The 121896-nt window shown below is 41.6% G+C and overlaps 5 protein-coding genes, 1 long non-coding RNA gene and 2 other non-coding genes across 13 annotated transcripts; 6 read left to right on the top strand and 2 right to left on the bottom strand.

Moving 5' to 3' along the window:
- The first annotated feature begins 642 nt into the window (after positions 1 to 642).
- col1a1b (collagen, type I, alpha 1b) lies at positions 643 to 19515 on the top strand. Its single transcript, XM_071463494.1, has 51 exons — positions 643 to 862; positions 2497 to 2691; positions 3219 to 3244; positions 3441 to 3476; positions 4289 to 4381; positions 4870 to 4938; positions 5171 to 5215; positions 5426 to 5479; positions 5831 to 5884; positions 6171 to 6224; positions 6465 to 6518; positions 6615 to 6668; positions 6804 to 6848; positions 7000 to 7053; positions 7240 to 7284; positions 7501 to 7554; positions 8573 to 8671; positions 8785 to 8829; positions 8915 to 9013; positions 9137 to 9190; positions 9308 to 9415; positions 9769 to 9822; positions 10090 to 10188; positions 10280 to 10333; positions 10500 to 10598; positions 10891 to 10944; positions 11053 to 11106; positions 11239 to 11292; positions 11406 to 11459; positions 11724 to 11768; positions 11867 to 11965; positions 13283 to 13390; positions 13616 to 13723; positions 13881 to 13934; positions 14082 to 14135; positions 14257 to 14364; positions 14583 to 14636; positions 14741 to 14794; positions 14928 to 15089; positions 15197 to 15304; positions 15436 to 15543; positions 15724 to 15777; positions 15953 to 16060; positions 16179 to 16232; positions 16335 to 16442; positions 16540 to 16593; positions 16908 to 17015; positions 17107 to 17389; positions 17484 to 17674; positions 17803 to 18045; positions 18181 to 19515. Exons 1-51 carry the CDS (start codon positions 781 to 783, stop codon positions 18325 to 18327), a joined length of 4353 nt encoding a protein of 1450 aa, XP_071319595.1. The 5' UTR covers positions 643 to 780; the 3' UTR covers positions 18328 to 19515.
- A 1212-nt stretch (positions 19516 to 20727) lies between these two features.
- On the bottom strand, positions 20728 to 25067 carry sgca (sarcoglycan, alpha). The gene is made up of 11 exons (XM_071462053.1): positions 24918 to 25067; positions 24530 to 24658; positions 24260 to 24411; positions 23267 to 23333; positions 22941 to 23139; positions 22672 to 22846; positions 22261 to 22469; positions 22111 to 22137; positions 21262 to 21438; positions 21083 to 21109; positions 20728 to 20927 (listed from the first exon to the last, which is right to left on the bottom strand). The coding sequence occupies exons 1-11, from the start codon at positions 24952 to 24954 to the stop codon at positions 20921 to 20923; spliced, it is 1206 nt and encodes a 401-aa protein (XP_071318154.1). The 5' UTR covers positions 24955 to 25067; the 3' UTR covers positions 20728 to 20920.
- A 1196-nt stretch (positions 25068 to 26263) lies between these two features.
- Positions 26264 to 46514, top strand: LOC139608377 (neurabin-2-like). Of its 2 annotated transcripts, none has more exons than XM_071462052.1 (11): positions 26264 to 26421; positions 27830 to 29316; positions 38035 to 38167; positions 39743 to 39863; positions 40138 to 40242; positions 41793 to 41925; positions 43296 to 43448; positions 43563 to 43616; positions 43740 to 43969; positions 44061 to 44157; positions 45034 to 46514. In XM_071462052.1, the coding sequence occupies exons 2-11, from the start codon at positions 27943 to 27945 to the stop codon at positions 45082 to 45084; spliced, it is 2451 nt and encodes an 816-aa protein (XP_071318153.1). In that variant the 5' UTR covers positions 26264 to 26421; positions 27830 to 27942; the 3' UTR covers positions 45085 to 46514. The 2 variants fall into 2 exon arrangements, with proteins under 2 accessions (XP_071318153.1, XP_071318152.1); XM_071462051.1 differs by lacking the exon at positions 26264 to 26421 and adding an exon at positions 27458 to 27584.
- prdm9 (PR domain containing 9) lies at positions 46512 to 52010 on the bottom strand. Of its 3 annotated transcripts, none has more exons than XM_071462049.1 (7): positions 51874 to 52010; positions 50659 to 50766; positions 50463 to 50555; positions 49635 to 49912; positions 49435 to 49502; positions 49076 to 49266; positions 46512 to 48926 (listed from the first exon to the last, which is right to left on the bottom strand). In XM_071462049.1, the coding sequence occupies exons 2-7, from the start codon at positions 50753 to 50755 to the stop codon at positions 46819 to 46821; spliced, it is 2835 nt and encodes a 944-aa protein (XP_071318150.1). In that variant the 5' UTR covers positions 50756 to 50766; positions 51874 to 52010; the 3' UTR covers positions 46512 to 46818. The 3 variants fall into 3 exon arrangements, with proteins under 3 accessions (XP_071318150.1, XP_071318151.1, XP_071318149.1); XM_071462050.1 differs by lacking the exon at positions 51874 to 52010 and adding an exon at positions 51110 to 51406 and having other exon boundaries at positions 50659 to 50813; XM_071462048.1 differs by lacking the exon at positions 51874 to 52010 and adding an exon at positions 51110 to 51402.
- On the top strand, positions 51440 to 51510 carry trnag-ccc (transfer RNA glycine (anticodon CCC)). Its single transcript has one exon. It is a non-coding gene; the product is annotated as a tRNA-Gly (tRNA).
- Positions 51633 to 51703, top strand: trnag-ccc (transfer RNA glycine (anticodon CCC)). The gene has a single exon. It is a non-coding gene; the product is annotated as a tRNA-Gly (tRNA).
- On the top strand, positions 51886 to 73992 carry fbxw10 (F-box and WD repeat domain containing 10). Of its 3 annotated transcripts, XR_011685014.1 has the most exons (15): positions 51886 to 52668; positions 52897 to 53058; positions 53556 to 53686; positions 53789 to 53896; positions 53997 to 54103; positions 54206 to 54409; positions 54533 to 54654; positions 55301 to 55455; positions 55578 to 55720; positions 55864 to 56022; positions 56152 to 56441; positions 56517 to 57033; positions 61943 to 62008; positions 63269 to 68658; positions 70427 to 71433. XR_011685014.1 is itself a non-coding variant. In XM_071462045.1 (14 exons), the coding sequence occupies exons 1-14, from the start codon at positions 52002 to 52004 to the stop codon at positions 63345 to 63347; spliced, it is 2910 nt and encodes a 969-aa protein (XP_071318146.1). In that variant the 5' UTR covers positions 51886 to 52001; the 3' UTR covers positions 63348 to 73992. The 3 variants fall into 3 exon arrangements, 2 of the variants coding, with proteins under 2 accessions (XP_071318146.1, XP_071318147.1); XM_071462045.1 differs by having other exon boundaries at positions 63269 to 73992; XM_071462046.1 differs by lacking the exons at positions 61943 to 62008; positions 63269 to 68658; positions 70427 to 71433 and adding an exon at positions 57106 to 61936 and having other exon boundaries at positions 51887 to 52668.
- A 10119-nt stretch (positions 73993 to 84111) lies between these two features.
- LOC139608507 (uncharacterized) lies at positions 84112 to 110812 on the top strand. Its single transcript, XR_011685043.1, has 3 exons — positions 84112 to 84369; positions 84505 to 84579; positions 102413 to 110812. It is a non-coding gene; the product is annotated as an uncharacterized lncRNA (long non-coding RNA).
- The last annotated feature ends 11084 nt before the right edge of the window (positions 110813 to 121896 follow it).

Genomic DNA, 121896 nt, shown 5'->3' with positions numbered 1-121896 from the left:
TACATGTAAAAGAGATGCTCTTTATTATTTGTGTATAGAAGTTTATTTACTCTTCAAACATTGGATCTTCAAATGATCTTGGCAATGTCCATCTGGTTTGCTCTGTGTGCGTAAAATGCGCACACTTCGTTTTAACTCTTCATCAAACATTATTCTGAGCTCTTTCCTCCCTTTTTTTTTTAAAGAAACCATCAAGTCCAAGTGACCATATAATATACAGTCCCCCCCTGCAGAACCGAAATCAACCCATATGTTTTAATAACAGCGACCTAAGGAAGGTGAAACTGCAATGAAATCATCCAATGTCCGAACGATTGAAAACCCAGCTCAGCGACACAGAGTCTGAGGCCAGAAGCCGAAAAGACAAAATCACCCCAGCAAAAGAGCCAATGAGGAAAATCCATGGAGAACAAGAGGATGTTAAAAACGCGTCTGAACGCTGGAGAGCCGGTGCGTAAACTGATGAAGTGTCCTCATCGTCCACGTTTGAGCTGCAACGTGAACTTGTTTGACATGTTTTAAGACGGCCCCCTCTCTCTGATGAAGGAGGGACTCTGCGACTTGAACATGTACAAGATATCTGGTGGGCACGGGACCTCCCCAAAACTTTTTGGCATATAAAAGCCAAGCTAACTCATTTGTTTAGGCAGTAGGGAGTTTCTGCTAGGGTCTGGATCGGAGTTACACACAGACCGGACCCTACCCTGTATGAGAGGTGTCTGAGGAGAAAAAGAGGATTCCCCCCTTGCCACAAAGAATCTACATGTCTAATATTTAGACATGTTCAGCTTTGTGGATATCCGGTTAGCTCTTTTGCTGAGCGCAACGGTGCTTTTGGCGAGAGGTCAAGGCGAGGATGATAGTAAGTATCACTTTCAAACATTGATTTGAGTTGGTTTTTGGGACTGTGGCACCCTCAGGATGTGGAGAGCCCGCAAGGATGCTGAGCAGTTTTGCTGGAACTGATCGTCCTCTGCGAGATACCTGACTCCAGTGGGCAGAGATGGGGAAAGTTGTTACACATGCAGTGAGGCGTTTTGGTGTCTTTTTCTTTATGGAGATCTGGAAGCGAATAGGAATTTATAGACTGGACTTTTCTTTACTGGTTGATGCTCTCACTGACGTGCAGATACACGCTCAGTGCGCGTCCTCCTGCTGGAGCGCAAAGCTGAGGGGAGCAGCTGCGCTTTCTCTGATGCACAGTGACAGGACACTGGGTTCAAAGAGAGTTGAAGCAGAGCACAAGCATTGAGAAATTTTTTTTTTTGGGGGGGGGAAGCTAATGCATTTGATGAAATCTTTGTTTGGAGAGCAGTTTTCTTTAGTTCTAGAAAATCCGGGTCCCAAATCTGAGCCAAAACCTGCAGATTCTAGCTCTTTTGTCAGCAGCATCACCATATACGCATGAAAAGTGTGAAAACAGATGTTTGTTTGAGGAGTAAAACATGACAGTGGAGATGTTTCCAGGCGTTATGAGGTTAAACTTTTGTAATAAAACTTTGGGAGAAAGTCAAACTGAATCAAGCTTTTTTTCCTGTTTGTATATAACTGGACTTTGTTGCCTGTAAAAAGGGGGCAATGGAAAAATCGCTTCAGCCTGACGTCGACAGTGAAAGAGTCTAGACACTAATTAATCACCATGCAGAGAAGGGTGCGGAAAAGCTGGTTTTATGGCTTAACAGCGCCGCTCTGTGGCAAGTACCGGAGCTGTGCATCCATCCGTCCTTGAAACCTGGGTCCTCCCACCTAATGGCACAACCACACATCCCACAGCTTGAAATGTGATTAGGCCCAGTGCGATTTTCCACTCACAGTACTTTGAGGGGAAAATCTGAAACTACATTGGAGCAGGAATGTTGGACAGCAGCTTTTGGAGCCTTTGTTCTGTTACGCACCAATGTCCTGTATTCTAACCTGTGTGACACGGGCTCAGATCACTTCCAGCCTCTGTAGACAATCACAGATGTTTTACTTCATCAGGGGCTCTGTTCCTGCTCACAAAATCAGTCGCCAAACACCCAATTTTCTAAGAATTTACCACATCAACAGCCTGTTTCCATGACAGTGGCACATCCAGATGAAGCCCGAGTGTGACGTGGAAGACAGTGATTAAAGGACAGAGAGGTCAAAGGCTGCTGTAAGAAAAGATAAAACCACCCCAGAGGGTCTGAGCTATGTGCAGGATGTCAGAACTAACTGATGCACAGTCTTGAAACTGCAAGAACAATATAGCGATGGGGAAATTAGCGAAGCAGCTTATTCTCCATCTGTTTTAGGATATTTAGCTGTTTTGCAAGCAGAGTTAGGGCTCCAGTCTAGATCTTCACGGCACACCTGGCTCCCAGTAGCTGAGAATAAACCTGTACATAGACCACACAGTTCTTACATATAATAATGCATTTATTAGACAATATTCTAACCTAGATGTCCACTCCTTTATTTTTGGATATTTACTTATTTACTGTTACCAAACTCACCTTGGTTTTCTGCTCTCAGGCACATTCGGCAGCTGCACATTAGACGGACAGTTGTACAACGACAAGGATGTATGGAAACCAGAGCCCTGCCAGATCTGCGTCTGTGACAGTGGAACCGTCATGTGCGACGAGGTGATCTGTGAGGACACATCTGACTGCGCCGATCCCATCATTCCAGACGGAGAGTGCTGCCCTATCTGCCCCGACGCTGATGGTATTCCACCTTGATCCTCCTCAGCATTTTCTGTGGTTAATTAGCTTTCTGGCGCCACCTAGTGCCTCCCACCTCATCTCTGACGTGGCCCTCTGGCCACAAGTGGACTTGAGGCCCTAAGCCTGCCTGCTTGCCTGAGGATTTCCAGTCGCTTTGGATTTACCTTCTGTTCATTTCAATTTCAATATGCATTCTTTAAACGGTGGATTATACCGGCTCTTTGGTGAAGTCTGGGCCGTGATTTTTTAAATTTCTCAACATGCCTCCCTGTGCAGTGACACTGCTGGGTGCAGCAAGGCCCACACATGTCAACAACTGTTATATCTTTTATTTTACACCTTTTCTGTTGCAGAAATGGTTTAGAGTCAAATGAATAGGCATCTGATTCACAATCATAAAGAAATGCTGTATTTCATGCTTTGGTCAGCACTAACTTCCAGTCTAAACCTGATGTACTTTCACCTGATGTGTCTCTCATAAATGTTCAAGAGGTGTTGATGTTTTCTTTTTCTCCGTTGGTTCTGTAGGACCCCAGGTTCCAGAAGTGTTTGAGGTACTTTTGCCCTTTTAACTTTGATTGATGCTGACAATGATGTGTGTCGAGGATCTGAGGCCTGAACTTCATTATGATCTGTCTTTGTAGATGCTGGCAAGGCCCATTTTAGTTTGTCATTACACCTGTTTGTTTTATTTACAGTCTGAATGAAACACCACAGCGTAGCCTAACTCGCTTTTTCTGTCTCTCATAGCCATCAAAGGGAGACGTTGGCCAAAAGGGAGACAGGGTAGGTTCTGGTTTTTTGCATCATTAACACTATTCAAGAGACCTTTTCTGTCTTTAGATGCAAATGACACCTCTATCTTTTTTAATAGTAATTTTATTTATTTACAATGAGGAGAAACTGCTATGGACAAGAATAATGTTTAAGCAGATTTGTCTTTATAGATATCTTTGAATATTGACCCAACAATGACACGTGATCATGTGGAGTTTCCATAAGAAATTATGTTGGCTTACTCAGTTTCAGTAACATCTACATAGTAGAACATGCTCTTGGTTAATAATGTTGATTCTCATTAGATTTTAGTGCATAGTTTTAACTTTTTTGAACATTTCACCAATGTAAAAATGGACACAGCACCACTGTGTATTTGCCGAGTAAGCCTGTACAAACTGATTTAAATGCCGATGAAGCTGCTGTGACGTAACTGTCACTGATGACCTTTGATAATTAGGTCACAAGGTCAACAGGTCATTAAAAGTTCAAAGCTCATATAACACATATTAGCTTAAAAATGATGACACACAACGTCAACTTGAAAATTGATAACTGATTTTCAGCTCTTTTGCAAACTTTTGTGATTCAAACAAACAGCTCACTTTTATATTCAAGTGGAAAATAAACATGTAATGTCAGTGTACACAGAATGTACTTTAAAACAGTTTCCAACTTTATGAATTAAGATCTTGATTTCAGTGAAAAACTGGTTCTGCTATGAGCTATAATTCTTCCTGGAAGGCAAATTAGAAATTAGACTGAAATAACTAGAAAAGAACATTACCAATAAACCATTTCTGTTGGATTTTTTTCTACAGGGTCCCATGGGTCCTCCTGGAAATGATGGAATCCCCGGACAGCCTGGCCTTCCTGGCCCACCTGGCCCCCCTGGCCCCCCTGGCCTTGGCGGAGTAAGTATCACCAAGTCAGAACAAAGTCCCATAAAGTCTGGGATCAAGTTTTGTACATGACTCGAGTCAGATGAGATACATCCTGAAAACTCATGGTAGTCCACGTTAGGTTTAATCTAACCCCTGAAAGCTGTCCCTTATTTCTGCAACTCAGCATCGACTCGGTCTGTAATCACTCATTTTACACCGACTTGAGAAGGAAGATGACTTGATGACAGAAAATCATCTCCATGTTTATTTCAGCACTGGGTGTGCAGACCGCTTCCTGGACCTCAGGTTTAGGTCTGGGGAAAAGCAGGATAATATCTGAGCAATGGCAGCTCTTATTCTTCTCCTGAAATAGAAGTCTTAGTGTAGGAAATGATTCAGAGTTACTATGAGTTCACGCTGTTAATGAAGTCAATGCAACTGTCCCATACAATGTTTTTGTGCCACTGTAACTCAAAAACGAAGCTCAGTGACTAATTCTTTATCTTCTCTCCTTACAGAACTTCTCTCCTCAAATGAGCTATGTTGACCCCTCCAAATCATCTGGCCCACCTGTCCCTGGCCCAATGGTATGAAGGCTTTGCTTTCTCTCAACATATCTTTGTTTGTGAACATGCAGCAATAAAGCCCAGGTTTAGCAGTTTACATTATTGTCAGGAATAAACATCTGAAATCCAGGCTAATGCTGACTCATATTGATACTAATATGTAGCTAAGTGTAAATGTAGCTCTGTGTTAATTCAATTGGATATTTCCACACATAAATACCATCTAAAGGTTTTTTCATATCTTCATCAACAGGGTCCTATGGGTCCTCGTGGTCCTCCTGGACCCCCTGGCTCCTCTGTAAGTATTCCTTATCAATTACTGTACAGTTCAATGATCCATTTCAATAATACGCTGATATTATTCTCCAATATTTCAAAAATGTGTTAATTGTCAGCCAATTTTTCTTGCATCAGATATACAGGGCGCTTTATCTGAGATAAATGCTTAAACATAAAAAAAATTATAAAGATGTTGTATTGATCTGTTTTCCACCTTATTGTCCTTCAGGGTCCTCAGGGATTCACTGGACCCGCTGGAGAGCCTGGTGAGCCCGGAGCTTCTGTGAGTATACAAATTCTTGGTTTGTCTGTAATGAAGATGATCAGTTTGGCAGAAAATGTCAGTTAACGAGGCACAATACCTGTTTGCCAGGTCTCATTAGTTTACAGCCCAGTGAGGAACCCAATTCTTGCTTGCAAATTTGTTATTGTTATTGCTGGTACTCTTACATACATTACTTCCTGTACTCGCTGCTTCACTTCTTATTGTAATTATGAACCCCCTGTCAGTGATAAATGCCCCACTCACCCCCATGTTCTTCACCCACGGCAACACAGTGAATATTCACAGATATTGGCTGCAAATAGTCATCATTACAATGATACTAATCCAGACGTGTATTGGTGTTTTTAGGGTCCCATGGGTCCTCGTGGTCCTTCAGGCCCCCCTGGAAAGAACGGAGATGACGTAAGTGACTTAATTGATTATATCCTCGTCTAAGGACACGTTTTGGGAGGTCTCACGGTTACATTCATAATTATTCATAACCTACAGAAAGACATAGCTAAAATTCGTCCATCTAACAAATATTAGAGGCTAGCTAATGATTATATTTCCTTCTGTTGTCCTGTCATAAATCTCACTGAGTGCCTTCTTTATTATTTATTTATTACCTAAAGGATTAATTCTGCAGTCAGTCACTGTTGATGCATCTTTATCACATACTAACCTCCTTTCTGTGTGTCTTCAATAGGGTGAGCCCGGCAAATCTGGACGTCCTGGTGAGCGTGGACCTGCTGGCCCTCAGGTGAGCAATTCCCATTGAGGGCGAAGGTCAGGAGATGGTCAGGCAAAAATGAATCCAACATTGTTCCAATGACCTGTTCGTTCATTAGGTCTTACAACTCAGCCCTGGTTGTACTTCCTTTATATTTGCAGAAATAAAAATCTCAATACTGAAGGATGTTACAGGAAGTTATGATGCATGAGGCTTTTGCATGTGGTTTTTGAAGATCAGTTGCTGACATATGTCATTTTCCTCCTGCAGGGTGCTCGTGGATTCCCCGGAACCCCTGGACTCCCCGGCATCAAGGGACACAGAGTGAGTTCAGAAGAGAATGAAATACCACAGCCATCGTTTTCAACTGCCGTTATGAGTTGCAACTGAGTTTATGACGCTTAATGATTTCGTCCACAGGGTTTCAGCGGTCTGGATGGAGCTAAGGGAGATTCTGGACCTGCTGGCCCTAAGGTGAGATAGCAGGATGTGCTCTTGCTCTTCAAAGCAGGAATCACATCATATATTGCACCAATATTTCAGTTAGAACTACTAAGTTACAGCCATTGTAATGCTAATGTTTTTTTTACCCTCTGTATCTGTCTGCAGGGAGAGCCCGGCTCACCTGGTGAGAATGGTGTCCCTGGTTCCATGGTACGTTTAGTTTCACCACCTTCATCAATTTGTTGAAATGTACTTTACTCCAAGGGATAGAAGCTGTTTTTGTACAGATAACTTAGATGCAACTCATCTCATATTTGTAGCACTGTCAAGTTAATATCATTCTGCTTTTTGTCTTTTCTAGGGTGCTCGTGGTCTCCCTGGTGAGAGAGGCCGCCCTGGAGCTCCTGGCCCTGCTGTAAGTGATCCTAACCATTTACTAAAACACCTGTAATTGCTGGTGAAAAACAAAAAAAGAAAGGGCGGTTCTTCTGCCTAGGTTTTTTAGTTCGTACTGTTAAGATCTGCTAATGTTTGATATGATTTCATTTTTTGAGTTTTTTCCCAAATGTCACTTTGATCGAATCTACTCCTTCTTGTGCAGGGTGCTCGTGGTAATGATGGCAACACTGGTCCCGCTGGTCCTCCTGTAAGTATTTTATTTTGCAGTTGTTAATTGTTAATTATAGCACCTACCTAAAAGTGTTTGGTGACATTGCTACATAATGCCGTTGATTTGGTATCAAGTAGATCCTATAAATGGGATTATGTGGAATTATTTATTGTTAGTTTTCCATCAAATTATTGGACGTCTTGTCTTGGGGATCAGGATTGTCTGTTAACATCGTGCATCTTTATTTTTCAGGGACCTACTGGACCTGCTGGTCCCCCTGGATTCCCCGGTGGTGCTGGAGCTAAGGTAAGTCACCTATTACTCGAGACATTTTTCATATTGCATCAAAATAGACTGTTTAATTGGCTCGCTAGGTTTAGCACTACCACTCAGCTTCACTGCTCCATGTCTAAATTGATCAGTTACTGCTGTGCACTATTTTATGGTGTGCATCAGGTCACCTATAGAATTGCTGCTATTGATCTGTCAAATAAGGGTTGCCCTTACAGCCAGGGACAACTTGGGAGAAACATGGCAATATTTTATTTTATCTGATTAGCCCCTCACTCACTTTATTATCCACCTAACTATATGTCTCAATATCTGGGGACAACTTGGGGACATTAACTGTCATACAGATTAAGTCCTGTCATTCTACTTGAACTGAAACTTCCCAATGCAAAGGAATGACTTTACTCTTCAAGCTCCAACATCAGCCAATAGCCAGCATGTTGTAAAACAGTTTTGACACAGTCCTACACAATACACTCCCAGGTGAGCACTGCGGCCACCAGATGGCATCAGTAAGCCTCTAATGGCACTTTGCTTCTGTTTCTCCCCACCCTGTTCCAATCTGTGAGGGGTCTATTTTAATACTCTCACCTATAATGAAGTCACACTCACCTGAGCTATTTTAGGAGCTGACAGAAGGAGAGTAGAAAAAAACAGTCAGTGATGTGACAACTGTAAAAACTGGGCTATGACGACAAGACAATCAGATGATTTGAAATTACTCTCTGGATACGTGGTGTGAACCAATTTAAGATGAGGGTGGCGACTACTTTGTCTCTTTATTCATATTGAAACTCAAAATCTGAGTGCACTATTTTGAAAAATGTATAAACTTCTAAATAATTTCCCACTAATGTCAATAAAGTGGGATAATGTTGCACTCATATTTGCAATGTAATTCACTAGTATGTCTAATGTAAACATTCTTGGCCAAGATGGACGGTTGCTTTATGCTTTATAATATATTTTGTTTTCATTAAGGTACTCACAATAACAAAACAGATTTCTGAGACATTGTTGCTTCCCTCCACAGGGAGAGGGTGGTCCTCAGGGAGCCCGTGGACCTGAGGGACCCCAGGGATCCCGTGGTGAGCCTGGTAACCCAGGACCTGCTGGAGCTGCTGGACCTGCTGTGAGTAGATACTGGACTGTCTGTATGCTCTCTTTTACACACTGTCAAGTCAATAATATTAATAAAAGCATTAATTATTCTTATTCAACACTTTATGTTCCTCCTCTCTTCAGGGTGCCCCCGGATCTGATGGTTCCCCTGGTTCTAAGGGTGCTCCTGTAAGTGTCATACACATTGAATACATTTTTTACACTGTCATCCTACATGTGAAGTTTCCTGACGTGCTGATTCTCCATCCCACAGGGTGCTGCTGGTATTGCTGGTGCTCCTGGCTTCCCCGGTGCTCGTGGTCCTGCTGGAGCTCAGGGAGCCGTTGGTGCTCCTGGTCCCAAGGGAAACAATGTGAGTAGACAATTGATGGCGTGAAGTTGTTTGAGTGTTGGTTTCAGCACACATTGTTCAACTGTGTTATTGATACTCTGGATCACCTGACAGCTTAAATAAAATGTGTGTTTCTGCCAACAGGGTGATGTCGGTGCTTCCGGACCTAAGGGAGAGCCTGGTGCCAAGGGAGAGCCTGTAAGTTTTGGAAATACACGATCTTGCTATTAATTCAAGATTGTGGATGAAATTAGCAAATAAGTTGAAATTGAAGATCTTAGTTTTGAATGACTTCCCCTCCCTTTTCTTTTCCAGGGCCCCTCTGGAGTTCAGGGACTTCCTGGCCCCTCTGGAGAGGAAGGAAAGAGAGGAGCTCGTGGAGAGCCCGGTGGTGCTGGACCCCGTGGACCCCCTGGAGAGCGTGTATGTTACTCCCTCTTTCTCTTCAACCACATCAAATCTTTACCAGATCCTGCAGTTGCCATTGATTTGAAGAGGAGAACAAACTTGTAAATTATAAATTTGTAAATCATGGGCCACCTGTTTTTAAATGACATTGAGGATGGACATGAATTTACATATCCATTTCCCATTGTATTAGAATTATAATTACTTTCTCAGCATCACTCCTGTTCTCCATCTCCATTACAAAATCAGTGTTTCCAAAAAGCATTTTGCACAATTACACTACGATAATTTCCCAGGGGGATTCACCCCTGAAGTCGAGCATTTACACCACAGTTGGTTGATGGTTGATGTGTCTGTTTTTCCATTAGGGTGCCCCTGGTGCTCGTGGTTTCCCTGGTTCTGATGGAGCTGCTGGTGGCAAGGTGAGTTAGTCAGTCTACCCAACAGGTCCTCATCCAGGGCGGTAATAAATCTGGCAAACTTGGTTCTAGCTTACTAAACCCCATATATATTCAAACCTACCATATAATCTATCTGATTGTACTTGTAATATGAGGTCAAACACTGAAAAATGTCAGAAATGAATGATAGCTTTTAGCAAAGATAATCAAGATAATTTAGTCCATAAACTTCACCTACTATCACAACTTGTGGAGGTTTCTCCTGACTCTTCCTCTCTTGTATGACAGGGAGCCCCTGGTGAGCGTGGTGCCCCCGGCCCAATGGGAGCTCAGGGAGCCACTGGTGAGTCTGGAAGCCCTGGTGCTCCTGGCGCACCTGGATCCAAGGTGAGTTCTACAGCATATTTCCTGTTTCTCTTTAGTGTTAAACTAAACGTCATTTTTCTGAATATCAAATATTGTGGCCTTTTCTCCATAGGGTATGACTGGTAGCCCTGGAAGCCCTGGCCCTGATGGCAAAACTGGACCTGCTGTAAGTACTGAGTCACTACTAGTATCAGATAACTACTAGTATCAACTTTAATAACGGAACATATTTAATTATACAACAAAGAGGAATTGTGGCTGTAACCAGTCATTTTAATCATGATAGGAGAGCATATCTTTAATATTTTCTCCTGTTTCCCAATGATCTTTAGGGTATTGCTGGACAAGATGGCCGCCCTGGACCTCCTGGCCCTACTGGAGGCAGAGGCCAGCCTGGAGTAATGGGATTCCCCGGACCCAAGGGAGCCTCTGTAAGTTGACAGACCACTCATTTTCAAATGCAAAAACAGATCTCTAGAGAGTGTATAGATAAGGTCATCACTGAAATTCCAAGTTCGCTTTTAGCTAATCTGACACATACCATTTATCCCGGTAAGACAAGCCTTTATAGCACTAAACAAAAAATAGGTTTGTTTTTTAATCAACAAAAATAAATTGTAAAGAGATTACAAAGGGATTAATCTAATCCGTGGCCCTAAATTCAAACAGGAACACTGATCCTTACTCAGCAGATTTAAGTGTTGACTTTGTTCTTTTTAACAGGGTGAGGGTGGTAAGCCTGGTGAGAGAGGCCCCGGTGGTGCTGCTGGCCCCGTTGTGAGTATTTGTACACTGATACTATACAAATCAAACTCTAATGTTCTCTATAAAAATGCATGCCCATAAAAAACTGATGATAACTGGTTTGGGTAATGTTCTTCACAGGGTGCCCCTGGCAAGGATGGTGATGTTGGTGCTCCTGGACCTTCTGGCGCTGCTGTATGTATCTCATCTGCTTTATGTAGTCACATAATGCAAAAAATATTTCCATCAGTGTTTTGTTGCATATTTTAACTTTTACATTACCTGCTCCAAGGTTTCTCATTATTGAGTTTGCTTCTTCCTGTGCAGGGACCTGCTGGAGAGAAGGGAGAGCAGGGACCTGCTGGTCCTCCCGGATTCCAGGTGGGTTTCTCAGCAGCCTGAGCCCTGTCTTTGGTCTGGATAATATATTTCCAAGCTGTGTCACAATTCTTCTAATTAAACTTATTACATTTTCTTCTTGATTATTTGTGCAGGGTCTTCCTGGACCCCAAGGTGCTACTGGTGAGACTGGCAAGCCCGGTGATCAGGTAAGAGTCGCAGGGAAATGGTTTTGTAGCCTAACTTAAACCTACTTTTTAACTAGGCCTTCATGTATAATGTAAAAGTTAGTTTCTATTCATATATCTCATATGTAGTCAGATATCAAGCACATAAAAGCGGATACATTTAGGAGTATTTTGAGGCTTCACATGAAAGATTTTGTCATTATAATCCTGTTGTTTTTCATTGCACATCATACTGATGCAGTAAATAAGAATTCATGATAACCTTCTCCCTCTTTTCTTCTTCAGGGAGCTCCTGGTGAGGCTGGACCCTCTGGCCCTGCTGGACCAAGAGTGAGTATCTTCTGTATTTCAGAAACAAAACACTGAACCCCATTCCTCTGGTCTTTGGCAAAAGTGGTCCTGACTGACACGTCTCTTGTATCCTCCAGGGCGACAGAGGTTTCCCTGGTGAGCGTGGTGCTCCTGGCATTGCTGGTCCTAATGGAGCCCGTGGTGCCCCCGGCCCTGCTGGTAACGATGGACCTAAGGTAGGTTAAAAAAAAAAATGTTTTAATTAAATCTTACTTGTTAGTCCAGTCCAGTTTTAAAATGAAAAGACATAAATACAATTCAAGCCGTTCACTGGCATCAACACACAACCATTCAATGTTCAAATTTAATATATTTATCAGTCACAAAACTACCATAAAACAGGCAAATACATATTCCAGCTCCATGAACTGAGAACAATCCAACATATTAAAAAATCCTTTCATTCAAACAGACCAGTTTCTTGAAAAACATTCAATATACAAATACAACAATATACAAAAATAGATTAGACAATGTTGTATCAGGATAATATTCTGTCTTTACGTCATCATTTTCCATGTGATCCAGGGGAGCAAAGGTCAGGACAGTAAAATATTCAATAACTCTTCATTTTCTACCTCTAGATATATCTTGTATTAGGATTCTTCATTTCTCTAAAATAAACCAGGACATTTGAACATGTTTATCACAATTACAGTATATTCTAATAATATTATTGATTAGGTAGGATTTTCCAGTACCAGTCATCCAGCTTTGTTCTACATCCTGAATGGGGTGTGTTGACCAATGACATGTGGTCCATGTGATGAAAAACATTATTATCTGTAGGATTAATAACACTCCTCATATCTAAATCCATTTAGAGCAGAGATTATCAGGATACTTTCATAATTCGGTGTCTAGATAACAGATTTATCAAATGACCTGACAATAGCTGGTGATGTCACACACACCTGTACTCTCCTCCTTCTTAAATACGTATTCACTTACACTTAAAGAATAAGTTAACTGTTTTTCAACCCATTTACAATCATGGATAGCACCATCTCATCGACTGCTTTATTTCTGAATAATCAACCAAGCTGGTGCCATTTCACAAGACAAAAAAACCCAAAGCACAGTTTGCAGCCCTCTTTTTGGCAGTACAACTCACAGACGTTGAGACAAACAAGAAACTGCTGCAGAGCAGTAACTTTTGAGCTTTTATTTGAGCTGGTTATGCTCTGCAGCTTTATAGATATTGAAAACATGATTTTAACAAGGTCTGGGTTCAAAAACCTACCAAAATATACGTTAGTATTATTCTTACCTTCATTCTCCTGTATGATAAAACATAGATTAACAGTGTACATTCACTTGTTGACCTCTAGTGATCTGTGTCAACTTGGATTTAGTATATACTGTACACCATATGCACATTTACCTGACATTCTTGTCCACTGATTATTTCCAGTGGATTGTTCACTTGCAGGCTATTTGATTCCACCAATAGATAATAATGGCATTATTTATGTTTTTGTGTTTGTGTGCAGGGAGAGCCCGGTGCTGCTGGTGCCCCCGGTGGTCAGGGAGCCCCCGGTATGCAGGGAATGCCTGGTGAGCGCGGAGCTTCTGGTCTCCCTGGTGTCAAGGGAGAGAGAGTGAGTATTACACCAATACAACCTTGGGAAACAGTTTGATCTAATGGGAATTAAATTTGCTCTGAGCCCAAGGGAGAGAAACAGTCTCACTGTTATAGTCACAGTTACTTCCAGTGTCTATAACTGATCAGCAAAATATAAGCAACTTAATTGGGTTCTTGTAAGGGTGGGCAAACTTTTTTTACATAATCACAAGTGACTTTAATAACCTTTTTCTCTTCTCAGGGTGATGGTGGTCCCAAGGGACTTGATGGTGCCCCTGGTAAAGATGGTGTCCGTGGTTTGACTGGTGCTATTGGAGTCCCTGGACCTCCTGGTGCTCAGGGTGAGAAGGTGAGACTGGACACTGCAATGCACTTGTACAAATGTCACAGATCCAGGCTCATGATACTTGGCTTCTGTTAGTCTAGGTTAAGTCATAAAATTAGTAGTTAGGACGACCAGCCTACTTCTCTGCTGACCTGTCCTCCTCCTTCTTCTCTGGTTTTAGGGTGAGGGTGGCCCCGTTGGAGTTGCTGGACCCACTGGTCCTCGTGGTGCCCCTGTAAGTCCTTCTCCCAACCCACCCACTAATTGAAGACGAGGAAACAAATGCAAAGTCTACACTATACTGCTCAACGAAACAGACTGAACATAAACTTTACATCATGTCTGAATTACCCTAAAACTTCTTTCATTATTTCTCCAACAGGGTGAGCGTGGAGAGACTGGACCTTCTGGACCTGCCGGATTTGCTGGACCTCCTGTGAGTCCCTCAATAATTAGACTTTACCCTTAGACTGAAAATGCAGCAGACTCACTTAAAATTAGAGCTCACTTAAGAAAGCATGTGTTGACTTGTGTCTTCTCTTGCCCTCTGACCTCAGGGTGCTGATGGTCAGCCTGGTGCCAAGGGAGAGACTGGTGACACCGGACCCAAGGGAGATGCTGGTGCTCCTGGACCTTCAGGACCTGTTGGAGCTGCTGGTCCTCAGGTAGGCCCACATATCAGATGATACATACCGTATAATAGTAATGGATAACACAATTCACAGTATAGCAACCTATATTTTTTATTTCATTATTGATGCCAGATGGTGGTGGTGATGAGTTTTATAAATGGGAATATTTTTGAACTGGTCACATGTTCAATTATTTCTGATTTTGATCAGATATTGGTTCGTCTTTCACTTACAAATTTCTCTGTCAACAGGGACCTGCTGGTCCTCCTGGACCCAAAGGTGCTCGTGGTGGTGCTGGATCTCCTGTAAGTACCCCATCAATATGTACAATTTTGTGGAATTAGGTGACACTCTGACTATTGTTTTAAGTGTCATTTGTAATTTCATGTGATTGTGTCTGCACTTGTAGGGTGCTACTGGTTTCCCTGGACCTGCTGGTAGAGTTGGACCCCCTGGCCCCCATGTAAGTATAATCACGTCCACATGACCAGCGGTAGTAAACCAATACACAATCTTGTCTTCAGGCTGTTTGTGTCTCAACGTCATGGTTTTCAGCAGAGTTTGACTCAATGCCTTGACTCCTCTTTTGATCCCAGGGAGCTGCCGGACCCCCTGGACCCATCGGACCCGTTGGCAAAGATGGAGCAAGAGGAGCTCGTGGTGAGACTGGCCCTGCTGGTCGCCCTGGTGAGGCTGGTGGTGTTGGAGCCCCAGGACTTTCTGGAGAGAAGGGATCTCCTGGTGCTGATGGAGCCCCTGTGAGTGCCCGTTATAACTGTTAAGGTTTTTGATGACCTAAAACATACTATAGTGATCTATTTTCATTGATGTGCCTACTAACGGACTGTTATGTCTCTCTGCACAGGGTTCCTCTGGTATTCCCGGACCCCAAGGTATTGCTGGACAGCGTGGTATTGTAGGTCTCCCTGGACAGCGTGGAGAGCGTGGTTTCCCTGGTCTGCCTGGACCATCTGTGAGTATTCTCTGAGTACACTATGGTATTCTGGACTGGAAACAGGACAATTTGAATGTGCATTATTTCTAAAACTCCCCTCTGCACATCCACATGCATGCAGATTACTGACCTCTCTTGTATTTCTTCAGGGTGAGCCTGGAAAGCAGGGACCTTCTGGACTTGTTGGTGAGCGTGGACCCCCTGGACCTGCTGGACCTCCTGGACTGTCTGGTGCCCCTGGCGAGGCTGGTCGTGAGGTAAGGCGCCTCAATCTGCTGTAACATGTAGAGTAATGGACAAGAGGGTCTCACACATTGCAAAAGCTCCTACAATTAACACATGTTCATTCATTGGCTGATGATGCCCTGCAGATACACAGTTGACCACAGCATAGCATAGCACATGGATGCTAACCATAGCACATTGCTCCTCCACAGGGATCTCCCGGTCACGATGGTGCCCCTGGTCGCGACGGAGCTCCTGGCCCCAAGGTAAACCTCCTCTTCTGGTCTAATTTTTTAATCTTTGTTAAGCCTCAAATAATATCTCAATACAAAATATTCTGCCTGGTCATTTCATCTTTAGTCCAACACAGCTTACCAAATGCAATGGTAAAGTTAGCCTTAAGCTGCCTAGCATTGTCTCACTGGAGATTTTCTCCTATAGGGAGACCGTGGTGAGTCTGGTATGGCTGGAGCCCCAGGAGCCCCTGGTGCTCCTGGAGCCCCCGGAGCTGTCGGCCCCTCTGGCAAGACTGGTGACCGTGGAGAGACTGTAAGCTTCCCCCTTCTGTTTATCTTGATACTGCTGAAGAATGTAACTATGTAAATTTGGTAACAGACATAGGAGATAACCGTCAATTTCTGTTTTTTCCCCGCTCTCTTTCCTTTAGGGTCCTGCTGGTCCTGCTGGTCCCTCTGGCCCTGCTGGTGTCCGTGGTCCTGCTGTATGTTCATAACTACATAACATGCATCATTAAAACATATTAGCATAATTTTAAAATAATGGAGAAATGATGGCATCTTGATCTCATGTTGCCTTTGTTCAGGGCCCTGCTGGTGCCAAGGGAGATAGAGGAGAGGCTGGTGAGGCTGGAGAGAGAGGCCACAAGGGACACAGAGGATTCAGTGGCATGCAGGGTCTGCCCGGAACTGCTGTAAGTAACTAGTTCAAACTGAGAGATAAGCAAGCAAAAGTTGGTAGATTAGTGCTTTGAACAACATCAGACATGTTAATCTACGTCTGCCTTCTAGGGAGCTGCTGGAGAGAGAGGACCTGCTGGTGCCAATGGACCTGCTGGACCTAGAGTAAGTACAGCTGTTACTTATTTCTCCCGTTATTGACTGTTATCTACACAAAAAACTATAATAATTATTTACCAGGTACTTGAAGATCCTGTTTATGGTTTTCCTCAGGATTTTTACATAGACTCAAAACAGTCATGCAGAGCGCATGGGCAATAATCCAGAAAATAACAAAACAGTGTGCACGTTAAGCAGGACCGTATATGTTGTAGTTATCAGTTTTACACATGCACACAATGTCAGAAAATTCACACTGAACCGTTACGAATTGATGTTTTCTCTCATTGAGTTGATTTTTTTTTTCTTTTGTTCCATAGGGACCTGCTGGACATAGTGGGCCCCCTGGTAAGGATGGCATGAACGGTCTGCCTGGACCCATCGGACCCCCTGGACCTCGTGGTCGCAATGGAGAGATGGGACCTGCTGTAAGTTGCACTACTGTCTTTATTATATCCATACACATTCAGATGCTTTGAATGTGGCTGCAAAATGGAAACCCCTGGTGTTTCCAAACAGGGTCCTCCCGGACCTCCTGGACCTCCCGGACCCCCTGGACCTCCCGGCGGTGGATTCGACTTCATCAGCCAGCCAATTCAGGAGAAGGCCCCCGATCCCTTCCGTGGTGGCCACTACCGCGCCGATGATCCCAACATGATGCGCGATCGCGACATGGAGGTTGACACCACCCTCAAGACCCTGACTCAGAAGGTTGAGAAGATCCGTAGCCCCGACGGTACCCAGAAGAACCCTGCCCGCATGTGCCGTGACCTGAGGATGTGCCACCCTGAGTGGAAGAGCGGTGAGTGCAGATTAGAGCCCTGTTGCAGCCTCTAGATAAGATATAACACGAGGATAAGCTCTGATTCAAACTGTTTTATGTTCCTCTGTTACAGGCACTTACTGGGTTGATCCCAACCAGGGCTCTGCTTTGGATGCCATCAAGGTCCACTGCAACATGGAGACTGGCGAGACTTGCATCTACCCCAGTGAGTCCAGCGTCCCCATGAAGAACTGGTACCTCAGCAAGAACATCAGAGAGAAGAAGCACGTCTGGTTCAGCGAGTCCATGACCGGTGGATTCCAGGTGAGAAGACAGGCACAAAAACTTTCCAAAAATCATCTAAATCCACTCATAGACATTAGGATATGTACAGTACTATTAAGCCAATGACAGTAAGACCTATGCATCCTTCTCTTCCCTCCACCGTACAGTTCCAGTATGGCAGCGATGGAGCTGATCCTGAGGATGTCAGCATCCAGATGACCTTCATGCGCCTGATGGCCAACCAGGCCTCTCAGAACATCACATACCACTGCAAGAACAGCATTGCCTACATGGACTCCGCCACCGGCAACCTGAAGAAGGCCCTGCTTCTCCAGGGCTCCAACGACATCGAGATCAGAGCCGAGGGCAACAGCCGCTTCACATACAGCGTCAGCGAGGATGGCTGCACGGTGAGTTTGCATAAAATTCATAAATTCTTCAAGGGAAATTTGTAAAATCATCCGGTCTTGTCTTCAGAGGAGCAAGAGTAAACAATTCCCTTTTGAGCACTTTCTGACCTTTTCTTCTTTTCTTCCTTTCCACAGTCACACACTGGCACATGGGGCAAGACAGTCATCGACTACAAGACATCAAAAACATCTCGCCTGCCCATCATTGACATTGCTCCTATGGATGTTGGTGCACCTGATCAGGAATTTGGCGTCGAAGTTGGCCCCGTTTGCTTCTTGTAAAAATGAAAGAAATATGGACATGACATTGTTGTTTTTTTTCTAGCAGTCATCTCTAAATCCTTTTTTTCTATGCATTCAAAACTCATTCGGCTGCCATTGGTCCACATGCTTAAAACCACTCTACTGAAGACCGTGTTTGTGTTTTTTCAAATCATGAGAAGTTTTTGGGACTGCTACTTCAACCGAAAACCAACCACAAGGACACTTTAAAAAGAATCTTTTGTTTCCACTGGCAACAAGAAAATAATATATACTTGTGTAAAATTTCCCCCTGGAGATTGAGAAAAAAAAAAAAAAAGATCCACACACGCAATGAAACACAGGTGACTTTTGCCATTTTCTATCACTGCGGAAGGACATTGAAAACAACAAATGATATGTACCATTTTTCTGGTGTTAAATAAATTGTAAAAAGTGTGAAGTGTCTTCTTGTTCTAAATTCATGAGAAAAAAAAAAACACCTGAACATTTCTCAGACAAATGTGACCAGCAAATGAGGAAGACAAAGAAGCTCACCTTCATTGCAATACGTAGATGGCTACCTCATAACAAGAAGTCACCCCCAATTTTTCTTAAATGAAAAGGGTATATTTTACACAACAAGTCTATCGGGGGAGGGGGGGTTAAAAACATTCAAAGGTGCTATTACCAACTCAATGAGGTCCAGTTATTGGTGTTTGATGGTGAAACTATCACTGTCATACTGTAATTACTGCCACTAATGCCTGCAGAACCTTTGGTGCTACTAAATTGACTCATTGTCTTGTTGTCTTGTTGCAGTGCAATTGTTTTCTTCTGAAGTGTTGGTTTGATAACAGAGGTCCTCTGCAAAGGTGATCACTGCAGATGTAATGCATGCAATCATGTCTTTGTAGATAAAAGCAAGTGACTCTGGTTCAATATCATTTCCCTGCCCATGTGTTCAGTGTTGACCTTTCTGTCTTGTTTTGCCCCTGTGGAAAACTCCTCTTCACTAAAAAAGAAAAAACAGCACACATCTCCCACCCTGTTGTTTATGTTGTTTGTTGATGTCTTTTTCGCGAAGGGTTTCTTAAAAAAGAATTTGAAGCAGACCCACTTTCATGGTTTAAAAGAGAGATTCTGTACTTATTTTGTACATGTATAATAAATCAAGATGTTTTTAATTATTTTGGGTGCTGAAATAAAGCATGTGAAGTGGTCTACTCAGTGGCGGAGTTTTCACTGTCCTGTTTTGCAACTGTTGTGAAACTGAAATCAGGTGGTAGGAGCTGGAAAAATTACTCAATACATTTAAGTTGCATATCACATTTTTAGAAACCCCCCCCACCACCAGGAGACCAAGCATGTTTCAACTGAAATAGAGTTAAAATAGGTTCAGAAATCAACTGTTCCACAACAGTTGCACTGAATGTTTCTATTAAGCAGCAGTGAAAACAAGGCCAATAACCAAGACTCCAACCTGGCTTTTCTTACTGCCTGTACAATCATAGTTGGTGCAAATTACTGGCTCAACAGGTCAATTCCTTTAGAAATCAGACCTAAATCAGTGTAAATGTAGCTGACAAACATGTTAATGGGACATGTAACCATTGCAGTTTCCATGTCTTGTTTTCATTTCCGAACATAATAACAGGGAACTGAATTTGCATAAGAATAAGCGTTGACTTCAAGACAGATGAAGATAAACCAACGACCCCTTCTGGACGTCTAGTGCAACAACAGCTGCTTTAAAGGGAAGTTCAACACTGGGTCGAACAGCATCAGGAAAACAGTGCTGTGCTGCTCTCTGAAGGTTTGACATTTGCAGATTTCACTGCTCACCTGTGGCCTCCGCCCAACAGCAAAGACTGAAGTGATGCTCCCGCCATGGATCTTTTTCATTTTCAGAATCTCTGGAGGTCTGATGAGGTAAAGTTATCCAGTATGTCACAATAAAAAGAGAAAAGGTAAGTGAAACTTCAGAAAAAACTCATCAACTAGTGACCTCTGTCTGCGACCCCAACTGTAATAGAGCAATACAGATAGATGGAACAAATGGGTTTGTATGAAAATGTGACAGACTGCTTATATACAAACAAAAACTACTAATATCTTAATATTATCCAATGCCATTGAAATAACCTATTGTTGTATATGCAGATCTACTTTGAAATGGTTTGGCTCCAGATTCACACATGGTTTACTTTTACTTTCCATCCTTGATATTGAGCCTAGTTAAGTAAACCTCTGTCTTTACATACTGCCTGCCTTATGTGCAGTATATCCTCTTCCTGTAGCAATGAGCTGTACAAAGTCTACTCAAGCTGCAAGTGTCCCCGAAACAGTGGCTGTGAATGCATTCTCCTAGAGATAGGCGACACTTGATAGCTGCAATGAGAAACCTTAGACATCTTAGACACAACAGTGAGTGAATAAATGTGGCTTTTGATATTTTTTATTAGAAGTGAAAGATAGTGGGATACAGAAAATCATCAACAGCAAATAACAATTTGGGTAATAGCACACTATTGATTAATTTCAATGGAACCTAAAGAAGAAAAAACACAGTTCCCCACTGCAAATATAGGACAATATACTGACTGCATGAATGACACTTAATCCATCGCTGATCTTATTTTCTGCAAAAAGAAACAATGCAATTAGTCTGTGCTTTTTGAATGCTATCAATGACATCAATGTCAATAACAGCACAAGAAAAACAACAACATAGAAGCCTAAATATAGACCAGAATGACTGCAGTGTTGTTGGAGGAAGTCTCACGAGTGTGTTTACCTGGGCAGTGTTTCACTGTAGGGATCACTATGAAAACAAGAGAGTAAATTCAGAATTGAATGACTTTGCAGGACTCCCAGTAACAATAACAGAAATAGAAACAGGATGATGAATGCTGGTCATGACAATAGCAGTAGATCTGTGAATAAGTGGTGAGAATCAGTGGGTGAGGGTCTTACTGCTGGGCCATGATGAGGGGGATGCTGGGGCTGTCAGACTGCGGTGGAGCCCTCTCCAAAGTCCGGCTGTTGAACATGGGCAGCGTGGACAGAGGTTGAGGAACGCCTCGGTGTCCAGCCATGTTCCTCAGCTCGTCGGTGTTCTCGTGAATGGTGTGGTGGTGGTACAGCTGAATTCTGCAGCAAACAGAACATCACATACTGTATGAGGTGCTTTTTTTCTGCAGCCTTCCCATGAGCTTATATAGTTTACTGTCCGGTACGCTAGAGATCAACGACAGACTCAAAGGCATTCAAACTATCTGAAAGTAGGTGTTTGCTTTAACCATTTTGGTGAATTTCATAACTAATACACACTGTTAGAGAGCTTGTGTTCATTTACTCAAGTACTGTTCTTAAATACAGTTCTGAGGTACTTTAACAGAGCATTTCAATTTTCTGCCACTTTATATGTCTGCTTCATTTTACTCTTCTAGTTACTAATTGGTACTTTTCGGATACTTCATTTAAAACAAAACAAAACAAAACAAAACAAAACAAAACAAAACAAAACAAAACAAAACAAAACAAAACAAAACAAAACAAAAATGCATCATAAGCGTATAATATAAAATAAGTGTGCATTTGTTACCTCTCAGATACAGTATACTGTATATGAGTTGTTGGCACCAACTTCTTGCATGGTTTCATTTAAATAACCAGAGAATAGCATTAATAAAAACTAGCCTTTTATCATCATCATCATGACCCTTCAGAATTATCTAATCTTATCTAATTAACTTTACTTTGATAATTGAAGTATAATGAGCTAATATGACATATAAACAGTGAAAAACTCATTGTACTTACTGGTTTGTCCTTGCATTCCTTTTTTCACTATAAAAAAAAAAAAAGAACAATGTGTCATGTGGGAAAAATGTGATTTGGCAAACTGACCCTTTATGACAGTGACATTGTCGACCAGTTTTTTTATTCAGAAGATTCAAAGCAGATACATACACTCCCTCTCGTCGGCCATACATGATGTAGGCCAGCAGCAGACAGAGGATGATGGCGAGGATCAGGGGCACAACCACTGTCACAATGTAGTCCGGGAAGTAGTCTCTGCTTGGGGGAGACTCAGGAGGGTCAAAGTTGCCTCCAGCCTCCAGTATCCCCGAGCCCATTGTGGGAGGGGGTGGAGCCGGCTCCTGCTTTGTCAGATCAAACTGCAGGGAGACAGAGGGGAGACGTCACAGTCTGTCCTCTGTTTATGTGAGAGACATAGCCACAGATGATGGGACTGTTCTTGTGCTAACACTAAATCCCAAATCTCTGACATTTAAATGCTACACACATACTGCATGCTCATTCAGATGTATCGTGTTTTGTATATTTTTATGAATGTCCATATGTCATGTCAGGCCTCACCAGCTCAGTCTTGCACCAGGTGATACAGTTGCTGGGAATGCTGCAGAAGTTACAGCCTCCGGGGACCTTGACTTTGGCCCCTGCCCCTGCTGTGCACTGCCTCTGGTGCTCTGGTTTCAGCACTCTCAGGAGACAGTCTGAGAAATACTCCTCAGACCCCACCTTCACATACACACTAACACCAAACAGATTTTTAATAAACATTATTATAATTACCGGTATTCCAAAGCTAAAACTCAAACCAGGGTTGCACAAATCTCTCTGTTTACCCCTCAAAGTGTCCTGCAATAGGGAGGGGAACTCTGCCGCCGCGGTCAAGGGCGTTGGTAATATTAACAATTTCCAAGGCCTCTGTGTCCCACAGCTTCTGTAAATCCTGCTTTATCTCATCCTGAACAGGAGAGGGCAGCACCTTCTCAATCTCCCTCAGCTTGATGAAGAACTCGGCTTGATAGGGCAGCATCTTCTCTGTGAGCGACAGCAGCGATGTGCCACATGTTAACTGAGCTTCCTAATTTTTTAACTGTTATAAATACTCATTCATTATCACCCTCACTGTGCTATGCATTTGTGATATCATTTCAATCGCACATACCTGCAGTGATTTTGATCACAAGTATGTGTCTGGTTGTTTCATAGCTCCGCTTGTTGACGGCATAGATCTGTCAGAAAAAGCATCAGGGTTTATTACCATCATAGATATCAGTTTCCAATCCATCCTCAGGTATTATTTCACTATTGGTTTGTGATGCTTGAAGCGTACTTTTGCCTGCCTTGTCTACCTCTGCAGTGGTTACGGATTGTCTACATTTCCCAGAATGCCAACCCTCTGAAGTCCTCGGTGAATATGTAGTATGTGTATGTAATATAGAGTATGTTTAATTTACAGTAAAATAACTTTATCTATATATCATGTAGAGATGCTGATGGACTTTCACACACTATCTACTGCGTTCATGTTAAAGATTTGTAATTTTTTAATGAGCTTGTGTCATTTTTCTTGTGTATTTTGGAATCCCAGCAGCTTTGCACTTTATAAATTGACAAAATGAGGAGTCAGATTAATAGTTGAGTTTGTGCTAAATGCGATACTTTCACTATGGGAGTAAGGACAATTTAAAAGATGCTAAACAAAGACAAAAGTCAGCAAAAACTAGCCAAAACTATCCTGAAGCCCAGAGAAAGGCTGTAGTTTGTCAATCCAGGGAGTGTTTTTGAATCCACGGCTGGTTGCGTCCAAATGTAGCATGTTTTCTAGCTATAATACATTCTCTTTGATTGAGACACTTCAGAAATGTCTATCTCTTCAAAGATATGTTTCTTCCTGAATTCTTAATGTTGGGTTCAAAATAGCAGCTCTAGAGAGACACCCAAGCTTTTGTCTCTGAGGGTTAGACCACAAAACTGACATTTGCCACTGATATTTCAGATGGCTGCAGATTTTTCATATTTGCCTCCACTGTAGCTGCACTGGAATCTTATTTATGTTGGGTCCATCATTTACAGGGACAGGAAAATGTAAGATATATTACAACTAAACACCAAATAGGGCCAGAAATGCAATGTGCAGCAACTGATGACTCCATACCTCAATTATGCTTTTTCCTTGAGATGTTGGCGTGCCGTAAAGGAAGCCATTGTCATTGGGGTGCCTTTGGGTGAAGCGGAGCCATTCTGGGAGGTCTGGGTAATTCTGCCTGTTGCACTTAAAAATCATGGGGTCATCATACAAGCGCCCAGCTTTATTACACACAAAAACAGGAGTAGAGAAATGGACACAAACAATAAGAAAAAGTGCAGTGTAATTTTGTTAAATAATGAAAAAAAAAAAGGATGGAGTCACGATTTAAGATCTTACCGTAGAGCTTTGACAAAGGTTCAAATTCATTCTGGAAAGTCTCTCTCATCAGCTCATATGTAAATAACCTCCCAACAGGAATGGTAAGTTTGATCTCTGCACTGGCCCCAAACACACAGACAGCACAAACTGTGTGGAAGAGTAAAAAAAAAAAAAAAAAGCAACAAAAGATGCATCTGAATGGTCAAAAATATATTTTAAAATCCTTTAAACTTGACTTCAAAGTGTGACAACACACAACCCTGGTGTTGTAGTTTAGCAGTTCAGCCTACAGTCCTTGGCAGCTGATAGCAGGACCAAACATTTACGATAAAAGCCACAGACAGGAAGAAGGCCTATCAGTGTAGTCATATTAAGTGAAGTTGAATAATTTCAGGAATAAACTTGCCCGTTAAGAAGAAGACCCAGCTCCTGCAGCCTGCCATCTTGTTTTGGCTTTTGATTGACAGAGGCAAACGGAGAGGGGCTTGGTCACAGCAAAAGACGTGTCAGGGCTATTTTTGCTTCACTCACCTAATAACATCCGGGAGGGGTGAGTCTGTGAGTCTGTGAATGTGAGACTGTGGAGTAAATGAACAGCTGTATTATTCCTCCTGAGGACACATTTACTTGGCAGCTGGAATTAGCAGTTACTTTACAAATTCACATTATAACATGTAAAAACATATGAAGAGCTATTAAAAGAAAGTTAGTGTTAGCTACCTTGATAACGGTTCCAGTCATTTTTCATGTAGAAATGCCAGAAATGTCGTGGTTTCTGCTTCTCAGACGTGACAATTTGTAGCTTTTCCCTTGGAATTTATTTGAATTCATTTTGATATTCAGTCTGTTGGTATTGTGAAGGTGTCACTTTGGGCTTTGTGTATCTATGATAAGCATTTCTCACTATTTTCTGAACTCTTACAAACCATATATTCAATCTATGATTTTTGAATATAATCAATAAGTAATGTATCATTACTTATTGATTATATATTACATTACTATACTCACAGGGAATGTTTTTTTCTGCATTGAGTACTTTTACTTTCAATACATTAGGTACATTTTCCTGCTTAAACAAACTTTATTTAACCAACATTCTCAATGTGGGACTTTTACTTGTAATGGAGTATTTTCACAGTGTAGGTTAGTACTTTTACATACATAAACTATCTGAATACTTTCTTGGGTACTATGCCCTCTGTCTGCAGATATCAGATAGCAGCAACCAATAATAACTTTATATATTCAGGAAAGGGCTCTCTCTCCATTTACTGTAAAATAACTTATAATATACAGAAATAACAATTCTTTTGTTGAACTGACTTCCTTAACTCTGAGTCACTGACAGACTTTGCTGCAGTTACAGTGATAAAAGCACTTGCATGTTAAAGCTAGATGGCACTGCTGCCTTACTGAAAAGTGGAGTACATCCTGTTTGACAGCGCCTCTGTCAGCTCAGGTTTATTCCTCTTTTTACCGTCCTTCACACTAGATCCTCGCCTGCTGGGAGGTAAAGTGGACAGTGTGATAAAAGGGGATGTGGGTGACAGTTTCATAAATATGAAACGAGGTATCTCGTGTTTTTCTTCCCTGTGTGTGAAACAGCTGCAGGAGTGTGACGGCCTTGTGGGTGAAATTTTAAAAAACTGAGACCAAGGTCGTGGGTAGACTGAAAAGCAGCCCTGACAGAGAGAGGGGCATGCTTTGTCTGCCTTCAGTGGTCACATTTAACGCGTCTATCGGCTCGGATGCAGAATGCGGGAAGCAACAATGTGGCTGCAAATAACGGATGTGTTATTGGCCGCGGAGGCTTGACGTGTGAACTTTACTGGGTCCTAATGCGAGCCGCGTTCACTCCACCAGCTCAGTGTGGTTGTCCAGGGGGCTCCAACGCTTTTAAAAGACTGGTAAGTGTATGGTCAAATATTTAAAGTGAATTTTAACCATTACAGGGTTTTTGTAAAGAATTAAAAAAAAAAAAAAAAAAGGTTTTGTTTGTGTAGGTGAGGAGGGGGCAGCCCGGTCAAGTTTGCATTTAAGGCTAGCAACAACTAACACTTGAAATGACAGTTTATCCATTAAAAACATTATCTATTGCTTTTAGTTTTTTCAACCACCACATTTGCAGAGCTAACAGTTATTACGGTTGTTTAAACCACTTACCATTTACTACTGTAGCTTCTTCTCCTCATAACTTTTAGCTAACTACCTTTATCTTTTAGCCTTTTAAATGTTTTGCTATTAGCTTACCATTTCCGCTATTTCTCCACATCACAATTTCATCTCTTTATTCATTATTTTTAGTTTTTCAACTATTTATCCACCACATTTATTTGACAGTTAGCAATTATTAATTACTACTTTAGCTTTTTTCTTCATAACTTTTGGCTAACTATTGTTTATTTATCCTCTAGCTAACAGTTGTTAGCTTACTGTTGTTTAAGCCACTCATTTACCACATTAGCCGTTTTTCCTCCTTATTTTTAGCTAACAATTTCAACTGTTTTGTCTATTTCAGCCGTCTATCTACCACTTTTAACCTGCATTTTCAACTGTTCAATTTTAGCTTTTTCAACCATTTATCTGTTATTTTTTTTTAGCCTTTTTTCCTACTTTAACCATATCGTTTCCACCATTTCCCACTTACTTTTAGCTACAGCAGCTATTTCAACTTTTTATCCATAGCTTTCAACCTTTCAACCATTAAGATGATCAATGCTTTTCAACAGTGTAGACTAATGTGCTAGTTTCCAAAAGCCACTTTCTCACTTGAGAAGGAAAGTGGTCTCAGACATCTGGACCCCACTGTAGTTACAAGTTCCCCTGGTTGGGAGTCACTGATTTACTGTATATTAGAAGTGAAACACTCATCGCCAAGTACAACACATAAGTTATGGTTAATGCACTTCTGCTAAGGATGATAAATTAGGACTCTGCTGGGTCGGGCGCTATGACCCAGCTGCTCCCTCCTCCATGCAGCACACTCTGCCGCTACGAGAGGAGGACCAGAAATCTGCAGCTCACAGAATGAAGAGATCAAAATGATGCTGTCTGTAAAAAGGGATTAAACGTAAGCAATCTGTCGTCAGCTGCGGCAAATCCGCGGTCACTACTGCTCTACTTTTCTGTGCAAATATTTTTAATGACTAATGCAATTATCTGTGAAGGTTAGGTCTTCATTGTGTAACTGTAAGCGAGCTAATGACAGATGCATCGTGCACACTTTCTCCGTAGCATTGGACGAGAATTGCAGCGGATGCAAGCAGGCCTTTAATGCGATCTGTTGTTTTTGTTTCTCCCCATCTGCCGGTCTAGTCTGGGCGCCACCTCGCTACTATCGGCTGCTGGTGGATAAAACAGATTTGCCACCGGGGGTTGAGAAAGGAGACATGCCGTCGCTGAGCATCCATTGCGACGCTTGACTGACCATGATGAAGACCGAATCCACATCCAAGAGCACCGGCTCTGGCTCTACACTCAGGAGCCCATCCCCGCACAGGAACGCGTACGAGGCGGGGATGCAGGCCCTGAAACCCGTCAAAGACAATGCTGCGAATGGGGACATGCAGGAGGGCCCCCGAGGGCGCAGGTACGGCTCCAACGTGCACCGTATCAAAAACATGTTCCAGCAGATGCAGACCACATCCCCAGCCGACGCAGAGGGAGAGGAAGCCGCCAAGACCGCCGACAAAACGGTGCGCCTCTCCCTCCCCAGAGCAGGGAGCCTGAACGAAAACGTGGACCACAGCGCGCTGTTGAAGCTCGGATCCACCGTGTCTGAGCGCGTCAGCAAGTTCGACACCAAACCAGAAAACGGGCACCAGCGGGCCTCGTCGCCGAGCTACTCCAAGCTGCAGGAGACACGCCGCATCTTCGAACAGCAGCAGGAAAGGCAGCAGCAGGAGAAGCTGGTCACCACCAGAGTCCTACTGAAGACAGACAAGGCCTCAGGCTTCCAGGATGGCAGGTTGGACGTGGTGGCTCGTTTCAATGGGAGCACAGAGTCCCTGGACAGCTTGGACACCAGTGAGGCCGTGTCGCCTACAGTCAGCCAGCTCAGTGCTGTGTTTGAAAGGGCAGCCGAGCTCCGGAACAACCTCCACCGCCTCTCCTCTACCCCACCGCTGCCCTCTCGAGGGGTCAGCACCAAGGTGGGTGTGTTGAACTCCAAAATAATCACAAAGAGGGTTAGTGCCTTTGCAGCAGGCAGCCAGGAGGAAGAGATAGGCAATCAGAAGGGCCAAGAGAGCCCCATTGGGAGGGTGACCCCCCCCTCTGAAAGCATTAATGGGGGGCAAAGTGTTGGTCAAAGAGCCCCAACTACTGAACTTTGCAGTAATGTAGGAGAGCCAAACAAGCAGAGAGAAAAGACTGTTTCAGATGCAGGTGTTAAGGCCAGAGCTGAGATCAAACCTGAGGAACATCCTGGGGCCAATGAGCCCAGCAGCACAACACTGCAAGGTGACATCCGCATCTCTGTGGAGAATGGAGAAGCTGCTGCTGAGAAGCAAAGCTCTCTAAAGGGAGGTGAGATGCTCAGGCAGGAGGGGGAGATGGCTAAGGATGCTGAGGAGGAGGAAGACAGGACACTGAGAGACGACCAGTCGGGCCGTGATTCTGTGGATATCAGTACCTACAGCGCAGTGGGGGAGGACTTCGGAGGAAGCCAGGTGGATGAGGAAGAAGATGATGGCGATGACCGCTACGAGCCTGAGTCCAGCTGTGTGGAGATTGCTGGGCTGCCTGGGGAGGAGAGCCCGCCTGCTTCCAGGAAGATCCGCTTCAGCACAGATCCCATCAAGGTGAGGATATGCTGTATTCCCTGGAAAAACACAGCATTATTATTATTATTATTATTATTAAGAGTAGGTAGAATATGAAGATGCTACCATTGAGACTGTACCCCCAGAGCCTCTCTTAATTGGGCTGAGGATATCTGCTTAGTACTAATGTCTGTGTTCTGGTGTGTGTTTGGTTATTTTTTTCATCCTGTGTGTTGTGAGGCTTGTTGAACTTGACCTTAAAGCTTATCTACAGTGGTACAGTCAGGCAGTGTCGCTGTCAGCTGTTTTAATGAACTCACTCAGCTTCTGCCGGTGTCAGAATGATGCTGACATTTTGATTTTGCCCTGTTTCAACACAGGGCTTTGCACACTGCTAACACCCTCTCTCTACAGTAGCTAATGGATGATCCTGCATTCCTACTGTGCAGCTGACATGGGCCCCTAAAGAGCTGCGATGTAGATACTTATCTGAAATGTGGTGGGAGCCGCTTCTGTAAATAATTGCTGGGGGGTGGAGGACCAAAGAGGCCTGGATAATTAGCCCTGTTTTTAGGGAAGTGTATACTCTGCCATGGCCGATGAAAGACCGGTGGACAGTGTGTGAAGCGCTAAATGAGGAATGGAGTGTTTTTATGAGTGTGAGCGAGAGAGAGGAAGCGAGAAAAGAAACTGTGATCTCTTCTTGCACCAGTGAGATGAGAGAGGAGAAGAGACAAGGAGGAGGAGGAGGAGGTAGAGTTGATTTAAAGTGTCTCTCTGTGTCTGGGGGTGGTGTAATGATCCAGAGAAGAGCATCGGATCCTCTGCAGATCAGTCTTGCTGCTCTGCTCTGCCTTGAGGTCTGAGCCATACAGAGACTGTGCCAGCTAAAGTGGGCCCTGACACTGTACATCACACACACATTCCCTCACACAGAAAGCAATTTTCAGTGACTAAGGGCTCCTGTCCCATATCATGACCAGTCAAGTTGAAAGTTGCTCTTCCTCTCTTCTCATGGATGCACATTGGTCAGCAGTGCCTTAGTCACTAGAGCCTGATATTTCAAAATGTGAGAGTTTTAAAAAATCAGATAATGACAAATAGGTGGACATTCATAACCACAAACACTTTCAGCAACAGTACCTCATGTTTGGCAATTTAAGACAGACCGGAGCAGTACACTTTTAAGAAATTGTCTTACAATTTGGGAAATACCCCTATTTGTTTTCTTGCTGAGAATTAGATGAATAGATTGATATCACTCTTCTTTGTAGTCTTTATCGTAAATAGGCCACAACCAGCAGTTGGTTAGGTTAGCATGTTAGCATGTTAGCATAGCACAAAGACTGGAGTCAGGGGAAACAGGTAGCCTGGCTCTGTCCAAAGGTAACTAAATCAACCTTCCAGCACCTCTAAATCTCTAAGCATATTTCCCAAAATGTTGTAGTGTTCCTTTAATATCTAACCATCATAACTAAGATGACAGTAACGGTAAATATGGCATATTTGAAGTGCCTGAAAGCTTGGTTTCCAAATGTTTCAAATGAAGTATTTTTGATTAAACAACCAAAGTGAATTTTACTAGTTATTTGCTTAGTTAGGTCTCTCTTCAGTAACATGTTACTCTTAACATTTGATTCTTATATTGTTAATTTCTGATTGGTATATGGCAATATGTGATATCACATCTTTCATACAGAGCCAAACCACCACAAATCAGTGGATAATAGTGTGTTTAAAATCCCACATTGTAAGAATCTAATAGAGAAAACAGTCTTTTAGAGCCTTTAACATAAAATTTAACGGTATGAAATTTCAAGTAGTAAACATCCCTGAAAATGAAAGGCTCCTTGTGGACAGTTGTTGGTCGTAACGCATCAAGAAATATTGCAACTTGCCAGCTAAAGGCAGAGAAGAAGAAGGGGATTTCTAGACAATGTAAACAATGCTGGTTACAAAATATGTAAAGATGGTGCAAATTTTTTATGAGGAAGGAAATGCATTCATCATGTTAGTGAGGTGTCAAGGGAACAAACAATGTCTGTGAGGAGAAGTACTCTACACATCTTCATAAGGAGTCTTTAATATCTCTACTTTTGGACAGTGTCTACAAATAAAAACACAAATACAACATTTTAAACTTGAAATAGCCTATAAAACATACAGCAATTTCTATGAGAAATGAAATTCTGACATATCTGTGATTAGCTGTTGTTGAGCTCTAATATCCACACAATCTGGAGGAAACAAACCGCCCCCCCCCCCATGCTGAATATCCCATGAATCCCATTTAAATCATGCCTGAGCTTAGCATGCCCATCATGCAAGTGTAATGCAGAAGGAAAGGGGAAAAACAGATTTCTGTTACATTATTGTAACCTCATGAGATCAAAGATGGATAGCAGGAGGAAGCATTATGTATGGTGTGATAAAGAAGTCATAAAAAGCAGAATTTGGTTTTGACCCTACAGCCATCATTGGAGAATAACCTCCCACTGTGTCCTTTCACACTGTATCATTGTGGCCTTTGTTATGGAGATTGATGCAGGGGTGGATGAGAGTAAGAGTTGGGGGGTGGGGGTTGTTGAGGTCAAATGGGAGGGGCGTTATTATACAGCTCAAATGTCATGCAACTGTATAACTGCCAGCTCTTAAGTCACAGTGTCATTGGTTTCTCTTCCAAACAGGAAGTGCCCATTTTTAGTGCATATTTCCCCTCTGTGCAGCTTTTGGCCACTGTAAAGTCTTGTTGTGGCGATGGCGGTTGGATGTCTGGGCGCATGTCTTTCTTTGTCCCCGTTTTACACTGAACACTCCTCTCTGTCTGTCTGTCTCTCTGTCTCTCTGTCTGTCTGTCTGTCCTCTCAAACTGGCAAAAATAGCAGTTCTGCTTCGGGTAGAGTTCACACTAGACCCTTTGTTTGCTCCTCCTGACACTCTTTCTCTCACTCCTTCTTTTCTCCTTTTCGCTCTTTGTCACTAGTCTCCTACTGTTAGTAAAAATAGCAGCATTGTTATCCTCACAGACTTGCCTCGCTTTTCAGGGGCCGCCTCCTTGTTGAACACAGGAAGCTGCCTCTCATGTCTTATTTATTTGTTCAGCGTGTTTGTTTTGGCTTCGTTCTATATCACTGAGTATCAGTATACTGTAGTTCATGATGTAGTCTGCTGGCATGTAGTTATTTTTAATTATTTATCTTATTGTTAGTGGAGAGCTTTTTTCAAATAAAAGTAAGATAACATAATCTCCACTGGATTTGCACTGTGTTCCCTCCAAACCAAAAATAATCAGATTTGTTTTTCATGCACCAGAATCACCTTGCTCACTCATCACCTAGCCCCTCTTACACTTTTTTACCCCACAAAATCAGCACCACAACATACACACACACTTTCTCGTGGGTTCCTGCTGCCTACGCAACTCTGAACAGGAGTCCTGCCAGCCTGCTCAAAGAACACCTATGATTTTCTTTTATACCATATCATTAGCACAAACAATGACTGTTCTCATATTGTAATATTCTCAGGGTATTGAAATTTGACATAGAAGGAGGAATTGCATCATTTTAAGGCTGCTGTCACAGTACCCAAAGTGCAACCTTTGGTGGTTTGTGTTTTCTGCTCAGGTCAGCCAATGAGGGATCGTCCAGGGAGAGGTAATACATCATCATATGTCAAGGTATCCTCAAACTGTCTATTACTTAGACTCAGCGGGCCTGCAGTATTTCATACAGTGCATTACTCACAGCCAGGAGGGGTGAGAGAGCAGACAGATTATCAGCAAGGTCAGTCTGTCCCATTTCTCAGTCCTGCAGTGGTGGTGGGTTGCAAGCATTTTACATGATGTGCCCACTCACTCAGGTTACCGCGACAAGCCACGTTATGCAATGTGTTGCTCATGATGTCTGAGTGCTGTTATGTCTTGTCCAACCTGCCATCATGTTGTCAAGCCTAAAAAAAACAACAGACACTGGTTACAGTGATCTGTGAGGCTGCGGCTGTACTGTACAGAGTGGTGAAGATTTACATTAAATACATCTTTCTTGTTGGTTAGGATAATACTTTTTTGACCCCCATGGAGAAATTAAAGGATAAGGCTGACATTTTTCTATATTTTTCTCACTGTCAACAAATCTTATAAAAAAGACCAAAACAAACAATATGTTTGTCAGACTATCAATACTTAGAAATACCACACTTTCCCTGTTTATTGAGGACTATTTTCATATGCAGATTAATACAAATTTAGTGCTCACAATAAACTACAGTTCCCATGTGCATGGTATGAAGGAATATATTATCTACTGCAACATCTCTCATTTATGCATTTTTTATAGCTTTGGACAACAATGGAGGTCAGTGGCAACTGTACTCCACAGTATAAAAAAATAGTGGTATGCAAAATAAAACGAAATAAAATTCAAATCTGTAAACGTGACTGTGAATGTAATACAAATTACAATAGTAAAGAATATAAATGTGAATATATTCACACAATTATATGCAATATACCAAACATAGTTTTAAAGTATCCCTCCACACATTATAATGCTATTCAGTCCTCTGTTGTTGACCTTATTCTCCTGCTGCTGTGTCTCTCCCCAGAGTCAGCGCTAAGCCTAAACATGACTGCTGACCAAAGACTGGCCTGCCAAAATAGATGGGCTCTGGTGCCATGCAACCGTTACTATGACAAAGCCACCATATCCATTTTGTTGGCTGGGGGCGACGGCAGCTAGGGCCACATCCTTATTTTCTCTCTTCATGTTGCACATCTGGGATCTGAATTAACCCCCCAATTTAAGGAGGATTTAGAAGCAATTACCTAACACTTCTGGGCATGTTTAACCTGTGGTGGTAGGGAAGGCAATTAATGGTAGTGTCATTAAACTGTTAAGAGGAATAGTGCTTCTTTTGGTCTGCATAGGCCTTCATTGACAGCTCAATGAAGCATCACACAGGCATTCTGACCATAAGAGAAGTGGAATAATTTCAAGACAGCAGGAGCAGCCATTTCACAGATCTCACATTATGCGTGGTAATCATCTTAATTCACTTTGGCATTTAAGGTAGAAGTGAAGAGTAGCAGTGAGGCTCCCATGTTCGAAAACTGTTGAAATTATTGCAAGAATAATATGGGTAATATAAATGATGGCGAGCTGGGTGCTACAGTATGTGGAGAGACAGAGTGGAAACACGCTATTTCTGATGTGAAAAACCATTGGCACCACCTCCACACATTCTATTGGCTGAATCCAAAATTAGATCTGTTTTTGGAGAGTTAAGAGGGAAAGAAACACAGCTGACATGCTGCTGTGGGAAGCGGGGGGAGGAGGGGTATGGACTTGCTAGTTACACTACCACAGCGTTACCCAATTACATCGTAGCCAGAGGGCCATCAAGATGGAACCGCACTGTAGGCGAGCAGAGGCCTCCAGAGCAGGCTATCATTTAGCCATCTCTCTGTCACGGCAACTGCATTGTAAAATGTTAGTTGTCACTTACTGGCTGTTTTTAATACCCTTTATAGTCCCAAGTGGGTGCTCTTTATAGATGCAAACACAATCTGTTAGCTGGTGAGTGGCTCGAGCTAGCTGCCCACAGAGCTTTTGTAGGACATCCCAGGCGGCTGGTAGCAGAGGGAGGGAGGAAGGGAGTTTCCTGGCCATCTGTTAGCTCCTCTGACCTACTATCTGCCACAACTGGAACAGTGTCCTTCTCCAGCCCTGCCTGACCCCCCCCCTCCCCTGTCACCATGCCTTTAATCCCAATGTTTGTCTTCCAAAGATAGCCACCTCACCGTTCGAGGAGCTCATCTACTACTCTATATGCTTAAGTGAGGTTGGGGTAAGAGGTTGCATCATGCAGGATCCCATTAGTCTGTCTGCCCTGTGTGGGATCATTGTCCAAACAGAGGAAGAAAATCTTCTCCCAGGAAGTGAAAGTGTTAATTCTGTGTCAGTGAGGCAAGAGTGTAGCCTGGCCTGCATCACCGTGCCACTCCTGAACTCGCCCAAGGCCGCAGGTCACAACACACATCCAGTCTTTGGCTGTTTTTTTCCCAGTGCCACGTTAAATGCTGCTGAACTTCCTCGTTTGATCCTTCGCAGCATCGTGGGCGTAAAATGAGGGCACCACAAGCCACCAGCTGTGGCCTCTTGATCTTTAAACTCAAGGACCAGGGCCATGGGAGAGCGTCACAGTAGACATGCAGGCTTGTAGTGCACTGTTGTTGTTATATGCTTTGGTACTTACAGTAGGATGCAAACAGTGCATTTTGTGTGTCTGTAATCCACATTCTGCTAATCCCTCTAAATACAAAGGTAACCTAAATCAAAAGCCATTAGACTTCAGTGCTGCTCCCATGCTATCTGTCAGCTAGCCTAGAGCTGTCCAAGGGCAACAAAACTGGCCTTTCAGCACCTCTGAAGCTCACTAATTATCACATTTTATCTAAATGTGCTAGCTAATATGTGCCAGACTTGGATTTTGTTACTTTTGTACAGAGTCTGTCTAGGTGTCTCCAGTCTTTATACGATGCCGAGCTACACAGCTGCTGGCAGTAGCTTGATTGACATGCAGAAGTGAGAAGTATCAATCTTCTCATCTTAAGCAATTGTTAAAGCACTGCATATTTGAATTCAATGATTTTCAGTAGTTTTTGAAATGTATTTAATATAAAGGAATTGCTTTTTAAAATTTGCCTGCATTAATTGAATAGTTTGACCCCAGCCAAACTCTAAAGTAGATGTAATATTTATGCTCGAGTTTTATGCTCATCACTTGATCGTGTGAACAGACTGATGATAAGATAGGGATGTGGCTTACGGCGATAACATTTTAAACTCTATTCTTATGGGTGAGGAAGGCTTAAGAGTAGAGGCAGAAGCTTGTACAGTGTTCAATGATGCATGAAAGTACAATGATACTGAATAAATCTGAGCGAGGAGGGGCTGGTTACATTTCAAAGGCACTGTCAAAACTGACAGGCTTTTTACTGTGGGGTTGCTACGGAGACAAGGCCCATATGACTGAGGGGTAGCACCGAAGCTACTTTAACACAAACAAACAGAACCAAACAGCTGAGAGAGAAGTGAGAGATGCACAGGATGAAGTAAACAAAGACTCAAGGAAAAAGTGTTAAAATGTGGTGGCAGAGGGAACAAAGAATTGTGGAGAAAAAAGTCTAGAAATTAAATAAAATACACGAAAGAATGTGTGAAAGGAGAAGGTCCAGCACTGAATTAGTGTGGCTAGTGGACCATGCAAGGTGGTGCATGCATAATCACCTTGGAAGACTGAAAGTGAGGCTTTTAAAGATTCAGCTTACTCTCTCTCTCTTTCTCTGTGTGTGTGTGTGTGTGTGTGTGTGTGTGTGTGTGTGAGGCCTGTGAACAGCAGCTGCAGAAGGCCTCCATTAGCATGCTGGAGGTGGTTATGTAAACTGTCATGCTGTTAGACCAGAGTGAATGTGGGAAGTCGGGCCCTGGAAACAGAGGCCTCTGTCTTCATGGGAGCAACTTCAGTGGTTGTGATTGATTTTCTCCCAGTGTGTTTGATACACGTTACCGCTGTGAAATGATATGGCTCTGGGGCCTCGAGGAAACTCTGCGGCTGTATCAGTTGAAATGGTCGATAAATTTGAATTACATTATGTCTGCATTAACAGTAGTGGTTAAGTTCTTATCAAACCATGAATCCAGCTTGTCTGTCTCAGCTCCACAGCCTTTGAGCATTTGGTGCTGACCAGATATAGTGATAGAAATTTAAAGTTGTACTGTATTTCTGCTTAAACTAATATAAATTGTACTATTTGTATTAGTTTAAGCAGAAATATATTTCAGAAAGTAAACTGAAGTACTGGTTTTGAACTGTGAACTATTCATGTGTCCAGTTTACTTTGATGTGGATTTGCATTTAATCATCTATAGTTAAGTGGCAATCGACAACTTTTCTATATAAGTAAATCTGCATTTTGTCACTCCTGTTGATTTAACATTTACCATGCTCCCCGCAGTGGACAGGAAGTCACATGTTTTCTGTTTTCAGTAACTGTTGCTATATTTGGGACCAATGCAAGAAGAACTGGGCAGCAGTAGGACAAAACAGTGATGGCTGCAAAGAATAGAAACAGGCACCTACAGAAACGCAAACTTCTAGTAGCAGAAAATCAAGGAGACATTTTCAGTGCAAAAACACAACAGAGAGGATCAGCTGTCTTATAATGGAAAAAAAAGTTCATACCACTCTCATGTCTGTACAGTCAGGAGACGGTTTAGCTTAGCTTAGCACAAACCATGGCAGCAGGGTGAAACAGCGACCTTGGCTCTGTCCAAACATAACCCCCCACACCCCCCGTAAAACCACAAATTGTCATTTTCACACTCAAGTTTTCGAGTGGGTAAAGCAAATAGGATACAATGTCCTAATGAGGCTAGCTGTTTCTGTCTGTTTCCTGTCTTTGTGCTAAGCTAGCTCTCTCCTGGCTCTAGTTTCATATTTAATGGACGGATATGAGAGTGATTTCAATCTTCTAATGTAACTCAGCAAGAAAGCAAATAAGCATATTTCCCAAAATATCACACTAACTGTTATAAAGAAAAACAATCTCACAAATTGTTGTAACAAACAGTTTTTCAAGGAAATCCCCACAATTATGTACAAATGCTTAAAAAAATCCCTTTGCCTTTCACAGTATGTCTGCCTTTCAGTGTTTTCATTCTCAGTCTGACCCAGCGTCTCTGTTTCTTCCTGCAGGTGTTTGCCACCTACCCCAACGAGGATTACGACAGGCGTAATGAAGACGTGGATCCCATGGCAGCATCTGCAGAGTACGAACTGGAGAAAAGGGTGGAGAGGCTGGACCTGTTCCCCGTGGAGCTGGAGAAAGGTACTCAATGTAGTGAAAGCTGTACTTTCTCTTCTGAGTACTCATCAGTATTTGTCCAAATTCTCTTTGTACAAAGCTTTCCACAAAAAACCTGGGTTTGATCAAACAAATAATTCTTATTTATTTTAACCTGGTTGGGGCACTGGGTTGTTAGTTTGCATTATATTTGGAAAGAGCAGAAAAGGCATTTTACACTCACAGAAAGGCATTTGAAAAGGAATTTTGGTTTATCAGATTAACGTCCCACTGAACAGTGTGGGTCGTTCTGTTTTGTCTGTCTTTTGAAGCCACATGACAAAAATCCTACATTTGGTTATTACTTAAGTAAAAAGGGCCTCAGTGTTCATGCACTGCCTTCTGCCAAGACAAAGAAAGTGCAATGGCTTTACCTTCCATCTCTCCCCAGCGAGCCACTCTTCCAACATCCCTTCAACATTATGGTACATTAATATATTTATAGAAGACTATATTTAGAATTGTGTACGGGGCAGTTTACATGGGAGACCATATGTGACCATACTCAACGGATCTGCTGCCGTGTGTACTGTCCACATTAATTTAGTCAGGAAAGTAACCAAGGCTCTAGTTATTGGTTCAAAAGAGTAAAGCGAGAAACTGTGCTCACAAATTATTCCACTATCTCAGCACATTACACTTCTGGCAGGAAATATGAATATTATCACTAAATCTTATCTAACTTTCCAAACACATATAGCAAAGGTGGTTTTATTGCAGCTATAAATCAATATTCAGCTCAGAAAGCTACTGTCACTTTGAAAACTGACAAAGATAAGAGCTCACATGCTTTTAGTGGAAGGATTGTTTTAAGATCCTTCTAATACTTTAGAAATGTTTTAATGGACTTGCCCCTGAATATGTATGTTAATTGAAAAAAACTGACTATTTAAATTGTCTGTTGTTTCCTTGCAATTGTTTTCTGTAAAAGTCACTTTAGCTGTAGTTCTTGTATAAAGGAGCTTAAGAAAATTTACTAATTTGTCATTATATACTACATCTTATTTAAATGCAGTATATATGTAGATTATACTTATTAAGATCAGGTATCCTGTGGATCTTTTGACCACTAAGAATACTATCAGCAAGCAAACTTTGATATAAACAATGCACGATTTAAAATAGTCAAAAATTGGCATTGTAAATGTTTTATGAGGAAGGAAATGCATTGTTAGGCCTCAAGGGCACACACACAATGCATTTTGGTTAGTAACAATGAATGTGAATATAACTTGGTTGTTTACCAGAAAATTTCATAGGGCACCTTTAATTTTGTTCTCATCTGTGTTAAAGGGAAAGGAAACTTGTCTTTTACTCGCTAAATTTATCCTGATGGTGTGGGGAGTGAACTGGCAATCTTTCAGTCACAAGCTCATTTCTCTGAAATTAGTCCACAGCTGCAAATCATTACCAAACATGTAAATCTCAAGACTGATGGCATTGCTCCTACTTGACTCACAGTAACATGACAGTATAACAAATTTAAACAAAAATCTGTCAAATGTGGATTACAGTAACAACAACAGTATGGTAACAGCTAGTCTGGTGTTCTCCACTCAGATGGCGATGGCCTGGGCATCAGTATCATCGGGATGGGCGCAGGGGCTGACATGGGCCTGGAGAAGCTGGGCATCTTTGTTAAGACAGTCACAGAAGGAGGAGCAGCACACAGGGATGGCAGGTATGTTTATTAATCTTAAATTCACTTTGGGTTGTCCTGATTCTCTGCAACTGACACATCCTTGTTCAAACTTTCTCTTCAAACTGAAAGCCCTTTGCTTTGTACACCATATGTCAACCTGATGTTCACTGCTTCCAGGAGTGGTTAGTTCATTGTCTCATTTTGATCCCTGCCAACTGCAAATAGGTCTTGCTGCCAAGCATGAGGACTTATAAATGGAGTTTGGCTTGTGTGGGCTATGATCCTAAATTTCTCTTTCTACCGTCTCCTCCAGGATCATGGTGAATGATCTGATTGTGGAGGTGGACGGAACCAGTTTGGTGGGAGTCACCCAGAGCTTTGCCGCCTCTGTACTCAGGAACACCTCAGGGACTGTCAAGTAAGAGTTACTCTAATTAGTCATGTTTTTATTGCAATTACATTGACTCACTTTCACACCAAGAGACACAAATCATCTAAACACTCTAGGCTCAAGGGAGGGCAATGTTGGTCGGTCTGTCAGTTGCTGGATCCACTACTTCGGCTCAGACTATATAATGAATATCTCATTAGCTATTTCTTGGATTGCCATTAAATTTTGTATATTCATGGTGCCCAGAGAATTAATCATTCTGACTTTGGTCCTGATGTTTCCTCTAGCACCACAATAAGTCAACAACCATTGGATGGATACAACATGCCAAACCAAAATGCAAATTACCTGCAGAACACCAACATATAAGCTTTGTTACTGTGAGCATGTTGGCATGCTGGTATTACAGCACAGTACAGTAGCTCAAAGCAACGTTATGCTCTTAGTTAAATGGACATTTGTTTTTACAATTTCCATTTTGCAGTTGCCTTGGGTTTCACTATCCATTGCCACAGCTCACTATGACACACAGCATTCTTGCTTGAGGAGATGGTTTCCTCTTGATATATACCCATAGCCAGCCTTACACGCAGGACTGACTTCTACCACATCCTGCCCATTCAACTTACCAGACTGTAGATTTCTATCTCAAGTCTCAAAGGGTCATGATTATACCTTTCAGTAGTGAAAAACTCCTCTTGGAGACAGTCTGAATAAGGTCCAAAGATTCCACACTAGTCACAGAAAACATGGTTATCAAATACAGTTGGCATCAAAAGTATCATTTTGAAATGCCAGGGGGCTATTTGTATCCTGGCACTTTGACGTTTTGGTGGAGCTGACTGTTCCCTTTGTGCTCCTTTTGTCATCTAAACTCATTCATAATTCAGCCTTCAGTGGTCAGCGCTGTTGGGGTAATTGTTAGTGTTGTGTGACTTGTGAAGATCAGAGACCTCCATAGATAGCTCATACATTATGGATCTGCTGCAGTGATGGCGAAGGGCACTAGAGCTCAGACCTATTCATAAAAAACGTCAGGGAGACAAATAGACAGCGGCAGGAAGTGTGTTTGTGAACATTTAATTACCCGTTAGTGCAGCAGAAATTGAAAGGCTGCAGCGGCTGGGTTAATAACCGTTTGTGGCTTCATCATGATTCGCTGTACTTTTCCCTATTTACTGTCTTTAATTGGACAAAAAATTGTGAGCCTCAATCAGGAAGCATATAGCCTCTATAATGAACTGTATGATGAGCTAAAGGAACAGGCCAACAGCACAGAGACCGCCTTTGTTCATGTATAAACAGGAAGCCATTTTTTGTCACCAGAGAGCAAGCACATTCCTTACTGCATTAATACATTGCACTATACCACTCTAAGCAGTGTATTATATATGAAAAACTCTCTCATGGTCCTAGTGGAACCAGTGTCAGAAGGGAAAAAAGGGGCCATCATGTATTATTTAGCATGCACATACAGTATCATACCATATCAGATGAAGGTCCTCTGAGCATGATTTGGTTTTAGTGGTTTGTAAGCGAAGTTGTTTGACCTGGACTGGTGATTTTTCAAAACACAGGTTTGTGATCGGGCGAGAGAAGCCGGGTGAACAGAGTGAAGTGGCCCAGCTCATCCAGCAGACCCTGGAGCAGGAACGTTGGCAGAGGGAGATGATGGAGCAGCGCTACAATCAGTACATGGATGAACAAGAGGTCAGTCTTCGCATTCAGGGCTGAATTTAAAAGAAAAAAAAACACTTGTGCTGGATCTAGGTGGCCAAACAACTTGTTTTCATTCTTCAATCAGTGGTGGTGCAATGTCTACACACGCATGGTGCAGAAGTGAGGGTGCAGTGCTTACTAATCCATTTTCCTCCATCCCCTCCCCCTCCACTTGCATGCACAAACACATGATTGTGATAACAAAAACCAGATTTTTGAGAATTCAATGTTACATGTTCACTACTAACTTCAAAATTCTTAAAAGAAAATTTGGATATTTGCAGCAGATCAATTCCAATTATCTGGAATTGATTGCATTAACAAAATTTTAAGTATTAATATGAAAAATTGGACTATTGCTGCTGAAACCTAGTCCAATACTAAGCTACTTGATAACAGAATAAAGGCATCACTAAATAGCAATTATGTTCATGTAATATTTTTCAACCCGTTCAGGCACAAAATACTGTCTTAACATGAAAACCAAGGCAGATTTTTTAAATCATGCATTGGTCCTGTATGTCCTTGGTTCCCCTTCAGGATGAAATTCATCTCAGTACCATTGTCAACAGAAGTGACTCTCTCTGCTGTGGCTGTGTTGCGTGTCCTTTTGGCGCAAAGCCACTCTGTTGTGTCCAGCACGTAGTATCAGTCTGATTAAACGATAAGCTCAGCTCCAAAATGGGGACAAATCAGGATGACTCAAATTTTGTGACCCAGGATGTCCTTTGCTTTGTTAATCATTGTGTCTCAGATTTTCTCTCTCCTTTGCTTTTACATAAACTGAGCAAAAACTGTCAGTAGTTTCATTATAATAATAGAGAGGAAGTTGCCTCATTGATGAAAGGGTGATGGTGGGTGGTTCTTGAAAAGCATTAGGTTGTATAATGGAAAGTACAGTCTGATCTTTTGAATTTTGCACCATCTAGTGTCCATTTAGTGTCATAGCACAGACATGTGCTTTCAACAGCACCATGAAGTACCTGTTTGCTGTCTTTTGCTATTTCCTGTGCTGTTTTCTTCAAACATTTAAGAATGGATGGAAAGAAACGTTTGTGTTTTTCTCTTACAAAGAAAACAGTACAATGTAAAAACAAAAGCAAAATCTAACAATCTGTCTTCCTTAAATTCAGCTTTCTGTACCTAACTGATACTGGTTGCACTTTTGAATCATCCCTCTACACATCATGTCCCATGGGAACATCTGGATTGACAATGATGTTAGTTAAGGAAACAAAGTATATCTTAAAGCTTGCTAATGATAAAAAAACCCCAAAACTTTACATTGCAGCATGAAGACACGTTTGCACCGCACACCTCATATAACAAATTCTCTCCTTACCTCAACCTCATCCCTGCAGGGTGCTGAATATGGCACAGATGAAGAAGAGGACGAGGATGAGGAGGTCAGTCCGCCGTATCCCAGCGCCATCGAGGTGTTTGACTTGGCAGAGAACGAGGACATGTCACCTCTGGAGACAGACCCTGAGAAACTGGCCCATAAATACAAAGAGGTGAGCAGTCATCTGCTTAATTGGAACATTTCCTGTGTAATCACAGCTTATTTCCTCTGATGTGCCTAATATTAACACATGTATTTAAAACTGTCTCCTCTTGTTGCGGTAAAGCTCCAAATAAAGCATGCTGTGACCCAGGCTGAGATCCAGCAGCTGAAAAGAAAGGTAAGCTGTTAAATTAAGATAATATCAAATCATTATTTTATATTAGATTATAGTTAGCACTCGTCAGAGGTGTGTGTCTGTTTACTGTCTTTACTGAAACGGATGCGTCACCTCTCTCTCCAGCTGCACCACGCAGAGCAGGAGAAGCAGCGCTGGCGTATGGATAAGGCTCAGCTGGAGCAGACCCTGCACGAGAACAAGGAGCGCATGGAGAAGCTGGAGGGCTACTGGATGGAGGCTCAGAGCCTGTGCCAGGCGGTGGACGAGCACCTGAAGGAGACACAGGCCCAGTATCAGGCCCTGGAGCGCAAGTACAGCAAAGCCAAACGCCTGATCAAGGAATATCAGCAGAAGTAAGAGAGCTTCATTACGCAGACAAGAGCTAAAAGAGTTCTGTGATTTGAGCTAAACAGTCTTGACACGGTCATCTGCTGCCTTTAACAGGGAGATTGAGTACCTGAAGAAGGAGACCCAGCGTTGTGCACAAGTTGGGGCTGAGGCCTCCCTTCTCAAAGAGGAGTCTGGTCAGCTCCAAGAACAGGTATTGGATGTGACCTAGATTTAGCCTACTTTGCAAGTGCTTGTAGCTTTTACCTTTAGATATAGTCAATGGGTAACACAGTAAATAATTAATGTGCTCAAATACAAAATGTGAACAAATATAGACTTTGCAAAGTGGCAAGGAACATGATAATGTCTCAGAATGAATTTGGTGCATTCAGTTTGAGCCTTAGCAGCACACTAGGTCTCAAACATAATGACTACAGTGACAACATATACAAGAGTTATGTGATGAAAGCCTTTTTTTATGAGTCTGATATTTATTCAAGCAAGAGTAAATAGTTGTCAGTTGACAAACTACAATGATATATTATTAATCAAAGGGCTGTTATGGTCTTTTAATTGTGAAACTGAAAATGTATCACCTAATATGGTCTTGTCTATATACTTGTACATATTTTAAAATGTCAGAGTTTATCGGTTAGTATAATGTCACATCAGTAAGTTTGTGAGTAGTTTAGAGTCACCAAAAACTGAAAAGGTGTAAACACCAAAAAAAAGACAGTATTTTCAGCACTCGTGAGACCAATTTGGCACAAAACTGCTTCTTAAGTCAGTCTTGTGGCATTTACACAAGCCTTAAAATAGTTTTCAATGAAGCTTCAGCAATAACGATGAAAGAGGACCATATTTAGTCAGTATGTTGAATTAGTTATTAAAAGCCCAGTGTGACTCACACTGCAGCATGTAAGTGATAACATCTGATCAAAAAGAATTTGTTTGTTTGCCACCATTTTGAAAGAACTTCAGATATATTTTAATGACGATAATGTTTGATTACAGATTAACTGTATTGCTCACACACTGTGACATAATGAAACATTGTCATCAGTGGATTTTCCTCTCTCTTCCCTAGGTGGCCGACCTGGAGTGCAGGGTTGAGGAGCTGAAATCGGAACCTTTATAAAAGCCTTTTTTCTGTTTCGTATCTCACAAAGCAGAACTTTGCCAGATGAAGTAGAAGATAGTGTTATTGTACTTTGAATGAACTGCAGGGTATTTCTTGATTCCAACCTGAGCTTGGTTTCTGGTCGCATACTGTATATGTGTCCCCAGGCCTCGTATTTCAGCCACTTAACCCTTTTAACCATGTTTTTCTGTTAACATTTACGGGAACGTGAAGAACGCATTTATCATCATCACAAACACAGACTCTGTTGAGCTCTAGATGTACTGTTCCTTTTTTAACTTTCAGAGTTCAGTATTTAATCCCTTAATTTGTGGTTTTGTGACAGACCAGGCTGTTGCTTTTAATTGCCAAAAAACAAATTCCTCTTTCTTTTGCCTAGTTTTGTGACCTTTTTTTCTGAGTTTGTACAGATGTGATACTGTGTGGTTTAACAATCAGTTTGGTTTGTAAAAATTTTTATTATGTGTATAACATTTAACATAATATAAACTAATGAGATAGAGGGTTGTTGTATATTTTAAGTGATGAAGATGTGTAAATTGGACGGAGATTGCACTGAAGAAGACATCACACAAGGTGCTTCACTGGAATGGAGGAATTAACGGAAACGAGTCTGAGGTGTCTTTGAAATTGTACAAACAGTAACCCAACCTTCGTAGGGGTCGTGTCACTTAACCTTGAGAACCACCTGCTGCCTACCTTTCAGAAGTGTTTGTGTATTTTTTACACATGAAGACTCACTATTCAGCAACCAATCCTTCAGTTTCAACCCCTCGCTTCTTTCAAAAACAAAAAAAAAAACTAAATAAATAAGAACCACAGAGACAAGCCTCCACAACTGCTGTGCCACAAATGAAAATGGACCCCCCCCTCCCTCAAAATGGATGTTGTCAAGGACTTGTGTAACTGGTATTAGTTAGGACTACTGATATAAGAAACATTAGTGGACTGGGATGTTAAAGAAATCGTTACCAGCAGCAAAGTTACAGATTCAAAAAGCTTGTCTCTAACCAGCAGCTGCACTTGACACCGCTGTGTGTAGCACATGGAAAAACACTGCCAGGTTTCTACCTGTTTCAATTTACGCACAGTTTAAAATGAAATTGAGTCTACTTGTGTCAACTGTCATACCGGTATGTTTGTATAGTTCAGGTAAGACTGAAATATTTTACTTAATATTTATAATATAGTCAAGGTGGAAATTCGAGCTAACAAGGACAAAAACTGACAAAATCAATGCAAAAAGCAATGTTCAATAGACAAAGTTATACTGTGTCATGTAAAAAAAAAAAAAAAAAAAAAAAATAGTAGATCTGGATGACATTGAAAAAAAACAGGCATGGTTATGAGTATTTTCATAATATTAAGGCTTGTACAGTGCACATGCTTTGCATTGTATGTTTTGTGGAATAAATGGTCAACAGTGATGGTCAAGCTGGTTGTTTTTATTTCAAAGCAAGTTGGCATAAAACAAGAAGCATTTGTTTATGTGATTGCATCTTTACATTTTTTGTTATTTGCAGAAAATACATTGAAATGGTTTTATTCAGATTTGCCTCTTTCATATAAGACAGAAAAATATATTTTTAAACAGAAAAATCCCATAGTTTGGATATGAAATGCTTTACCTTTAAACTAACTTAGGTTTAAATAATGTTATGTACAGAACACTGAAAAATTCTCTGCAGCTCTTCTACAGTGCCTCCACTAAGTCCCAACAATGAGATCTGATTACAAGTGCATCTTCTGATGGTGCCTCCTGAGATGATAGTTTCGTGAAAAGCTCTTTCCGCACTGCGTACACTTGAACATCCTCTGTCCCAGGTGAAGCATTTGATGAGCTTTGAGACTCTGCGGGCGGCTGAAGCTTTTGCAGCACTCGGAGCAGCTGTAGGGCCTCACGCCCGTGTGCTTCCTCTCGTGTCGCTTCAGGTCTCCCGACTGCCGGAAGCTCTCTCCGCAGTGGGTGCACAGGTACGGCTTCTCCCCGGTGTGAGTCCTGAGATGCACGTTGAGCTGGCCCGTGTACGAGAAGCTTTTGCTGCAGTGAGGGCAGCTGTATGGCTTCTCCCCTGTGTGAATGCGCTGATGTTGCTTCAGACCGTAGTGGTTGGTGAAGCCCTTCCCGCAGTCGGTGCACAAGTACAGAACCTTCACCTGCTGGTAGCACGTGTGAGACTTCAAAGCTTTGGCGCTCGCACAGCTCTTCCCACACTGGGGGCAAACATAGTCCTTCTCCCCCTCCTCTTTCTCCAGGTGATCCATCAGGCTGTCTGAATCGCACTGTGATAGATACTCCACAGGGTGGTGCCTCTTGATGTGTTTAATGAGGTAGCTCTTCATCGTGAAGGAGAACTGACAGAAGGAGCACGGGAAGAGCTCAGACGTGCAGTGATACTTCATGCACGTGTTGCTCTTCTGATGCTGTTTAAGGTTCCCAGATGTAGTGAAGACTTTGTCACAGCGGTCACAGCTGTAAGATTTTGCATTTGCGTGCACCGTCTGCTCATGTCTTCTCAGGAAACCAGACTTGTTAAAGGTCGCTCCACACTGACCACACTTGTGCTGTCTCAAAGCGCACTTGTGTGCTTTGAGATCATCTGGGTTTCCATATGTTCGCTTACAGCGGTTACAGCTGAACCATTTATATTTTGCTAGTTTTCCATTTTTGGCAGCAGGTGCCTCTGGTTCAGTGCAGCTCGGCTCAGTCTGAGTCGGGCTGGTTAATGGCTTCTTGCAGATGTCTGCTCTTCGTTTCGGAGCAATGAGCTTGGTTATGGCAGAAATTCTAGATCTAGCTCCGAGACGCTGAGGCCTCTGAGAGGGAAGCTGTTGGATGGATTCGACTGCTTCGGACTCTGAGGGTTGTGGAATGAAGTCAGGATCGTGGCTTTGATTATCATCAGCAGGCACTGGATCGCCATCTTGATTTTCCACAGTGGTATCCTCAGAGTGATGTTCACTGATGTGCTGCTGAAGAGTATCCACTGAAGAAAAAGTCAGTGAACACTCGGCACAGTTAAAGGGCATGGCGTTTGATTCCTCCGGAGCCTGATTTACTTTTTCTTTGCTTTTATTTTCTCTTTGGTGACGCTGCAGGTGCCTGGTCAGGTCGTTGTACTGGCCAAAACACTTCTGACACACAGTGCAGACATATGGACGCAACCTCTCATGTACAGTCATCTTATGCTTTTTGAGGGAGGCTTCATTTGTGAAGCTCTTTCCACAGTCTGAACAATTGGACTGGGACATTTCTGCTTCTCCTGCAGAAGCATTCTCAGTTTCAGTTACATCCATAGCTTCTTGGAGATTCTCACTTACATTCCAGTCATTCGTTTCATCAGTTACAGCTGGATCTGCAGTTTTAAGGAGTTCTGACCTCTGTGTCGAGCTCTCTGTCATCTCACTGAGGATTTTGTTTTGATGAGGAGCTTTTAGCACAGCCTGCTTTCTGTGAACTAGCTGGTGTCTGATTAAGCCAGACGCCTGGCTAAAGGTTCGCCTGCACTGTGTGCAGCAGTAGGGACGCTTGTTTGAGTGGACACAAAGTTTGTGCCTCCTCAGGTGCGGCATTTGCTTGAAAGTCTTCCCGCAATCACCACACGTTTTGGCCTCAATGGGATCTACAGATAATACCACCAGGGGTGCTACGGAGTGACCCGAGTCAGCATTGGAAGAGGGATTTTCAGGTTCAGCTCCCTCAGTGGCAGATGTTGCACAGTCCCCTGTAGGCTGTGAGTGGAAGTGCTCTGTATGTCGCTGGAGGAAGGCCTCTGTAGTGAAGGACAGCTGACAGTGGGAGCACAGGAAGATCTGAGATGCTGCAGTCGTATTACTCTCTACAAGTAAGAGGAGAGGAGGAAAGCATTACTGTCACACCTGTTTCGAGGAAGTTTTGCCTGGTACACAACCAGTAAAAACATAATTGTTCAAATTAAAGTCTTAAAGTTTTTTTTTGTGACTAGTGAATCTCTGGTAGTAAGGTTACCTGCTGAATTCAACTTCATAAACCACATCTGGTTCCAAGCTTCACTAAAATGTGTGAGAAGCTTGCTGCTGGGCCACACCATCAGCTCGTCTCCAGGTTGTATGGTGCGACAGCAGTGAAACAGGATGCTGCCTTTGTACTGGACCGCCAGCAAATTAGTCTCATCTTTATTACGAGCACAGTTGACATATCTGTTAATGAAAAAGGAGGTTTAAAATATTAGGTGGAACAACAGAGGTTGAATATCGACATGGACAGATTTTTTAGATGCTCTACAAAACCCAAAGCATGCCCACAGTTTCTTTCATTTTTTTTAAACTAGTGTAATTTAAATAATAAAAGTAATTTAAATACTTTACCTCATCCAGTTTGAGTGTGTTTCGCGGGCACCATCAATGTACTCATAGTCATGTTTTCCTTTGTGAATCTGCAGAAAATGAGAATATTGTCATGACAACACACACATAGCGATAACCAAAACAGGAAGTTGTTGTAACAATGAGTCTCAACTACAAGTCAAGACTCATCTTCAATTTCAGTTTGATATTTCTGAGCTCACCTCCCAGGAGAAGTCACTGGACATAGCATTTTCACTTGTTGTAACTTCCCCCTCATATGGTCCAAAATGCATTCCCGGAGACACTATTGGTCCATGACTTATGACCCCTATGCCTGCCTTGGGAATACTAGATCTGCCTATCATCAGACCATAGGGAAGAGTGAGGAGGGCCCTCTGGGGGACACCCATGCTCGTTGGAAAGTCAAGAATAAAAGACGGGCCACTAATGCTAGCAGGATCGCTCTGGTCCTGGAAGAGAGTCAGACACTCTTCACAATCTGGGAAATACAAAGAGGAGGAAAACAGAAAAATACAGTTAGTAAAAGAACCGCTCCTATTTATTAGGGAATAATCTTATAATCAAATATTCCACATATCAATGGGAACATTCATTCAATTCATTCCATTTACAATAAGCTGCATAAATTCCTTTGTTATGCAGCTTTCAAACTTGGAGCTCGAGTGGATGCTTACGATAATGTGGACACTTTGTATGAGGCCCATGGATGCTGGGAATATAAACTCAACTGCAAACTCAAGTACACATGGCTAAAACTGAGGATTCAGTCTAATAAAAACCCTGCTTTCATAGATGTTATAACACTCAGTTCTTGTTTAAAGTGTTTTAGACAGGTGCTAGTTCAACCTTAATAGCATTTTTGGAGACTACAGATTATGCTGCTGTTGAATTGTGTTGTACTGAGCAGAACTGAGCAGACTGAGCAGGGCTGCTGTATTAGACTGCATTAGGTTCAGCTGGTGCACTTAACGAACTGGCAACTGAGTTAAAGTTCAAGAGGAAGGACACTATAACGGGGATTTGCTTACAAAAGCCTTCACCAGCCTCTGGGTTTTCTCCCTTCCCCACAGTGTCCACTTCCTTCTGGATGGGTGTTTCCGCTGGCTCCAACACCGGCATCACTGGGACAACAAAGACACTCTTTCAGAAACGTGTGTGGGAAATCATGTCGTGTCTCTGGTTTAAATGTTGAACAAGGGTTCAGTCTAACACGTAAACTTATACCCGTCGTGGCGTTGTTGTCAGGCGGTAGGCACTCCTCTGTTACAACAACCTCCTCGGTTGGTTCAACCCACTCCACCCCGTTGCTCCTGCCCGACATGAGTGCAGACTCTGGGGAGTGTTTAATGAAGCCATTAAAGCCATATTCACCGATAGTGCTGAAACAAATAAATATAAGACGCCAAACCAACTGACAGCTAATGTTAGCATGTTAGCCCAGCTCGAGAAACACTGAGTCAGCAACCAGTTTAGCTGACTAACGTTACATTTCATAAAGATGGTGAAGAACCAAAATCCTGATGAGATTCAGTGCAAAATGTGCTGTCATTAGTTTGTCTTAGCTAATAGCGCAGCTTTCACAGCTAGCTAGCTATCACAGAAGCACCAGCAACGCAAACAGAATATGTTCCCAGTTAATTTATTATACTTCAAGATAAATTACTTTTGCACCTACTTGAATCACAGCGGATATATTCGTCGTAGTTCTTTGCTAATTAGCATTAAAACGGTTGCTTTCGGCCGTTGACATATGTTCTCTGACTTAAGCCCGAAACTAAACTAACCGAAGGGAGGACGCTTCCCCGGAAGTAAATAAATCTCCCTTTCAGAATATGAGTCCTTATTTCCGTTCTTTTCCAAATAAAAGTGCACTGGAGAGGCTTAAGCTTTATCGACTATCGCACCTCCACAGGCGAGTCCACCAACATCAAAACTATACACATAAACCACGACTAATGCTATGCTAAAAACAGAGTAAAAACTGCCGTTCTCCTTCATACTGTCAGCGCCGCTGGTGTAGTGGTATCATGCAAGATTCCCATTCTTGCGACCCGGGTTCGATTCCCGGGCGGCGCACGGACTTTTATCCCAGCAATCTGACAACACTATTTCTAATAATTGACATTATTTCTAAATGCACAACTTACAGTGTAACAGTAATTATTATATAAACTTAGTTGCCCCTTCTTGAGTCATCGGCGCCGCTGGTGTAGTGGTATCATGCAAGATTCCCATTCTTGCGACCCGGGTTCGATTCCCGGGCGGCGCACGGATTTTTTTTCCCCAGCCTGACAATACTATTTCTAACAATTCACATTATTTGTAAGTGCACGGTATAACAATATGATAATGTAAAATCAGTATTATCTCTATACTTTAAATTCAAACACGTTGGCATTATAAAGTATAGCCTGTATCTATCTACTGCTGCAAACTTACGGTCGTGCAGATTGCATTGGGTGGATGCTTTAGTTGAGATAATTATGAGATAACGTCAACAAATTTTATGCAAAAGCACTAAGAACAGGCGACCTAATGAACTGTGAACGCAGTCTACGGGAGCCTGCATGGGGAGGCGTTCCCTCAGAACAGCATCCGTCCCCGGCCGGCGCTTTGTGTTGTTGCCCGGTAACCTGCAGGAAGATGGCTGCACGTTTACCGGTATTGTACAAAGAACAAAAACATCTGTTGCCTGGCGACGATGTAGCCAACAGGAAGCACCACAACCCACTGAAAGCATCGAAATGAAGTCGGTTAAATGTTGTCGGAGCGCGTCTGTGGAGGGATGTCTCAACAAGTGCGGGATGTGTCCATCATGCGTCTTTGCCCCCAACCCCCCGGGGTCCACCCAGTGTCTGTGGAGGGTTTCGGATGAATTCAAGAGGAGATTCCTGGTGGATCTGCTCCTGCGCTGCAGAAACGTCCAAGTGCTCGAAAACGTCCAGGATGTGCTGGGTGTAACATCGTGGACCATGTTCGCTTACGCCAGGTCAAAAGGCCCGACTTGGCCTCGGGATTACCGCTGCCGCAGCACAGACCGAGCTCCGGGTGGGAAACCGCTTGGCATGGACATGGATGAGATCAGGGCCTGGTTCAGCAGCAGTGCAGACTGGGTGAAATCACGCTATCTCTGCCGTCTCTTTTCACTCTGTGACTCGGAACTTTTACGCATGGTCTCCAACCTAACCAGCGTGCTCCTGGTCAGGCAAAAACGAGGGTTTCTGCAATTTAATTGTAAGAGCACAAAGTGGAAAAAGTCTCCTGAACAAATGTTTAACTACTTATTTTGCAGCACACCCTTTGCTGAGTCCTTTAAATTTTAAATTGTGCAAACTCAGGTCAGAGCAGTGCATGTTTGAGTTGCACTGCATTTCTCATTAGAAGACATAATAAGGACATAAATACAGTGAGATATGAGGTTGAAGCATTTCTTTTGACTCAGTAATTATATGCTGGTTTCAGCGAGTAGCAGCAGTGTCAACCACTATGATCAGGACACTGCTGGAGACTCAGAGGATCCTGCTCTCATGGTGGTCCCTGGATCTTCAAAGTCTGTGTCTGGAGTCAGCCGACACCGAGACTTCATAGGCTGCCTCCCTGTTGACCTGTCAAAGAGGATACTAGGTAAGTACACACAGAGGTGACATCAGTGAAATACTGTGAAAGCGCACTGATCATTTGCAGTATTTTCCAGTAGGAACACTGCAATGTTCACAGGCTTCTTCCAGCTGTATTCACTGGGTTACACATTTTCCAGTATGTTTTTTTTTTTTTTTTGTTTTTATGCAACAGAAAAAATTCTACATGTTGCAAGTTAGTATGAAGCAACTACACCAGGCCAATAGTACCGTGGGGATGTCACATGACAACGCTCTTGCTAAATCCACCACATTCAGCCCTTGGATATAAGAACAACAAACCCCTGCCAGGCAACTCTTTGGCTGTCTGCTCTCTGTCACCTCTGTCTGCTGGTTAAATCACATTTCTCTGAGAGGCAGAATGTGACAGACAAAAGGCCTCCATGCAGAAGTGGTGACAGTTACATTTACATTTAGTGTCTTTATCAGCGTCAAAAGTCCAAACCTTTCATTCTTAGACTGTAAATGTGAGTCTCCTAACAGGGCTATTAGAGGAGCACACTTTGAGGCGATGCCAGAAGGTTTGTCGATACTGGCAGCACCTTGCAAAAGAAACCATAGAGGAAATCAAGTTCAGAAGGAATTTCCAGGATCAAATTAAGGCAATGATGAAGGTAGGGCATTTGTTTGTTTGCATGATTTCGTTAATACTTTCGAAAAAAAATGATTTTGTGTGTGGTATTGAAGATAATAACGTACCTTTTTTTCTGTTTTAGAGGTGCAAAGGTTTTAACATAGTCAGTCCTTATTATTCCAACGTCGTTGAGGTCCTTGTTCCCACAAAGGATGATGAGAAAGCAGATGTTCATTCCAGTGTTCAGAAGGTTAACAAATCAAAACCGTGAAAATCCATAAACCTCAGTTTTTGCACCAGAAATCAATTTGTCAGTAGATTGATGATGTTTTCTTCGATCGGTTTTACAGGTCCTGCCATTTGAAGCTGCGTATGCCAAAATCAAAACCAAAACCGTGCAAATGGAAGAGCGAAATGTTTACTGTGGTGCATATTTTACCAAAGTGCTGCTGGGCAAGTTAGTGTGGTCAATTTCATTTCGTTGTGAAATCCTGCACATTGGAATGAAAACGCTCTGGCTGCTGTAATTCAGGCGTGGTTGCGTGTTTGGATCTGACAGAGAAGACCCTCATCGGGTGGTGGACTACAGAGGCGGATCATTTATGGCCAAGGGTTCCAAGGACCGCGTGGCGCATCTCTTTTATGTGGCATCAGAAACCAGAGCTGTGTCGGTGATGAAGGGCCATGTCGGCAGCATCCGGGCAGTGCTGCTCTGTGAGGACAGACACCTGCTGATCACCGCCAGCTGCGATGCCAGTATCAGGTGAGGAGGAGAGGGACAGTTAGCGCACGTCACCACAACCCAGATCGATGAGTAGGATTTATTTTGCAGACGATGACGACTGAAGTACGTTTGATGGTGTGCGATGTTTCGTCACACCTGTAGGTGCTGGAGTTTGAAGACAGACAGGTGTGAGATGGTGCTGTATGGTCACACTGGCACCGTCAACTGCCTGGATGTCCACGCTGATAGACTTGTCTCCGGGGCTAAAGACTGTTTAGTAAAAGGTAATCAGCCTTTAAAAGGATATTTATAGTCTTTCAGATGTAGAATTACACACCTAGTATTTAGGGGTGCTGCAATGTTGCTTAGCAAATGTGGATCATCCTCAAATCTGGAACATAGAATAACTTGTTCTGGGCAGCAAAATGTGCTTTTTTACAAAATATAGAGATCATGTAGAGACCAAGATATTCTTGCCGTACCAGTGGTTTAAGGTTTGCCAATATGATTGCAAAAACCATGAGGTCCTCTGATATTCAAGATATATAATGGTGAAGCTACTCCAGAAAAGGACAGAGGCATGGTGGCAGTTTTTTTAAGCTTTACTTTAAACCCTTCATCAGGAGCAGGCGGAGCTGACAAGCAAACATCAGATAATAAATCCCGGGCCTGCCGGCTGAGTGCTCCGTTACACTCAGGCCTAAACTGTGAGATTTAACAGCAACAGCACAAATTAGCAAACCATGCTCACAACATCATGCAAACCACTTCAGTTCTTTGGAGGCTGATCAGGGAAGGTTGATATCATCAGGCTTTTGTGCCCCTGCTGGTGCCATGAGAATATTCTTTGTGTTTTCATCTTTAAAATGTAGATGTGAACTTTTGCATTGCTTTGTGCAAGTGAACTAAACTCAGTCACCACACTGCCAGTGTGGAATCTACACACAGGGAATCATTTTGAGGATTTTAATTTCAAACACCCGAGCTCTATCCAGTGTGTGAAGATCAACACGACAAAAGTCTACAGCAGCTGTGATCGGGGCCTTGTCAAAATCTGGGACATGGAGAAGGCATCACTGCTCAGGGTGAGAGTATCAGTCATCTGCAGAGAGCTCTCTTTATGTAGAAAGTAGGCTTCTGTCTGTCATATGCACTTGATAATATTTTATTGTTAATAACTTTTGCAACATGCACCACTTTCCCTCAGGTGATTGATGCCCACAGGAAGTCAGTGAAGTGCCTGTTCTTTGACGAATGGCATCTTCTCTCTGGGGACTTAAACGGTCAAGTCATGGCCTGGAGCAACAGCTGTGATGCTAAAAACTGTCTAATGACCTTCACCCACCCAAAGTAAGCAAGAAACCTTAAGAGCTGACGTTCAAAAAAATATTTTTAGATATGTTTTGTCACCTTTTTTTGTCCATATTCTACGTGAAATATCATTGCCTGTCATTTTAAATACCCCTAAATAACCTAAACTGACTTTTGTGGAGGGAGGTCAAATCTCTGACCCTCGTCTACCTGCGCGTTGTTACTGGCTGCGTGGACGGGAAGATTCGTATTTTTAATTTCCTCACCGGAGACTGTTTGAGAGACATCACAGCAGAGGCTGAAACAGGCCGTTTACTGTCGCTGCATTTCCACGACAACAGGTGAGTCGGATGCTCTCTCATAAAAGCATGTTTGTTTTTTATTATTGCATTATTTTAATTAGATGTTATTATTACACCAATGCAAATATACTTTGTCTCTTGTATTTTATTCTCTCTTCCCCAATTTAGGATATTAGTGAACACAGCATCCAGTGTGAAGCTGTACCAGTTCGCCAAAGTGTTCTGGGCTAACACAGACGCGACAGAGGGAAGCCAGGGTGATGTTCTGGCTCAGGGTGGTTTGGTTTCTGAGAAATCTGCTGCTTCACTCAGACAGCTTCCCTTCACCTCTGATCACAAGGCACAGGTGGCTTTGCCCAGCCGAACCATGCATGACTGTGACAGCAAGAAACCAGAGAGCGAGGAGCTCTGTTACCACAGCCACTTCCTGTTTACCCCCACTACATGTAAAACACAAGGTGTGCATGCACATGTGTCAAAAATAGAAATACTGTAAGACAAATTAGTCCCTAAACAAAACTGTTTCTTTATAGTCAGAGAGCGCTGCGAGGCTGCTGAACCGGCAGTGATGCTAAGTGAGAAGGCAGCGTGTGAACGGATGAGGAAGAGGGGTCCTCATCATCCTCCGACGCGTGACTCCATCCTCCTCAGAGTCAGTGCCGTTCAGAGGGCGCGGTGCACGGATGAAGTTAGCATCAACATGGAGAGCAACGCAAGACTGCGGGATTCCTGGGGCCCTCACACACCTCAGGGTCCTCTGCACTCTGACATGCAGGACCTGGAGAAGAACCTGCAGACTCACATACGTCCACTGCTGCTCACACACGGCAGCCGTCACAGATGGGTCAAGGCCTGCGTCCCAATTCTGAAGAGAGGCGCCAGTCAAAATGTGACAAACACAGATGTCACCCCTGCTCCTGACACCACGAGGGGACACCATCACTGTCTATTTTCCAAAAAGACACAGACTCACACTGCTGACACACAGAGGGCAATCAAGAGGGTTGGTGCCAAAGAGGGGCCAAAGGCTCCTGAGTGCACGCTCACAAGGTCAGTGCCTAATCTAGAATTCTGCATAAAAACCAGTTTACCTAAGATTAACCCTGGTGGACCCATTCACAGAGCAGGGATGATTCAGGCTGGAAGACCTTGTCCAGGCCAAGAGGGAACTCATGCAGAGGTGTGACTGAGAACTTTCCAACAGGGATAAGGACATAGTGAGGAAGGTCACATGTGTATTAACAGATGATCTATGATTTCTTTTTGATGATATATAATTCACCACTGCACAATTTACATCTTTGTTTTTCCAAATCACCTTTTCTTTTAATGTGATGTTTCATTTAAACTCCACTAGGGGTCAGTATTGTATCATCTGATGTTGGCCCAGAGTTATTGCAGCTTTCCTTCCCAGTTTGCTTTAGACTTTATTTTGCTTTAATTTTCAGCAGCTCAGTTTAATTTGTAGTTAGACTTGTAGCATAAAGTTTAAGTTTAGTTCTTTTATTTCCTTTTTCTTTGTTTCTTTTAGATTTTGCTTTCTTTCTCTGAAGCTGAATCTTGAGTTTCCATTTAAATATTTAGTTATAGTTTATATTGGGAGGGACACAGTTTTAATTTTTTTATGCAGTTTTATTTTATAATTTGACTGCATGAAAATTTAAATAAAAAGTAGTATTCTCATAATTTAGAACACTTTTATATTTTTAAATCTGTCCTTACCCCACAGCGATGATTCATTTTTTAAATTAACTCTACAAAAATGCTTTTTTCAAGCAATTATTCTCAAATTTCAACAGTTATAATAAGCAGCAGCTGCCACTTAACACCTACTGTTTGTACCAGATTGGTTTTGGGTTTTTTTTTCTGAAGGAGCGTAGTCTCATCTCCTAATTTTCCCTCGGTTAATGAACCATCCTGAGTAAGGCTCTGTCTCCTTCGTCATTGCTGTGACAACAAATCTTTGTGGATTTTTAACTCTTCAAACAAGATGAGTGAAGTCGTCAGAGTGCGTGGAGTTCGTCCCATCCAGAGTGACCTATCACCCTGCCACCTGCCCTCTAGTTCCAGTGCCTTGAGGGCATCATTAGGGGCGAGGAGGTTGAAGATCAGGGAGGGAAGGTCCTCTGCTTTGATAGCAGCAGCACAACAGCTGGGCTGGCCCTGAATAACAAAGGATTATGAGGAGGACTGGCTGGGCAAGACGTCCCTCTTTGGAGAATGTCTGCTTTAAGGAGTTCTCTGCTGCTAATTTGATTTGGTCTGCAGAAAACTGGGGATAATAGTGCCCCCCCCTTTTTTTCTCATGTGGCAGTGTGACGTAGGGAGACAATGCAAGCCCCTCCTGCCACCCCAAGCTTAGCTTAGCTTCATCAGGCAGCACAGTCTTGTCCAGGAGCTGTAGAGCTGCAGGGGGGATAATGAGCGTAAAATCAAAGCAAAGTTAGAAAAGGGAAAGTCTTCATTGAGGAATGCCCTTAGACCTTCTGCTCCCTGGACCAGGCCCAAGGGTTGGTCGGGGAGGAGGGTACAGGTTTATTTATGCACGAGGAGAGGCTTGAAAGAAACGACAGTTAAGGGCCCTCACAGTGAAAGACGGCTTTAAGGGTTGAGGGTTGGGGAGAAGGCAACAAAAGAGGATTCAGTATGACCCGGCTGACCTTCAAGCTACATGGATCTCCATCTCCAAAGGTGCATATTTGCATCATAGTTCATTTGTCAAATTAATTTTTCAATCTCTGTCATGCTGTGTCAGCAGCAGGCTTGGACTCATAACCGGGACTTCACTAGCACCATCTTTCCAGGCCAGGTCGGTCCAGGCCAGTCATGGTGCAGAATGTGATTAACCAAATTTTGATCCGCATTGTTTTTTTTTTTATATTTGCATGCCACTTAGACGGGTGGCTGTCTTGCCCCGGAGCTGTTCAGATATCACACCATCGCCAGGTCTAACGAGATGGGCGTCAGATGCAAAGGCGCAGTGAATATGCAAATCACGCCATTCTCAGGGGGAACTGGCTCATGATAAGAACGGTGACTAAATCACTTCATTGGAGAAAACATACTCTGGACATGCTGTGAAAAGCAGTCACTGTATTGTGGACACTGTTGGAGAACTGAACTGAACTTACACTAGGATCATACTGAACAACTGACAGATCAGTGACATCAACACATGGGAGCGACAAGTGACTTGATCTTAGCACAGCTTTAAATGCTGGGCCACACGGCCAGCACCATTCCCAACCGTTCCCTGTCAGGACTCAGCAGAGCCAGGCTGGAAACAAGATGCATATGACTTTCTGACGTCATTTGCAGATAAAGATCATAAGTGCAACACTATGAAGGGAGGCAATTAACAGGAACACCATTACTGAGATATGTGGACTAACATCCACATCCAGCCAAGCCAAATAGATAAAGAGGGAGTGTGATTGCTCATTGATTGGGTCTCAGTGGTGCCTCTACAGCGGGCAGCTTCTTGTTTTCTGGAGCTGGACCTCGCTGCGTTCATGGACCCTTGATTGAGCCAAAAAGAGTGGAGTGAAACCACTGTGACTACACAAGGAGGACAATCAAAAGGGCTACTGGGCCCTCGTTACAAGACTGAACCCCTCAAGAGCAGATTGTGAAAAGCTGTTGCTCATACATGGCTCAGAGCTAACACATGTCAAAAAGCAGTGATATGGGCTGCGGAGGTGACACCAAAATTAGTTGAGGTTGAAATCAATGCTTCATTCCTTATAAAGACTCACTGTGGGTAATTGGACCGTAAAGGTACCAAGATTTTATTTTCCCATCACCTTTGATTTTGTTTGTGTTTATTTCATTAAGTTGAAACTTTTGTGTTTTCATTTATGAATTGACTGATTGTACCGAGGGACCGTCTGTTTTTACAGCGCAGCATCTGGAATGCATTTTGATAATTGCAAAGAGATTCTTATCTATCTGCAAGACCTATTCTATACAAAAGACCTACACAAAAAACAAACACAAACAAAATCAGACACACTGGTGCTTTAACACCAGAGGCCATGGCAGTTGGATGTCACTGTGCTATTCTTCACAGGCAGCATTGATGTTTCAGTACTCGTCCACTAGGGGTCCCACTATCACCGCTGATAGACGTATTCAGACCTGAATGTTTCACCCAATTATCATTGCTTCTGCAGTTAAAGTCTCGTCTCTTCTTCTGTGTGTTTTTGACTGATCATGTAGCAATAACTGATGTCAAAAATTATTTAGAAATAATCTTGTAATTAATGTTAATTAAATGTAAACTTATACTGTATATTTTTTCTTTATATTACTGTAATCAAAGAGAATTTTGATGCAGTGTGAATCTACTTCGAAGACAGGCATTTGAATATCCCGTTTCTGAGGTCTTCGTGGCACGTCGGTGAATGTGTTTCAGTGCGTCACTATTAAACAAGAGCGAAGGGTGTCATGGATTGACCTGTGGTCTCAATGGCTCCCAGTCTTCACAGAGCAGCTCCAGACACATGAAGGCGACAGTGTTAAGTGTCATAATTTCGCTATTTTCTCAGACATAAATACAGAGACGTAAAAAGTTAAAGGTCAACTGCATAAAACTTCCCTATTTAGAGGTCAGTAGACTCATATCGTCTGAAGGGGGAGGAGGGAGCGGTACCTTTGGAACAAAAGGGCAATTCACAGAGGAAAAGTTATGGCAAACGCCATCTGACACGGCTTCCTGCCACAAAATGAACAGAAAATTAATTGTAACGCAGGACTCCAAAGGTCTTCATGCACCACAGAAGAAGAACAAAATACTTAAGTGGGCCCAGAGCTGCAGAGGAGGATTAGAGGTGCTGGACACAATTGTACTTTAATGGCTGTCTAACCGAAGAGGGATTATTTGAAATCTTGTGCCACCAACATTATTTCTATGAACAATAACTTCTGCCACGTACAGTGAATGGTGACTGGCTTCTATTTAAGGTTCAGAGTTTTAGCAAAACGCCAAAAAAGTCTAAGTGTGAGAGAGAGTTCGGGACAGCTAATGGACATCTTTATCAGTGCCTTTCCTCATAGTTTGACTCATGCACTTAATCACAGTCTGACAAACAATTAGCTGCTCCCTCATGTCAAGTACAGATGTTTGTGCTCCTCTGAATCCTGATACCAGCAGAGCTCTCGCTGTTTGGAGAGGTCACGGCACCTGATAAGAAAAGGGGCTCTCATGGCTCTTGTGTGGTGAAAACATAAACACACAAGTTGCCCCCACGCACAAAATCTTTTAGGGTTGTTTTTCTTATAGCTGGATTGTGATGCTGACATGGGTGATGGTGATTTTTTTTTTTTTGTTGAAAAGTGAGTCATTTAGTTTGCATTAATCAAGAAGCTGCAGCGTGGGATGAACTGCTGCTGCCCTTGCATAACAATGAATGGAAATTCTGATGGATTTGGCCCACTATAGTCTCTCCTCGGGAGGTTATCACTTCATACAAAAACTTTCTACCTCACATTATTACTTAAGACTTTAGATAGATCCCCAGAATATTCAAGGCAATTCAGACTTCTGAAAATGTTCATTACCATTTACCCTGCAGCTGAATTCACTCTCTCTCTATAACCCACCAAACAACAGTCACAACAAATACCACTTTCCAGACATGATAACTCGACTGCTGTTTGTACAGTAAATACTCTGTGGGATTCTCACTCTCTCCTCGCATGACCCTGGCCCAGGAAGAGCCTTTTTTGGAGCTGTGGAGAACCAACGGGCGTCCTAGCTTAGATATTTCACAGCTCAGCAGGCTCCCTAGCATGTTGATACAAGTGCTGGGAAATAACATGCAGTCTGGTTGATTCATGCCATTTGTGTTTTTCATTTAGTTGTCATGTGCAGTTTTCTTTTTTTTTTTTTCCAAACTGACCCATATTAGCAGCAGATGTTTTAGGTCACGGAGCAGAACGTCTTATGTGCTTTTCCCAGGGGCTCGTGTGGTGAGAGGAGTATGGCTGCGTTGTATGAGGAGGACGAGCATTTTGCCCCCCGAAGGTAAGAATTTGTTGCTAAAGACGCCAGACGCCAGGGGAGAAGTGAAGGAGTAAAACGGTTCCTTTATCAGCAGCTGTCACTCCACGAGCTAATACTTGCGTCTGAAATGCACTGCAGTCTCCAAACTGGAACATCAACCTTCACTGACATTAAATGGAAATAGAAGTAGCTTTGACCTATTAGGAAAACTCAACTGGGATTTCTTCTGTATTGTATTCCAGCAACATGATTAACCAATAATGGCGCAGTCTGTTTTTGAAATTCAAGCGCAATTTTGTGACAGTTTGACCTCTCCCTCCCTCCTCCCTTCAACGCAGCCACTAGAACTAAAAAGTGGCACAACTGAATAAAGTTACTCCATGGACACAGGAGCCAACAGAAAACAAACCACTACCATTAGCCCATGCTAGCATTGCCGTGATAAGCTCCACAGCAGTGCCGACAGTTAGCCAGCTAGCGATAGCACTGAATAAATTCATAATATTGGTCAGCTAAAGTTATCATGCTGCTGTAGCCATCACTAATGAAAACAGACATGTAACATTATGTAGCATCAAGTTACTTACATGTGAAAGAGAAGAAAACTAGTTCTAAATCAAGTTCGAGCCCTTGAGCAGCTCGTAGGGGTCTCCATCACCGTGAAGACAGAGCAGTATTGGCTCCATGGTCGGACTGGGAGAGAAATTCACCCTTGGACTTTATCTGTGGTCGCACAAACGACACTGAGGGAGCTGGGTAAAGACAATGGAGTTGGCAAAAACATGAAAAAAACTTGATTTATCTGCTGTCACACAAATAAACTTGTGGACTGACCTGTGCTCTGGCCTCATCTCTCTTTGTTGGATTCTTTTAAAACACTTAAAACAATTCATTTCATTGCTTTTTTGACAAGATGTAGATGAGAAAATTGATATCACACTCATGTCTGTGCTCCAAATAGGTAGCCTGAGTTAGCAGGTGATTAGTGTAGCTTAGCATAAAGATTAAAAGCACAGGGAAACTGATGGCTTGACTCTGTCCCCACTGTATCTCTTCTAAAAAAAGTGAAGATATATCAAGTATTGCAGTGCCAAAGCTGTGTCTAGATGAATCAACTTATCTGAACACATATTTCTGAACCCTCCACTGTCACAAGAAAACAGCGGCTTTGTAAACCCTTTCATTTTCAACTCGTTTGATACTTAAATGTTCGTTTTTTGTCATCTGGGACTGAGATGCTGGTAACCATTGTGATAGGTCTCTCTTCTCTTGTCATTCCAGGATTCATCGGGTCGCGCAGCCTCTCACCCTGCCCTCCCCCAGTCTACAGCTGTTAAAACACTCCATATTATTCCCATAATTGTTTCAGTGTGTGGGCTGTTATTTTAATGTGCCAAGCTGGATGAGTCAGGAATCGAAAACTGTTGCGGTACAAAAGGCAAGTATTTTCTGACTACTGCCATCTCCTCTGCGTTCTGACATTCAGACCATTCCTTTCCTGAGTAGCTGCCTTATTATCAGGTGATCATCATTCAAGTATAAAACAAATAAAACCTGGCATAGGGAAGGGTAACAGTAACTGACCCCCATATGGGTTCGCTGTGTTTACATTTCAAAAATCTTCACATCCTTCCAGTTGCAATAAGACACACTGTGATATATCTGTTTGGCCCTGGCCAACATGTCTGATATGCATTTCATAAAGTGTGAAATGGATATGGAGGGTAAAAAATTGAGTTAACATGAACACAGGCAATTTTCCCCTGAAATGATGGTGATTTCATTTTATGGGCTGATATGAATTAGCAGGTCCTCCAAGACACACACGTTTTTCTAAAGTGAAGTTATTTTCTTTCGGTTTCAATAGAGGTTGTGCAGTAACTCACACTCCACAGTGCTTTCAAGTGTTTCAAGATATTCACTTTTTGCTGGTGTCCACCTGAAGCAAACAACAGCCAAGGAATAAATTTGCTGATTGAGTGTTTTCTAAATAGCCTTTTTTCTCTCAACAGTTTCTGTGGGTGACTTTAGTTTCAGTTAAGTGCAAATTAGATTTTTCTTACATCTTTTAAAGGTGTTTGTGTTACTTAATGACTCAGGAAATTAGTGATTTAACTAGAAAAGTGTTGACCTTTTTTTTACAGTAATTTTTCTCCTTTCTTTCTCTAGAGTGAAGTGAGTCTACAGTTTTGGCTGCTTTCTCACTCTGTTGCTATTTTACGTAACATCCCCCTGTAGACTTTTAATAATTACAACCCCTTATTCTTTCGACGTCTGTTAACAGCTGCGAGAAAATTAATTTGAAGCCAATGTGAAAAAAGGGAGATTAAAAAAAAAAAAAAAGCAGTACAGATACACAAACGGTCGCTGTCGAGCAGCACAAGCCTGGAAATTTATAGTTCTCATTCGGAAAAGCTCTATAAGGTGAGATAAAGAATGTAACTGATCCTCATGCAGCTGCAGCTTACAGCAGTTATGAGTGTTTAAAAGGTGCTCTGCCGAGCCGTTTGGGTTGGTGTGCTGTTTTTCTTCAACAATAAAAGAATGAAGTAAGAATGACATAGCTGGAGTTGTCTTTCCCACACAATCTGCACACAATATCAATTTAGCATTTTGCAGGGCGTAATGAGTGTGTGTTGGATGGGGCTGTCATCTGGTTACGACTCCTCTCAGAGGCCGTGCAAAAGCAAAATGTCATGTTTAGTGGTTGCAATGGAAAGCTGGTTTATCCTATGGAGCAGTTACACGCACATACACACATAAACAACGTCTAAACAACATGTTCAAGGTTGCAGGGAGGTGGAGATGGAGAGAGCAGAAATTAGAGTTACAGGAAGAATGAAGGATATCAGTTTGAATCTTTTGGCTGATGAAATAAAAGCAGAGTCCACAACAGTTTCACTCGGCTCTTTCCAAACACCAGGCCGCTGCATATGCACACAAAGGAAACCTGATACCATGTGATAAGTTGGAAATGTCAGACCGCTTTTCTTTCTGCAAGTGTCTACGCTTGTGTACTGAGTGTACTGATGTGGCTACATCAAAAGCCATCTTTACTGCAAGTTTGAATCGGAGGCTCAGTCTCTCGTATGCAGCTCATGTGTTTTGAATCAGCTAGATTCACTAAAAGCACTCTACCAAAGAGGCAGTGGAAATGAACTGCCGGTATCACAGGAAAAAATGCTGCTATCCCCCAGCGATATTACAGTTCAATAAGGATATGTTACATCTTTTGCAGCAAAGATTACACACATTTATGTCACATTTGCAACATTATGAATGCAACACTTTGTCAGACTGAGTATCTCCACACAACTTAATGCCACAGACATTTACTGTCGAGCTTGAGTTTTATTTTTATTTTAAAATCATGTAGAAATCACAAAGGGATTTTTTTTTTTAAATATAGCCATTCTAAGCCATGGATTTGGAAATACCATCTCATCTGTGCTTTGTTTGTCTGGGTCTGAGGAATTGATGTTGTAAAATTGCAGCATGAATCCCTGAGTGATGATTATATCTACTGTACAACTTCTGAGATTGCATTGGTCCTTTGATAGTAATCAGGCTCTCATAATAATCAAAATACATTTATATTATGGAAGACAAAATAACATTAAACTTCACTGGTCTGTTAATGTCTGTTTAGCCTCAGTAAAGCACCAGTACCTCACCAGAACAGGTGTGTGTTCTCCATTAGTTCCTCACATTCAGGATCAGCAGACTGGAATTCTCCTGGACTCTGTATGGCGGATGAGTTGGACAGCCACCTCGAGTGCAGTAAATTGAATGTAAAATCAAATCTATTTGAACCAAATGTAGAATTAAAGGTGCAGCGTACTATTCCAAGAGAAGCAACAGAAGACTGCATATATTGGCTCTTGTGAGTCGAGCCATTTCTTTCAACTTGATCGGCTTATAGACACCATGCCGTCTGAAATTTAGTTCTGCTTTTTTTTTTTTTTTTTTATACAGTAGGTTCTGTGTCAAGAGTTTTTTTAAGAGCAGAGGGGCCTGGCAGAGCATGAAATATTTCCATAAACCCAAGCACTGCTGCCATTGGAAGTCTGGTTTGTCCGACAAAAGCAATTTCTGCGCGACTGATAAGAAAGGAACGAGTGGGAAAATACACACTCTAGTGTTGTTAATTAAATTTTCACTAGCCCAGCTGTAGTAATATGGTCTCTGTCTCACACACAAACACAAGCATACACATAAATGCACACACCTAGACACACAGTACATTATGGCACAGCATCAGGGATGGCCCCTCCTTTTCACTAATCTGAAATGAAACCCAACCTCAAAGGGCAACAGTGGGACTTGATGGAGACTAATGTTTTGAAAACGGGGTGAGTCACAGTCAAATCCAACGGAACTGCTCTCCATGGCTAATTAAAATAAACCAGTGGCCTGCAATCATGGATCCAGTTGGCACAGTCCGTATAAACAGCACGTTGCCTTAAAAAGGGAACCCATGATTCTGAGGACCAAACCAGTGGCGTGTGTCCCAGGCCGGTTAGAGTAAGAGTGCGGAACTGGACGACAACACAAAGGCCACATCTGGGATCACTGTGTCGTGAAAAACACTCTGGAGATGTCGAGATATCCACGCAAACAGGCGCCCGGAATATTTCCCCAAACATCCATGTGAATATTCCATATTTGACTGGCCCTCCACACAGTTATGTGTTTACCTCTGGAAATGTCTTCTCTTAAGTGGCATGAAGACGTGACAGCGCATTTTGGCATCATACTTCATCCGTCCCAAATGGGCTAGCCGTCAACGTGACAGTAGGTGAAAACAAATACCCCTCAAATCTCATGTGAGGTTAAGTTTTCCCACATGGACAAGAAAGACATTCTGGGAACTACTGGCATGGGTTGAACCATCAAACCTGAGATTTGGGTAGTGATACTGTGTGCTGGCAAAGGACTGACTCCACCTATGTCCTCCTCCCTTCCACCGCTGGACTGAGTGTGTGTTGAGTGCGCCATGAACTTGGAAATGCATACGAATTACTGCTGACCCTTTGTCTTTCCACAGTTTACTCATTTGTTGCTGTTCTGCCTGCATACCTGCAAGTATTCATACATACAATATACACTGAAAGAAAAAAAATATTCAAGGGTACTCCCAGACACAGTATTGGCGTCCTCTCAATCTTTCCTGCACAATTTGCTGTTTTTGGTCAAAGCTTTATTGAACTAACTTTGTATACCTGGCTCACACCCTCATCATTCTCTGCAACAATAACACAACTGTGCCAGGAAGTTCCTGTTCTCAGCGTTCGGGCTTTGCCAGTGTTGAGGGGAACAAGGCAAGGCCCCAAATTCTTTTCATCTGCGTTGATGTGATATTTTGCGGTTTTCATTTGTTTTAAGAAGGAAGAGTGCCACATCCACTTCATGCTCCATCGTCAACATGGAGCTCTTTCCTGAGAGCTTGACAGCAGGATGAGCTGTTCTGTTCATCAGTTTGGTGTGCCGCACATGTCATTCATATCCATATGGCTCCACATATAATGTGACCTTGCCGGGAGCCAACAGAAATACAACTCAGGGTTTTAAATTATTTTTTATGCTCTTATCGTTTTTAATTTATTTTACCATTGCCCACTGGCATTTCATCATCCATGTGGTTCAAACTTGCAGGCAAAGAATAACACATATCAAACCACACTGAGCAATATACAAGACCGGAGTGAAGGATAAGAATCACTTATCATGCCCATTCTGATATGTAAACAATCCGCTGTAGGTCAGTGGCTGCAGCACTTGTGCCATTACAGCACATATAAACACACCTCGGATGATAAAAAAGGTGCTAACAGGACCCAGGGCATGAAAAGATCGCACATGAAGTCGTCAACAGATTTCTTTTTTATCTTTGCCGAGGGCAGATCAGGGACTCGGATAAAGAACAAGTTGATGTATAAAGCTTTAAAAGCCACATAAATACTTCTTGGTCTTGATCCATTCAAAGCAAGAAAAACTAGTATGAAAATGTTACACACTTAAATACTTAGGCCATTGAGTGAGTCACGATGTTCCTATGACAAACTTACTTTTTTTTTTTTTGAAAGGACTAGTTCAAGATTTGGGGAAATATGTTTATTTACTTTCTTGCCTAGAGATAACTGACAAGACTGTGTTTCCCAAAATCTTGAACTATTCGAAGCTATATTTAAGTTTTGTTATTGCTACATAGCTAACGTTAGCATTAACAGCTGTTTACTTACTTGGCAAGAAATAACGTCCCCTTATCCTTTTTTTGCTTCTATTTTTATCATTTCTTTTCCTATGCTGAAGTTAGCATGCTAACCAGCTAGCTCTGGTCCGGTCTGCTCATCTCATCACTTTCCAATACCGAGTCAGTGTAGCATCCAGTCTGCCCTGACGAGGTAGTGCTGCTCAGAGGACGTATTATAATCTAGTTTCGTGTAAACACGATGATGACTGGAGCTCTTGCGAAGACTTATAAGCAAACAGCTGTTGATGCTGACGCTGTCTATGTAGCAATAGCAAAACTTTGCAAAAAATAGTTCCTTTAAAGTGCTCAGAAGAATGGAAATTTACTCTGTGACAACTGGCAAACTCCATCTGCTGATGAAGATCATCTTATATGATTGAAAGCTCCAGAACAGCTACAACTGTAAAAGGACTTTGAGGTGAGATTGTTTTGTTTCTAAGGTCAAGAATGAATCACAAGTACCAATGAGTCTTGATCCATTCAAATAAAAGGTAGGATAAATGTTGCCCACACAAATACTGAAGCCCATGAATGAATAACCATTGTATAATACTGTCTATTTTTTTAATTCTACTTTAAACTTCTCAGCAACAAGAATACACACACGCACAGGAAAACTAGAGCTTTGTGTGGTTTTTATTGAACATAAAACTCAAAGTGAAATTCTACATGTAAAGAGAATCCTGAATATAGCAGGCAGCCACAAGTTAGGTAGCTCCAGAGTTTATTATACTTTGCATTTTCTGTGACAGCTATCATTAGTGGGCTCTTTGTTACTTGCGTCATAGAAGTAATAAGATGCCTCCCGACTTCTGAAATGGTGAAATGAACCGAACTAATGTATGTTCACACACAAAGACCACCCCATTTATGTATGCTAATGATTTTATTGGAATAATGTGTGAGGGGAGATCATCCAGAGTTTGGATTCTTTCTCAAGCTCTCTTGCTTTATTATTCACACACGTTCTTCCATCACATTTTGTGTGTTCAGCTGTGTGCAACACAATGAATGTCTTCAAGAAGAGACTGTGCTGTTAGTGTGCTATTATTCACATCTCACTCCTCTTGTTTGAGGGTGGCCATTTGGGACAGGTATTCACACTTTTGCCTTTACACATGTTCAGAGAACGCTTCACATAAACTAGTCCTTTATAAGCATAATGAGACCTTCAGGGTGCTTTCACACCTAACCTGTTTGGTTTGGCTCAAACGAACTCTGGTGTGTTCTGTTTGGACTCATGTCAAAGCTGCCAGATGAACTCTTTTTTAATCTGTGCTGGAAAATGCTTTTTGTCCCATAATATCTTTTAATCAACATTTATGAAATACATTTTAAGTCTTGACTATCAATACTCGTGAGGTGTTTGTGACACAAAAGAACATGAATAAACATATAAAATAAACACATTAGGTGCAGTAATGTGGCTCATAACCTGCTGTCCGTCTCAGAAATTTGATTTCCCCATGAGCTAATGATGCAGAGCAGTCAGTCCATAAGACTTTATGATTACTGCTTTTGGTTTGTTTACAAAAGTTCTGTGTGAATATGAACCAGACCAGAACTAAAAAGCAACAGTCTATAATTTTTTCCCTTGGTCCAGAACAAATGAACCAAACTACAGGTGTTTAACACATGCTTATAAATGGATTAAAATGAGACATTATAACAACTTTATTTGTAGAATGTCAAGTTCTAACAATAAACACTCATTTTTAACCAACTGTGGTCAGTGATCATATCTTTTTAAAGGTCACCTGGATCTGCATATCCAATATGATGCTTTCCAGGTGCTCACTTCCTTTGTTCCTTCAGAGATAGCCAGCTTACAAACAGAACCACACTCACTTTCTGAGGGAACAACCCATCAGGGTGAAGCAAACAGCAAAGCCAACCATAAAATCAGCTGTATAAAAGGAAATTATATCTGCGGATGCACAAAGTGGGGAATGGCCACATGATAAAGCAGCAAATGAAAAATGCAGATAGGTGCCATGGCAACACGGCCCTTTGAGCAGCACAAACAAACAGCAGGAGCGGAAATGGAGAGGTTGAGAGTGAATGCCAATTAAATGATTTTCTAATGTGCTTCCTTACAATGACAGCAAACAGACATGCTCTTTATAATGCCTTTGTTAGCATCGCAGTGGGGACTGAATTGATAATGCATCTGTCTCTGCACTTAGGGATGGAAAAAGTGATGTGGAGGAGGGAAAGTCTGAAGCAAAAAGAGGTGCGAGATCCTGATTCCAGCTGTGCTTCAGGCTCATCTGGGAACATTGGGATCAGAACCTGGAGCCAGGACCTTAGTGAGTGATGAGGAGATAGACCTGGCATGTTCAGATGAAGATGATCATGTACGGTATGTAAAACCCAACCCTGGCCTTCAGTTAGGCGTGTTTATTTGACACTCAGTTGGTCACAAGATACTTCAAACTCTACTCTTACATAATTATTATTTTTATGTGCCAGGATGGGAAAATTTAGATTTGGACCTCATACACAGTGTCCTAGAGTTAAGCAGATTTTGTGTGTAAATATGGCGCCAAGCCTTTGAAGTACAAACAGAACTCTGAAGAAAAACCATGAAGGAGCCAGAGTTAATATACTTTAATGTGTCTCACTGTGAGATATCACTCACTTATCTGCAAACACCAGCCGACCAACGAATTTTAAATCATCTCTTTTTGGTCAAGAATGTTAAAAATGTTAAAAACAGTGGCTCAAGTCTTATAGACTTTTTTTTGGAAATCTTTCACTTCCATTTAGTTGCTCATGAATCTTTCTACTGAACAGCCTCCTCCCACTCTTTCGATTAACCTACTTGAAAAAAGAACATTCTGGTTTTTAATAAATGTTATTCCATTTTTGGAAAGAAAAGTATGTTTCCACTTCTGTCTCTTTGTTTGCAAATTGTCTTAAAAAACAGGGAACAGAACTGGATGAAATCTGGTGGGCAGAAACTCCTTGACTCAGGGCACCAGCTAAGTAGGTGGTGATTCAGATCTAGGGTTTAACCTATTCACCAACTCTATGACTGCATTCAAGTTCTAGTGAAAAATCTCACATCTTGGAATCCAAAAGAACATAGACATCAACAAAAAAACCTTTGCATAGGCTGAAGTGTTGGAATAGGCTTATACACTACAGAACGCCTGTCATGCTTGATTAAAGGCTTGTTAACCATCAAAATTTACGGTTCCTTAAAGATCAGTTGATTTCTAGATAAAATTGTGGTTTTCTCAACCAAGCATGTTTCCAATATATATGTCTTTGTATTAAAGGATACCATGTTCCGATTTTGTTTACATGTGTTTTTAAAGAATAGCTTGACATTTTGGGAAATTCAACTCTTCAATTTCTTGTGGAGAATCAGATTGGACGCTACAGCCTGTAGCCAATTAGCTTAGCTTAGCATGAAGACTGGAAACAGGAGAAACAGCTAGCCTAGCTCTATATAAAGTTAACAAAATGTGTATACTACCACCTCTGAAGCTCACTAATTAACACAATATCTTTTTTGTCTTCTGTACACTGCACATAACCACAACTTGTTAATTTTACACATCAGTTTTTGTATGCATTAAACAAAGTAATCAGTGAACTTTACAGTTGCTGGTTGGCAGAATGTGTCCCCTTTGCACTGAGCCATGCTAGTTTTCCCCCCTTTTTCAGTCTTAATGCTAAGCTAAGCTAATCTAGCATCTAAGCTAATATAGCATCTAGATTTCCTCATCTAACTCCTTGCAAGAAAGTGAATCAAACAATTCCTTAACATTAACACATTCTTTAGGGTCGATAAAAAGAATCAACAGGACTAACTCATTTAAGTTTGTACCATATGTTAGCCTGAGCCTGCGAGGGACATCCCAGCCTCCAGCCACCTGTGCATGTGAAGCACAAATGTGATTGTATTTACTCTACACTGAGATTCTGTGCCAGAAAGTTCTTTTGAATGGGACTCTGTGTGTCTCTGAAGTCTTGAAACTGGATGCTTAGGAGTGGTCAAGGTTCTCTGTACCCCCACAAAGGTTTATCCCTCCACTTATCATTCCTTAGCCATCAGCAGCTCCGCAGTGGAGCGACACCAGAGCCCATTGCCTAATACAGTACACACATGGTGATGACAACAACTGCTGGTGAATAAGGTTGGAGATTAATAGACAACCCATTAAGACTGTAACTCATGTTGGATATGTTTGTTTTGTCTGTTTTCTGAGGTATGCTCCGAATAACATAATCTGATTCATGACCCTCTGGTTTGTGTAGATATAGGAAATTAACACAAAGAGTAAAATCCCTACATCAGGGATGTTTTCTAGCATCTCAGTCCAAAGGTAAATGTGCAAAATGCTTTAAAGTGTTGGAGACATTTTGGCCACCACTGAAAAACAAGATGTCAACATGCACTTCTTTCTCTGTTTATATCTCAGTCCCTGTCTATGTCTGTAGAAGTCTCAGCAAGTGTGGAGCCTTTCAGACTTCTCGCACTGTGGCAGAGTGACTGTGGCAGTGACCATAAACTACCCTGGCTCAAACTAAAAGGATAGATAACCCTGTCTTTTTATAGCAGGCGTGCAGAAAGTCTGCTCAAGAATTAGAGCCAAGTAGACGCATGAAGAGGGAAGGAAGGAGTTTAACTTGAAGTTTGTCTCAGTCACCTCATACAGAGACAAAGTGAGAATGAGGAGAGACAGAAGTTTGAAGTAGAGGAGAGCACGTGGATGTCAGGTACAAATTCAGTTAAAACTGTTTAGTATTTATCAGGACTGTTGTTTGGCAAGGCTGTTAGGTGCTGAGCAGATTTGTAACAGTCGTAATATTTCAATTTGTGACCCTTATGGGGCAATTTCCAGGTGTGCCTATAAAAGTGCCTGTAAAAGCCGAAATATGCTTTTGTGGAAGTTGGCATTCCCACCAGGAGGGGATCAAAGAATGCTTTGTGAATAATGCCGAACAGACACACATCAATAGCAATAAGATTAGCATGGGAGAAAAGGCGGGTTTGAATTTGTTTCATATTAATTTCATGTTGAAAGTCGGATTCAGTTCATACACGTGAAGTCATGCCATCTCCCCGTGAAGTGGCACCAGCCAGTGCCACATTCAGACAGACCTTTTGATGCAGCTTCACGGGGCATCGAGCCATTTCCAGCATCCTGGGATCAAGTAATTTCAGAAAGTGGCGAGCTGTTGTGTCACCATCCCACATAAATTACCCAAATGCACAAGAACAAAAGGGACACACTGAGGTTTTCTATTTAGTTTGTTTTATTTTATTTTTATTTTTTTCACGTTTCAAAGGTCAGCGTTAAAAAAACATTTATTTTGAAAACTTAATGAGCACCAGAGGAATTGCTTGGCAACTTGCCTTTTTTTTCCCAGCTTTCTTTTCGCCTAAGAGAGAGCGCTCTGGTGGCAAGGCATTCTCCAACACTCTCCGTCATGGATTTGTTTGGTTTGACTTATTTACAATGGAAACTGCTGAAGGGCAAACTGTCTACACTGGGTGACGGAGAGGGGGCAATGGGATCATGAGGTCAAAGCCCTGACACCAAACAGGACCTAATGTGACTTCTCAATAATGTTCTCTATGCGCTGATACACATGCACACAAACTTGTCCTTTTCCACCCTCTTTGAAATAACATATGTACTTAATTACTGTACTTCAGCATAATTTTAAGCTTCTAAACTTCCAATTTTACATCACTTACACTTTTACTCCACTTCACCATACCAGTCATTTGATTTAGCTTCTTGTTACTTTACATATTAATATCTTAAATTCTAAAGGTGATCATTTAAGTATCACTATCCATTGATATGGAATACAAGTTCCATGGTAATACTATAAAAATAAAAATAAAATTTGATAGTACATTTCCAATAATGTACCATCACTGTAAAATTATACCATAAACCATGCCCCTGTGTTTCTATGGTAACACATGATACTGTACTATGTTATTGTAAATGACCATGTGCAACACAGCTAGCATTAAATTCATATTTATTGAATTCAAGCAGAAGAAAAACAAGTGCACATTAAACTTTAATGTAAAAATGATTTAACTTTAACAGTTATAAATGATTTATTATTTTTTTATGAATACCTCTTACCGATTTTGACTGTGACTGAATTCATTTTTGTTTTTTTATTTTTGTTTATTTTTTTCCTATTCCATTGCCTGCCTCACTTCAAACTGCCCACAAGCAAATTTTGAATTCATGCAGTCTGGTAATGAATGGTAACATGAAAAATGTTGTTATAATAGTAATACAGTTCCAACATAAATGATTAACAGGCTGCGAGTCAGGCATAGCTGTGGTGACTGTTGTATTAAGTTCCATATTTTTACATTTTGACTGTAGGTACATTTTACATTTTGGTAATGCCACATTTACTATGTTAAATCATCTGAATACTTCTGCCACCATCACCTTACAGTGCCCTTGACCTAAAGACCGGCCAGTAATAAAGATACAGATTTAAACAGAAATCTGTGTGACCTGTGACTTTTACATTTTGATGTATGGCGAGAAGACGCGCCATTAAATCTAAGGCTTGTCACATGGATGACTGACTGGTCATCACCCCATACTGAGTGTGTTGTGCAAACACCTCATGACTCAGAAATGTAAATTATGTAAAATGCCTCGTTGACATATAACAATGAAACTGTGATGACCTCTTAAAGCACATTCTTCAAAATCAAAATCACTTTTTAAACAGACAAATCTAAGATACATCAGTTCATCTAATGTACAGCACAGTATCGGCCAGGCTGTAGACCGTATAACAGCTGGACTTGGCCTAATCTGCTAACCACATTTTACAGCACATACCACATTTTAGGCAGACCTGTGGGGTCCTGACAAGGCTCTGAGACAAAGAATACGCCTGGCACTGACCATGGTTCATAAGGAGGCCCAGACTTCTCCCTTCACAGCGTGACTCCCCTGGTCTGCCAGTGACACGGGAGATGAATGACACTGCTGGCTGGCCAGCGCTGGGTGTCAAAGACAAATGAGAGCAAAGCCCACCAATCAGGGACAAGACGCCCCTGTTGTCCACGGGGCAGTGGAGGAGTGAGTAATTTGTTACAGGTTTGAATATATCACCAGGATTGACGTGAATGTAAGTGGAGTCAAAGCACAGAGATTGAGGTCTATATGGACTCCAGTGAGCTCATTGTGTATGTTCAACATGCCGTGGGAAGGACTGGGAACCATTTTTTTTTTTTATTATAAGACGGAAATTGAAAAATTCAACAACTCATTATTTAACTTAAAGAATCATAATTTAAAATCAGTTAGCGGCAAACAGGTAGCGGCACATTGTGTTCCCAGGTTTTTCTTGTTCAAGAACACACACAACATGACACACCGAGACTTTCATGACACAGCCTCTGCTTAAACTTTCACAAACTTATACAAAGTCTTCATAAAAGCTCAGCTTATAGGCACATAAATGAGGATGAGTCTCTGCGAGAGTACGGTCACATCCCACTCTGCGATGATGTGTATATTCCTGAGGACATTTATGACTCTCTGTAATGGATTGTGGCCCATTAAAGATTCCCTAACTGTTCCTCTTTATTGCCAAGCAGATTTGTGTTTGGCACAGATATTTTCGCTTGAGAGCAGCACGGTTTCAATTAAGTGCTCAGTTTCAAGTGCCTCCTAACCTCCACAGTTTTAGTATTTATCATTTGTGACTTTATTTTTTTCACATTTGATGAGTAATAGTTACCCACCCCCAACCCCCCACTCCTCCTCTGCCTTTACTAATAATAGCCCTGTTATGAAATAATATTTATTTTGTATTGATTTGGAAACAGAAATGCTTCCCAATCCACACCACATTACTCACAATTTCTCTCAACCAAACAAAGACCTGCTCTATTCACTCATTTGCTCAGTCACTCAAGGGCAAACACCCAATTTACTTGCACTGAAACACACCTTCATGCATGCATGCAAATATTGTACCCTCATGCACATAGACATCCCAGAAAAAAACACACACACATGCACACTGAGCACAAAGGCCATTCATCTGTTTGTTTATATCAATAATTTCACATAATTACAACTCTGTTTTGTCAGGGTCTGTAGAGTTGGAGAGTACATGCTTGCTCTTGGCCCAGAGTTATATTTCTCATTCCAGGAGGGAGGGGGGGGTGAGAAATGGCGGGTTCATGAATAATGCCTCTTGCCGTTGGCATAACAAGGACAAGATTAATCCCCTCGCACAAACACCAAGCCCTTTTTCTGATTAATTTCACATTTATAATTTAGTAATTGCACAACTCAGACAGTTGGATATACAGCTAATGAGATTTACACATGCTCTTTGGACCGAGGTCTTGCTCAGCTGTAGATATTCTTTGCACTGTGCATATGGGAGTGCACCTTCATTCAGAAATGTGATTTGAATTTTATTGTAAATTTGCCGTATTACTATCAGTGAGCTATTTGAACACATACTATTAAGTATTTTGTTCATATATTAGTATAATGTAATAATGACCATATAATGTTTTGGAAATTAAATTTGGATTAGTCTTTTTATTGTAAACAAATTCCGAGACAAGATCAAAACCAACAATGAATCGTCCAAAATCTGTGTGTCCAAAGTCAGCTGCTGGTTATTTCTTTGTGCCACACAGCTCCATTGTTGTTCAAAACCTATTAAAAATAAATGAATGAGCCACAGTGTGACACTAGGTGACATGTTCCTCCACACTAATGGACACTGGCACTGTAATTTATCTTTCCAAATGCACTGTCCTACTAGGGCACCAAATGTGTATTAATACGCTGCTGAAAATAGTCCCCAACAAACACACAATTTCATCCTGCTTCAAACTACAGTGCCCCGCTGTTTTAGAAGATGACTGAGCCAGTTTTTAAAAACTGAAACTATTTTTTTTTAATCAATATTTAAAGATTTATATTTACTTACATATTATTGTTTTTGGTCTTTTCATGGGATAAGTTGGCAATAATAAGAAAAGAATAGTGCTAGCCTTATGCTAACATTTGAGCCATATTTCAGCCTTTAAGTTTGAGACTTTGCTTATTATCAAGTGTTTTTGTGTGTGTTTCAAAAACATGAAAAACACATATTTACTTAGTTTCTGTCAAGGAAATCCAGTTCTCTGTAGATGTTGCTAATTCCAGTTTTACAGAGAAGAAGTTTAAAAAAACAGTAAAAATGTTATAATCCTGCTAAATGACAAGAAGGAGTTTTTTCTTTCGAGTGTTTTGATTTGTGGCATCCTCCTACAGTCCTTGCTGCTAACACTATGTTCACACCACATATGATAAATGGCAGCGATCGAAACATGTACCATGTTTGTTGGCAATTACGTCATCGGACCCTCAAGACAGTTATATGACAACAGAGTTGGCCATGTGAGGGTTAAAAACACTGTTTATTGAAAAGTTCAGTTAAGGTTTATTTAACTTAAACAATGAACTTTCGTGACACAAGGCTTCAGTGTTCAGAAATCAGAATCACTCAGTCATAATTATGACTTGGATGTGCTATTAAAATTTCATAAACTGGTGGTTAATGTTACTCAGATATGACATGAACATGACCTAACACTATGCCTGGAAGGAAAGGGCTCTTTTAATCTCTCTTTTGCTATTCTTTTAAATTGCCTATTTGAAATTGAATTCGGTTTAACATCTACTGGACATTCACGGTCAAACACTTATGGGCATTAGAGATGGAAAAAAACAAGGCACATGAAATATGGAAATGGAAATATGGACTTTCACATACCATCCATACATCTAAGTCAAGGCAGCGAGCATTCGAGCGGCAGCTTTTTTGGCTCTGATTAGTCCCACATTCTTGTCAAAGTAGACGTGTTGTTTTTATTTTCATGCTCCAGCAGAAGACAGGGAAGCGAAGGGAGAGGCAGTTAAAACGACCATGACCAGAACCATACGCCGTAGCTGTGACTTTCACTGCCTCTCATATCATTTCAAAACTGTCCAAAAAGCACTTCTCTTTGGACACTTGAACCAGTTGAGCAGGCTTTCATCTCCTGCTCTGCCTAACAACCCTCGTTGGTTCTGTCCAATCTGGATTTCATTCCCCTCTCTGTCTCTCACACTGAATAATGCCTTTGTAGTCACTCCCTTCCCATCACACACACCCTTCACGTCCAATATTTAATATGTACCAAGTGACAAGCCAAGGAAGTAACCAAGAATGTTATACACTAGTTATTGGCCCTGAGAACCAATATGCAGGTTAAAAGGTCGGACACTTTTCCGAGCTGTGAACCAGCGTACGAGAAGTAATCATGTCTAAGAATGTCATTGTCAAATTCACAAGACTGTAACAAGAAACTCAGTTTCAGCTATTACCCCAAAGGGACCCTGTTAGTGCCAAAGTGGCATTTTTACCAGCATGAAAGTGAGAAAGCCAAACCTACTGACTCACAAATAGACTGTGAAACTGAAATGTGAAATACATCACCTCATTGCCGAAGCCTGTGCGCAGCCTTACGGGTGAGCAGCATTAATGGTGGCATGTTCCCATCTTGCACATCTGGTTCACATGATCAAACAGGCCATTAATTCTACTGTTTCCAAAAGAGGGAGCGAAATGGCTTAACTTGTAACACTTGGAGGTTAAAGGTACAACCTGTGATCCCAATGTAAACAAAAGTGTTGCCCAAAACAGAACCAAAACACGGGATTAGAAACTTCCATCACTTTCACATTGATAACAGGTCCTTAAGCACATGCACTGACAACTAAATCTAAATTATCAACAATCTGTGGTCTTGTTGAAGAGTTGTACACCATTAATGTTTGGTAACGCAGCCCCATATCCTTAATTTTGATCAGCTGACAAACAACAAAAAAATCTTAATTGCTTTATTATTTACTATACTTTCAAATAGTTTTCTAATATTTCCCAAGAAGGTTCCTAGAAACTATGTTCACCTGGTACATGTCCAAATAATTTATTCCAATCAATTCTCAGTGTAACATAACTGAACATCCTGAACATTAATATAGAGAATATTATCTATATAGAGAGAATAACAGTCCCAATAACAGTTCCAAATGAATGAATAATGGGTGAAATATTTACTTTTGTTTAAGTGGAGCAATTCTTTTAAATAAATCCATATTTTGTCAATTAATTGTACCAAAATACACAATTATTCCTAGAAAACAACAAACTACAGACCAAGAGATTTCAGCATCACCAGAGTTTTTACTTTTGCTTCTGTGAGAACAAACTCTACAATTATACGTATAAATTCAAGTCAAGTCAAATTAAAGTTTTTAGATTTGAGGGATCATTTTGGTTGATTTTATTTTCATCAGTGAACATTGTATTTGCCAAAGTAATTGGTGAGATGAAGAAACATGGTGACAGCAGTCTGACAGGTTGTAAACAAGCCAAATGTAGCCAAATTATCTGAACCACTTCATCAGGATTGCATTGAAAAATTGAGGTTAACAGGATAAATAATCCTCCATTGCACAGGCAAACTGCGCAATGAAGGAACCTGCACAATTATGGTGGGTAAAGTAGAGTTTGGGTAATAATTTTACCATCCACCAGCCGTTGGCTTGTTAACAACCTGTCTGATTGTCTGACCACTAAGTGCTTCATGCCCCATCTGACTTCTTTTTTTAGCAATTCCCACATTTCAGTATTTCACTTGGTGAGTACAATGTTATCAGGATTGATAGAAACAATGGCCAAAACTATAAAATAGAGCCCAAGTTCTCATAAAGCTGAACTCATAAACCTTTAGGCTGCATGTGTGGAGTTTATGATGTTGAACTGCATGTTCATGACTTGGAGAAACTTGGGAAATCAACCTGGACAGAGAGAAAGGAGCAGGATGTTGGAAAGACTGAGGGATGAAGGAGAAAAAGTCAGAGCCATGTAAATTGTTTGGAGATCTTCTTTTTTTTTTCTTCGCTAACAAATATTTAAACCTAATTAAGATGAGCAGTGTGTGGGAGTGAGCATGAGACAACCACAGAGGCTGAGAAAGACAGCTAATTTTCCAGGAAACTTAATCATTGGTAACTCACATCCGTAAACACATCTGTGGGTATCACTTCCCAGCCCGGGTCCAGTCTGCTTGAGAGAATATACCACATTTAATGGGGATGCAGGGTATGGTCAGGGGCAGGAGTGGTTTAGAGGAAATGGCCTATGATAGTGTGTCCTCATTGACTTCTTTTGTGAGTCAGTCCCCTGCTGAATGAGAGCACAATTTTAGGAGTAGACACATCATTAGCCTGACGCGGGGACGGCTATGCTCCACCGCATAGGACGAGAATATGTCAAGGCATGATGGACCACACATGTTGCTCCTGACCTACAGTGTACAGCATGTAGAGCAGCAGCAACCCTTTTGTCTTCACGTTTTTGCTTCCCTCCTCATCTCCAAAATGCCCTTCCCCAATGCCCTTTGCAGCAGACAAAAACTAATGGGATTCAGAGGACAACTGCAGCAGCCGTGATAGACAGAGATTTATATAGAGGGATGAGTTGGGAGAGTGATGGAGTTGTCTACTGCAGATCCAGTCCCCACATCTGTCCGGTTCTACTTGGCAGCACTTCTGAGCAATTCAGTTGGGAGAGAGATATGCAGGTGTTTTTTTTTTTCCTCCACAAACAGATGCATCAAGCTAAGCCGAGCCAAGCAGCAGACGGACGGCAGTGTCAGATGCATGAAAAGAAAAATGTTTTGTTCAGGCCCAAGCTGTGCATTTGGGAGAGGCGTGCTTTTAGAAAGTGTTTAAACAAAGTGGCTGTTTTGCATTTTTTGGCAAAACAGTCCATCCTCTTTGTTTTTGCCTTCACAGTGGAGCTGAATCACCTGAGGCCCTTGGGAACAGAGAAAAAAAGTTTTCATATTTATGACGCTTTGGATAATTAAAATACACAAACATAGCTGCTCTTCAACGTGCATTTTTTTTACCTCGACAAGTTCTCCAACCTAAATAACAGAATCAGTCTGTGCCTTGTAAAATTAGCCATGTTTTTATGGTCTGTGCCTGTATTGTTTATAAAAATTACAAATGATTCATGTGAGCATTTATTTATTTGCATTTGTGGTTAAAAAGAAATCAACAAAGAGTGTTAGTAGTTTTTTTCAAGCCTAACCTACCTGAGAGGTTGTGCGACATTAACAACAGCAACACACAACTTCCACCTTATCCTCTTGTGTGTTCAGACCAATGACTGTATATAAAGATGGATGACATCTTTATATATCCCGATGGCTAGCTCCAGGATAGGTAAGAAACCCCGCCCCCTCCATGTTAGCGGATTGATGTCTGTCCAAGTTGTCATTTTTTATTAGTTATTTGATGCCATAAACAGGAGTGTAACACCATGATTGACAGCTGTGATTGACTCGATACCTTGATACTCCACCCCCAGATCAACTCTGGCTTCAAATAATGTCACCAGTGCCAGATAGTGGTGTTTGTAAACAGGATATTTTGGTTTCATTTTTGTGCAGTGGGACGAAGTGGAGATGCCTCGTCCGTCCTTATATACAGTCGTTGGTTCAGACTGAACACAAAGTGATGTTTCACCTTAAAAAAATACTTATTACCACATGTGATGTCACTTGAGGGGGCGTCAACTGGAGGGGGCTGAGGACTAAAAGTAATCACATGCTAGCATCTAGAGGCTACATTAGCTCCTACTAGGATAACACACCAGAATCTCCAGCTATACTATTGATGGTTAAGTTGCATTGTGGGTGATGTAGCTGACAGGTTGTGATAAGGAACAAAAATGTGTGGTTCTGCTGCATTGACTTTGAAAAAAAATAAAAAAAACAAACAGTCAACAATCATTGACAGACTGTACTATAGGGGTGCAATGGTAATGCAATGTGGTGGAAAATTGTTATAAATACTAACATTATAATGTGTTTCACTTTCATGCAAGCATTCAATATGGAAGAATGAGGGTCTTGTTAATGGCAGAATTCTCATTTTTGAACCAAACTTTATTTACACGAGCAAAAAGTGAACTTAAGCTCAGAAAAAAAACTTTTCTATGTCACTACAAATGGCTGGACACTGTGTTTAACAAAGCCAAGAAAACAGGACAGGGTCAGACTAGATTTTTCAAATTTTTTTCCCAGCACTTCACACCCTCACTGCGTACGCTTCTTGCAGCACTGTAGGTCCAAAACACAGACTAGCTTTGTTCTTTAACAATGCTTCCTGCCCACTAAATCTGGAGGCCGCGACCCAGCGAGATGCTTCTTCTCCATCCTCTGTTTTCCAGCTGGGTTACAGTGGGAAGTCGTGTAACCGCCTCAGACATGTACCTGGCTCTGCTGCGGGAGAGGAAGCAGGAAATACTTGCCATAGCAGGGCTGCTTTGTACCCTATGGGAGATAATGGGCACCGTGCAGAGAGACAGGGATGCACCCCAGGCCATGTTCCACATCAGCACATTGCGCCCCATCCACACTGTCTGGACAGGAAGCAGCCTTTACTGTCATCACTGCGTCCCTGCCTTTATAATCATAGAAATACACTCAGCCCAGACAAAGTAGTTTGTTGTGTGAGAGTCTGGTGTGTGATGTGAAAACAAATTGAATAATGTTTTGCTAATCAGCAGGAGATGTACAGGAGCATAATAAACCAATAAAGGACATCAGGGTTTCATTATCTCCCACCTGTATCACGGACAAAAAAAAACACATCCATGTAATGAATTATAAATTCAGTTTGTGTTCCACAGATTACACCTTGACCTGATCCCAGCCTTGCAGCGAGCGCCTGTACAGACTTGTCACACAGAGCTGTCAGATGACTGTAATCCATGCACTGAGCTCATCAGTGTTACAGCAACAACAAACAAATCCAATGAAGAAAACAGCTGCATCCCAGGCGGCTTGCGCATGCTGCGTTTGCAGCAGACAGACTGTGCTCTGGTCTTCCTCCAGGGAGAGATTGCATTTTGGAAACGCCATTAGTGCTTAGTGTAAACAAACACAGGTGATATCAATTCAGATTTTCATCAGAGTACAAGATCTGGATCCCTTGAAATGCACAGTATATGACAACAGCTGTCTCACTGTTTAGTCTTTGCTCTGCATGTTTGGTGTACACATGATTATCTCTCAAAATCTGCACTGGGTAATTTTTTTAATTATTTGCTTTTTAATGTGTTGACAGTTTAGTTCTTGACTAGTTTAATAAATCTAATGTCAGCCACGTGCAGGTCTTGTCCAAACAAGGCTGTTGGATAATTGCTCATTTACTGCTTCTGTATTGCTTGGTGTTTTTCATGACCTTAAGGTTAGAGATAGAAGAGATTACTAGCACATACTTTTTTCATCTCAAATGGCAGTAAAGATTCCACCTGGAGGCTCCAAACAGCATTATCGCCACAGCTTTTAAATCACTGATGTTGTGAAAACCAATCTTTTACATAAACAGTATCTCTGGCACCGCTGCCTTTTTTTTCTGCTTGTACAGTTTTATTTTCAAGGGCGGCAAATGGTCTTAGATACTCTGATAATAAGATGTAAGTATGGAGAACAAGATGCATAAAGCCACATACGGATTACCCCGACCTCTAGGGGACCTCCAAACCCCCACAAACTGTACATCCCGGTTTTTTAATCAAATCAAATAAATTAATTGAATGTGTTTATGTTGAAATACGAACCAATGAATGCAAAGTTAGTTCATTCACAAATAAGAAAAATACTATGACCAGTTTGCGTCTGTCTGTGTCTGTATCTGTATATATTTTATATACAGTCTATGGTATCAAGATGATGACGTGTGAGGTCAGAGGTCAGATTTTGACCTTTGGAATTCAGCGCCAAAGCCGGCTGGTGGCGAAAAAAAAAAAACGGTGGAGCAGCAAAGAGAAAGGCGAAAAAGAAAGCGGTATCAGAGAAATTGAAATTCGGACAAACATAGTATCTATCATTATTTTTTTTTAACGTTTGCTACTCGGTTTGCTAGCATTAGCAAAGAGCCTGGAGAGGACGATGCTAACGTTAGCTTAGCTGCGCATCAACACTAATCGCCCTGCGACAGACACCTGTTCACCTGCACCACCCTCACCTCCACCTGAGTCGGTGAGTAGGTTACTAATCTAGCAGCCCCACAGTTTATTACTGTCTACTGATTTCCCCACATTAAATAAATTAAATATGAACTGAGAGCCAGGAAAAGGCAGCAACGGTTGAACTCTACAACAATATTTCCAATAGAGTCAGAACTCTTCAGAGACCTGGACTTCAATGATGTGGTGGATTTTCATGGAGAAAAGAAGACTGTAACATGAGGTAGGCTTCCTCTCATTATTACTATTATTATGCACACATTATGGCCTATCCTACATATTCTTCTCTCCAGCGTGTTGTGTTTATTCAAAGAGAAGTAGATGATATTGATTGATTTTGGAAAAATATTTGACTGCTTTATCATCGTGTCTCTACAGCAGGCTGGTTGATAGAAATCCTGTATGATACAGTTACATGTGTTATTTGTGATAGGTCTACCTTGGCAGAGCAGTATGAATCAATCACTCTGTGTGTGTGTGTGTGTGTGTGATGGGAGAATCTGTCTCATAGAACTGTATTTGCTTGCATATGCCATTCAGTTACACATTGTAGGCTAATACCGTGATGTTGTTGCTGCTGGCCCAGGAAAGTGTTGTCGCCATCATGGATTGTAAATCCTGTATATCTACAGGTGATGGTATTGTCCTTCAGGTTGTGATCAGAGGCTGTAGCCTGTCAGTGTAAATCCTGTATAAGCTACAGGTGTTTCCAACAGATAGTAGTCTCCACTGAGAACCTATAATTCAAAATCCCGGATTGCAAGAGTGAGGAGAGCAGATTTGAGGCTGGTGGCCTTCAAGATTTTGTGCCCAGGGGCCTCTGCATTCTTAAAGGTCCCGAAATGTATAAAGTGAGATTTTCAATTCTTTATTGATTATAAAGCAGGTCTAGGCTTTATATTAATTGTGGGAAAATATCAAAGTGCTCAGTCCATGGAGAAATGCACACAGCCTGTATTCAGTAACTGTCCTTTTAAACGTGCATGTCTCATTCTGACAACAACAAACTCTGCCATATAGTTACCAGTTTCATCCACAATGGATCCAGAACACATGTTCATCAGGTTTCCACAAAGTATAATCTTTAGCCCTCCAAACTCAGTGTTTGGATATTAGTGAGTCATAGTTAGGTTCTCTCCTTGTAGGCTTCTACTTTTGCCTTTAGAGCAAATGGGATATCAGATGTTTTACATATTCTGAAGTTTGTTTTTAATCAATTACTTGCTTTGGTTGTTTCCTATAGAAAAGAAAGTAGGCATTCAGAATGAATACCCTCATTATAGGAACTCATTGTGTCACTCAAGGACCCATCATTGTCACCTTGTTTGTGCTCTCATAGCATGGGAAGGCAAACATCTCCATGAACAATATATCACATCTTGCTACCAGAGAAAAGAGAACTATTGACAGTTTTATATTGACTAATGGAGAAAACACAGTCACTATACAAGAAGACGAAGAGAGCAGAGATTCGGGTTTATAGAAAAAAAAAACCAAGTTGAAGGACACAAGTCCAATTTTAATTTGCACTCCAGAGTCTCAGGGCTGTCATAAAAACTCCCAGGACGGTGGAAAATGATATTGTGCCATTTACAGAGATAAGTGCTTTTCCAGTCCTGGAACAAAAATAGGTTGTGTGTTGAACCTCCAGTTAATGTTTACCTGGCCCACAGCCACTGCTTTACTATTCCATGTAGTCTAGACATAGGCGTTTCAACTCACATGTTTACAGTCTTTGACCTATGCCTGATCTTTCTTGGGGTTAACCAATGCAACATAATGGACCCCTTCATTTTAAAGTTTTAGAGGTTGTTTTCCCTCTTGGACCTCGTTTCAAGGCCAATCTTTGTTGACATCTTGGAGCATTAGAGAGGGCACTGTTGGTGCATCCTGATGCCAACACTGAGGGTCCTTAAAATGCAAGGTGGATGTGCTGAACGTTTCTCGCCACGCCACAGAGGGACGTCCACCATGATGTATTGTCCAAGTGTTGCATTGAAATTCTTCTGCCAGCGTTCTGCTGCCACAGGCTGAGGAGGAATGTGATGAATGCCCCTTCATGTCACAGACATAAGTGCTCCCATAGATTACTGCAACACATCGGACACCGCCTGACACAAATGTGTTTCGATGACGGCTCATCTTTCTTCCCGCTCATCTCTCTTTTTTTCCTTTCCTCAATATGCCAAGGACCTTTGGACAAACAGGTTAAAAATATCATCCAATCACAGTCTTGTTATGAGAGAGACAAGATTGAGTGGGTGAACCACGAGAAGCGGGGGTTGAAAGCTTCAGAAGTAGGTTTTTAATTCTGAACGCACTGAAGGACAGTCAGAATGTGAGGGTACATAAAACACACCCACCTCGTCTTAACGAAGATGTCCCTCTGGGCATATCTGGCCCCTGCTGCGCCCTTCGGCATCAAACACACCGCTCGGGTCTCCCTATCAGTCGTCTCAACAGGATTAGGCAATCACAGCTCTTCCACACCACATCAAAACAGAAGATGCATGCAGAGAACGTCTGACGGCAGCCATCTATGTCTTGACTTGTCAGCACAGAGAAACTGAGGAACATTTGCCCACACTCATCAGCTGAAAATAAATAGATCCATCCCTTCTGGATCATTTGGAAGGGAACTGTGAGTGTGGTTTTATTAAGTGTGATAAGCATTTTGCCCATGTCTTAGCTACTGAGGCATGTCACAACCTTTCACTCCCATCAAACCTCCCTGATCCCCGCCCTTTACTACTGTTACAGTCTATGACCTGAGGCAGCATCTACCTTGGTGCAGCTGATTTGTAACAGACTAATGAGGGTACCACATGATCGAGACACCAGCTGACCTCAGCTTGCTGTGACCCACCAAGACCTGACTGAGATCTTTCAATAGTAGGTGGCTCAGACATAGAGAACTGGGGCTTTCAGTCAATGTTGGGGTCAAATGCTTGTCAAGTCACTTTAGTGTAAGTGTCTCTTCATTATGTGGTTACATCTGATGTGTCTGCCATGTTTACAAGTAACTAGGTTTTTAATCAGCTTTTTACAAGTATGCACCTGCATGACAAAAGACTGCAGACGAGTAAAGTAAAAGCTGAGCGGCTGCATGAAAGGAGAGATCACTGTCTATTTAAAATAATTACATTAAGTGTCTGAAACTAAAACGTACACAATGTAGCCTGTAGATATCTAAACAAGTTGGTTCCCACCTCTGAACATTTGATTATTTGTAAACTAGAGAAATAGATATTACGGTATGTACTTTTTAAATTATACTTACATACTAAATAATTACTTGGTGCAAATGGGGAATCAGTAGGCTAGGACTTTGAACATAGACACCAAGTATGTGGAAAATCTTTAATGTATGTAATGTATATGCAATCTATATATACGATAATGTATACTTTATTAAGTACTTCCTGTCCCTATAGACTATATTTGTCCCCAGCCAGTGAGTAATTTTTTACACCTTGGATATGCTAAATAATTGCACTTTAATTTCTGGGCATATATTACTAAATGCTAAATGGTAGCACATGTTGATATCTAAGCTACACTACACTGATTATATAAGTCTTTATATATATTTTCTATTTCACAACAGAATAAAAAATTTTGCAATAGTGTTAAAAATAATTTCACACTGCAGCAGCATGAGATGTGGCCCACCCAGCATCAGCCGTGGCCCAGAAACATATCAGCATGACAAAGCAGGAGGCTGAATTACAGCACACATCCTATTGCTGTTAATTACAGTGGGAGGAGGAGGTCTGTTCTAATTACAAAGAAGGGCTGACAAAGCCAACGCAGCCCGGAGAGAACAGGGAGAATGAGACCTCCCTCCTCCTCACTCTGCGGTTTGGCTTTAATGAAGACCCACTGACTTCTCCCCCAACCTGCTGCCGTGCGTGGTGGCTGCTGGTGCTGCCGTTTTCCAGTAAGCCAGGAACACACTGACCCATTTAAAGCCCCATTATAACCTCACTTTGGCCATGGCAGCTGTTTTTCAAGTCTGTGGTCTGCATTGTTCACAGCAAAATACAGTGTGGACAAACAGGATTTTTTTTGTCTGGTGTGCAAGGGCTTATTATTAGATTACTCAGAGTTGTCTCAATTGTATCAAATATGCTGTTTGGTTTTTTTGTGACTGGAATCTGGGGAAATTTGAATGCGATCCTGTATTTTGAGGTGGTTAATGAAATCTTTTTTTTTTTTTTCTCTGCAATTTGTAAAATTAAGTCATCAAATATGAGTGCTTTTAACAATTGGTTAGGATCACAAAAGTCTATGCCCACCTTGATTTAATCAGTGACAAGAACTATTCTTACAAGGAATGTGTTGTATGTTATTTGCCTAGGCTTAAACTGGATTAAATTTACAAACGTTGTTGGGCCATAACACTTTACTTGTAAGAGATTATAACCTAGTGACATTACAGCTACTTTTCTCAGTAGTTTCTTCCTTGTTTGTACATTTTTTAGATTGGTTTGTTTGCTCTTTTGCTGGTGGTTTAATGGATGATATCAGTTTGGTGTAGTGGAATGAAAGAATGGAAAAGATCATTACTTCATCTGTATATTATTGTAGTGCAGTGGTTTCCTTCTTACATCGCAGGGTAAATGAAAGTGAGTGCAAGAAACAAGCTGATAACGTGTTGTGCTGATGTTACAGCATTCAGTAGGTGACTCCAAGTGTTCATTTACCTCTCTCATCAGCACCTTACAATCTTCTTCTTGTGGCTCAGGTGTCATTATGTGACTGAAATTCTACACTGAGGTCACATGATGCCACCTGCAAACAAGTGGTCATATACTGATGCTTTTTTAAATTAGTTTTTGATGCAAACACCTTGTGTTAAACACAGAGTCTGATACTGAAGCTTTGGTTTTAACTGTTGCTTATTGCTGGAGCTGGTGTAGTGTGAGTTTTAGACGAGCGGTGCAGCAGAACTTTATTCAACATTATGACAGCTTCATTCTTTATTCTTGACTCTCATATTTCATTCTCGCTCTCTGTATGCCTCCTTATCTCTCTCTCTTACATACTGTCTCTGCTTCCCTGTTTACCCTCCACAGCACCTTTTTTTTTTACCACTCCTTCCCTCCCTCTCTTTTTTCTGTCTTTCTGTCTATCAGTGGGGCATCAGTGCATTCCATCTTCAGTGTGGGAGCTTTGTGATAGGGGTTAATGGATTGGGCAGGATGAAGCATTGTGTCCCACTGTCGGAGATTGCCATTTGTTTTGTGTGGGATCAATGAGGAGATCCGGGGTTGGTGCCTGCCGGAGATGATGGACTAATGTCTAACCACAAAACCATAAAAAAACTGTCAGTGGGAAAACACATCACGTCGCAGCATCGCCTCTGCTTTAATTTTACATTTTCCTGAGCAAAATATTTACACCCTTTGTGCTTGAAGCAGGCCCTTTGGAGTTTTATAACATTTTTATGTCACCAGCAAATTGAAGTAAAACAACGACAGATGTTGATTTGATCGACAGTAGATTTGATGATGGCATGAGTGGGATGGAATCCATATTCCCATATTCCTTAATGGTGTTTGCACCCTTGGGGACTTGAAGAATATTTCTCACAAAACATGGTTTTATTCACTCATGGGGGAACTGATGCACTCGATAGCTGCAGTCATCATGAATTTAACTCCTTGGCCTGGAGGTTTGACAGCTGTATGGCACAAAGTACAAATTAACTGCTTTTGTTCAAGTGTAATATCTGGTTGTTAACATTTCTGGTCTGAGTGTTTCACCTAGCTTAGAGGGAAATCCAGGTATTTGTCAACCTGATGTTAGTATTGTCATATTTTTTATTCATTATGTTGGTCATAGAGATGTTTAAATCACCACATCTGTTGAAGAAATCTGGAAAATGCAGACTCAATTGCACGGTGGTTGTAAAGCAGTTATAGCCACAACTGGTGCCGTTCTTGATCGTGTAAGTGAAAGCTGCACCTTGTCATATCATTGGTACCATTCAGGCACAAACCATCTTCTCCTGTTTGTTCTATATTTCTAGTCTGCACAAGCTAGACCCTCAGTCTGTATGAAAAACATTGATTAGTGCTGCTTCAGAGACGAGCGTTTGAAATGAAATTGTCTGAAGTCGTCGCTGTCTGTACAAATCCTCTCTTCACCCATCAAACGATGGGCTCTCCGGCTCTCAGACTCTCAAGTTTGCTCCGTGCTGCCAACATGCAAACAGCTCCTCTCCAAACTTCTCAATTGTGTACCCCACAGATAGCTACTGGTTCCAAACCTCTTCCAATGATGTGGCCTCCTCCCACCTGTTCCCTCCTCTAGATGGCCCGGGCTTGGCCCAGCTGTCTGACAGAGGCTGCAAAGTTATCTGGTCATGTGAGAACCGTGTCATATAAAGCGAAAATCAAAGAAACCGGGCCCTGTGCTCTTCACCCCTTCGGGGTCCTCCGTGTCGGATTTGACACACCCTGGGACAGCCGGATTTCCTAAAGCTGCCGTGCAGAATCAGGATCCGCGTGGGGCATTTGAGTGGGGGATCGGAGCTACTTCGGTTTGTTTATTTTATTTTGTCTTGCATCATTATCTCATGGATGGAAGAGGTTTAATTTGACGTGCAGTGATGAGTTGCTGCTTGTCTCCCGTCGCACGCAATCAGCTGTCCATACTGTCCAAAACATTACATTTGAACGCAGGGATGCGTATCGCTATGAAATTTCAACCTCTCCTGTTCTCCTTACCTCACATTTCCCTCCTGGAGATTACACAATTAGTCACATTTATCAATTTAGAACATTTCATACTTGTTATGAAATTGGGCATTCTGCCACCACCTTGTAGAGCTCTGATTGAATATAACTGTACTCTCACCCCAGCCTGCCCCTTGTTAGGTAAAGTGAATATTACTAATGCCTGCCGTGGGCTAATGTCTTCTTTTACAAGCCTAATAAGAATAATGGCTTGTCATAAATTCTGAGTCATCTTGATCTTATGAGACAGGCTGTAAATGACTTATGAATTATATCTCTGCTTTCTGTGCACTTACTGTATGACAGTGAGAGCACACTTTGAAAAAGAAGGCTGTGGGGTGTTCATGTAGGTCTCAAATTTACCAAAGTGTCACAAGTTTTTTTTAATTGTTTTTAAAAAAAAATTTTTTAATCTTAACTCCACCCTGTAATGCTATCATATAAATGGACACAAATGACATTGAGTTTGAATAAAACACACCCTTGCACACACACACTCACATCCTCTGCTTGCACTGTGTGGTGGATAAATTCTGCCAGGCCATAGCGTGAGGCCAAACGAGAGGAACTGAGGAAAATAAATATTTTTGTAATTGTGAAGGCGTGCTGCTTTCAGCACAGAAATGCCAGAATAACATGAATTGAGTCTGACTGGCTTGGTCAGTGGACCAAAGCCAAGTGGATTAGGGAATCAGAGAGAACAGATGAATTATCTGATTGTACAGAAGTCATTGAACACAACCCAAGGACAGCATCAGTTTCTTTTCAATTAGCTGCTTGTACTGATTTGTGTAATATCACTGAAGGCGAGGGATGTTCGTTTATGTGAATGACGAAACAGCTCATTGGGTTAAAGTGAGTGAAAATGAACAGTTCTTACTGTAATCTGATTATTAAACCCAAACCTTGAAATAATTTGTAGCTGCACAGGAGATAAGGTGTTGTTTGACATTTTCAGTAGTGGCTATTACAGTGTGGCTAATGCTGAGTGTAGTTCTGTTGTTTAGCTTGGCTGTCACTGTCGCCTCAGAATGGCAATAGTCCTAGACATGGCATATTAGGGCTCAACACCTACTCTTTTCATTGCCTGGGTGGATTGCCATGCCATCTGTGGTGGGCCCGAGGTGGGATTTGTCAGCATTGCTTAAAGGTCTTGGTTTTCACGAAGGGCAGAACAGGCCAATTCAAATACTGCAACCAGCCTGGGTTTACCATTTTGTTTATGTCTGTCACCCATAATTTAACATTGGCTTGTGCATTTAAATGTCAGGCCCGAAGATTTCAGAGTGAGTACAACATCCCAAAATAATTCCACGGTAATTCCTCCTCTCATCTCCCATTTTGCTGAGAAAACAGGTACATGAGTGATATTCGGAAAGAAAAGCTACACATCTCCCAGCAATGTGGAGCAATGGGCTCGAATTGAATGGAGAATGTTGTGCTTGGTGAGCGTACTGGCAGTTTTAAAGTACTGATGACCGAGCATGGCACTGCACTCTGGGCAATGGAAGCCGATAATGATTTCCTTGACGTTCTCCCCAATCTGATCTCATCTGAGCAAATTCTGCACCACATGCAATCTAATCAGGGCCAATGTACTCTGAACAGCAAGATCCTCATAGTTCACCTCAGAGCAGATATTGGTATTTAAAAGGCTGGTACCTCCAGTGATTTCTGGCATTGAGAGATAGCATTTTGACTTTATTTGTCCAGATTTTGAGATACCCACCACTGAGATTTGTGCCACCACAAACATGATACAAAAGAGTTGAATGGGATTTTGTCAGTGCTGTAAATGGCAGTGAAATATTACATTTACAAAATCCAACAGCAGTCCCAAAATCACAATATGATAATCCACAAACCAAGGTGTCAACAGTTTTTATTGGATCGACTTTCGACCAAAGAAATAGAATCTGTGAAAGAATGTGTCTGTGGATTACTCTGTGTAACAGAGACACTTGGAAATTGTGTGTGTGTGGGTGTATCCATTGCTGTTAGATCCTTTTTGAGGAGCTTTATTTCTTATTTCTTTTCTTATTTTACTAAAACAGATTTGAAAATGTGCAATTAGTGATATGAACTTACATTGTGGTCAAAAAATAAGAGGGAAAAGTGGGAAAATAAAATGGCAATTACGGTAATGGGGGATAAAACCACTTGTGAAAATGACATCTCACTACTGGAAAAAAACCAAACCTCAGCTAATTTAGTGTTTTCCCTACCATAACTCAAAATCTAAAAATCTGCATAGCACTCTATGCCACTGTCACAGATGCAAAACATTTATAATCACTAATGAAAAAAATAATGACAAACTGTAATAGGTTGAAATATGTTGCTGTTGGACATTTTAAGTGTAATTTTCCACTCACTTTGGGGTGGGGATAGAGACAGATCTCAAATTCTGGATGAATAAAACCAAAATTATCTGCATGGTTACAAGATTAAAGATACATGAGAAAATATATTTTTTGTAATTTGGGTAAATTCGTCCCTTAAAAAAACAGACGCTTTTCAGCAGAAGTGTGCTTAGCATTCTGCAAATTAATTAGCACTTTGTCTAAAATAAGTAAAACTATGGTGTGCAGTTCCTTTGTTGTTTGAGGGGAATTCCCACACAGGAAACGTTGTGGACGGCAAGACAACAAACTCTGACTCCTAACAGGCATGTAATGAAATCAAGGACCTCTTGGGTCCATCCAGCTCCAGTCCTACCCGTCCCTGGAGGTCTTGATAAGAGGCTAAGCTGCCCTTCCATCCATCCTCACAGTTCAGAGGGTAAACTAGCAGAGAAATTGGACACTTGCTCACTGTGAGTTTCCAGTCTGTTTAAGGCTCTTGAGAGAGGGACAGGCGAGGGTTAAATTCAGGCCAATCCTCCCTAATGTTGAAGAGTGGCCTTTGATTGCCCCCCATCCATGTGTAGTGTGCTGCTGAAGGGGAACCTGACACTGGCGTTGTTATTGAAGTGCTGCAGGAGGGGCTGATAACTGGTCTCATCGGCACGGATCCAGTGTACGAGCTGCCTCTCAGCCCCTATAAAAGACAGTGGCAGGTGTGTGACAGATCGGGGCGTTAAAGGACGTTTGGGACCCCCTAGAGATGACAGCCTCTTGGCCCATCTCAAGAACTGATTAGGGGCCTGGCTGTTGGGATGCCCGACCACGACTAAGCCTCTGTCTTCCACCACAGCTTTTCCATATGGCACTGCTGCTCTTGGCAAACTGCAGAAAGAGTTTCCTATCCTCTAGGAAAAGAAAAGTAGTATGCAGCAAATAGAAAGAGAAAAGCTTTAGATACTTGTGCAGAGGTCTTTGTTTGCTCCGGGCTTAGAACTTAAGAGCATTTACATTCAGGGTGCTAATAAAAGCTAAATTAGTCAGTATAATTTTTGAATCTCCCCTTAAAACTTAATTTTATCATGTTTTAGTGCTGGTGCTTCCCTCGCTGTTGACTGGAAGCTTATTTTCAGCTCATTCATAATAGAACAGTTTATCAAAAACGTACTGAAAGACTGCAAAAACCACAATAACAATAATGTTGCTATAGCTGTGTTGTGGACATGTGGTTCCTGGACTATTAACGTATTACCAGTGCTTGTTTTAGACTCGTTTTGTAGTAAACTGAACAAAGAGTTTGAATTGTTAACGATGGCTGGTGATGCAATCACTAAATGAGCCAGAAAGGAAAAGTGTGACTTTTTGGAAAATTCGCTCATTTGATTTATTGCTAAAATTAGATTAGAAGATTGATACCACTTAAAGCTAAACATAATGACTGGAAACAGGGAAAACTCACTAATTAACATGTTTGACACACTAATGGAGAGTCCGGCAGTTCTCTGGCAAGGAAAAGAAAAGTAGTATGCAGCAAATAGAAAGAGAAAAGCTTTAGATACTTGTGCAGAGGTCTTTTGTTTGCTCTGGGCTTAGAACTTAAGAGCATTTACATTCAGGGTGCTAATAAAAGCTAAATTAGTCAGTATAATTTTTGAATCTCCCCTTAAAACTTAATTTTATCATGTTTTAGTGCTGGTGCTTCCCTCACTGTTGACTGGAAGCTTATTTTCAGCTCATTCATAATAGAACAGTTTATCAAAAACGTACTGAAAGACTGCAAAAACCACAATAACAATAATGTTGCTATAGCTGTGCTGTGGACATGTGGTTCCTGGACTATTAACGTATTACCAGTGCTTGTTTTAGACTCGTTTTGTACTAAACTGAACAAAGAGTTTGAATTGTTAACGATGGCTGGTGATGCAATCACTAAATGAGCCAGGAAAAGTGTGACTTTTTGGAAAATTCGCTCATTTGATTTATTGCTAAAATTAGATTAGAAGATTGATACCACTTAAAGCTAAACATAATGACTGGAAACAGGGAAAACTCACTAATTAACATGTTTGACACACTAATGGAGAGTCCGGCAGTTCTCTGGCAAGTGGACCTGAAATAGTTTGGCAAATGACCCCTGTGAAAAAGCAAATGTGTAATTTTTAAGAGGCTGGTGTTTTACGGATTACATAATATATATTGTGTTAAGTACAGACTTTAGAGGTGCTTGTAGGTGGATTTTATTACCTTTTGACAGAGGCAGGCTAGCTGTTTTCCCTTGTTTACAGTTTTTGTGCTAAGCTAAGTTAGCTAGCTGCTACTGGTAGCTTCATATTTAATATTGGTATTCTCATTTAAAACTCAAGCAGTGCCTTCAGATAACTTCTGTTGTGAATTGGCACTATATAAATAAAAAATAAAATAATAAAAATAAAGGAATAAAATGTGTTTTTCCCAAAATGTTGGATTATTCCCTTAAAAAAATGGACAAAACGAGTCTTCGTACTTGTTTGAAATTCAGTATTTGAATCAATAGTGACAAAGTTTGTTCTATTTTTCTTTCATTTACCTACAAGTTGTCCCATTTGTTTTTTTGATTGTTATGATTGCCTTATTTGAAGCACTGCCTAACCTGCTTTTTGATTACTATTATTACCAGCATTATAATAATGTCAAGGGGTGCCAAGGGGAGGCTAAAGAGGGACGGAGGAGATTGGAGGCGGGGTTGAAATATGAGGGGAATGAATCCTTAAGTCTCCAACTCGACCACAAGTGGCATCATTGTCATCACCTTGTTCTGATTTCATTTCATCTCTCGGCGCCACCACTGCAGGCAATATCTGGGTATTGAGTTACAGGAGGCCCACCTCTTATTATTTTCATGGGAACTCAAGGACAGGCAGTCTTGTTCAGAGATGAGAGGATATTTATATGAATGCATATAATGTTGTGTTCTCAGTACTCAGGGACATTTAGCGCCTATCTCTGAATAGCATCAGAGGCTTTCAGCCCGACAGAGTCATTAATATCAGAAGGGTTTATGTGTTTCATATTGCCTCCATGCCAGCTGGGACCGCATGCCTGATGAGCTGGCTAGTGTTGTAGAGGATGCACCATTCTTTTTCATAGCCTCATTCACAGTGTGAACTCAGCATGTACCGCTGTCCAGAGATTATCGCTTTGTCTCCATAAAGGTCAAGCCAGTGGCCAAAAGCAGCCTCAACTTCATGATTTGGTTTGATGGTTTCAGTGTAATGGGACAGACATGCTTTATTTTTGTGCAAAAACAATTTGCAACAATGTGTAGTTGCAAGTTGATTTAATTCCAGCTGAACCTGTGTTTCTCTCTGGCAGGGCAAAGAGCCTGAGAAGTGTCTGACTGGTTTCATAGCACTGTGCTGTGGATTGCCATCTCTAGACACACAGGATTAAGACAGGGCTGCGAACAGAGAGGGAACATTGTTGGAGTAATTGGTGAAATGTTGGCAGGTTAGCAGGATTTATAAACAGAGGACATGCCTAATTTTTACCAGAGGAGGCAAGAAAATCTTGTAAAACCAAAAAGGTAAGAAAAAACTGGCAGCCGTGACAATTAGATATACTAATCAACCTATTACATGTAAACCATCAAATTTATGGACAACTTTATGTTGACACAGACCTCTCTTTGTGTGTAATGCAACCCCTTTCCCGTCGTTCCCACACCATTTTCACAAGTCATTTCACTGATTCTTGGAAAAGCCGGGCAGGAATGAGACATGAGATTGTGTTTGATCCAAGTGTTTCTTCATCCTGGAGGGTGAGTGATGTGACAAGCTCAGCATCTGTAATCCTTGGCTGTTTTTGTTTGAAAATCCACATGTCGCATGTCCATCACAGGGCTGAAGGGCTGAAATCCCCAAGTTTTAGTCAAACAGAAATTTAAATTCTCCTCACTTTTTGTGTGAGGAAATACAAACTATGATGATGCTGCAGCTATTGTATATGGTTTTCAGGTTGTTTTTTTTTTAGGACTGTAAGACCCTTTTTGGACATATTTTTGATTCCTGATCTTGTGTGTTATTTTAAAGCCTCTCACAAGAAAGGAGTCTATGTAGCATGGATCCAGATGTGGTGATGGCAAATGATCAGACTGTGCAACATCAACACTTAATACATTACCCCACAGTTTGAATCAGAACATGGAGTCATGTATGGAGTGAAAGAGTAACACATGGAGTTGCTAAGATAGCCAAGCAACAGCCAACAATGTCTACCACCTAGCGTGACTCCAAGCCACCATACTGAAATTAAAGTGATAGTATATCTCCAGGAGAACATCACTAAAGTAGGCACCATCAGCAGAGAAATTTAAATAGTTTGTTTTTGTTCATTTCCACTGTGACCAAAGTCACAAAAGTGAAAATATAAACAAATATTATAAAATATAGATTTTCTTCCAAATATAACTTACTTTAATTTTTTCTTTAAGAATCTATTTGAAGCATTTTTCCTCAAGATAATATATGTAGTGACATTCTTCATCAACATTTTAGCAGCAGTAGTCCTTCATTTGAATACAGATGAAGAATTAAAACGCAGGTGCTGAATAACATCCTACAGGGGTCTGACCAGAACTAATGCCCCATAGGTTGGTTACCACGCAGTGCTGAGGCAGCTGCCAGCGTACCCTAGCAACAAATACCGTAAACCCTCAAGGGTTGCGAGCGCCGACGGGAGAGTGACTCACAGTCCATGTATCCCAGCATGCTTTGCCACTGTGTTGCCCTTCACCCCCTGACCCGCCATAATGGCAGCATGGAGAGATGAAAAGGGCCATGTGACATGAGCGGACACAGTCGCTCCGGCCTCATGCTGCTCACTGCCTTTTCAAACACAGCTCACATGGAGAGAGCGAAGACACGGGGCAGCTTGGGCAACAAGAGTCAACACAATCAGACAGAACAGAAGTCATGTTCTTTTCTTTTCATCCCTACAAAAGGGGGTTTGTGCATGTTGATAACATACCTATAATTTTTTTAAAGAGGCTGTCTAATGTATTACTTTTTAATGCCTGTTTTCATTTTCCACTTCAGTGGTGCAGAATATTGCAGCTATATTTTTGTTCTCAGAAATAACTCATCAGAGGAGATTCCTGGAGAGGTTTAGTGACCAGAAGGAGCCAAATGAGAAAAGCAAAAAAAAAAAAGCAAAAAAAAAAAAAACACCAATCTGTTGCGATGCACACTTTCACCTTTATTGTCCAACAGTCTCAGCACACACAACGTTTACCCAGTAACATTTACTGTGTGAAAAAGCACCATCTGTGCTCAGAGCCAGCAAACCGCCGTACCTCAGCCATCATTCCTATAGTCCCCCTGCACTGTGACGGTAATGGGACTTTAAATCAGTGCCTTGCACCCACAGGGTTCATTACAAGGTGACAGCCCATTGTTGCTGCTCTGTGACGACAACAAGTGGCAGTGGAAGGAGGGGGTGGGGGTGGTGGGGGTGGCTGGAGAAAGTGAGGCAGATGGTACGGAGAGATGACAATGGTGCCATTTCACAGCGTATCCTCCACCTGTGGCGTGACGGAGGCTGCTGTCGGGGGCTTTTGATGCCTGCTGAGATGAATGCAATGGATGGACATATCTCTTACTGACAGCCTCCATATCATTGCTGATTGAGATGTCTAGACATCTACAACAAAGGGCTTTGAAAATAAAACTTTGAGAGGAATTGCTCAGCTCTGTGTGAAGTATAGAAAACATTTGTGTGAAATATAGAAAAAAATTGTAGACAGAATTCTTTGAAATATTAAAATGACTGTGGGGCAGGCGTAAAAAATGAAAGTTGGAAGAGAAATTGAAGCTACTTTGTTAATGCAGCTTTAATTTGAATAAAGCTATGTAATGTCGGCTGATAGCTGCCTGAATATATTTGAGTCTTTGTTCTTTTATAGGCTGGTTCTTATTTAATTTCTTTCCTCACTCCAAAATACAATAAATCAATTCACTCCTACTCTACTTTGCAAACTGCACCTGACAGTAACAGAAAGACAAATCACATTCATATATATATATATATATATATATATATATATATATATATATATATATATATATATATATATATATATATATATTCATGTCCATAATGAAGCAATTTTCCTTTGCCTAAACATCCAGAACAATTATTGCAAATTCCTTTTCACTTACTTCCCCAAGTGCCAATCAAATAAAATGCAGTTGTCCAGGTGTATCTCATGCACAGGATGTACGATGGGACATTTCACATAACAACATCAACAAACTGAAATCCTTTAATGTAGAGCTTCAACATGTGGAATATGACCGCATGAAAAAACCATCCACAAATTTCCTCTGAGCAACACATGAAACAATTCCCCATGTGAGCATATGTTATAGTGGTGAGCAGCAAAATAATAAAAAGCCAGACAAGTTGTTTTAAGAGAGAGCAGGTGGTTCCTAGTTCAAAGAGTGCAGGGATGAGGTTGTGTTTTCTTTTCTCCAGCAGGGCACTTTTTTTTTCCCTTCTGCTCTTTCTTCACCAAAGGTTCGCATCTTGCGAGTCCTCCTCCCCAGTCTGCCAACTTCTGAGTTGCATTATTATCAGCAAAGTGCTTTTAAATCCGCTCCTGCTCAACACCAGGATGTCTTCTGCATGCTAATCCTCAGGGATACAGATCCGTCACTCCTCCGTCGTTCTCTCATGCCTGGCGTGCCTGAGACAGCTGGGAAAACAGTCTCTGCCCGACGATCTGCACATACAATGGGGATCTCAGGCCACCATAGTGCTGCTCAGCCGCAGAGCACTTTACAGTAGTGCGCTGTGTGCTGCAAAAGAACAACATGGGCTTTTTCTGTGAAGTCAAGGGGTGGCACGCCTGGGCAAAGGCAGGTGTCACGGGTAAATGTTGTTATGCAGACCACAGTGACTGCCTGGAAGTAAGAAAACAAGCACAGTGATATTACCAACCAGGTACTAAAGCAAGTCCTGATGCCACTTGTGCTAACCACTGTTCCTCAAGCTTGTGTGACTCCGTGTAGTTTCTAATTGAAAGTTTCTTTCATTGGTCTGTGTGAAAAAGTGGAACATGCTCCATGTTCCTATTTTAAATAAATGTGTATCTACAGCACTTGCTATTAGACTGTGAAGTTTTCACGAGTAGCAGAAGCATTAAAAAAACACAGCTCCCATGAGTTTTACTAGCATAGCAGCATGTCTTATATTTCTTCATAATGTTAGGTTGCACTGATATCCAGTAAAGCTTCTAATGTCATCTTTCAAACTTTTTCCCTGTGATCTGTGATGCCTGAAAAACTGCATTGTAACTGTCTGACAACCTGTGTGGGAAATAATGTAATGATTAATTTGACATTTTGTGAAACACGCTTATTCACATTGTTGCAGGGAGTTAGATGAGGAGATCGATGCTACTCTCATGTCTGTAAGGATAAGAGCCAGGATGCAGTTAGCTTAGCATAAAGATAGGGGGAAACAGCTAGCGTGGCTCTCTCCAAAATTAAAAAAAGAATAATTTTGTACGTATATGTATATGTGCTTTTTTACTGCATTTTATTTTTTTGGTATCTAACTTTTCTTCAATGAGGTTTTGCTTATTAAAATGTACCTTTTCTGTCCAGACAAATGGAGGAAACCACACAGCATCTTGGGTTAAATTCAAGGGCTGGATTTTAGTAATTTGTGTTATTACAAATGTAATTTAGAATTGAATTGATAGCATTGAATCACTGTCACTCTTGCTCTCTCTGGTAGCTTACACAGAAGTTTCCTGCTCTTTGCAGCAAACTTTTGTGTCATCTAATGTACTTTACCTTTAAAAGTTAAGAAAGTGTTGAAGATGAAATGAAGCCACATGAGTTCAAAGCGCTAATCTCTTCAGGACTTTTGAGAAGTGAACAGCATCACTGAGACTGAGGCTTATTTTTCCGAGTACTGAGAGAGGATGAGGGAAAGAGAGTGAGAGAGAGAGAGAGAGAGAGAGAGAGAAGCTAGAGTTGGAGAGTTGGTGGGTGGGGGTGGGGGGTAAATATAGAGAACAGTGATAAAGAGGTAATCATCTCCAGTCAAAGCATATTTTATCCAGTGGGGTTATTAGGAGGATAGAGTCAAATCCGCACAGACGTCTCTCTCTCCCTCTCTCTCTCTCTTTCTCTGTGCCTCTCTCTCTCTCCCTCTCTCTCTCTGTATTTACCCACTCTTGATCCTCTCTCCTCCTCATCTCCACATCCGACCTGCCTTGGCACCGTGCCCAGCTCGCTCGTTCTCAACCATTCACAGCAATTTCAATGTTTCACTGATTCACACTAATAGCTGATGAATGGGCCAGTGCAATATGCAATACATACAAAATGAAGCAATGGGTTTTAATTAAAAGTTTCACTTAAGCTTCCTTCTCTTCTTCCGTCATCTATCATATTTGTTCTGAACCAGCAGAGTTCTTTGAGGCTTACACACAGGATGTGTTGCTATATAGGTTTTAAAGATAGGGGGCAGTGTTCTCAAAGGTAAAATATCATGTGAAACAGCTGAAATACACCAAAAGTTGACTTGATAATGTGAACTAGGGATTTAAGGCAATTAGAGTGACGATTCTTCATGCAATATAAATATAAATCTACAGTAACTACTTTTAATATTGCTGCGTATGCATCTGATCAAACTGAAATATTTTGCTGAATGATTACTGGATGAATACTTTTAAGTGTCAAAATTGAAATTGGTATGATTTAAATCTGTAGCAACCTTCTTATGAGATTAAACTACAAGCAACACATAGAAACTGTTGTTACAAATATTTCCTGTTTCCATTGCCAAACAGAACAGGATGTTTTCCATTTCTTTGAGGATCTACCAGCAAACTTCCTCAGAACTGAGATTACTAATTCTCACTTTAATTCAGTTTATTTACATTAATCCACTTTTGTCTTCTCTTTTCTTTCCTGTTTAGTTAGCCGACAGACCAGTGTCTCCCTCCTAATTCCGCGCCATCCTGAGGATGAATCTGTTTGCCGACTGCATCAAGACAGAAATAGCTCTTAATAATGAAAGATTGATGTGAAGTAAGCTTGTCATTACATGCTGCTGTAGACAATTAGGTGCCTCCCAACATACAGCCCTCTGATTTTCTCCTCTTCTGTCCTACATTTCTCTCTCATCTTCTTACTCCCCGGTTTCTCTCTGTTTCCTCTACACTGTAAAAGTTGCTGAAGTCATTTGCTTAAATTTGTTTTGTTGCAGTCTAAAGGGACAGTGCAACAAGCCAGTGATTTATTCAGTGAGCTGATGACAAATAGTTGATGGCCCCCTGCAGCAGGTTTCAAACTTTTTTTTTCCTGCTGGGACCAAAAGCTCATTAAAATAAATTACATTTCTGGTCATGTGGGGACACGGCAGACATAAGCCCAGCTCATTTTAGAAACACTTTATTCAAGTGAAACCTTCACAGTAGGGATCATTAGACAAGTGGATACAGGAAAAGTTTCACATTTCAGGAAATACAGTTTTCTTGCAGAGAGTTAGATGAGAAGATGATACAACTTTCAAATCTGTCTGTTAAATATGAGGCCACAGCTAGAGGATGGTTGGTTTTGCTTAGCTTAGCATAAAGACTGGAAGCAGAAGGAAACAGCTAGCCTGATTCTGTCCAAAGGTAAAAAAGAAAATCGATCCACAAGCACTTCTAAAGTGCTTTATGTAACATGTTATATCTCATTTGTTTAGTCCTCACAAAAACCAAAGTGTAGAAACAACAAATTGTGATTTTAAGGGGCTTAAATTAAAAAAAACCTGTTAATTAGATTAGTTACTTTAAGACAGAGCCATGCTAGCTACTCTTTATGCTAAGCTAAACTTGCTTTCTTCTAGCTTTAACTTTATATTTAATGGAAAGATAACAAGGTGAGATTCATCTTCTTGTATAAGAGACAAGTAAGAAAGCGAAGAAACAAATTTACCAAAATGTGGAACTATTCCTTTAAATTGAAGGCATAAATAAATGTGTGAATGTGTGTTTCTGATCAAAAGACACTGAAATTCTTTGAAATGGTGCTTGAGAAATTCAAAAATTCCCAAATGTGTGTCGTAACAGACACCAGCTGTGACTTTGTCCCCTTCCAACACACACAAACACATACACACACTTACAAACCTTTCACTGTTTAACCCAGTCCACTTCTCCAGGTGTTCCTATTAAGGTCACAGCTACCTCCCTTCACTCCATCAACCTTCATGCTGCTGAGGCTGTACCCGTGACAGTGCCTGAATGCATTCATAAACACTGGGAGGACTGACATCTCAATAGGCTGCCTATTCCCCCACTATCAGCTTACAGCCTATAATTATGGCCAATCATCTTGGATCAAGCATGTCTGCGTGAACGGGCCAACGTAACATCTGCTGCCTTGGCCAGCGAGCCAAGAAGGACTTTTATACTGAAAGGTGATCAAATTGTGGTTGGGGACGGGAGAGGGGATGTTAACAGGTACGTTTCAGAAACCTTCACACAGGGGAGTTTTTTTTCCTTGGGAACAGGTGCCCTAAGGTATTTCTTATCTCTCGTATGCCAGTGAAGAATTCTTATCTGCATTAGGAAATGCTCAAGGGCATTGCGATAAATATCCAAGTAGTTATATTTGGAGTGCAGTAAAGGGAAATACTGGAATTCTGCAGTTTTAAAACCTCATTTTGCCATAAAGATCTCTATGAATAGAACATTTAAAGTAGTTTTGAAGTTTGGAAGTTGTTAAACTGACTCCACTAATTTCACCACAGTGTGCTATAATTTTGATGGATCTGGTCATAGAAACAAGACGGATATGTACTTCTTGTCTACTTTAATGGGTGACCAAATTCCCCTTAGTGTTCCAGTTACTGTAAGAGAAATGCCCAGCACAGCCTACTGCAAGACCCATTTTAATAAGTTTACTTTGGTCTGCAACTGGTGAGAAAATTTTATGTTTAGCTGCTCATGGGGGCTTTTAATCATCTAGAACACAAGAGAAGAAGAGCTGTGTCATACTGACTGGAAAAATGTGATTGGCAGCTGTGAAGCCTGTTTTGTGGGCGGTGATGCAGGCTTTGGTTTGTCTCATCTACAAACCCCAGACCACAATGTATGGTATAAGAGGGCGTCAGTCTCAGCCGAAGATTGTACACAAACACCTAACAACTAAAGCTGGATGTCTTTATTAGAGCTTCATGTTTTGACTGCAACATTATTTTAACTCTGATCTTTATTGTTCACTGTATGTTTATCATGCTGCAACATCAGAAAGAACAAGTCTGGTTGTTTGGAAATCCTAAATGCTTCCCATTTTTCCCAGCTTCACTCTCCAAAACTTCTTGTATTACATTCTCCAAAGGGGGAAGTGACAATTGGAATAAACGCTAATAAAGACATATTCTGTTCATCTTTTTCTCAATCCAAACTCCATGTCTCTCCATCTGCCTCCACCCATTCCCGCTCTCTGTCTGCGTAAACAAGTTAATCAGACTCAGAAGCCTGTGGGCTGTGAAACAAGCCCCGGCCCTACGCTGGGGCTTCACAGCCATCAATCATTTCATTTGGACTTCAGTGGAAAATGAAGGAAACACGTACAAAAAAAAAAATCACACCCAGCTCTGAGCTAAGCTAGCTCATCTCTCTGCTGACCTCAGCACCACAGAGCTGGCAACAGCACTACGAGCAGCCGTACAGACCAGACCCAAGACATAAACTGACACTATTAGAGACAGAGTTAGACAGCAGCAACCAAATTCCTTCCCGCCACAGAGCACCATTAGCAGTCATGTCTAGAGTTGATATTCATAATTACTGAGCTCCTAATTGTGTGAAGGCTGATCCAGGGAAAATCCAGGTCACCCTGTCCTTCTCATTTATTATGATCTGATCGGCAATTAAACATTTTAGTCCATGGTCTTTGTAACAACAGGAAGTTCATAAAAGTTGAAACCATGGCATTTTCCCAGCATTTTCCACTCTGATTTCAAACTCTGTCATAACTCAAAAGTACCAACCACCAAGGGCGAGGATAATGCATCCAGTTGTGTATGGATGCAAATCAATACCATAATAAATGGAAACATATCTGCAACTGAGTATCAGATTTTGACATTTAATCACTATTGAATACTTGATGTTGAAATTTCACTGAAATGTTTGAATTGAATACTTTGTTCATGGTTTCCAATTATGTGACTTGTAACATACTAGTTTACAATAACCCGCCTCTTTTGCTCGTAGCTGATTGCCAGCTTCGTGATACTGGTTATAAGGATCACTAGTGCTAGTTTAGGTGAAGTGAGTAATCCAGAGAGAGACAGAGACCGCTGGATAGCTGGCGAAATGGAGAGTTTGCCAGACTTCAGACTTTTGTTCTTGCCCTGGAAAAACTCTGAAATAGTGAGCTTTAATACAACGTGCAACATGCTGCCAACAACATTGCTATGCAAGTGTTGGGTTGTACAATCTCTTGGCACTCACCTTGAACCTGCATCTTCTCAGTCTGCTTTCTGTCTGCATCTTTTGCCTCCTTTGTCTCTTTTACTGAAACACACGCACAGAATTGTCTCTTCTATTGTACATTAGTACACTTAATGAATGCTGCCTCCACCTAACTGAATTAACTGATTTACATAAAAGTATGAGCTTGAACCATCACAGATGGATGACAGTTTTTTTTTGTTTTTGTTTTTTTTTATGAGGGGGAGGGGAGTCAGATTTCCTTCTTTCGTACATTATTCATGAATTCTGCGGGAATTCATGAATAAACACAAATTCAGCCAGTCCTCAAAATATAATAAGAAATTTTGTCTCTTTTTTTGTTATTTTCCTGCAAAAATGGTCAGAATGGAAGAATGCTATTCGCCACAGCTTTCCAAAAACATGACCACTTTGAACTGCAAGAAGTGAAAATCGAGCCTCAATCTCCACAAACAAACTTGAAACTTTTGGTGGAGGGACATATTGAACTAAAAGACAGCTTCTCAATTCTGACATGTTTGCTGGTACCAAAAACTGGGCCATTTCCAGTCTGATACTTAAAACTAACAATTTGCATTAAAAGAAAATGCTTCAGAAATTACAGGCTACATTGATAGCTATCTGCACAGGCTAGAGGCGACCAACAGAAATGCCAGTTTTTGCCTCGCATTATTTGCACAAATTTTACTGCTGGAATGTTTTTGCAGTTTTGAGTTTATTTGCCGCATACAAAACAAAACAAACACAATTACTATATTAAAACAAAAAGATACATGGAATAAAATATGTGACATCCTGGATGGAAAATTACAGAAAATGTGTGCCTTTTTATTTGTCTCAACATCAACTGTGAATTGCAAGGATAGCGGGTTTGTGCTGCTTTTATTCTGAAGGGAATCTCTTCTCACAGTTACCTGAAGTGGCACCTGGTATTGGTGAGTATAGGCTGTACCTGGGGTGTCTCCAGAGTCATATATGGGCTTTTTACTCTCTTGAGTGCTCACTGTATCCATTGTTTTACAGGAGCTGTGAGGTGCAGCAGCTTTTGAGACCATACAAACAGAGAGAAGTTGTTTATTGTTGATGTAAGAGGAAGAGGGAGCTTTCATTTGCAAAATAAAATTCACATATGAAATTCAGACTTTTCTCTCCAGCTTAGAGGAATTTGGTATTAAACTAATTTCATTAGAGGCATCGAGGCTTTAAGAAGGTAACTATGAGCAAGATCCCCTGTCGCCTCTCCTGCTTTGTGTCCAGGCAACACCCTGTTTGACCTCATGTTTAGTCTTAGAAGGGGGTTATTAAGGGCTTAGGCTGCAATGTAATGAAAATGTTGTGACAACAGCAAAGGGGTGAAGTAAAAACAGGCTTTAGGAGACAGCTGAGCCTCCACTCAGGGGACCAACAGGAGGGTTTAGAGGGAGGAAAATGATGGTTATCTGCACACCCTTGAGACATTGATATTAGCCTTGAGACTGTTGGATGGACTTGATGATAACCCTGAGCTCACTGAAGGCCTGTCATGGTCCTGGGTGTTGGCTGTGTCACAGGGAGGAGGTCAAGCCAGGGAGAAGTAGCTGCCTTACAGGTCCGTGTTTTTATAACCGTGGCTTATTAAATATTTGTATAAAAGTGTAAAATCAAGTATGACCTCCTATCACATCTATAAGTCTCAGAGCAAAAAAACGATAAGAGCAATGCAAGGAATCTCAGAGGAAATTTGATCAATTTTGCAACAGCAGTAATTTAATCCAATATGAAATGCTCTGCTCTCTCGAATGAAACTAAATTTAAGGATCGTATGCATGCAGCTTGTTACGAGTTAGCAGCCGTTTTCCCCTTTTGACTGCATTCATCATAATTCTGTGGCTTGTTGTTTTTCCACCGTATGGTTGCTGGCAAGTTGGATGTGACAAAAATGAAGAGTAATGTGCTTTGTCCCAGCTCCTTTATCCTTGTGCAGAGGCTGCCTTTTTTTGCCACTGTTTGTTTCATTTGTCTCCCTCTCTGTTTTTTTTTTTCTTCTTTGCTGCGCGATCTCCTCCAATCCATGAAGCACTTCCACATGCTGTACTAGAAATCCAAAGCTCGGTGCCAGAGTGAGAGTTAGCCTCAGTTTTGGACTCTAGCCTGCTCTAACCTCTCTGTTTTGGAGCAGCTGCACCACCCTGTACTTTTCAGTGAGAAGAAACACCACAGGTATGCTGTATGCTGGCCGCTCTGCAGTACTACACACACCCAATACAAAACCTGCGTCAGTGCTGAGGAACACGACTGAAAGTTACTGCTTACATAAGTCATCATGAATAAGTAATAGTTGTATTCTAAGTCTCTTTAATGACAAATTGATTGTATGCTATTAAACTGCAATATGGAGATGATGCATAGGGATGACTGGTGCCTTTGGTGGCGATACACCAGTCAACTTGTGATCCCCTCTCAAAGACTACAGAGTAAATAACAAGGTATTAAATCTCCGCAGAACTTTTCTTACAACAGTTTGTGTTTTTGTGATTAATACTGAATCCACTCCTTTGGCACTGTTGCTAATTTTTCCCACAAAATTTCTGTTTATCTCCGTCTGTCTTCATCAGACGTCTGTCTAATTATTCCAGCGCTGTTCCAGCAAGTCATTTTGGATTGCTTTTCCCACACTGAATCACAGTAAATCAATTTCTCCCAGCCTTATTCATTACTTTAAGTACTGAAGTGCAACCACAAAAGATTTGAGACTGACAAGCCAAGAGGTGAGCCGTGATGGGACAGACATGTTGGTTCATAATTGCTACATCCTATAGTAACCTCGACCTCTGAGTTGGAAACTACAGCCGCGCACACGCTTGGAAATGAGCAGCATACACAGGTTGATACAACCACCACTTTGACTACCACCACCACAGAACGAGGCATGAAACACTGCCTCCCGACTGCCAGCACATGAATCATGGTGGTAAGACATTGCTCAATGCCTGAGGCCAGAACCCCCCCCCCCGTACCCGCTACAATCTTTTCATCCACCTCACCCCACCCCCCCAACCTTTCCTCCTGTCTCATAAATGGGCTAGTCTGCTTTACCAGAAGCAGACAGGGAGCCTGGAGGAGGGACAAAACTATTATCTCTCTCACAGCAGCAGCTCATGCAGGAGTTCCAACAGCAGATAGGATTCTCAAACAAGCTGCTGTCCTCGCTCAGATTGCTACCCAGCCTGTCCTTGCTCCGCCACTCTCTAACATCTCCCACTATGGTGGTAGCTTTCTGATTTTTTTTCCTCCAGGGCACTAACATACCCAAACTGTGTGAGCACGTCTGACAAAATACACCCTGTTTTAGGCAAACAAAGCGTTTGTGTTCTCCAGAGAAAATTAGGAAAAAAAGCAGCACTTCAGAAAAAAAACATTTGTGCTGATGTGGTTCAGCAAAATGTCTTCGTCAGAGCATGTCAGTGAAACCTCTTTTTTTAACGGGCTAAGCTACTAACCAGCAGTCGGGCAAACAGTTACACATGTGAGGGCAAGAAGTGAGGCGTGTTGAAGATCAACAGAGGGTTCAAATCAGGTCATATACAGAAATACAGAAAAAGAAGACAAAAGGAACTTTTTTATGCAGCAAATTTATCCTGTCTATTTATATTTAGAAAAAGTTTGGAAATATAGTATTATCACAATATGGGTAGACTGTATATTTCTCTTCTCACTCTAAAATGCACTGGGTATAATTTCCTTTTGCCTTTCAATCTGCATTCATGTCAGTACTTGAGTTCTTGTGCAGTCCTGACCACATTTAAAGTCCACATTCAGCCAAGAACGGTCCAGATTTGTCTAACAACAGGTGTCCGGTTATGTTGTAGGCTAATCACTGGATCTTGGCCGAGCCCAATTGCAAACTGAGTGTACTGTGCCCACCTGTTTTCCAAAGCTTGGATTCCTGAGTTCAACTTGCCAAGTTTAAACTCGCATCCTTGGGAGTCAGTGTACTCTGTATTGAGAAAGGCCTAAAAAGGCCACTAAAAGCGTTACAGGGAGATTTGGGGAGGGTCCATTTGGTTTCACATTAATGGGACCTTCTTCAGACAACGCATTCTTCACAAGCTTATCGATTATTCTGATGGAGATTCTCATTTGTAAAAGTCAGAAAGACTAACAGCTGTTTATATTTAAACCATCAAAGCAGCAGCAGCTTGTGCTGTACCGTTGGTACCGAGCAGGATGATTTCCAGGATTCATGCTGTTTATGCCAAATTGTGACCCTGCCTTCAGCAAACCGCAACACAAACTAATGTGCCGGTGCAGTCAGTCTTTTCCTACTCTCCAGTCATCCAGATCTGATGATCACATGCTCACTGTCGCTTTATCCTCTTATTGTTAGCTGACAGATGGCATGGTTTCCTGCTGCAGTTGCCTGTCTACTTCAAGGTTTGAAAAGGTGTATGTTCGGAGAGGCACACCTGCAAATCTGTCCTGCACTGAGCTGTTTATTTGCATATATTTGGCCTCCACGTTGAAATAAATATCGCTGTTTTAATCTGATGTCACTCATCGACAGGGTCTGCTAGCACAGAGGACTGCTGTTTACTGAATGCACATAATTTTTTGGTGAATTCTAGAAATGGTAGACACGGGTATGACAGTCCTAAAATGATAACAGTGATCAAACCACATTCAGAGGAGTTGAATCCAGTGTCTTGATGACTGGAGTGGCTGAAATTTGATAAAGCTACTGCTGCATGGACGCCTTTTTATGTGACTCACTGTCTGGAGGAGCAGTCTATTTATACATTATTTATATATTTTTAATGGCAGCAAAAGATTTTCAGAGGAAGTAAGAAAGTAGCAACATTTGAATTTGTCTCTGAAGCTCTTTTTTCCTCCATTCTTCACAGAGCTACCTCCATCATTTTCCGATTGCCTTCAAAGAGTGACTGTCCAAAAGTCTTCACCAAAAGTGTTCCCATTTTTCTCCATTTGCGCCTCACCCCTCTTGACAATGGCAGTCCAGCTTCTGAGTGTGGCCATTTTGAACAGCTCTAAACACTTCTGCCTTTAGATGGGTTCGGACAATACTTCCATACAAACCAATGCGTTTGAAGCACACTGAACCCCTTACGATGCAGCTGCATTGCTTGAGTTGTGATTGCATCTGCTGTATCCCCCCCCCCTTGCTGCTTCTACCTACCAGACAGACTCTCACTTTCTGCCCCATTACCCCCCATTACCGGCTCATGGCCAGCAGGAGTGGGAGAGTCAGGGCATGAGGTTGATTCAGACCTGCTGGGGTCCACGACAGGGTATGAAGATCAAACTAGATCAACAACAGCACACTGTGGGAAGAAAATGCCAAAGCACTTAATTGTGTATCTTTTAATGGATGAAACGGATCAACACTTGTCTTGTCTGTGGAAATACAGGTGGCTAATTTGCAACACATCCATCATCTTTCCGCTCCCATGCCACAGATACCTTATCTATGGATGAGAAAAAGGTCTTTGCAAGGCACTATCCCATAAATAGGATGGCTTTTTATCCAGCAAGCTCCTAAGAATTGTAAACTAGATGTCTGGATTGTAATTTTCTTTTCACCGTAGAATCAATAGATTCTGCAGCAGTCTTGACTGAACCTGCTGAAGCGTGCTTCTCAGCCTAATGGACCCTCAAGTTCCCATCTGTTAGTGAAAGAGATCTCAGCGGGCCTTCTCCCCTTGCCGCGTCCAAACACAGGATACTGAGCACAGACAAAAATGTGATGACTTTTTATTGGAATTCCAAGAGCCGGCTGGAAAACAAGTGCAGGACGAGCACATGGCCGTTAACCTTCGGCTGCAAGGAGCAGAAAAACAGTTTAACGAGCAAAATGTAACAAGACGCTCTGTCACTGTGTTGCTTTGTTTTCTTTGACACGACTGTGTTGTCTCCAATTCACATACCCTACCTGTCATCACGGCAGTTTGAGCTTTAGGGCGCCATCCTTTTCCTCTGTCACTTTTCCCTCGTTGTCTGGCCACAAGACAACAGGATCGATCAAGAAGAGAGATCTTGTGGGATTAACAAAGTTTCCTGGTGTAGTGAACCTGGTTAACCAGCTGGGTAGATCATTACACTAAACTACGCTGCAGATAAGAGCAGAAATTGAGTCATGGTACCGTCAGGATCCTGACATGGACAAAAGTGTTGAGTTTACAACAAGGTGACAAGTATTAAAGAGAATTAGAGACATTTTTATGGATCTGGAGAGTCACTTTACTGACTATTAATTTGAGGAGAAGTGTCCACATTGGATTTGAAGCAGCACCTGTAACAAGCTGAATGAATTTACATCAAAAGCACATGTATCATTATCAGGCATTAATTTCTTGTCTTCAGGTCTTCTTTGACCCTCTGATTTTGCCTCTGTGGTTTGGTGGCAGTATGTCAGTGTATCATTCATATGACGAAAAATTCATCGTCATGAGAGAAAGCTCAAATTGTTAAAGTAGAAATCTGTTTTTTTTCTATACTAAATCTAGACTACTCAACATGTTGAAAATGCCAACTATACTGAAAAGGCCCAATAGAATTATTACCCAGTTTTATGTGGTAACTACTGTTTCTACAGCTTCTGATTGTGTAATTATATATTTATATTTCTTGCCTCGTTTAATATCACTTTTTTCTGCAAAAATAATTAAATTTCACATGGGTATCACGGTTTTATCTTATCATACTAAGCACTCTGCTCATGGTTTGATGATTTTGTATGTGATTGGCTTGTAATTAAGAGCCTTGATACGAAAGGCGCATAGATCGGAAAGCCCAGAGTTAACTGAGCCAGTCAATTAGCAGTTTTGATCCCTGTTATCCAAGATCGCCAGTGTTCGGCTCAGTGAACCCAGGTAACCCGGAGAGAGGCAGACTAAGTTGAACTTGCTTAGTGATGCTGGCACCAGTTTGTTTTGACATCTTTTCAATTTCTATCAAACATTTAGGGAATTACCCCGAAGGAAATCGGTGCATGCATTAACATAAAATCTAAGGTAATAGGGCTTTGCTGTGATAGTTCTGTATAATTTCACCTATTACAACCCGTGATGCAACTGTGACATAACTCAGCCCTGTTGCACTTCAAGAGGCCCTGTCAGCGTGTGATTATTTACACAGGGGGCAGAAAACTGAACCTGTCTGTCATCTAACAGGAAATCTCTGAGCAGAAAGGAGCTGCTTTATTTCTTCATATAACCTGCACCCGTTCCGTCAAAACGTTGGCCCAGAAAAGTGATGCTGTAAGTCTCAGCCACGCTGAAGTTCTTTGAGAATCTGCAGTGTTTCCTTTCTCCCACTTTATCCATCACAGACCACCCACCTCCCTGCAACACACAAACCATTCCAAATGCATTTTCCTCTGAGTTGCATTAAAACATCCCGCGATGGTGCGTTATGAAACGCCGTTCTTCAGCAAGATGGAATATCCCTCGGTGATCAGACTAATGTGTTGTTGTCGTCTGCTGCTCCCTCCCTCCTCTCGGTCTCCTCCCAAGCCTCTCTTTCTATGTAAATAATGAATGTCTTCTCCCAGAGAGCAACAGCTTTAACCAGAGTATGGGTATTTAACTGCACATTTAAAACATTAGCCAGATACTTGGAGCGTTATGCCATCAGTGACAGAGGAGGATAGCTTGAAGAAGGGGAAACAGGAAAAAGGAGGAAGGGAGGAGAGACAGAGAGACAGATTAGACATGGGAAATATGTCGCAGTCGCTCATAAAACGGTGAAAGCAGGAAAGAAAACATGTTCCCTCTGACCGCACAAGACTTTGATGGGACTTGATGAACTCTTGTGTGTGGGCGTAGGATGGAGACAGAGGCAGAAAGGGAGAGAGAGAGGTAGGCACCATGAGGACTTTGGCCAAATTCATCACCCGCCTGGTTTAATCCACTGTGTTGCCTGGCGGCAGCTTTCATTCATCAGTCTGCTCTTAGCTGTGCTGACTAACACAGGCCATCAGCAGCAGCAGTCGGCAGGGCGACAATCTCTGTGCTAATTGGTTGAAATTTTCTTTTCACTCGTTCCAGATTTCTATTAGCTGTCATTCACTGTCAGAGCTCCCCTGCACTCTTTGTGCTCCACAAATGCAATAAATGTTAAAAGTCACAGTGACATGGCAGCTAAGGCGTATTCATCTTCTGTAACAAGACTCATTTCCAACATGACGTGTTTTGATTGATCAAAAGTGGACGCTTTAGATTAGGAGGTTGAGTATGAGGCTGAAATGAATGAAATCCACAGGCTTATGAGGTCAAGTGAAGGAATTTTACATTATTGCCATGGCTGGTGTATGGGACAGGCAGATACAGGAAACGATTACAGGGACAGGCAAATTTGCAAGACCTGAAGTCTAAGGAAAAGACAAGAACTCACATGGAAACACTACAATCTGGTAACTGTCTGGGGAACCAGGCTGTTTTATGCAAAGGAGCTGATAAGGGATATGGGAACAGGTGTGTAGGTGGGGCAGGTCTGGTGACAGGGAATGGAGAACAGGTGTGCAAAAAAGAAAGAAAGTCCGAGGACACCTGGTGGGCAGATGGAGAGAGACAAGAGACCGTTATCTTTGATTTTACATGGTTTGTACTGATTTAAGGAAAGATCTTTATTGGTCAGAGTAGGTATTTTTGTGACTTTGTTATTTTTAACAAGATTTAATTGCATACACTTTTGCACACAGCCCCAGGTAATCAAAGCTATTTTTGCATTGACATGAATTTGACTCATGACGAGATGACAGAATTAATCTAGAGAAACCAGGTAAAAACTTTTAACTTTCGCTTTCCATTTTGGGGCAGTACAGCAAACTGTAAACACAACATTGACACATTATTACCTTCTTAAGTTGTCATGTATCTGGCCACTGGATCAATCTTAAGCCCAGTATTCACTCTCCTTTTAGCTCTGGTTTGTTCTTCACCAACTCCTCAGGGACATCTGGCCGCTAAATGCTAAAAGTAAGTTGCTAAGTTTATCTGTCTGCTGTTTGTCGCTCAGAGGTAGCATACAGTGGGTTCATTAGTGCTTTTTTTGCAGAAAAAAACAATGGAAGCTTCATTGATGAGAGCAGTAAGACTGAACTAAAACAGTAAAGTTGTGTGCTTTGAAACCAAGACAGTGAGCTGGAAGATGCTAAAAACTACCTGCAAAGATGGGCGTAATTCTCTTTGGGTTAATTAGTACAAATAACCTCATGACATGACGTAACTGTTTGATCCACTGTTAATGTAAAAATATCGATTTGTGCAGCTTTGAACTTAGACATTTAGTAGATACAATAGAGTCCATGACAACCAAGAAGTCCTTCACCCCATTTGCTTTACGAGCTGCTTTCACTTGCCTCAGGCCTGACAGACCCCTCACCTCTGCTCTGTGATGTAATCAGACACAAAACCAAGCTTATTTGAACAAAGCTCTGCAAACAGGAAGAGCTATGAATCAGCAAATAAGATAACTTGTCACAGATGTGGTGGTGGGCAGATTTGATGGTCAATTAATTACAGGCCATAAAAAAGCCAGTTCCTGTAGGTTTTAGGGAGGAGGGTCATTGTTGTAATGGGATCAGCCTCTCCATAGAGTTGGTCAAATTACTTGAATTCAGCTTGTTAATCTGATTTGGGTGTGTCTGACCTTCGCATGAGACTCCCAGACAACCTCTGCTTTTCTCACAACTACTAAAAAGCCTGCATAACTTTTCATTTTGTCTTGAGTCTCCTGTATCTACAGTAGGTAAGTGATTCTCCATTATCCCCCCTTGACCTTTACATGTGGGACTACTCCTCAAGTAAACACAGTAATCAGGTTTCCTGGCCTTCAGCTGAGCCCAATTGAAGATACTCAACTGAGAACTCACTTGTGTAAGTGTGATTTAGTTAGTGCCTGGCCTAATTAAAGTCCTGGAAATGACCTCCAAAGTTCTGTGTGGCATTAATCAGCTAAGACACCTCATCAGCCACCAGAGGAAGGTCTGCGAGAGCCTGCACCCACACAGCATTAAGTTGGTGCGTGTGTGTGCAGTGAGACTGATTTCCTGGTCTTTAACCCCCGGCGCAGCTCTGACAGGATCAGCCACACTGTGGTCTATTGACAGCCCTAATCCTACCTCCGTGTTCGAACCTCCATTGCCTGCCACCATTCTGATACTGCACACGTTCCTCATTTCCCCCGACATGTGGTCCAGGCACAGGGACCCGAGTTGTGTTTAGAGTTACACCCCCATCATCCCCCTGCTTGAGAGACCAAACTGACTTGTGCTCACCTCCTGCCCACCTTCTGCAAATGTTTGCCTAGATCTGTGGAGGTAATGCATGCAAGTTTTGATTAAAACGCTCCCTTATGTTTTTTGGCTCAGAGCTGCTCAACCATTAACGCCTGTGCCATGAACAAATGGATTGTGTGCTGGTGCCAGAGCCCTGCCTCTCAGCCTGCTCCGACACTCGTCCATCCAGCAGCACATTCAAAGCTGCACCTTGTTAATGCCTCTTAATGTTCTTCTTGCCTTCCCTTGACCTCCTCGACCATATGTTCAGCTTGACAACTTTTGAGCAGTTTAGCTGTTCTTCGGCCATTAGCTGATACTTCAGGTAGAGTCTCATCCTGAAATGAGTCCTCAATTTGAAAAAGTTCCAGCACAAATGAATTCAAATACCATTTTAAGGATATTACTGGTGGCAACTTGTTTGACGAAATGATAAAACTTTCACAGAATAGATTCGGAGTACTAAGGGACTATATGAAAGTCATTGCTTTGCTGAAGGAATGGATGTCTGAAATTTTTTGGGACAGCAAGGGAGGGTCTTTTTTCATTTTTCCATGCTCCAGGCTTATATTTTATTTCATGTTTCTTGCTGTATTTACTGTGAAAACAAGCCTGTGGAGATGCGTCAAAATAGTTATATCAAAAACATGATTTTTATGAGCACAATGGATCATGAAGGTCCAAGACAACAATCAATTTTCTCTAGCTATCACTTCTGCAATATAACACAACTATGGTTAAGTTAAATGTGTCATAAAGCGTTAACCTGTGACATAATCATGTTCAGCACAACTGCGTTTGTTCAGCATTAAATCAGGGTTGAGTTGAGAGGGATGTGTACCGCGTTTTTAAAAGTCAACCTTATGGTTCAGCTCATTTAATTAAATGTCTTTAATATCATCTTTTATGTTGCATTTCTGTCCAAATTAGTTCCGGACACCTCACAAATGCAATCTGTCAAGAGTCAAGCCCAGAGAGGTCTGTCTTTCTACCTTCCAGAATCTCCTCTGTGCCCTGGTGCCCAGTGCAGTCGTTTTGTCTTATCACATTTTCACACAGTCCCCTCTGCAGCTTTGACAATTTTGAAATGCTGCTCTCGTTCGTACTGCTTGAAAAGAGAGAATGAGAGGAACGAGGCCTCAGAGAATCTCAGTACCATCAGCGTTAATGCAGGCGCTCTCCATCTGCTGTGGAAAGCGGTGACGGATGCCAAGGAGGCGCTGGGAACCGCGCAAGTAACTCATTACACTGAAAGTTGCGTATAGCTGTGTTTTTGTGTGTGCATGCATGCATGTAGGTATTCTGCGCTTGATAAGAGCTTACACCACCACTCTGCTTTGTGAAATCATGTCCAGCTTGACCACAGGCGGAGCAAAACAGAGGTGGGGAGTCATCAGCTTAAAGCCTCAGTCACTGACCGGTCTAAAGCACCGTTTCCATCCAACTGAATATACACAGGCTGCAGCTGACTACATGTGATGTACACTTTCCTGGTCCTGGTTTTCCTGCAGGTCCTGTTTTTAACATGTTCGACCTGTCAGTAAGCTTTCCAACAATAACTGCTACTATGCCTTGTTCCTCTGGTGTCTGAAATTAGGGAAAAGAGAGAGATTAATTGGTCTGATTTGTGATTTTATTGGCAGTATTCTGTTAGCAAGGGACAGGAGGGAGGGAGACAGTGGAAGAAAGTGGGAAACCTGAAAGAGAAAAAGTGCGGGAATGTAGATGATGAAGAGAGGGCGAGAAAAAGGAACAGTAAATCTTCAATAGTTTCCTCACACTACCTTAACAGAACCTCTAAGATTTCTTTTTCTTGCTTTCACGCATGACACTGATTCATAAAGAGGGAGCTGCTAATATGTTATGTCATAGGAGACATGGAAAAACTGTGGAGCAAACTGTTTCCACAGCTGCTCTCACGCTGGGATTCGACGAGGTGGATCGTAGTCACACCGCAGGATCCACGATCAGTCATTAACTACACGTGCCAATCAAACGTTAAGTTTACTCCTCTGTGCCAATCATGGATTTAAGACCTGGTCCTCATTCCTATCGTTTTTTTTTTTTTTTTTTTAACATAAACCCAACCCGCCCATATCTCACAGACGTCTAACTCTCTGACAAGATTGTAGGCAAGACTTTTAGAACACCTTTAAAACCAATAGTAGTAATCACTTCTCTATAACACCCCATAATTAGCTTTTAGAATCTGGATAATATATTCTTCATAACACACTATAATGTAAATGAAAGCAAATATAAGGACTTTTTAAGTGTGAAATAAATGCTGTAGAATACAGCTGGAATTATATTTACCGATATATGATCACCCACATGAACAAATGCTTACAGTGTGTTATTAACTTTTTGCTCACACACATTTATACACATATAAACTGTGATCATGGGTCTGAAAATATGTTCAAAACTTAAGTGTGGAGCTTGATGACACAGTCTTCATCAGAGGATGTTCTTTGCTCAGTTGTCATTGCGAGTGACAAGGACAAAGTATTTATGAATATACAAATAGTTGACTAACTATATATAATAAATATCAGAAATAAATACTTCATGTTAATAGGAAATATGGAGACACCTTACACAACTGTGTCATATTGTCAGTCATTGTCTAACTGTCATGCAGTAGATTTTTATTTTTACAAATGTCCTTATGTCTGCTTATGAATATATTAGTGTGTTATTGTGTGTTGTAAGCTATTATTAATAGTTTAAATACTCATTACTTATAAATGCTAAATAGTGTTATCTCCTCAGGCCTCTAAAATGATTAAAAAAATTTAAAACTTTTTATTTATTTCTTTTTCACATTATCAGAAGAGAACAAAAATGAGGACATTTGCCTAATTTAAAATAAAACATTGCACATGATATATACAATAATACTGAAAGGTCTGTCTCATTAGCTAAAACGAAACAGTCTGAAAAGAGAACATCACTATCTGGTTGAAGTGCTCACCGCTCTTAAACACATGCAATCTGCGATGAGGGTCCCACATGTACCACTGTCTGGCTCTAAAGGGTCTCAAGTAAAAAAGGTTGGAAACCACTTTTAAACTATCCACACATGTAACCTGGTGACAGTAAGATATGACCTGTCCACCACTTTACTTTGAACCAAATGTATGAAAATCCCTGAAATCTCCAGTACGTGTAATCATCCTAATTATCCACTTTATGAAAATGATAGGACTTCAGCTATAGTAGAGAAATACCAGCAATATGACAGTATGCAGTATATAGAAAATGCTGAGTGTAGCACAAACTTAATGTTAAACACCACATTAACTTTTGGGACCAAACATGCATAAAACAGAGGCAGCTGTGTGCATTAATATTTATGGGTCGGCACTAAGGACGCTGCTCTTTTTCTCTTGTTTAAGTATTTACAAAGTTCTGTTATTGGCTGAAGACAGGACTGTCTGCAAAGAGTGGCGTGAAGCAGCCACAGCGACTGGTTCAGACCTGAAAGGTCACTGTTGACAAATTAGTTTGTTGATGGGTCAGTGAGAGGGGTCGTGGGCCTGCAGGAAGAGGTCAGGGGTCAAGTTTGTGCAAACACAAACTCACTGTGTTGTAGCGACTGTCAGGAGTTGTACAGGCTTCAGCTTTTAAGTCAGAAGAAATAGTGATGAATAATGTTTTCAGGATCTCATATTTCTTAAAGGGGGAGCAGAGCAATTATATAAAATTTCAAAATAAATGTCAAAAATAATAAATTGGATACCACAAACACTCCTCTTAACTTTAATTTTTATTTTTTTTAATATCCTTCTTCTGATCTTATCCTGTTTATTATCAAACCTCATCATCATGCAACTGGGCCTTCTGAAAAAAAAAGTGTTTACTTGTCTTATTTTGTGAGATTGTAATGCAGTGTGTAAATTGGGTTGTGCAAAAGAGAAAGCTGCTTAAATTCAGCGTGCAGGCTGGCAGTGTGCAGATATTTTCTATCGCTCCATTACCTCCCTATTGATTGAAGGGCTGGATTTGATGTGTTAATCCGCTCTCCCTGGTGAAAGATTCCTGTCTTTAGAGACACTAAACACACACACACACACACACACACACACACACACACACACACACGCACACACACACACACACACACACACTCACTCTCTCTCTCTCTCTCTCGTACTGACTGAAAAAAAAATAAAAGTAATCAAGTGAGAATTCTACAAGGCTACTCATTCACCTCGCAGTCTTCTGAAAGCCTTTGATCAAGAAGTGCTTAGGTTTCACATAAATGGTTGGATACCTTTCAGAGACCATGCTAAGCACACAGCTACTTGGGGGATTTAGGCTGCTTTAATGCCTGTTTTCAGAGCTTCTCTGTGGTATTTGAGCCAACACGTTAGCTGAGGTGCATGGTGAGTTATGAACCGCCACACAAGTAGATATCGCGGGAGCCAGCGAATGTGTGATTGTCATGAAATACTGGCTAAACTCAATAGCTCTTGTTTGCCTTTTGTCAGCTCTTTTTAATGTTATGTCCCTTTGCATTAGCTTCCTGAATTGTATGTAATCTGAAATGAAGCGTCGTGCAGATATCACACATTTTATTCAGTGATGCTGCATCCACAGCCCCAAAAAAGAACATCGCTAGATGTTAGTCATTTAGCTATTTATTAAGCTTCTTATCTAGTGGCCTTAATTTCCATGATTTGCAACTGCAGGAGTTTACATGCATGATAAAATAAATATGGACAAGTGTGTCTGCGTCCTACGAACATGTCCCACTTCTGTGTCAGATTTCTGACTGACGAGACCTCTTTGTTTGGAAACACTCTCCTGCTCTCCCAAGTCCTGAGTGAAATGAACCGTTCTGAAATCTTATCAAATAAACATGTTTGCGAGTTTGTCGGTGTCTGCGTGTATACTTGTTTGTGCGTCTCTGTGACTCATAATTGTATGAGACATTACTGAATCCCTGTTCAACGTCTGAACTGAGACGTCGTGTTGTTTCTGTCTGAAACTCTTTGTCTCAGAGTGCCAGCCAACCATTGTCTTTCAGGTTCATGAATATTTGGCTCTGTGATGTTTTGACACTCCCATAACTAACTGTGATTAGAAAACATGTTTTGCAGGTGGAAGAGACTCACTATAATTAAAATGAATGCAGTTTTTTTGTTGACACATTGTGGAGCAAAGTTGCCTGTAACATTGAGTTGAGCATCCTGACTCCATATGGTTCCTATTTCTGCCGGTGATGTACAGTACTTGGACCTAAATATAACTGCAGGCTTTCCTCTTCCATTTACTTGCTGTAAATGGGACTCCCTGATTCATTTCTCCTTCCTTTTCTCTGGACAAAGGGAATCCCTCCACTTACAGGAAGTCAGTGTCATGCTTACCTCCTGGGCAAAAAGCACAGGACCCACATTTTCCAGTGGCCAGTGCAGTACTGACAAAAAAAAAAAAACACCCACACAAGAGCACCGCCGCCCCCATGAATCAAAGCGCAGAGCAGCAAAAGGTTAAAAGCTCCTGGGCCCTGCAGACACATTTTTCAGGGGGGCGGGTAATAGGATCAGGGCTTCCATAACTCCCCAGAACAGCCAATCCTCCCTCGTTTCTGCCTGTTTAGCCTTCAAAGAGAAAGTTTGTGTGTCTGTGACGGCTGGTCAGGGGGTTAAGAGGAAAGTGCATTTTTTCG

The sequence above is a fragment of the Trachinotus anak genome, unplaced genomic scaffold (assembly GCF_046630095.1).
Source record: "Trachinotus anak isolate AG129_WGS33_773 ecotype Australia unplaced genomic scaffold, CSIRO_AGI_Tana_v1 ptg000025l, whole genome shotgun sequence".
NCBI lineage: Eukaryota > Metazoa > Chordata > Actinopteri > Carangiformes > Carangidae > Trachinotus > Trachinotus anak.
This window is presented reverse-complemented; position numbering and strand designations above follow the sequence as displayed.

Excerpts from the sequence above, each read along its gene's own strand:
- LOC139608377 (XM_071462052.1), top strand. The coding sequence starts at position 27,943 with ATGATGAAGACCGAATCCACATCCAAGAGCACCGGCTCTGGCTCTACA. Across the intron at positions 41,926-43,295 it reads AGTACATGGATGAACAAGAG|GGTGCTGAATATGGCACAGA; the intron begins GTCAGTCTTCGC and ends TCATCCCTGCAG. Across the intron at positions 43,449-43,562 it reads TGGCCCATAAATACAAAGAG|CTCCAAATAAAGCATGCTGT; the intron begins GTGAGCAGTCAT and ends GTTGCGGTAAAG.
- col1a1b (XM_071463494.1), top strand. The coding sequence starts at position 781 with ATGTTCAGCTTTGTGGATATCCGGTTAGCTCTTTTGCTGAGCGCAACG. Across the intron at positions 11,769-11,866 it reads CTGGCCCTGCTGGACCAAGA|GGCGACAGAGGTTTCCCTGG; the intron begins GTGAGTATCTTC and ends TGTATCCTCCAG. Across the intron at positions 13,391-13,615 it reads CTGGTGTCAAGGGAGAGAGA|GGTGATGGTGGTCCCAAGGG; the intron begins GTGAGTATTACA and ends TTCTCTTCTCAG.
- fbxw10 (XM_071462045.1), top strand. The coding sequence starts at position 52,002 with ATGGGGAGGCGTTCCCTCAGAACAGCATCCGTCCCCGGCCGGCGCTTT. Across the intron at positions 56,023-56,151 it reads CTGCATTTCCACGACAACAG|GATATTAGTGAACACAGCAT; the intron begins GTGAGTCGGATG and ends TCCCCAATTTAG. Across the intron at positions 56,442-56,516 it reads CACTACATGTAAAACACAAG|TCAGAGAGCGCTGCGAGGCT; the intron begins GTGTGCATGCAC and ends GTTTCTTTATAG.
- sgca (XM_071462053.1), bottom strand. The coding sequence starts at position 24,954 with ATGGCAGGCTGCAGGAGCTGGGTCTTCTTCTTAACGG. Across the intron at positions 23,140-23,266 it reads TGTGATCAAAATCACTGCAG|AGAAGATGCTGCCCTATCAA; the intron begins GTATGTGCGATT and ends TGTCGCTCACAG. Across the intron at positions 22,847-22,940 it reads ATTGCAGGACACTTTGAGGG|TGTGTATGTGAAGGTGGGGT; the intron begins GTAAACAGAGAG and ends GTTTGGTGTTAG.
- prdm9 (XM_071462049.1), bottom strand. The coding sequence starts at position 50,755 with ATGTCGGGCAGGAGCAACGGGGTGGAGTGGGTTGAACCAACCGAGGAG. Across the intron at positions 49,503-49,634 it reads CCAGTGACTTCTCCTGGGAG|ATTCACAAAGGAAAACATGA; the intron begins GTGAGCTCAGAA and ends CATTTTCTGCAG. Across the intron at positions 49,267-49,434 it reads ACACACTCAAACTGGATGAG|ATATGTCAACTGTGCTCGTA; the intron begins GTAAAGTATTTA and ends TTTCATTAACAG.